Source organism: Haliaeetus leucocephalus, unplaced genomic scaffold, assembly GCF_000737465.1.
Source record: "Haliaeetus leucocephalus isolate CR32 unplaced genomic scaffold, Haliaeetus_leucocephalus-4.0 Scaffold182, whole genome shotgun sequence".
Lineage (NCBI taxonomy): Eukaryota > Metazoa > Chordata > Aves > Accipitriformes > Accipitridae > Haliaeetus > Haliaeetus leucocephalus.
In genome coordinates, this window is record NW_010972618.1 from 324,319 (window position 1) to 446,214 (window position 121,896).

The following is a 121,896-nucleotide window of genomic DNA, read 5'->3' on the forward strand; positions in this document are numbered from 1 at the left end:
CTCTTTTCCTTTGCTCAGGTTTGATGTATAAATGGTCTTTTACTATTTAAAAATTAGAGCTCTTCTGATCTTGCTCTCCTTCCTAACCAGGCTGATGATATTACCCACCTGTATTCTAACTATGGTATATCCAGACTCTTTTCAGTTGATGTGTGTTGGGGCCATGCTTTTACTTCCCTACATTCTGGTGGTGAGTTTGCAAGATAGTGAGCGGCTGCAGATTCTTTTTGCTAGTCAGACTGCTGTGTCCTTTTCAGTCCATTAAGTACTTTTGGGTTTAACTTTTTTTAAACTGATGTGTTGTAGCTTGTTTTGCCTCATGAAGGCAAAATCACTGTTTGGCTGTTGTACCTGAACAGAACATTAATCTCTCTGACACCAAGGAAATGCCATTACTCTCTGTATTGGCTCTGAGTACATGAGCTATTGACAGCCTGCCTGCAAATCTCTGAAGCAAAGGAAGGATGTAAAAAGTGTTGCTCCTTCCAGTGGCTATGAATTTGTTCTTCCCCCTCTTGTAGCAGGTGGAACTGATTTAATGTACACTTTAAAGTTTAGGTTGAATACTTCCTCTGGGTAATTGCAGTGTAGTATCACTGGTTTCCTTAAGGTCATGTGCTGACAACTGGTGAAGCTTCTCACAAGTGCTTTGTCAGGTACTGCTGTAGTAGTCTGCTGTCTGGGTTAGCTAAACTGGTACCCTGTCTAGAAGTTTGCAATGCCAGCAATATTAGCAGCTAGTGCTGTGAGCTCTTTCCTTCAGAATTTGAAGTTCCTCTCCTCCAAGGTGCCCTTGAAACTGAACAGGCATCCTTGAATGTAATTTTAAGATGAATAGCCATGTCCTGTTTGCAAATTCTCATGCTGAAGTAGCTTTTGTGGATGGCAGGAGGGGCTGTCTGCTGTAGCAGCAACAGAGCATTCTTTTTTTTTCTTCCTTCTTTGGATCTCGGGAAGATGTCCGAGGAGTTCTTAATGGAAAGACTGCAGACATTTGTGTCACTGGGAGTGCAAAGAAATGCTAAAAAACAGTGGTGCTTCTTGATCCTGTTGGAATCTTGTGCTTCAGGCAAGCAGAAAGAGTGGTGGCTGTTGTGACTCCAGTCAGGCATGTGAGAAGGTGTGCAGGTACAGGCATGGCTCCAAACAGGTACAGTGAACTGAATTGTTCTGAGGTGAAGTGTGCAGGACTTGCACCTTAGAGACAGCTCTTCTAAGAGATAGAGCAGGCTGTAGCAGTTTTGAAAATGGAAAGAATTTTTAGTATGTCTGAAAATACTCACTTTTCAGCCTCTGACAAACTATTTAATAGCAGAGAAGGTATGGCAAAGCTTTCCACTACAGTGGATACAGTCACCCTTTGGACATGCTTTATATAGGAAAACGGTATGACAAAATGCTTTTTAACTTCAGTGATCTTGCACGATAAACTCACTGCATTTCTTAAAGTTTGGTTTTTAGCTGACAACCATTTAGCTTTTATTTTGTAAATTCCTGCAAATTTTCAGTTTTAAGTGCAGCATTTTTAAGATGACACTTCATGTTTTGTGTAATCTTTTGGAGGTACTCATTGCAGTATAGATTGACAAACCACAACTTCGATAAGGTCTGAGAATTTGGAGGATGGTAAATCTTGGCTTTTTGAAAGAACACAGTGTATTAACAGTATGGAAAAACTGTGTTAATGGTTGCAGGTGTTCTTCAAACAGTTAATGCAGTATTAAGAAGGCATCTGCTGCTGTTGCCTTTGTAAAATAATCCAGAAGTAGTGTCACGACCCAGACTGGACAGACCAGGGAGTCGTGTTTAATTCAAAATTCCCTCGGGCTAAATTAAGGTGGAACGACACCAAATGATCAGTTAAAGATTTTATTCATGACAGAAGCAAACTGAACTGGGGAGGCGTGGTAGTAGGTGGCAGGGTTTCTCACAACAGGAATTGGCGTAAGACTACTTCTGTAAACTGTGTGACCATATACATCAATTCAGGGAATAAGGAGATCCCTCCCGTTGAGTCACGAGGTTCAGAGCAGACCCCATTGCTTTCCAGACTCCTCCTCAGAGAAGGGTCTAGGGGCGGCTGGATCCACTCTTAGTCTCAGACTTGGTCAACGGTTTATGTCTTGAAAGGGATGAGGTTGTAGGGATTGTGGAAAAGGAAAGAGAGAAGATGACAGAGAGAGAAAAAGGAAGAGAGAAAGATTTCACCAGTCCTGGGTCCAGCGTTGGTCCAGTCAGCCGAGGGGTCCAGTCCCGGTGGGCTTGCGCACCCAGGGCTTCAGTTTGTGTCCTTTTATCATCCTTGCCCCTCCTTCGGGCGGGCACCCAAACTTGTCAAGTTAATGAACAGTTTGTGAACCTTTGGGCTTGGGGGTTGTTTGTGGAGTAACTTTTCCTTTCCTGCAGACACTGTTTGATCTTTGTATCAGAACAGCTTATTAGAACAGGGAGCTGGGCACCCTCCAGCATGCCCTCCCCCTCCTGTTGCTGATGTCTGAGCTGATGGGCTTTTCACCTTGGCTCCTTGCTGTGCAGGGTTTGTCTTTAAGCAGAACATGCCCCACCACAATGTTTGAGACATTAACTCTTTCAGTCTCTCACAAGTAGTCACAGAATATTCTCAGAAATAAAGATGATTTTACTTGGTACCATAACATGTATAATCACAAAGCTTTGGGGTTAGTGGTTAAATACTATTAAAAATGCCTCCTTCAAGGGCATCTACTTCCTTTCTTAAGTACTCATTTAGGATGCAAAGCTTTTCAGGGTGCTTCACAATGTCTTAGTTTCAAGTAACTATGAAATCAAAGGTGTTTTGAAAATTCTTACTGGTGTATGTGAACTGCAGTGTTGTCATAGCTGTATGATCATCTTCAGAGAAGACTTCTATTGAAAAAAGAAAAGTTTGGGGATCTGAGTTCAGGGCTATAATGTAGCAAGAGCTGGTACATACTCAGCAGTATGTGTTAGGGGTTACAGCAAACAAATCGCTTCTACTGACTATGAAAGAACAAATAGACAAAACGGGCTTGGTTGTGTAAAAAAGTTATTTCTCTGTATTTGTTGCTGATGGGGAAATCTCTTCCATGAAAAAACTTTAGGGAAATGATTGACAGATTTAAGGGTTTGAGTTGAACTAAAATACCAGCAGATTCTTTTCCTCTGCTTGCATACTTACGTTCTCTTGAGATGACAGTTGCATTTTATAATTACCTTGTTTTTTCCCTTGAAATTGTATAGTATGTGTTGGGGTGAGATGCTATGTTTTGTGAGGGAGGAAGTAGGGAGAGGAAATCACATGTACATTTGAAATTTATAAGGTAGAATTTCTGAATTCTGCTTTTTCAGCATTTGGGGAGCATAATTTTGGTGGCAGGTAGATGGGGCAGGACACCAGTATAATGCTGGTGTGTGACTGAACCATTGGGAGTTCAAAAAACTCTGATCCCTTTGAATACCTTTTGCCGTTATTACCACTTCCCTCTGACTTCCTAGTGTATATATTGCTAAGCATTTGTCATTTGGACTTAAACTGGGGAGAATTCCTGCTGAATGTGTAATACCTACATGTGTGGTGTCAGTCACACTGATGTGACATGTGGGATGTGGCCTTCTCCTGAGATTGCTTAATTGGATACAAGCAGTAAAGCTGTGGGAACATGACTTGGTTTGCTTGCCTAACCAAAGCCTCTGGTACAGCATGTGTACTCCTGTCAGCACCTGAGTGAGCTGGATTAAAGTTAATTCAGGAATAGGCACTCATTGAATTCTGATTTGAAGTTCAGCACTGTGGTGATGTCTGAAAATCCACACTTCTGAGCGTGGATTTTTGTTGTGGCTTAACCCCAGCCAGCAACTAAGCACCACGCAGCCGCTCACTCACTCCCCCTGCTACCCAGTGGGATGGGGGAGAAAATCAGGAAAAGAAGTAAAACTCGTGGGTTGAGATAAGAACAGTTTAATAGAACAGAAAAGAAGAAACTAATAATGATAACACTAATAAAATGACAACAGCAACAATAAAAGGATGGGACTGTACAAGTGATGCGCAGTGCCCACCGATCGACACCCAGCTACTCCCTGAGCAGCGATACCCCGCCCCACTCCCCCCAGTTTATACACTAGATGTGGTGTCACATGGTATGGAATACCCCGTTGGCCAGTTTGGGTCAGGTGCTCTGGCTGTGTCCTGTGCCAACTTCTTGTGCCCCTCCAGCTTTCTCGCTGGCTGGGCATGAGAAGCTGAAAAATCCTTGACTTTAGACTAAACACTACTTAGCAACAACTGAAAACGTGAGTGTTATCAACATTCTTCTCATACTGAACTGAAAACATAGCACTGTACCAGCTACTAGGAAGACAATTAACTCTGTCCCATCTGAAACCAGGACAATTTTGTTTCATTTAATTAAAGCCATCTCATTTAATGTTAGAAATGCCAGGCATGCACCTGGATGAACATCCAGATGTGGCAAGCAGGTGTTTTTGTTGGAGAAAACTCTTAAGGTTGGGGAATAAGAATTGTACAGGGTGTTTCTGAGTAAATACTGTCACCTGAACTCCAGGTAAAAAAAAAAAAAAATCTACATTTCCGTACTTAACCAACATTAAATATGTTGGTAACGAGTGGTTTATTGATACAAGAGTTTCAAAATCCGTCAATCCTATCATGGATATATCTTCTGTAGTTAAAAGTAGATCTCTGTTCCTGTACGTGCTTCTGTCTTGTGGGATTGTGCCTGTACACTCCGCTGCCGATGAGCTGCCTGATGGGGGAACAGTGAGACTTGGGCTTTCACCTCGGAGTAGTGCGTGTGCATGGCACCGACAGAGGCCTCTCGGTGTGGGATCTGAAAATGTCTCAGAAAATTGCCAGTGGCTTTCTGCTCGGAGTAGGGTGGGGGGCTGTTAAGGAGTCTAAGTATGCTGTCCTAAAATAACTGGTGTTGGAGGTTGAAAGCTGAGTTAACTTATTTTGTGGGTAATTATCAAGGGAACAGATAAGACATCTCTCTAAATATTAATAACTGTATGTCAAGCAGTTATGTTCTCAGACTGCCATGTGTATTAAATTTGGGGTTTGGAAAGGTGAGAAGTATGTTGTCAGAGTAGGCAGTGCGGGTGGAAAAAAGGGTATTTTTTTCCCTACAAGATTACTATAAAATAAAGCATGGAAGCTAAGGTCAAAGATAACTTTTCAGAATGAGTGTAACATTGTAACCTGATACTAACTTTTTTATTTGTCTGTTTATTTGTCTTTCATTCTAGTCATGTGATGGGAATTAATTCTCTTCCTGTAGGAAAATACTACAAAACATAATAAAATTAATAACCTTCATTTTCTTCAGTGCGTTGTGTTTGGCATGGGTGAGTGATGCACCCTGCTAGCTTTCATTTGCATGACGTATAGGAAGGACATGAATCTTATACCATTTGAATATCAGGAATTTTTAAGGACAGAAGTGCTCTTTTTAAAAGAGTGTTTTCCCAGTCACTGGTTGGTAGATGATTCAAAGTTTATAGTAGTTGCAGATATTTCTAACAGCAAATACAATTTGGAGTGTTTATATCCTTGTTATATTTTAAAATGTGTATGTCTGTAATGTGTTCTGAAAGGGCAATATGGCATTGCCTGTCAAAACGTAAGTTCCTTTTTTGAAATTTTCAGCAAAATTCTGATTAATTACATGTACTAGAGGATAAAAATCCTATTCTGCTGGTTTTTGGCTCCTCTAATGTTTAGGGACCAGAATTAGTGATTAGGGTTTAGCTAAATCAAGTTGCCTTTCAAAAAAGCAGGTCTGTTGGCAAATTTTTGCAGCCAGTTAAAGTTCTGTTTCATATATCTGAAAACAGGCTTAGAAGCACTGTACAGCTGTCTGTGTGTTTTTACTCTTACAAACTGATTTGACTTTAATGGTGAGCTGCCTTTGCTTTGCACAGATCTGCTATCGTGTTTGTAGTTGTATTTCCCAGAACTCTTAAGGTTACTTTTTTTATTTGCATAGACATGTGTCAGGGATTCCATTTGCCTTATACTTACCATGTGTTTTTCTAATTTTGTCACTTTTAGCTTTGGGTTTCAGTTAAGAAGCATATCTTTGCATCCAGTTTGAGGGAGCAGCTGTTTATCCTGCAGTTTACCTAGGTAGGCTTTGATCCTTCAAGGTAGTGTAAAAGCTGCCATTTTAAGCCTAGCAATATAGTACATAAAGAAAACCATCCTGCCTTGCTCACTTAAAGTTTCTTACAGCTAGACACCATGATCTGGACATGGTGTTTCAGTTACACCTCAAAGTGCAGGTAAAGCCTTTATATCCACCTGGCTGCTAGCCCCCTCTAAAGGTATGTCAAGGTTTGCACAGTGGTGCACTGCATGCATACAAGATTTTTTTGTCAGAGTACACACTTCCCTGGTTTTAGTGTTAGAAACTTAGTGCCAGCACAGGGAGAAGATGGTGAGTTAGAGGATTATATGAAATACTGTCTTGAGTAGTTCTTGCAATGTCAAGTAATGTTTCAGGCTCAAAAATCACAACTTTGTAAACGTGTAATGATCTGTGATTATTGATGCTGTATGTATTTATTACACCAAGCATCTACTTGAGTGAATTCTGGATGCACTGGAAATGGTTGGATGCTGTCTTTACCTAAAGTAGTTTGAGAAGAGCAATTAGGCAAGATGTTCTTTGTTTCACAACTGAGATCTTGAAAGACAGAGGTGTCTGAAAATAAAGGAAGAAACATGGTTTGGGTGCTAAAATGATGAACAGGAACACTTTTGGTGAGCTCAAGAATAGCACCACAAGATTTCAGAAGAAATAAGACCAAATAAATGGGTAATTAATGAGGAAGCTAGCCCAGTGGTGTGAAGTGATCCAAAGCACAGTGTAAAAAAGCGTCAGCTCAAGAAAGGTATTGGTAACAAGCAAATAATCTTGAAAATAATACAGATCTCCAGAAGCACCAGAGAACAGAAGTTCTGGAGAGACTCAATCTGTGTAGCTTAACAGCAGGTGAAGGAATAATTTGATCTTCACTTAATGTTTCTGTGGAGACCAGGAAACGGAGACTAGAAGTCTCATCAGTTTAACAGGCAGTTGTGTGTGAAGATCTAATGGCCTTGCTGCAGTTTCTAGCCAACTTGAATTGGGGGAAAATGCTTAGTGTTATGTGCACTGTTGGTTTTCTGGGATAGCTTACCAGTGTGTTGCAGAAGATGCCTCAGGATGGCAGACTTTCAGTCAAGATATTGTGCTGCTGCTAAACTTTCCTGTCCCAGCATGAGTCAATTAAAACAAAGAATTGAGGGGGGTGGGGGGAAATCTCTAGTGGACTCAGAAGCTTGGCATGGTGACATTTTACTGTGAACTTACTGCTGAACATGATCAGAGCTTGAACCTTGGATAATACAGCACAATAGGAAGTGAGAGAGGTTGCTGACTTGAATGCTGAAGGGATTCTTTTTTCTCTGTAGTGAAAGTTAAAGGAGACACTCTTGCTTGACCTTGAGTCTGTGTGCTTAATGTTGTAATGGCTAATTGAATGCCAGGTGAGGAGTTTTAATTTTGGTTATAAACATGGAAGAAATAGCAAGTGGTAGGTCTATAATTAACTTCCCTCTGTACTTGGAGAAAACACCCACTAAACTCCTCTGAAAAGGCAAGTGCCTGAAAATCTGAAGCCACTAGAGCAAAACTTTCTCTCTATAGAAACCAGTTTTAGTACCATGTGTTGTGAGCAAAAATTGTATGTATGTGTAAGGATGGAAGTTCCCCCCCTTAGACGTTGGTGTAATGGGTCAGCTTTGGAGCATTTGGCTGGGAGCACAGGCTCTTCAGAGGCCTTCCTGGGTGGCAGAGTTGGGCATCAGTTTCCTGCTGAGCCCTGGTTTCAGGGAGTTCTTATTGTATGCCCCCAAATGTGGTGGTAATGCTAATAATTTAAGCTTTATTTCAAACTGTGAGGGATTGTCTGTGGTTTTATTACTCTGAATAGATTCCTGTTGCATGTTGTACTAAGATTTTGTCTGCTTTCCTTACCCTGTGTCTTTGTTACCTCTGTTTCTAAACTTCAGCTGACACGATCCTGTGTTCCTCTTCTAACTTGTAGCTGATCAGTTAGAAGCCATTCCCTGTATCTTCTCCAGAATTTCTGTCTCAGTGGAGGGGAGTTGCTCTGAGCTTGGATACAGGGCCTTATCATGGCAGTTGTGTGATGGTATAATAGTTTCCCTTGTCATCTTTTGTAATATTTTTTGGCTAAATCTTCAGACCCTATTACCCCCTTCTGCTGCAGTTAAGTTTTCCCACCTTCATGTTAGTTAAGTAGAAACAAGTTCTCTTTCATTGTCCTGAATGTTGTTTTTCAGCTTTACGGTCAAGAGAACCTTTCTGCACTTGCTTTCACTAAACCCACAGGCCATTTCACTGACTGTTCCTGAAATACTTTTTTTCATTCTTTATGAATGCAACTTTTGATGGTGTACAGTATCTTTCAGTTTTGGTATTGGCAAACTTTGTTGTTCTGCAAGCGTGATCCAATTGTCTGGCTTTGTTGCAATCTTATTACCATAATTGCTTAAAGCGGCATCTCTGCCAGCATGTTCTTAATATGGCTACACCAAAATGTCTTACTCTTTCTCCTTGTCGTTATTTTTGTGAAACACCCAAAAGCAGTGTCTGCATTTTTACTGTTCTCAAAATTAAGTGAATAGCTTTCTTTTAACCAGTCTGATATGCATATGACTTCTTAATCCTTCCCTGTCCGTCAGCCTCCATAGTACCATTACTTGTTTTTTCTCTATGAATGACTTCCAAGTTTTGTTTCTTTGTCATAACACATTACTTATGTCATAGCGAAGAAAAGCTTTGTCTAACTCTTAAGTATGCAGCTCACTAACACTCACTATTTTTGTTGCTATATGCTAAAAATTTCTCAAGCTGTCCTGTGTTCTTACACCAAGATTGTGTCGACACTACCTTTAACACTCCCATTCAGTGCGTTCCTGCATATGTGCACTTGTGGAAAGTCTTATTCTTTCTGCACTTTTGTTTGTAATGTTTCTGGGTCCTTTTGTGTTCCTTGTTTTCAACTACTTCTAATATAATGTCTTAATTTTCATTCACGTGCTGCCTACCTTCAGTTTTGCATCACTGTTGCTAGGTGTGGGTCTTAGCTTTAACCACTTCATCTTTCTTAATCCTCCAAGTTTGAAAATAGTGGCAAATATGGAAATAATATTTTAGTACTGGCAAAACAAATGGAAAAATTTATTTGGAAGCTGTTTTGTAAAAATGACACTTCCTTTCCATTGTCTTTTAGTTGGTGAGAGATTTTTTTTTGATGCTGTGTGCATATTAGTGATGGATAATTGCCTGGATCTCTTTATGTCTGTGTGTTTCCAAATTTCTACCTCTCCTTTGTTATATTGAGTACAGATACTGGTGACAATAATCTGATTTACTCTTAGTTCAAAATGTTTCTTTTGTGTATTTCTTAGCAAAAACATGGATTAAAAGTTTCTGAAATGCTGGAAGAAGTAGGAGTTTACCAGGTCAAGTTTAGGTATAGCCCTGGATTGCACAGCAGTGCTCTTTAAAACAGATGCCTTAAGGTTCTTTCATTTGAGTCTGAAGACTTTCCTTGCTTTTTTTGAGAAACTAATTAACTATAGCTCATAGGGGAAATTTTTTAACAGATGCAAGCCATTTTCTTTTTGCTCAGTTTCATTCTTTCATTGCTGCTTGAAAATTGAAATTTAAATTAAATAAATTGAAATTTATTTCAATTTTACTTGAAAAATGTAGTTCTGACGTACTACTTCCTTTGTTCTTGGCAGTAACCAGACTTTGGTGGTACGACAACACATCCAGAAAGCAGGCAGCAAAATAATTATAAGCAAAGAAGCAGAACTGTTTTTCTTGGAAAATGCTTTCACCAAAGATGTGAACAGTTATAAACAATTAAATAAATACTTGATAGAACATAATCTTCAGTGTTCTGACTAAATACACAGTTTGTGTAATTCAGCCTCATATCTATAGTAGCACTATATACAGTGATATTAGCTGTTGGGGAAGGGACTCATGGAAGCAAAATGTTGTTTCCTGATGATAACTCATTCATAAAAACACTGGCATCATGACAACCAATTTTTAAGAGCACGGTAGGGCAGAGTTTTCCCTTAAAAGCTATTGACCTTAACGGCAGATACAGCATTAAAACTTTATTTTTAGCATTTCATAGCTAACATGATTGTATGCATGCCCATTTCTTATCTTTTTTTGTTGTTTTAAGTTTAGGAAACAATTTGATAAATATAGCAAATGCATGGGGGAATTTATCTGTTTTGTTCTTACAGTAACAAAACCTTGTAGGAGAGCAGATTTTCTTGCATCAAAAAAAGCTGCAACTGTTGATCAAGATCACCAGTTTAGATGCAAGTTCTTGGACTGTTCAAAATCCTTCCGCAAAGCCAAGTTGTTGCATTATCACTTGAAATACTTTCATGGAGTGGAGAAGGCTGCAGAATCACAGCAGAACCCTGTAAAAAGAAATATTCAAACCAGAGCTTCTTTGGCTTCTGAAAAAGCTAATCAAGAAAGGTCAAAAAGAGGACGGATTGCAGCTAGTTCGCTCTGTAAGTATGTTGCTGATCTCTTCCTTTTTTTCAACAGCAGCAGGCAGGACAAGCTGGAAAGAGCAGAAATAGATTTTCTTTTGGGGTGAAGGAATCTCTTTTGGGCTCCATCTTAGTATATTTCTTTGTGGACAAGCAGCATAATATGTGTGAACATTATGTTTTAGAGAAGATAAAACTGAAGGAACTACCTTATCTAGAAATATAGATCATGTTCTATAATGAACCAACTGTTCAGCTTCTCTTCTTCCTTTAATAGCTCACTTGAGTATTAAAGCTCTGTTCTTTTTTCAAAACTACAATTCCCTGAATTCCTGATTTTGTGTTTTGTTTTGTTTTTGTTTTTTTTCCCCTGGCTTAACAAATACCTAATTAGTATTGTTCAAAGACTATTGTCCTTTTCTGTCTTAAGGAAACAGTCTGAGTAACTCCAGTGCTCTCCTATTTCTTACTTGGTCTTTACATGTCATGGTCTGACTTCAAGAGTATACTTGGCTAGAAATCCAGTACCACTTTCTGCAGTATTTACTGTTCTCATTGATGGACCTGTGGGGGAAAAAAAAGTCCTAGTATTTAACAAAATTGCTACAGCTGTACTTGAAAAAGATCCTCACACAACTGATGGGTAGTGGAAAGGGATAAAAACTTAATGGTTAGGAAAAAAAAAATCAATGCTTATGTTATAATTACTTTGCAGTCTTCAGAATCACATTAACTTCTGCTTCACCATCTCACTCTCTGAAGCACTTTCTTCCTAGTGTCCTGTGTAACATCAGAGTGGCAATCTAGGTCTAGTTGTGAATTGCAGTGTTGTTTTTGATAACCTATCCAAACTTTGTTCTTGTGGACTGACTTCCCTTTGTACTGCAGGTCCATAAAAATTGTCTTCTCTTTTGTATTCTGGTTGAGCCTGTTTTATAGAATCCAGCTTTCTCTTTGCTGAATTCCCTGGTGGTTTTTGTCTTTGCATTTGATCTTTCATTAATACCCTGTTTAAGAATTTTGAAGTCTTGAAAGTTGTTCACTGAGCTACAGCTCGCTACAGCAGAATATATCTAGCCTTACTTTGCTTCATGTCTGCTTTCCCTAGTGTGTCCATTAACTGTTTTTTCATTTGAGGGGCTACTGCCAGTTCCTAACAAGTGTAACATAACGTACTGCTACTACATGTAAACTTCTATGCCCCAAATACTTCTGTAACTTTAATGCAAAGGAATAAGATTTGGTTAGGTAGAGGAAGATTTTTCTTTAAATGCGTTAGGGTGTGCCGACTGGTGTTTATTATACTTTGCATGCAGCTTAAATGAAACCCAAGCACTGCCTTGACAAACACACCTGAGACGAGTGCTTTATGAAGAATGGCTGTTAACAACTGCACAGTGATCAAAGTAGGCTTGCATGTCACATGCTTTTCCATAAACGGACTTCTATTCAGCTTTTTGTAACTGCATAATTATTTTGGTTCGAGAAGTTGTTTTCCTGTGGTTGTCTGGAATGAACTGACGAGTGACTCAAGATCTTGACCCTTTCATTTATCCTTTCCCCCATGTGTACACTGTTGGTTTGATATCATCATCTTGGCCACATGGGCAGGTAATTCATTATGGTGTTGAGTTGTAACTGTATTTGCTTATTTTAAGCCCCCACCCCTTTCACTCCTCATTTGTGGATGGGTACTTTTAACCTGGATTGTTTCAGTGATGCATTTCATAGCATATCCCTGCAAATAGTCCCTGGGTTGTGCTGACAGCTGTTGAACAGTGCATCAAAGTGAAAGGTGGACCGTAAATTTTTCAAGTCACCTTCACTGTCAAAGCCTGTTATTGTGGAGCTACAGTAAGGTTTTTCTTGATGAGGAAAAGTAATGTCGTCATATATCAGTTATATTGTATGTCTGATACTAAGTGCCATTTGGTTTTTAACTCATTGAGTTCTTAATTCTTCTAATTTTTGTTGTGGGGGTACCACACGTTGTGAGGTAGAGTTAATGGGGTTTATGAGCTCATACTGTTGCATTTTGTGTTCTGTTCTGTCTTTTTGGAAGCATCTCTTCTGTTATTAATGACATGTATAGGAAGATAGCCTGCTAAGCAAGACTTTCTCCATGTCCACTGAACGCTTTTATGTCACCTTTTTAAAAGGCTTTTCAGGAGTACTGCTTAGTGAGAGCAAAGGCTTTTGAATACATAATTTAAGTATGGTACACGGTGGGTTTACTTTTCATCTTTACAATCCTTTTGTGAGCAAAAACTCTCCTGGTCAAAGTGAATATATTTAAATAATTTTACCTTTTGGTACAAATGTCCTTTTCTTTTCTTTTATACTTCGTTATATTAGATAGGTTTTAGTGCTTAAGAAAAGGTGGCAGTTTCTAACAGATAAGACTTCAGAAATCATGAGTCTTGTTATTCCATAAGCTTGGAGATACTCTTGCTTTAGAAGCTTTAGTACACTTAAGTCTTTATCTCACAAGTTTTATTTTGGAGTTCTGGAACTCCTTACTATTTCTGCTACACATCAAAATAAAATAATAAGTAAATGGTGGGGGTGGACTGTTGTCTGTATTTAAAGTGAAAATACTGTTTTTAAAGTTCTGGGAAATTATGCAATATTCAGCAAAACCTTTTCTTTGTGCTTAAAATCAGAATTTTGACACATAGAAAAGATGGATATAAGTGGTCTTCAATGACCATGTTGTGGGATGCAGGAAGAACAATTTAAGTATAATTACTTTGCACTAAAGTGGAGACTGAAATTTCAACATCTGAAGTGTAAATCATGCCACTTGGTGTTGGCTTCAAAACTTGAGTGAGATGGACAGGTTAATGTGGAACAGATTTGTCTTGTGTCTCCCTTTTCCCTAAGAAGGATCTTACTTTGCAGCGGCAAATTCAACAGATATCTCTCTAAATTCTGTAGTGGCTCTTCGTTGAACAGAGGGGAAGGAACTACCACTGCCTAGCTTGTATTTTAGATATGCCTTACTACTCTGAACAGAATGATGCAGACTTAAATGGCTACTGGATGCATTCAGGCAATACCTCTTTTTAATTTATCAGGAAATATTGCAAGATCATTGTGATGAAACAACTCTTCCCCCAACCCCATGTTATAATACTTACCTCCATGAGTATTGCTGCTATTTGGTCTTCAATGAGAGCATTGTCCTTACAGAGAATAAGGCACTTGCTTTTTTTGTCCCTTTGGAATATAGAAGATGCAGACATTTCTGCCCTCAGCTCTTAAGTTGCGTTTCACCTCTGCAGGTGCATTATAGAGCCACCTGCAGCCCTTCTCTTAAAGAGGAGAATCAAGACCTGCACAGACATAAATAGATGCACAGGCTTAAAACAAGCTTTTTGAGCATAGGCAGCAGATGACTTCTCAAAGTCTGTCTTCCAGGAAAGACTTGCTTAAGTTTTTGACAGTTCAAATTGAGATGTTCTATCAAATTTATCACTTGAAATTGAATGTGGTATAGTATGTATTAAAACTTTTGGCAGTTAGTTACTACTTGTGGATTGCTGTAATAAAAAAAACTGAGTAGAACCACATTCCATCTTCATATGCATTAACCTTAGGATAGACTTTTTTCTTTGTTGTCCCTTCCCTTTCTCTGCACAATCAGTTTACTGTTGGAAGTATGTTCATCCCATACTGTGACTTGTGCCCTGCAAACACTTATTGTAAACACTTCCTCTGAAGGTGTCAGTTTTCTCTTTCAGATGCCTGTTTATCCATGTTATTTTATGTGAAGTGCCTACAAAAGGTTATTTTTGATGAAGTTTGTTGTTTCCTGACGTACACCTCTCCAGGGGCACAAGGCATGGAATAGCTTCATTTAATTCTTTGTACCTGCAACTCCTAACTTTAATGTCTTAACTTCTTGACTTTGAGTCTTTCTGAATTGGTGGCTTTCATTTTTTAGTAAAATCTTTTTCATTTGGAGATTCAACAAAATTTAGTTCAAGCCCTTGTGTTGAACAATTTTTCTGAAATCTGAAAGTCAACTTGTGCCAGACTTCAGTGCTCACACAGGTGGTGTACCTCCTGTCAGACCTTCGAAACACTCTATACTTAGGTATACTATAGGTACTGAAGGTTTGTCAGGAAGTTCTAACCTCATTAGATGTGAACAAGTAGGGGATTTGATAATGTGTGTGCAAGGAAATGCCATCAAAACCTTCATTAAGGTGTCTGGTGTACCCTTAATGCTCTTAACCACTTAGTAGTGCTGACAGACTTGATGCTGCCCTCAGCACAACTGTCTTACTGACAGGGACTTTGTCAGTTGATACCCTTACACTCCTAGGGAGATAGTTCAGTTTCCCTGAGGAGTTTTGCTTTAATAGAAGTTAAACCTGATTTTGAGACTTTAAAAATGCTGTGCAGTATTAGGCTGCAGTTTTTGTATGTGGGTATATAATGGCAGCTTCAGTCTGGCAAGTTGCTGCCAGTCTTGGCTCTGCTGTTCTCCTTGCCATGAGGAAGAAAAGACAGCAACAGACCTGTGATTTGTAGTTCAGAGACTGTAAAAAATCTGTCCCTACTGAGGAGTCCATAAAAGGTACTTAACGAAAAAACATGCATATTGTCACTAGGTTTAAATTTTTGTACATGACCTTGTTCTTAGAAAATTCTGCCTCCTTGGAGTTAGTTACAGTGTGTTTTGTTAATGTATAAAGTGTCTTAATGCCAGGAATCTGTGTAAAGAAAAAAGTGGTCTCATCTTTACTCATGGTACTGATGAGATCCTAACCACGCGTGCATAGGCAACAGGTTAGCAAACTTGCTTTGACAACTTAAACATCTAAGGCATCTAGTTGTCAACTGATAGCTGTTAATGTGAACCTCTGGCATGTGGCTTAGTGGTTTTCAGGGTGACCCTTCGGGGGGGCTTCCTGTTTCATCTGAATATTGGCTGACAGATGTCTCTTTGCTAGGCAGTGGAATGTGCATGGGTGACCTACAAACAGAGGGTTTCTTGTTGGAGTAGGTGAAGATCTGCATTAACACCCTCTGTGTTCTGCAGAATTGTCGATTGTCTTTTTGGCTTATCTTGAGAATACTGCATTTAGTTTGTGGAGGATGGCTGTGTAAAATACTACAGCTGTAAGTCAAGGTGATATGTGGTCTTTCAGTTCTTGGAAATACAAGTGGATATTCTCAGCAAATGATCTCACAGCTGTGCATGGTGAATATTTTCTAATTCACAACACTTGGGAATTCAGTCTCTTTTGCTCCCTGTGAAGGCTGAATTATCTTCTTAACTGGGGTCTGACATCTTTTGTGTTCCATTGGACAGAAAGCTATTGCCTTGTCTGTCGCCAAGTCTTGACATGCTTAGGTGTAAGTTCTCTTAAGGCTCTGTCCTCGTGGCTTCTAAATGGCTGAAGTGGTTTCATATCTCAAGTCTGTATTTGTTAGTTTCCAAGACCTTCACTGCTGCTTGATCAGCTCTTTATATGGAAGAGGATACTTTTCCCAGGCTTAAAGAAGAGAGGCCTGATAGAACTCTGTGGAAGAGGGCTGTGGGCAGTTAATCAGCAAGCCTCCATTTTTTTATGAACATATCTCCTGTTCCTGTTAGTGGTATTTAGTGTCATCTGAGCTAGAAACTAATCTGCTGGTGGTTAATTACAATGTCACTGTTCAAGAACAGTGGAACTGTTCACTGCTCTGGATGTCAGGAGGGCTCTTGTGGTCTATTTGTAGAGAATAGTGTAATTCTAATGATAAATGATATTCTGGATCATAGAGGTATTGAAGGGTACTAATAGCTATTTTGATTTTTGTTTGAGTTGGTCATCATCAGGAATGTGTGGAAGTTGTAGCTTAGATGCTACCTGTGTCTTATCTCAGGATATCTCTGTAAGACAAGTGCAAGTGTCTTCATGGGACCTGTATAGACAGTTTTAGGAAATACATAGGAGTCTATGAGCACGATCCTGCTGTTCACTACAGACTCACAGTACAGTCATCTTGTTGCCTGGTAGTCTCAGTAGAGTGCTTACATGGACAAGTGACTTGCAAGAGAAGTTTGTTATAGCACTAACAAAAGTTGAAGGTGTTGTCCATGTAAATTCGGTGTATTGTGTGCTCTGTGTTGGCCTTTCCTGAAACAGCGAATCAGGAGTTGCTGTGACTGGGAGGAGGCAGAGGAGTAGGAAACCTTCTGGAGAGTGAAGGTTGGCTCAGGGAGTCAGGAGGGTGAAAGCACATGGCACACTCTGTAGGTGGTGCCAACACAGAAGGTCTGAAGTTGGGGAATGTACAAGTTTTAAAGGCATATGCCTAAATACAAGTTCTTGGTTGTGGTTGTTACAGTAAATAATTGCTCTTTGTTCTTTTGTGGGCAATTTTATAAATTGGCCTGTCTGAATTGTACTTGCTGTATTGAGAGGAAACAGGACACTAAATGTGGAAGGCTTACAAGTTTGGGTTTTCATGGCACAAGTTTTAATATTTACTTTCCCAAAAGTTTATGATAACTTTCCAGTTATTTAATCTCATCTTCTCAAATCTAGTCTCAATTCCTAAGATATATTTCAGAGTGCTCAAAGATCTCACAGACACTCTAAACTTTTCTGTTGGTGGAACAAAAGGTGTTTCAGAATTTAACAGGCTTGTTGATAATTATTTTTTGTCAGTTATTGAAGAAAATTACATCCGGTGTATGTTAGAGTACCCCTGAACTCTCCCAGGACAGTGTTACTGGTGGCTGAAAAATCTTACAGAAATGTATTAACCTTTATGTGTCATAAAAGATACAACATACTCTTGGCAAAAATGTCCTTAAACTTCAGTCTCACAAAGCTAAAAAAACTAATGGACTTGAAATATGGTTTTGTTCCACCAAGAGTCTGTGTGCACAGATCTCAGCCCACAGGAATCCCAGATGCCTTGTGCTCTTTGAAAGACTGGTGGGATCAAGGTGGCCTTGGGGTTCTTCAAATGTTAATTCACGAAATGGAGTTGGGAGAGGGGAAAGTTAAGCGGCCTAAGTTAAGGTTGTCTGGTTTGCATAGATTTTTGTATTATAATTTTGGAGTTCCCTGCGAATGGTGTTCCCATAAATATTTTTGAGAATTAATGCAAGATGGTGGACAATCAGAAAAGCTCAAGAAAGGCTTGTTTATGTGACTTCTCACCCTGTACTGCTACAGAGAGTTTACATTTCAGAAAGTTTTAGGACACTGTTCCCAAACAGGTTATGAAGTACTTTAATCTTATTTTTCAGCTGCCGTGTACCATGGGAAAATGTTTTGTCTGTCTGAATGGATGATGTCTTGTTCAACCCACTGGTCATAGAATTCCTCAGATGAGCAAATTCTGTTAGCAAGAAGTCATACAAAAGTAGACCTGTAGTTAAAAACAAAAACAAACCTTCTTTGTACTTGCTCCTGCAAGAGAAATTAGTTCTGTTGAAAATGGAAGGCCATACACATACTGCAGTATCTTACCAAGGAGTGTCTTCTGGTTTTGGTAGTTCTTCATGGACAAAACATGCTACTTTCTACGGTCTTGCAGCTCTTGAGGTAAATAAGCACCCAGGGAAAGGCGACAGTGAGTTGCCTTACTGGATAAAAGGTACCCTTATGAGACAGTCTTGTGTGGAAATTTGGAGGTTGGTCTAATTTCTGTCTTCTGTTGTGGCTGCTGTAAAGTACTATGGAAGTTGACTAGAAGGTAACAGTTTGGTTACAGAAATACTATGAATGGCTCCTTTTTTTTTTTTTTTCAAGTTCTAATGCAACTTCAGAGTTAGAGAACCAGGGAAAAAGTCATCTGATGGCCTTCAGATTTCTGGATCTTGTGAGTCTCTTTTGCCTGAAGAGGCCTACTTGATTCTGAAAGCTCTGTAATGACATGTGTTAATGTGCCTTGTTATAGCTTCAACTTGAAATGTTGGTCAGGGCAGAGTACTTGATACCATTTCTTCTCCTAATATGCTCTCTTGGACTCTTTCTTCTTTTTTTCAGTCACTTTCAGGTACTGCTCACAATTATTTAATTAGAGGTGTTCAAGTCAAAATGCAGCTGGCATGTAAGTCTTAAGACAAGAAGGAAGTTGCCTTTTGTATCCACTGAACTTTTGAGATGCTTATGGTGATAGAATTGGATGTTCCGGATGAAAGTCAGCAAGCTGACACCTTGGCTACTTGGGTTTCATTGACCAAGATACTTGATGTCATACTCCAAAACAGCAGTGTACTTGTCTCGTTTAGTGTGGCTGTCCTACCTGCCAAGTATGTAGCCTTAGCTTTTATCAGCTTCACCTCTCTTTTTCCATGTCCAGGAGTCTTTCAGTAGGAGTTGCTAGCTGTAGTTAGGACGCTAAGAACTATTTGACTTGACTTAAATAGTGAATGGAATATCAGATGAAGCCATGTCTGTATCTTGTGATTTTTACAAATTTTAGGTAGTGATCCTGAATTCTTGCATCTCGCTCTCAGTTGAAACACTGTTGTTTCAGTGGTATGTGTTTAAAAACTGCCCTTCCTTAGATGTGCAGAGCTTCTCTATGCCACTTCTATATGCCGCATTACAAAGCACACTTTTGAGAACAGGCTGTGGTTCCTGTAACTAATTCAACAGGGCCACTTTTCTCTTAAAGAAACTAATAATAAAAATTACCTGACCCATATCTCTCCCAAACTGAGCTGTTTCTCTTTCCATCTTTCTTCAAAGCTGCAGTATTTCTGGAAGAATAGAGCTTGGGGAATGCATTTGCATCCGTGGTTTCTTTTGGGGGGGATGAGGGGGGTGGGGGGAACCCAACAAAACAAACAAACAAAAAAACCACAACCCAAAACCAAACCAGTGAAAGCATTACAGGTTTTAGCCTTTAAATCAGTGTCTGTTTAAAAGCTTTTCTGTGGACAAGCTGTGAGTTGAGCAGTGTGTCTGATCAGAAATACTCCACATGGACTACCAGAACTGCTGCTGGTGAAGTAGACTTACATTTTGAAAGTATTTAAAGCTTGGACTTCATCTTTATTCTCTTTGTAGATGCTCCTCTACACATAGCCCTGAGGAGTACCCCATATAGAGATGAAAAAATAGAAAAGAGAAGAACTTCAACTCCTGTAAGTGCATTAAATAGTCACCGACATACTGTTAGAGAACAAACCAAGAAACACATAGCGAGATCACTGCGGAAGCCTCAAGAAAAAGAAAGAGTTGAAAATGGTACGCGTTTTTAGTTTAACATGAAGTTAAATGTGAAAAGTCTTGGAAAAGTTTTAAGCATTGAAAGGAACTGGTAATATTGGTAGAAAGTATTCTATATACCTTCTTTTAGAGAGTTTAATTTTTTATGAATGTACAGTATAAAATATAAGTGGTGTTTTTTCGCTGTTTCTTTGCAGTAGTTTCAAATGAAGAATCAATATAAGGAATTTTATAAGTATTCTAGCTATACACATTGGGGTTTATTCTTCCCAGTCAGTGTGTAATATTTTAAGATGTAAAAAGTACTAAACTATTTAAGGGCATGAAAAGATTCTTGTGGGGTTTTTTTGTGTGCTTGTTTGATGCACGTGTCTTAATTCTGTTAAACTTTTGGTTGTCAAAAGCATTAAATATTTTAAGTAATCCTGAACTTGTTTAGAGATCTAAACATAATAAAAGAAGGAAAAGGGGAGGCAGGATGACCTTGTTTTTTCTTTTGTAGTTTTTTAATAGCATTTGACTACTTCTGGTAGTCAACACTCCTTGCTACTAAAGGACTCTGAACAACTTTACTTCATGACTTTGATCAGTGGTATATAGTGTAAACCTTTTTTGTACTGGAATCTACTCTGGTATAGGTGCGTAACAGCCATACAGGGGGTGAGGTGTGTGTATACACACATATATGAATAATACATATATTTAAATTTATTTTCATATGTGTGTATATATATAGTTTGCAGCATACTTCCAGATTTACTACATCACTGCTTTCCTTCACATAAGTGATGAGAATTTGAGTCACAGTGATCAGGAAAACACAAAAAAATTGTGTGCTTAGACTATTCTGTCTGTAACAGGTGATCTTTGTTCTGGAGATAGTCTTGAGAAGATTACCTTACTTGCCTGATACTTCATTGTTCTCTTGGTCATAGTAGTCAGTCAGTACTTACCATGTCTGTTTATTCTCGGGTATCCTTTGCTGCCTTCCCTTGTAGGAAGGTCTGAATGAGATCCATTAGTGTCTCTTCATTGGGCTGACTCAGTGGGACATTTCTTACTTGAGAGTATGGCATATAGAGATAAGAATAAACTTTCATGGTGGTGGTAGAAGATGTGACTGAGTACTCACCCTGTTCCTCCTTAGTCTCTCTGCTATTCAAGGAAATTGAGATGGCTTAGGTCTCTGTGTTTTTGCCAAAAAGCTCCTTTTTAAAGATGTAGTTTTGTGATGAATTTTTAGGATTATATAGGGCAGTTTACCTTTCTTTTTGATCACATGAATCTATGAGAGTGCTCCTAACCTAGGTAGCCTCCTTATCTGGTCTTTTTTTCAGTGAGAATTGATTGGACTTCAGAGTGCTTATATGAAACAACTTGAGACAAAAAGATTCTTCAGTACAGGGGGTTTGGAAGGTCACTTTCATAATACTCATTCTTTGCAGATTTTTTGTTTTATTAGGAAGACCGGCATTAACTGTGTTGTGCAGTCAAGAAGATAGCTGTATACAAAAATTTGCAAATACTTGTATTTTTTCAGATTTTTAAAAGACATAACTGCCAAACTGAAGGGGGAAAAAGTGTGGAACAAAGTGACAATTTTTTGTCATATTTGTCATGGATATGTTGGTATTGACTGAAGAAGCATACTCTGTGCACTTGGATATCTTAAAACAAATCAGATGATCTGACCCTAGAAATTTCAATTTTCAAAATAAAAGATGCAGAATTTTCCTACCGTTGTTGACCTCAGTTATTCTCTCTTTGCCCTTCTGAAAGAATAAAATGGCAGAACTTACTTGCATCCCTGTGAGCAGGGAGAAGGAAATGGTACCCAGAGGATCTTGACCACTGGAGGACTAGGAGATGAGGACAAAGGACAGTAAGAAGGAAGTTGGAAGCTCTGTGCTAAGACTTAAATATGAACCTCTTTTTCCTTTTTACCCCCCTCAACAAATGGTAGTGGAGAGGGGATGAAGTTTCTTTTGTGCTGCTAGTCATACTGCCTTTGAAAGACATGTAATTGGTGTGGCAGGCTGCCATTGGTGTCAGCAGTTAATGTGGCTGCTGGCAATGCACAATTTTAGCAGCCATCACTAATGACATGCCAAAAGAGGAACATGAATGGCAAAGTAGCAGGAGATATTCAAGGTCTAAGAGGATGGGGAGATACAGAGCTGAAGACTCATGAGGAGGAGCTAATAAGAATGTCTCCTGCATGCTTATCACAGGTGGTAGAATGTGACTGAGACTTCAAGTTTCTCAGAGTGAGCTGTTTGGACCATAAATGTGTAGCGTTAGGTTGTGAATTGGGGAGTTTACTATTAGCATGTACGAAAGAGGTTAACATAATACACTGGTTTGCTTCATGAGACCAGCTAGGGTTCTTTAATGTTTCGTGCAGGAGAAGATTTCTTACAGTCTAGAGTGCCTAGGTGCTTATTCTGATATCAGTAATCAGAAATTGAAATGGGCTTCTAAATGGGATGGTGAGTGGCTTAATCAGCTAAGCACTCTGAGGGCAAAGCCCTTTTGAGATGCAAGGCGTCTTTCCGTAATAGATTTTATGATTGCACCTATAGTCTTGACCAAGTCAAGATAATTTACTTAAGGAACTGTGTAAATATCTAGAAATTCTGCTGCAGACACCTAAATCTGAAAGACAGGAGTTGTAAACCAATGTTATGATATGGAAAGCAGGGGTTTGTGCATATTACCTTGCAGCAGGATTATACTTTATGGCAAGTGCTCTGGAAGCATGCTTTGAGGATGGACTTGATTGAAGGACATCACCCAATCATTCAAAAATTATGGTGTTTTTTTATTCCCATAAAAATAGAATGGAGAACAGATGGTGAGAGAATAGCAGTTAAAGCCAATCGAACCAGTTGTTACTCCATTTTCCATGAAAACAAAATATTTGACTGAAACTGTACTAGAGTTTGGGGAGTTGTGGTTTTGTTCTTGTCAGACTTCTGTCACAATGCTACTGATATGTTCAGCCATAATAATTTAGAAAACGGATATAAAAAATCTCCCAGTATCTTCTTTTTTAATAACCTCTGAAGCACGTAAGTGGTAAATGGGCATTGGCATACAGTTGATTTCTCCCATATGCTATTGTAATTATTGTTATGGGACAATCAAATTAGGACTTAAAACAAACTATTCGAATTATGAGAGCTGGGAATTCTTACAAATAAGTTTTCTTGTTGGTTTGGGTTTTTTTTTTTTTAGTGAACTGGCCCTGATGGTCCAAAGAAACTGTGGAGGTCTTTAAAAAAAATTAATAAGTAGAATAAGTGTGTATATATCTTAAAAATTAAGTTGGAATATTGTCTAATTTCAGCTGTTAAAGAACATGAGAAGAACAAAGAAAGAAAATCCAAAGACTATGGAAAGTCCAAGTCAAAGAAAAAGAAAAAAAAGAAAAAGCGATCTAAGCCTGGTAAAGTTCTTTTTTCCTTCTGTAGAGGAAAATGGTTTCATTATTTTGTTTTGCCTGTTACCCAGTTCCACACTCTTAAGACTGGTTTCTTCAGTTATCTGGTAGTTCTGATTTTATTAAGTGGTTAATATTAAATTGTGATTGGCAAGATAATTTATTTCCTGGTTGAGGTGCATCATTAATGCTGGATGATGGCTTATAGTAGTGCTTGTGATGGCACAGAATAAATTAAGCTCCAAAATGGGTACGTCAGTCTTCTAAGTCTGGCTTTTCATTAGCAAGTGTACTTGTATGCAAGTTTTACCAGTTAAAGTGGGTGCAGATCCTCTTGATTTGTTACCAAGTACCCTGTGTACCAGATGTTCTCAGTTACATGAGTTAGTTTTGGGGACCTTGTATGAATGATGAAGTTTGGAAATGTTGATGGGTCCTGTTTTTCTGCCGTTAACCTTGTTGTTTCTTACATCTTCACTTAGTATGGGGTGGGGTTTCAGAGGCTGTGACAATGAGCTGTATTAAACCTGTCGCATCCTAAATTTTTTTCGTAAAGGATAAATCTCTCTTCTCCTGGAGAGATGAAGTGAAAGCCTGATTTAAAGACTATACTCATGCTGTGTCCCCCTGTCATGTCTCATAACTGCTGTTCCACCTACATTAACAGGGTTGCAGTAGGAAGATGTCTTCTCTGTTGATTTCATCTACAGAGGCTTGGGAATGCTTTCCTCAGGCCATTTTACACTTTGAACTTCATATGTAGGCCCAGGTGTTATTAGTGATTGGATTCTTCACTTCTGAAATGGCAATTGATTCTGAAAGATTTGTCTAGTAAGGTGTTTACAGATCAAGGGTGGCAACTTTCTCTGCCATTGATGGATGTCTAGGATCATTAATGCAGCACATTTCAATCTGGTATGCATAATTTGTTAAACTAGAGCTCCTTATGGAAGAGTTTCTGAGACAGGAAAGAGAATACCTTTTTGTTTGCTGCCATGAAGAAATAGGACAAGCTGTCATGAGAGAGTAGACAGGAAGAAAGAACCGCAGGCAGGCTGGCTCAGAATTGTACTGAAACAAATAATTTTAGTGAGTTTCTGATTGTATGGTGCCTTCAAATATAATGATAATATGCAAAGTATAATTTGTAAACTTAAGCAATAGTTGCACAACTAGTACCCGCAAACTGCTTGTCTGTCTGCCCTTGGGTTTTAAAATGTTGCTTGCCTTTTTTTGATGTTGCCCTTGTGGTTCTTCAGTCCAGGAACCTTGAAGATTTTCTCCAGATAACTGATTGGAGGGTACTGCTTAACTGCTGACAGTCTCGATTTATACAGTCCAGGACATGACAAATGGGTATTTCACAGAGGAACTGTTCTTGGTGTTTTCTCCACACGTTCCTAATTGGGGCCTTTCTCTTCCACCCATGCATCCTGTACCTACACTAGAAAAATAAGAGAAGAGATGCTTTCTGTCCACTTTTTAGTCTGTGAGATTAGGGAGTGTGCGTAGCCCATGTGAATAATAGCAGGGTGTGAGGGAGAGGTCTCCAGCTAACAGTGCTTGTGTTAGAAGTGCCTGTAATGCAAAAGCATTTGTAGACTTATTCACCCTGAAGAATAGTTAGGTGTAAGTAACCAGTCTTTTCAGCCTTTCTCATGTCAGCAGTGAAGGATGACTGAGCTGCATAAGATTTTTCTGGTTCAGACAATTTTCTAGCCTTTAGAAAGCTTACACATCTTTCAGCAGCATAGTGAAGTCCCAGAGTCCTAGCATGTTGAAGTGAAAATTGTCTCAGTGGATTATACATGCTTGCTATGGGCGTGCATGGTGCTGGTTTTTCTTCTGTCAACTTTTCTTGACCACAGATTTCTAATAATGATACTTCTTCCAATTTTACAGAATACTCTGGCAGTGAAGAAAACACAGATATTTTGCAGGAGCTTTCTTCTGAAAAATCAGTTGTCACAAAATGTATTTCTTCAAATAAATCATCTGCACACCCAAGCACACTGTTGCAGTGCTCTGATTCTGGGCAGCACAGAGGAAAATCAAAAACAAATGGTAAGATGACTCTCCTCATTGGTTTGTTGGTTCTGTCTTTCAATACCAGTAAATATGTGAGCTGCACTAACAGACACGAAAGCTGGTACTCATGATGTAAACTTGGCTATTCTTACGTAGGACTGTGTGTGTTTCCTTTCCCCTGCTTGAAGAAGTTGAACCCAGTTCATTAGCCAGAGCTTGATGTTGCTGCTTTTTGCTTTGCTTTACCTTCACAGAAGCTAGAAGACTGTTGCCCTTGTTTCAGAACTGCACCTTTTTGCAGCACCTTATTAACTCTGTAATAACTATGTTCACACTTCAGTAATTAAAATTTTCATATTTCCAAAGATTTCTACAAAGTAATAACTCATTCAGAGTTAATAATAGATGATATGCAAGTCTATACAGTGTGTGTGCTGTGTTTGAGAGACCACTGAATGTGGTTATGTGTACTTGTATAGATACAGTATGATACATGGTTAGAATGACTTTCTGAGCTTCATAATGATGAGCTCTTGAGTAGCTATTTATTAGTGTCTTCATAGCACTTCATAAACAGAGCTCATAAAAATGTGGCTGCTGTGTTCCAGCTTTCATAATTTTTAATATCTTGGTCCATCTTCCTGTTTACTGTCACAAGCTGGTACAATAAAAAAGGAAGACAAACATTTTGTTCTTTCTGTTATTCTTAAAGCTCGCAAATTTGAAGGAAATGGGAAATGTATGACAGCTTGATATGTATGGGAACCTTAAATTCCTTATTGTACAGATACACTGTTGATGGTAATTTGATTTTTTTTTGACACAACTGTTTTCTTGTTTGGTATTAGGCAAAATGAAAAAATTAAGTTCAGCTAATTCCATTGTATAGGGAAAAGAGGAAACATTAAAAACTACTGAGGCGAAGATTGTGATGATGTCTTAAAACATGTTCTGAAAGTCAGAGCAATTATGGTTTTGGAGCGTATTGACCATAGAATGCACTCGCAGTTTAGTAACGTGGCCATCCGTTGCTCAGACTTCTGTTGATCAGCTCATAGACATTGAAAGACGTGAAAAGTATTGGAAATAGTTTTATTTCATCCTTTTCACAATTGCTTTGCTGCTTTTTGCATCTGCAGAATTTGTACTAACAATAGAAGCAGTGCCTAGATAAAGAAGACCTGGTGTAAGTAATAGTAAAACTCTTGTGTAGAATGAAAGTGCAGGGTGCTTAACCTGTTGCTTACAGAGTACTTCAGAAAAGTGTGTCCTATCTCAGAGGTAGAATAAAACTTCTAAACATGAAAATTAACTAATGCATTGGCTTCTCAGCCCCCTAAATTTGAGAACAGATGTTTTTCAAAAGATCTAGTTTATACTACAGACTGGTGGTTCTATTTCTACAGTCTTGTTTTAGGGGCTAAGTGATCAAAATAGGTCCACCTAATGTAGGTGGACCACAGTCTACTTAAGAGTGACTATAATTTTTCCCTTCTGCTCTCCTCCACCTCACTTCCCAAATAATTAAAATCCATCTCTTCTCCCTCTGACCCTCCCATTCTATCCCCAAGGAAGGTGTAGACATTGCATTAATATTATTAAGGTAAGCATCTCAATTTAGCATGTTGTTCAGTAAAGATTTTATTGGCAGTCTTACTTCATCCACAGAAATGCATTAATGCTTTAAGTAGCGTGGGAGCATTCTTAAAGAATACCTTGGGCAGCGCACTGCCCCTGAATTGATAAATGTGTCCTTAACAGGGGACTAAATGAAAATAATCACTTCTGAAGCAGGATTAAGTTCTCTGTTGGTCTCTGAATGTTTTTGTATGGAGACATTACTTTGTGAGATCGAGTGGTTTGTAAGACAGAACCCTCATATCTTTTGGGGAGCTTTACACTTAAAGTACCAAGTCACAATTCTGTACAAATTGCAGAAACTAGTATGAATTCTTTTTGAATTTATAAATCTGGTTTTGTTTATTATACTTGTCTAAAGAGACTTTGTGCCTTTGGTTTGAGGCACTGTATGTTGAGAATACAATTTTAATGACAGCTGTTAAGTTGGAATATTTTGAAGGAGCTATTAATGAGAATATAAAACTTCATTATGTAGTAACATTGTGATGTTCCTTAAATTACATGGTGAACTCATGCTTTTAGAAATGTATGATTGCATACTTGGGATGAAATCGTGAGAGTTATTTGACCTTTTTATAATTACTTGGGATTTTATCTAACTACTTTTTGTATAGAGGATGACGCCCTGAGTGAGTCATCTATGGATAGCTTGCCTTGGAGTGATGATGACTGCAGTCAAGATGTTGATGTAACCACGAACCCTGATGAAGAAGTTGAAGACAGTGATTTTGAGATTGTTCGGTGTGTTTGTGAAGTAAAAGAAGAAAATGACTTCATGATTCAGGTATGATGTAGAGGGTGAATGCACATTTCAGTGAATACAGTGGGAAGTGTCAGTGGAAAAGCTATTGTAGAAATGTGCACAGGTATGTTCTGTACATGAAATAAACTATTATTGTCCTCTGAAATCATAAAATCTTTAAGGTAACTTATCAGGGTGACCAGCTGCTATGATAGGTAGAAAACCACTTTTTGATACAGTTTGGTTTTTTTAATTGAAAGAAAGTGGGGGCAAAGGGACAATTCTACACAAGCCATTAACGGTTGGCTTGTCACTTGTGGATTTGCATTTTTCTAAAAATTGCAACGTTTCCTATGTTTAGAGAATATCTATTTATAATCAGTGGCTTATCATCTGGCTTTTTTGCTTCCCTTTAGTTGTGAGCATGTTCAGAACATTGCCATGAGATGGTGGTACCCTTCCGCTTCTCTGCCCTTGCAAGAAGCTTGACTTAAACATGCAATCTTCTAGATAGGATGAAGAAAAAAATCCTTACTTGAGTCTTTTGTTTTGAAGCAGAGCTGCAGCCATCCATTCTGCAGCTTGTTGGTTTTTTCTTTTTTTTAGGAGGCTCCTACTCCTCCTGTCTAGATAACTTCTTGCTTGTTGTAGGACCTCAGTTCAAAGTGACAGTAGTATAGCTTGGCAGCTGTATTCATTGCATATTTTAAGGTAATTGTTGCATTCTTTTGAGGAGTTGGTTTTATTTGTGAAAGGATATGGCATGACACTGATTTCAGAAATACTTTTCTGACATACGAAGCTCGGTCCCATCTGCAGCTTTTGAGTTCACTTTCCCAGGCATTCTGTTGCTAATTTTTGAGAGGTTTGAATCCCACTTTATGGGACCCCTTACTGGGATAGTTCCTGGCATGCTACTGTGAACTGCATTTCTTTTTTGCTCTTTGGAACTAGGAGGAAAGACAGAAGCTGATTTATACCTACCTCACAGCTGCTGATAATTTTTTTGGTGGACTTTATTGCATGAATGGAGGCAGAAGCCTGTTAAGGAGAAGGTGTGCACTGTTCAAATTGTTGCGTGAAGAATTCTTGGCTTCTGCAGCAGGACAGTAGAAACAACTTTTTTTGCTCTGAACATCAACAACCTAATTTAAAAAAAAAATTAATAGAGCTAGCAAATGCAGCTAAATGTGATTTTTGTCCTCAATGGTTGAGTTTAACAGCTAACTTAATTGGGTATTTTTCTTTGGCATTCCATACCATTTTATGGAGATTTGCTCTGGAACGTATGACACTTCTTCTGTTAGTGCCAAGTTCATTTTGATGCACACCTTTGTATTAGTGTGGGATCCAGACAATGCAGGGCAAAAGATACCTTGTGCATTGGTAGGAGAGGGTGCAATGATGGTTTGTGGTCAAAATTAGATAAGTAACACCTGAATGTATAGGAGGAAGAGGAGTCTGACAGTTGGGAATAAAGGGGGCTGGCTGTCCTCTGAAGAGATGGCTCAATGAAAGACACAAAGATATAGTCTGGAGTATAATTTTCTGGCAAAAGCAGTCTCAATACTAGTCTATGCAGAATGGCAGAGAAGTGATAGCTAGCTCAGGACGTAGTCTATGGATACCTTTCATGTAAGGTTTTGCACGCTGCTTCCGAGATCCGTTTTCTAGGTTGAACTAGTTGGGGGGGGGGGTTTTGAGTGTATTGCAAAGTTTTAAACACTTCAGCTGTGTTATAAAAGAACTGTCTAGGAGAGCAGGTTATTCTCTCTGGAAGAGAGATGTAGATCGACAGTGTGGTGAGTACCTGCATTTGTTACGGGGACTGAAGCAATAGGACTTGGAGAGCAAGGAGGTGGTAATAAGATTGGGGGGGGGAAGGGGGAGATTAGGCAGATAGTTTGTTTAAGGTACCAAGTGCTGTGCTCTCCACATCTTTCTGTCAGCCTGTAGTTTTTGGGAAAATGTTTTGAACAGTCTGGTCTTATGCTGTTGATGTGAAAATGTCTGAATTAGCTCTTTAACTACAGAGCATTAATACAAAGCAAAGATGCTATGTTTTACAACTGTGGAATTATGATGAGGGAAACTTATTTTCCGCCTTTCAGAGGTGTAGTGCTGAGATTGACACTTCCCTTTGACTTTACAGAGTGAGGATCCCATGTAGTTGTCATAACTATAAGAAAGAGATTTCTTCCCTATTTCCTACTCAGACTTTACTTTGACACTTGGAAACATGAATTTGGAAGCCTCTATCCTAAAGAACTTGCATTCAGACTTGTCCTCTCTTCCTGAAGATATGTGGTTTTGCTTGGTGTGTGGGTTTTTAGAAGAATATTGTCATTCTTTGCACTTGTCTCCATTGAAGTGTTTATTCTGCTCCTGCTTATTACTGATGAGATCTGACTGAAATATGCTGACACTTGGGGTACTTGCTTGAGCATGTCCTTGTGTGCCGGTCTGCCTTGACTTGGTATCAAAATTAGAAGCCAGGGCATTTTCTCCATGCGTGTGACTGGAGGTTCCTCCCTCCCAGGGTACATGTATGGTGCCCTCTTGCAAGAGGGAGAATGGTAAGTCTTTTTTCTCTCTGAATGGTGCTCATTTCCAGGAATTTGCCAAGTTTAGAAATAATGAGAAAAAAAAAAGTTAATTTTAAACATAAGCAGCACCTTTATTTTTCCTGAAAAGATCAGGGACCATTAAGGTTTAATGAAACTCTTACATGGTTAAACCAAGAATTTGTTCCATTTAGGTCTTTAAACTAATAATAAAACCCACAAAAAATTCAGCTTAGAGATTTTGCAAAAAACCTGTTCCTTTATCTTGAACTTGCCTTAAATTAATTCTTTCAAGCAATTTGCGCATAAAGAATACCATTCATTACACCAGGATACAGAAATATGGTTTTGCATTTAATTTAAGTACCTGCCTCAGTTAGTAGAAGGTAAAACTGGAAAAAAATATAAAAAAATAATATATCATTGGTCAATGCTATTTCATTCTGGTTTCTGTAACTTTGCAAGGAGGTTACTAGATATCATTTATGGAGCCTGTGTAAAGTAGTAGCTTAGCGTTGCTGTGTGTTGATTCTGAAGGCACAGCACTCCCTTTTTTAGGGTAAGGCTTGGGGCCAAAAAAGTCCAGACAAAGATGTCATTGTCTGTTCATTTTGGTTTTTATACCTAAATATTGGTGAATTTGTGTGTGATGTAGAGAATTCTGGGGCTGGATTTGGTGGCCTTGGAGGTGATGGATGTAAATGGACTTGGGATATTTTTGTTCCGGTAGATGAAAAGCTGCTTTAAATACATGTCCATTGGGTTTGGGTATTTCTTTCACACTTGAACTTCAATTTAAATATTATTGCACAGCTCTGTGTTTTTCCTCTTCAAAATGTCTTACTTGGCTTGCTTTGCTACTACTTCATATGCAGGGTGCAGCTTCTATGTAGCATGTGTCCAGAGCAATAGCCTTTAGCCTGGCCAGCCAAGTAGAACATGCAGATAAAAGGAAGGACCTGTGCCCTGATGGGGTGGATATTTTACTCAACTGATATTTAAATAAAAAAAATGGGATGCTTCATTAGAGTCCTAGGCAAATTTGCCTGGAAAATCACTGTGTGTAGCTCTGTGCCATATGGCATGATTTATAGGATGCAAGTGTAACTAGGTCCAGGATCTCCCTCCTTACTTTTACCATGCAGTCTATTTTTCTTAATCTGTTTTCTTCATTTTAGGACACGTTTTTCTGGCTCCTGCTAATCATCTTTGTGAAAGTAGGATGGTCTCTCAACCTTTTTTGAAAACATCTCCTTATTGCTTTAGGATTGTTAGCCATTTTGTAAGGCAAAACATTGTTAGTCCCATCTGTCAAACCTGTTTCTCTCTAAACTTTTACATTCTCCATTCCCAGTGCTTCTATTTCCTCCACACCTAGACAACTAATTTAATACAGTGATGTATGCAAAACCCCACTAATATAATACAATGATGTATGCAAAAACTGGTGGTCCCTTTCTGTCTTTCCTAGCTTGAGGAAAGGCAGGAGACAAGAGCAGCATTAATAAAAGTGGTATAAGTGGTGCTCAACACAGATGAGATGTTTATCAAGTTGGCATCTTTGTAGGTCAGTGAAGAGCAGCATCTGAGATTGCTTGGGGTTGCTGTTTGTGTTTGGTTTAGCTGATTTTGAAAACCTTTGCCAATATTGGCAAGATCTCTGCATTAAGCTTTTGGCTTGTGCTCTGAGAAATAAAGGTTATGATCTATTGTCTCACTGCTTGTGAAAATAGTAATTCTGAACTGACACCACAGTTTCAAATCAAAATTGGCCTAATATTCTGAAGTGGGGTTTGGTCTCACATTTCAGGGGTCTTCAGGCTACAGATGAAGTTTTGTCTGCTTGTTAAAGTGGGGGGTGGAGGTGGGTTGGAAGTGACTGAAACAGAACATGTGGATATAGTTTTTCCTGCTCTAAAACTGTATGAATTTAAGTACAGTGATTGCATTTTAAATAGCATAACTGTGCTAAAAAAGTAGGACCAAATTATATTCAGTCTTTGCCAATGTGATTGCTCACACTTAGAAGGATGTCAGAAGTTTTTAAAGCTAGTATAACTGCATCTGCACTGGAGTTTTATATTAGTAGAGCTACCTTTGAAATAGATAAAATGCTAGAGATAGAAGTATCAGTAAAGCATAATATTGGCTAGTCCTATGTGACATAAGTATCCCTTGGATTTTATAATTGAATGTGATTTACCCTTTGAGCGGGAAACCTTTTAATTCTGAAAACTTGATATATTTTGCTAAAGAAAGCTTGATTGCATACTGTTTTCTGTCCTGATTATGTGTGCATGCATCTTGTGAAGCATTTTCATCGCCAAAGGGAACATTTTTTGCACCTTTCAGGATCTCAGCTTCCACTTTGTAATTGTTGTCATTCTCCAGAAATCCATGTGAAAAATGTGTGGGAAGGGTTCAGACTTTATTGCAGTCCACTTCTTCAATGTATTTACTTGTAGTTGGAAGAGGAGGGTAGGTATTAATACATTTTTTTGTCTTAAAATATGTAGATGATGTGTCTCTCAATTGAGGTAATCTTATTGAGCTCCTGTAGGCTTCATTTCTGTTGATGGTGCACTTCTTGACTTTAAACAGTGTGAAGAGTGTCTGTGCTGGCAGCATGGAGTCTGTATGGGCTTACTGGAAGATAATGTACCTGAGAAATACACCTGCTATGTTTGCCAAGATCCTCCAGGTACAGAAATCTAAGGTTACAGAGCCTTCTTCTATATGTGTCTGTTGTTATAGATAATTGAGTTCAGTTATTGATACAGAAAGTTTAATTTATGTGAATGTACATGAGTCAGTATTGTAGAATTACAGCTGGATAGGAATGGAAATGAATGTTTTAACTGTGGTGACCATCTGTCGCATGTTTGCCAGTAATAAGGATTGTGCTGTCTCGCTTTGGAAAATGACTTTAAGAAGCACTCAGGAAACTTAAGCAAAGACTCCCCATGGGCACATCTTACAGGATGTGAGTGCAGCTTTCCTCCAACAAGACCAGGCTTACGTGTTCTTTAAAATAAGTCAGCAAGAGGCTCACTGGTTCTCAACAGCCATGGTTCTTATCTGTCTGAGTGTGTTACCCAAGATAATTTATATTTGTATTTATGTTGGGTAATGCAGTCAGAGTTGATCTACCAGTATTTTCTCTACTCCTATGTATTTTAAAATGCCTTAGTCCATCTTATGTAGCAGGTAAAATTACACTTGTGTGGATCTTTTCTGACTTCCTAACTCTATGAATTATAAAGCCTTGCTGAATGTGGAAACTTTTGAGGTTCGGGCTTGAGTCTATGTTCATAAATGATGAGAAAATGGGATCTCTGCCTAATCACAAGACTGTTTTGGATTATATACATATTTCGATTGCGATCTCTGCTTTTTTTGGCTGTTTAAAACTACCAACTCTTTTGTAGCTTAACTCATTGATTTGTGTAGTTCATATGCTAATGTTGTGTTTACTCATAGCAAGGAAGACACACTGTGCTTACATTCAATTATCCAAGTAGTAAAATAGTTTAACATTTTTTAAAGTTTTTTACAGTATCTTGCATCCAGGATTTTAACCCTCTATTTTCAAGATATTTTGCTTTTGATTTGTGTCAATTTGAGTTAGTTGTGCACATTAGTTAGGTTTAAATGCAGACTGAAGTTGTGTCATCGTACTTGAACTATGTCTATTTAGTAAGAAACTTTATCAGAATGCTTTTTGGTAAAAACTGATTACAACTAACACTTCATTTGCTTAATTAGTTTAATTGCTTGAATCAGCTATTGCTTTGAAGATCCTGAAACTTTTTTATTTGGACTTAGTTTTACTTGTGTCTTGGAAAAGGAAAACATATCCAACTTTTTAAGTGCAGAAGTGGCTTCTCGATTTCAGTGAATCTGCTGTTGGCTTGAAATGAGCTAAATAGGCTTTATGAATCAGCACAGAAGTTGCTTTTAAAACTGGGCATAGCCATTCAGCAAACTTTTATTTAGGAGCTTTACCCAGTTTAGTGCTGGTACTTGTAACAGCACCATTCATATTATTGGAAATAAAAGCAAGTGTAGTGTAATTATGCCTAAAAACTGTACCAACTGTCATTTTGGACAGTTCTTCTTGAGTGAAGTGGGATTTTTAAGAGATTTGGTAACATTTACCCTTGCTTAAACATTATCAAAATGTTTGATGTGACAAATTAATTCAAGCCATAGAAAGCATGCATTGTTGGATATCGTCTTGTGTCTTCTCTTAAGCTAACACAGCTAGAAAGAGAGTACTTTTGGCTCTGAGTACACCACTAAGTAAACAATGTTGTGGGTGGGCTTCAGTTGGATAATCTCAGTATTGTTCAGATGACCATGGAGTTCTAAAATTCATTATTTTATTCTTGCGGACTGAAGTTAATTTTCTGTCACAAATGGTAGTTTCTCTAACACAAAAATAAATGCGTGGGAATTAATACAGGTATGTCAGGAGTGTCTCCAAAGTGGTTCTGGCCATACCTAGAAGATCTCTTGCTTGTTACAGTGTATCTGCCTGAAAAATTGAGCTGTTATAGCCTTGAAAATTTGTTCTTGTCTGTGTTGGTTTCTGTTTGAGATTTTTTGGAGGTCTTGCCTCAAAACATTTGAGTATTATCCTATACAGCCTAGTGGCTGAGCATGCTTACAAGCTGTTTCATTTGCTTTTATTCCTTTACTGAGACAGAGTTAGTATCAAATTTAAGTTTGAAAGTGTTCTTAATGTGCACAGATGTTCATACAAGGCATGACATAGAAACCATTTTGTTGCCATTCTATAACTACCATCCAAAAGCATATAAGCACCTGTTCTGCTTATTTCTCAGTATGGCTTCCAAAGAGTTGTGTTGCTTCATTGAGCCAAAGTTAACAGCATGGGTAGCAATGATACCAAATATGTGTGTAGTGCAATCCCTTATTGTTTCTCTGCTGCCAAGTAACTTTTTTTTTTAGCTTCTCTTTAACTGCTGAAACTTCTAGTCAATATTACCCTGCTTATATTGGAGACATTTTGTGAATGTTGTTCTAAGTCTATGCTCCAGTATTATCTCTGATTTTGTAGGTTTGCTGACTGGGCTGTATACAGGCCAGTGAATGAAGTGGTGTTTCTCAGGGTGCTGAGCTGTCTTCTGAGAACATCTGTTGTAACAATACATTTTACAGGGGATGTGTGGGCTTTTGTTGGATTTTTGGCTTGGATTTTTTTGTGTTTGTTTTTGCAGTTTAGCAAGGATCTCAAGTTCCACTCTTTCCTGCTAATACCATTTTGTTTGGCTGCTTAAGTTACTTTTACTGATGCATTTATCACATTTAACATAATTTCATTTTGGCTGTTGTTAATATTCCAGCCTTTTAAGCTAGAATTAGCAGTATTAATAGCCTGACTTAAACAAATTTTCCATCAGAACCTCATCACTGATTCCTTTAAAATTTACTGTTGAATGACTGTATTAATACATGTATGATGCTTAAAAACAAGACCACTGGAAAAGGGAAGGTCACTGCCTTTTGCTGCATTTTTCTGTCTGCAGAGAGCTGTATTCGAACTGTAGCTTTAGTTATAACCGTGGTTACTAGGCAGTGTAATACCCTGCTAAAAATACACTTTTCTGTGTGCATCAGCTTCAATTACCTTTTGTGAATGTCCTTCAGAATTTGAGGTCTGAATGCTTTTACAGTTGGGCAGAGGTTTCTGAGGTTGTCGTCTCACTTCCCACTTTACAAGTTCTTATGTCTTCAGGGTTTTGTCTGCTATTATAGGATATTTATTGGTACTATTGATAAGAACAAATAAGCTGTTGCAAGACTTTGAGATAATCAGAATTACTACCAGCAATGTCAACATACCATAGTTAATGCTTCATTTTAACACGTTCATTACTGTTGCTTTAGGTCAGAGGTCCAGCTTAAAGTACTGGTATGAGAAGGAGTGGTTAAGTAATGGTCACATGCATGGCTTAGCATTTTTGGAAGAAAATTATTCCCACCAGAATGCCAAGAAGATAGTAGCCACTCACCAACTTCTTGGCGATGTACAGAGAGTGATAGAAGTACTGCATGGACTGCAGCTGAAGATGAGCATATTACAGTAAGCAGTATTTAAGTATCGGTCGGCATGGTCTCAATGTGAATTAGATTTCAAATAGTAGAAAAATAACCAAAAATTCAGACTTATTTTTGTGCTTCTATAACAACATAGTTTGAATTGCTAATGTGATCTTGGCTGCTTAAAAACTATTTGTGTTGAGGATTGTAAATTCACTATGTGTATAGAAGAGTTGGGAAAGTATGAAGGAAAGAGGGAGAAAAAACAGCTTCTCCTAAAGCACCTAAATAGATTTAAGTAACAAGAAGAGGATAGGTGTATAACCTATGGCAGCATTCTTACAATGCTTGCATTCTCCATTTCAGTAATTCTAAATCATAGCTTTTCCAGCAGAAATCAGATATTTTTGTTCGGCAAATTGTGTTGCTTTGTTATAGTAGGAGTAGTTGCACCTTCAGCAACCTATTGCAATTCATTTCTATGCAAAGATTATTACAGATATATATGAAAAAATAACATTCAGTAATCACTGTAGAAATCACGTTTTCTGCATCTTTTCCTCTTTAAAGTCATTCTTGGGTTCTGATGACTGAAAAATTTTTTTGTAACTCAAATCCAGCAGTTGTAAATTGATTGAATTCCAAATTTATTAGTTATTAAATTTCACAGCAGCAGCTATTTGGAAAGCAAAGCTTTTAGTGTGTCCAGTGTTCTTTATAACTTTTCCCCTTAAATTTAATCTATGGTGATGTAGTAGGGCTAGTGGCAGTACTTGAAATTCTTAAATATGCTTAATAATGCTTAGAGCAAAAGAGTAGCAATTTTAGCATAAGGTTTTGCTTTTCTATTATGGTGTCTTTTAGTCAGATCTGTAAGTAATCTCTTTCCTCTTTGGAGAGGGTGGAACATAAATATTGTAAGATCACTCCTTAGGCCTTTTCTTAAATAGCAAGAGTTCAGATTGTGACTTTCCAATTGTAGAGTAAACTGAGATTTGCACAGTACTAAGGTATGGAGCACTGGGCAAGTATATGATGCTTATTACAGACTTTTTTCTTTTTCTCTCCCATCCTGAACTTGGTGTAATGACTTGGTTTAATTAAAGATGAGGTGTGGTCCTGATACGATAATCTTGTTAAAAGCTATAGCCCCAGGTTTTTTTATCATCAGATGAATCAGAAAGAATTTTAAAAATTGCTGAATTAGAAGAATGATTATATTGTTGATGCAGATCTACCATCTAGGGGAGAGGAGATGATTTCACAGCTGCCTGAAATTATTAGGAGAGTTTTGCTCAGTATTTCAAGAAGGTGGCAAAGGATCAGAGGTGACACTGACAGTTTCTGTGCAATGGCAGGGAGAGCCAGCCTTCAGAAGGCAATAGTTAAAAGGTTGCTCAAGTATTAAGCATTCAATTTTTCATCCTTATGTAGCTGGGGCATCATCTTTCAATTTTCTGTCTTCTGTGAAGTTATCCCTTGCTCTATGACGAGCAAAATAGTGCCTTTAGGTGTAGCATATCAGTGGAGCTGGAATAGAAAGCTTTGGTAAGTGGACACCTGGCTTTTACTTTTCTAGGTGTGCCTTCAGGATTGCTCATGAAGGATATCATAGACATGCAGTCACTGGAGGTAGAGTGCTTGTGTAAAGTGGTCTGAGCAAGTCCTTGGCAGTTGTAGTTTCCTCTGATAGGCACTGAAGAAACCTTAGGTACTATAGAACAGATCAGAAAGCAGTTACTTTGGAAGTAAAATGGTCATGTTTTGTTGAGTGGTTTGGAGAAAAGCTGGATCAGCCTAATGGAGTAAGTCCATCTGCCTTTGTTTGCAAGGAAGCACAGAGTGGGATTTTGGGGCAGACCCCTTTCTTTCCATGTGGCTGAATGCAGATGCTTTAGGGTCAGGATTTGCTTCTGCTGCATTCTTGTAGCCTGTAGCAGATAAGCTGCCTACCCTTTGAAGATAAGCAGAGTGATTCTGCTTTGCTCTCCTTTTTACTGCTGTTTTAATGCCTGACAGATGTGGAAGAACAGTATCGGTTACAGTGCTCACTATAAACCTTTTGTTTGTTATATCCATGTAAGAATCTGATACCTATAGTTGTCCCTGCTGCTGGAATAAAAAACGTATTAGTCAATTTGAAAACAATTAAAATATGAATTTTTTATAAGGAGCAGATGGGGGGACTATGGCATGTTGGTATACCAGGCAGTAGAGTTTGCTTAGCGTGTTCGGATTTAAAGGAAAGTTAAAGTCTTAAAGGAAATAATAAGGAAGTTGTACACCACCACCCCAGCCCCCAACTCCCCAGTTGCTGTTGTTATTAGAGAGTTATAAAAGATCAATGGATTTAATTTTGATGCTTATTTTGGGGAACTACAGGGTAAAGTTTGATACTGAGTGATTTGAGGGGGTGTTTTTGTTTTACTGGTGTTTAAAATTGTTAAAATCTTAGTTTAGCTTCAGAGTACTTGACTTACCTTACTAAAAATACCCCAGTGAAAATGAGTTTATGCTGTTAATAAATTGCAAATACTGAAGCAAAATGCTCCTTCAAGGGCAACATTGGTAAAAAGCTCCATGTATCAACTTGAAACTTATTCTACAATTTTTTTTCTTAATGGCAACACTTGGCTTGTATACCATGTTATAGAAATGAAAATAGTGAACATAACAGAACATTGTAGGAAGATACACAATTGAGGTCAGTGAAATTGTATTATTTCAGAATACTTGGGTATTTTTTTTACTGATTACACTGACTAAAGCATGTAGTAGTTCAAATATTCTTATTTAATTTCTTGATGTAATTAGGATAGTTTGCTCAGTCACTTAGGCGTTTAAATTTGGATGTTTTACTACTTTTATGTTTGAACAGAAATAAAGAACATCCTGACCTAAAGCTTTGGTGCCATCCATGGAAGCACATTACGGTGGATGAAAAAATTCATACAAAACATATCATTCACATTGAGGAGAACTGTTGCAAAGAGGATACGGCAAGTTATAGAACTTGGAATGGGACAGTTGAGAAACCCTCAACCATTCCTTCTGTGGAGGAATCTTACATTACGAGTGAACACTGTTACCAGAAGCCTCGGGCCTACTACCCTGCGATAGAGCAGAGATTGGTTGTGGAAACAAGAGGTTCAGCCATGGATGATGGAGTAAACAGAATAAGGGAAAATGGGGATGATGCTCTGTCAGAGAGATTTGGCTGGAATCTGGACCGAGAAATATGCAAGGTGGAAAATGAATCTAAACACAATTACTCTAAGGTATTTGTATTAAAATAACCCTGTCTGCATAGAGGATGTGTTTGCCTGGCAAAGTGCAAAACTCAATCCTTTTTAATAGTAGTTTGTTTATTTGTGTTTAGTTTTTTCCTGTCCTGTTAAATCTATAGTTGCCACTACACATTAAAATGATAGACATAATCAACTCCTCCCTTTCAAGTAATAACTTACGAAAATAATCTAGGTTGAAGAGGACTTCTGGACCTTAAATCACCTGCACAGTCAGTGGAACATGTATTATGGTCCACTAGCAGTTCATTGCTTCTTACTTTTGTGTGTGTTTAAATGTAAAAATAAACACTAGCAATGGGATAGAGAGAGAACAAGGCAAGCATGTATGATACTACCAAATGCACTGGCATTCCAGCTTTTAGTTATTTCCATCTTGTTCCCGTGTTTCTTGTAATAAATACATTAACTAAATTAATTCCAAGTTCTTCAGGTAGCATTTCCTGGTGGGGGGAAAAAAAGTAGTAGCCTAAACTGGTCTTTAAGAATGATCATCGTTGAATAGTCCTGTATCTTCTTCCTACTGGAGCACTCCAGTGTTATCTTTTCAACTCTTGGTTGTCATTTTCAGCCCTATCAGGTCTATCAGAGGCATTTATTTCTATACCCCAAGGCAAAAATTTTGCTTCGATTAGTGCCAAGTCATATGAAATACAGTCTGACAAATGCAAGAAGGACTCTGGGAAATACTGACCTCCCTATTTTAGATTAAAAGGTTGTTTAGCTTGTGTTTCATGCATATGTAAGCTGTAATTTATGTTCTTTTTAACTTATCTATCAAATCAATTGAGGTTGCTTTATGTTTCCCAGAAAGACATATATTTCAGTTCTTCAGTCTTTTAGGAACCTTTTTCTAAATCCTGTCATATTTTAGCAAGATGATGAAGAAAAGTAGGGGAGTAGAATCAACACTGATGGTGTAGTCACATTTCGTAAGTGGTGGTAATGTTTTTTTTTTTCTAGATGCTTCTATGAAAGTTTTAGTGGAATTGAGATTAGATTGCTTCAGGAAAAATCCCTTCTCACTGCAAAATCATTTGCTCTTTAGTTGATTACTGTCACATTTAAAATGGCTTTAGTGTTCCCTAGGATGCACAGATTAAGTGCAGTATCTTTCAGCTGGAGGTTGGCAGGGAGCTAGCTATGTGTATATATGTTACCATTTGAAAATAATGTGCTTGTGAAGTGCGAAGAATAGATCTTAGCAAAATACCTATAAAAGTATGTCTACATTTAGATACGCTTGCCCAAACTGCCTTAATATTTGTGTACAATCTCTTCTCTGTGTGTCTCTATCCTCCGCTAGCCGAAGATTAGTTGAGCAATTAGCTTGGATAACTGTAAGGACCCAGACAGTCTGGCTCACCAATTCTGTTTCGCTGTAATGAATATTAATGTTTGTATTTCTGCTAGGTAAGAGAGTCTGTCTCCAAGAAGGTCTCTCCAGAGGAAGCTGTTGAAATGAAATTGCTGGAAAAAGACAAAGAAGGAGTTGTGAACTCGCAGCTGCAGTGGCAGCTTAATCTTTTAGCTCATGTGGAATCTCTGCAAGATGAAGTCATACACAGAATGGATTTCATTGAGAAGGAGCTAGATGGTAGGTAACATTTTTCTATTTCAAAAATTAACTGTATTTAACTGAACTACCTGTTCAAAACATGTTAACTTGAATTTTATTACTTCAGACCTACAGAGGTGATAGTTGCTTTGTCAGATTTACTGCATTTACTAATAGAAAGTAGACATGCTGATGATGACGTGGGGTGGATTTTAAAACAAAGATCAAATTAAAACTGAGCACCATTTTGTAGAAAAAGATCTAGTTGGATCACCTCTAAGTACTTGCATCAGATGATGTAGTAGAATGCCTTCCATGTCTTCTTGTTTTCAGGTTTTTGTCATTTTCCATAGCTCTTCCGTGTGTCTGAACTTTCCTGTTCTCCAGGGGCTTGCTGGCTGTGTTAGCCTATTCTAGGTGGCCTCTTTGGTGCACAAGGCTCTCTTCCTGTCTCTTCTGAATTCTTTACTTAAATGTCTCTTGAAATTTGTTTTTGTAGTAATGGAAAACTTCTTCTAAACCCTTTGTGTTACATTAAACAATGCAGGATAGTTCTTTTTCTTAACATCTTTAAGTCTGACCATTAGTTCTTACGGTGGTTTACAACAGCAGCTTGTCTTGCAAGGGTATTGGGAATCTAACCTTTGCCAAAGTAAGAGTCCTCTCTTTTGTAGTTAGTAAGGTACTGAAAAGTTGAACTACTAAAGGAATATTTCAGGTAATGAAGATCATCAAGCCTGTAATCATAATGCTTGTTCCATAAATGAAGAAGCTCTGGTTCACAAAAGTCAGGCTTTTTGTATCTGCTGCTGAGCTGGAGGGCTGCTCAGAGCATTGCTACTCTGGTCAGGAATTTCTTATTTCAAGGCTGGATATGTCAGTAGTTGCGTAATGGCCACCAGTTCTTCAGCAGATACTTCCCTTGGGTTAAACTACCCTGTTTATCTAGTTTAGTGGCAGTGGCCACTACTGCTTCTCTTGGCAGATGTATTCTGTCTTCAAGGTTTCAGTCTCCTTCTACGATACTGTCCCATCCCCTGAACTCATCGTAGTTCAATCTGACCACCTTTCTTGTGGTTGTATTACATTGTCACCTGAGTTATCTTTTGGTCAGTAGTATTTCTGGTTCTCATTTCCCACTGAGAAGCTTTAGAGCACGAATTCTTTTTCTTTTTTTTTTTTGTGCAGTAGTCTGCTGTTCATGTTTTTGGATTTCATCCCCATTTTCTGTTTTCCAGTTCTTTCTGTCTTGGCCAATTATATTCTGTATGGACAACAAACTTCTTTCATTAGCGTAGTCCTACCCTTTTAAGATCTTCAGTTGCATCTCATGCTGATCTTAAAAGGTATTCTAATGATATCAACTTCCTGTATCGCAGTGTCCTTACTGTGGAATTGATACAGATCAGAGGAATTTTAGCACCAGATTTTACAGTATCTAGTCCTGAGTTTTCCTTCCCTGCTTTCTCCTGGAAACACTGGGGTTTTTTTTCTCCTTTCTCCCTGCACCCCCCCACCCCATGAATTGTTTTGTCATGTATCAAAAGCTATTGGCAAAGATTGGCGTGAGGAGCCTGGTTTTCTGATTTTTCGAATGTTGCCCACCGTTCTGTCAAAATTCACAAAAGATTTAAAGAATTCCTGTTTTCTGACTTAAGGTGATCTATTTGCTGAGAACTGGAATAGTTTTGTTTTTCTTTGCAGTTTTGGAGAGTTGGCTGGATTACACAGGAGAGCTGGAACCACCAGAACCACTAGCTCGACTCCCACAACTCAAACATTGTATAAAGCAGCTTATAACGGACCTAGGCAAAGTGCAACAGATTGCACTTTGCTGCTCAACGTGAGACTAGAAAATGTTGGAGACTGAGTGTGAAGTTGGAGCATCTGATGTGAACAGCTCTGTATATTTAAATGAAATTAGCATGCTGGTTGCATGTGATGCAGATTGACTTCAGGGATTTGTGAAGAAGTGCGGTTCAAAGAACAGCAAAATGGTTATTTTATCTCATAATTTCGGGTTTATTAGGCAATTATAACGCTATAGAAGAGGTCATACTGTTGTCTTCAGAGGTTGGGTGTTGGTTGATAAATTATACTTAAATTTTCACTCCTTACAAGTTGCTCATTGAAACAGTAGACTTTTTCATAATTAAATTGACTAAAAATTGTGCCACTGAAGAACAGAGTTCTAAGAGCCAAAAATGTTTAGTTGATAGAGGTTGTAAATAACGTTGCATAGTTTAAGTGACTTGTGTCATGTTTTACTCCTTCTGATTTATGCATAATAGCACATGGTATTTAATCACTAGGAAATGTTATAACAGTTTTCAGACGTAGTAAGTATGAATGTCCAGCTCTTAACTATAAAGTGTTACGTGGAGGTTTGCAAGTAACAGTGGCCTAAACCCCACTTCTATTATGTTAAATAATGTAGCAGAAGGTCACAGGTGGATTGCACTTATTTTCAGAATAAATGATTGTTTTCCGTATTTATCCTGTCACTATCACATGACTTGGTACTGGGGAGACCCATTAATGTTGTGTTTATGTGTGTTCTTGAGCTCTTAAATATGGCCATACTGTGCCTCCTGAAGCAGTGCTAGTGGGATGCCCTTGTTGCGGTAGTATGAAATACCACCGTGAATAGACTGGAGATGTGCTTGGAGTTCCAGACTTCAACAAGGTCTGTAATGGACGTTATGTAGTTTTCTACCCATTTGTTAATAATTGCCATTCCTGTTATATTTTGAAATGTAGACTTTTTTCAATACTCTGAATGTGTTCATTGTAAAAACTTATTCCATGAATGTGTGGGTTTGGGAATCAGTTTATTTTGTATTTGTGTAAATAAAGCCTCAAGATCTATGCATGAGGTACTGTCCTCACAGACAGTGAGTGGGTTATTATCTTAAATGGTGTATGTTCACAAAGTCCTTTTTTATACCTTAAGTTTTAATTTTCTGGTTTGTATTACTTTGAGAGCAAGGTGAAAATGCTGCTTATGTTGAAATTGCATTATACAGTATGTTTTGAAACATTGGTGTAATGTAAGAATTTGAGATGTTAAAAGTCTTTCAGCTGCAGATCATAGCTCCATAAATAATGACTGTGACTTTAGTTTTCCTTCCCAAATGTTGCTGAGTTAAGTTCACTGTGGAAAATGGTAAGCTGTTTTTGCAGTGAGAGGGTGTCCTTAAAAAGCTGGATTCTTTACCTTGACTTTGTGTGTGATGGTACCACCAAAGGGTAAAATTTAAGCACAGTTGTAATTGAAAGACCCATAACTGTACAAATTACTAATTTTTTATATGAATCTGTAATCTTTGTATACTGCAAAGAATAATGTAAACTTGAAATATCCAATATTATTGTAGGAGTTAACACGATCTACACAGTGAATACTTTATTTCCTTCAGAAAACAAAATAATTAGGCTACTCTAGGTAATAACTAAGGCTTTTGTGCCAAGACTCATTTCAGGGAATAATTTGTCTCAGTTTTATAGTACTAGTTGGTATATAGTGAATACAACATATGTACAGCAGAAAAATAAACTTATTTTTCTGTAACACAGTTGAAATAAAGCTTACATGATATTTAAGAATCACTTTGCTCTCTGAAGATGAGACCAATGTTCATACCTTGTCTCATTCCTGTTCATGACACCTGGATTCATGTATACTGTGTAGCTCTAGAACAAGCGGCAGTAACCAGACCACCAGAACAGCATCAAAAGGAGCACCCTGGACAACTGTGAAGGTTTTTTGTTTTTTTCAGGTGAGATCGACCAGAAAAGCGTTCCCTGGTTCAAATCTGTAAAGCAAGCACTCCAAACAGGCGTCTCTTGAGAAGAACATAGCTGGATTGTTAACAAGTCAGCTGTGCTTACAGTTTGAGGGTATGACAGCAGTTAAACCCCTGAGCAGACTTTTCACTCCAGAGTGGAACTTCTCCTTCCCAACCAATTGCTTTTTGTGTGTTCATTGTATGTTTTTACTTTGCCAGTTTATTTTTGCTCAGGGCAGTATTTAAGATTTGGAAGAAAAGGCAGTTCTGATGGGTGAATCAAATGGCAAATACTGGAGACTTGTTTACCTTTACTAGAGCTAGGGAAGCCCTTGCAGATAAAGACTGAAAATATTTATTTAAAATAGAATAGCATTTCTCATATTCAGGAAAGATTCTTTATTGTGCTCTGCCTGGATTCATTTTTGTCCCTGTTTTTGCAAGTTTCCACATTGTTACTTCGTAGTCTGGACCAACTGTTTGGTCTGGGAGGTCACTTTTTTATTTCTTTAAATCACTGGTAAGTGAATGCAACATGGAGCCTTGATGAAATGAGCAAACATTGCACTGTGGACACATAAGTATATTTGTCTTTGTTTATGCACTATTAGAACTGAGGGCGCTGTATATAGAATTTTGCTTTGGAGCAATATTTGCAAAACTTGAAAACTTCTGTATCTTGGTGTTTGGAGTAAATAAATAGGTTTTGTTGGTTAAGTCTTAGTAAAGTCTTTGTTTCAATTAATGATTATTTGGTAAAATAACTTTGGACTTTTTTTCTTCACATAGCATTGAAATACAGGTACTGTAGTTTGACAGGAGTATAGATCTTAACTGTTCCTGAAGTATGGAAATGTTTGCTTTCAAGATCTGTCTCATATAAATATTCTTAATAGGTAAACTGTTACGTATTGTTTTATATTGGATATTGTTTTAGTGAGGAGCTTGTACACTTGATTCCCAAATCCTAATATTTGTAATATATTGGGACCTAGTATATGTAATCTGACCCTAATTTTTGTTCCTATTTCAACAAATAGCCTACCAGGGCTGCTGCTGAGCACTTGGCAGTGTTGATGAGAGAGGGGCAGCTGGCTCATCCCTCTGATTCCTTTCACAAAAGATGAATGTTGCAGGTAGGAAGCTGCTGTAACCAGCAGAGCACTGTAGCATCTGGAAGTGTGTGTACGAGACTTTTGCGCCGGGAGACAAGTGTGAAGCCAGGATGCTTGTTCCAAGAGTGCAGAGACCTAAAGGTGTAGCTTCCCTGAACAGTTAGTTTCTGAAGAGTTAGTTTAGGGCAAGTGCTGTCAGCTGTACAGTGCAGACTATGTAGAGAAAAATATGTAATTTCTATACAATTTTCATGTGAAAATGTGTTTTGCCCATGTAGCAATGAGCTAGCAGTTGAGTTTCAGGTAGGTTTGGGAGGGTTGAGCTGGAAGGGAACACCATGTGGGTGCTGTGCCTGTGATGTTCTCCTGAAAGCTGCTGTCATGCTTCTGGGCAGCAGCAGCAAGCGTGGTGTAGAAGCTGCTGCGTGTTCACTGCGTGAGGGAGTGCTGCTTTAGCATTAATGTAAAGGAAGGAGCTTTTGATGTATTTGAACAATCCATATAGAAAAAAAATGCATAGGCATGGGAAGGCGAGAAGCTAGGAAAAGCTGGAGAGGAAAGGACCTGGCACAGGGTGTCCCTAAAGGCAGGGGCAGGCACTGATGTGCCTTCAGATGCATTTCTGGTTCCATCTCTTCCCCTCTCTTATTCCCCCAGTAGCAGGAAAACAAGTTTATTCCCTTATCCTAACAAATTGACCTTCCTAATTTCATTCTCAAAACAAGATTTCCTGTAAAACTCCTGGATTTTAAGGCCCGAGGGTGCATCACTTTGCTAGAGCCTGGCTTGCGAAGCCTGGAGAACGTTCGGCCACTGGTGGCAGATCAGGTGTGTGTTTCATGGTTCAGTCAAATTGTGTAGGTTTTGCTGGTCATTTAAATGTCAAAATCAGGTTTTGAAGATGTGATCTGGATTTGAAATAACTTACTGAAATGTGTGCTGGCCATGTTTCTGGGAATGTGTGCCCTCTGATTTGAGCTTGTCCAAGCTCCCCATTTTACTTGCTTGTCTTAAGATTCTTGTAGGTGCAGACTCTCACATCAGGAGGCAGTTGCTAAGTCGTCTGTCAGCCTTCATGCAGGTAAATTTACCTTGAAGTTCCTCAGCCTAAGAAATCTGACACAACCGTTTTAATATTTTTACTGTTATTTGACCGAAAAATCATTTCTTGTAATTACATCATCTACTGTTGATCATCGTCCAGACGGTGGATCTCATTTGTGCTCAGTTTGATGCTAGAGTAGCCTCCCTGCTGCTGCAGCACTGGCATTTTGTCAAATTGCAAAAGCATTTGTGACTGATACTTGGTCTGTTTTTTTCCAGTGGCGTTGTTGAGCTCCTCAAGCTGTTAGAGTTGTTTAGAAGAATATTCCCTGTCGTCATACTAAGCCTTCAGTACTTGCATAGCAGCTTTCATGTGAAGGGAAAAAACTATGTACAGCTCTTGTCTGGTTAATACCTGCCACAGCGAACCACAAAAAGTCCATGTTCAAATAGGCAGGTAGTTAAAAACAGAAAATACCACGGGGTTTTTTTCCTATTAGAACATACATGCAGACAGGAAAACGGGGAACAAAACAACAAAAAAGCTGGAATTCATCATGTTCTGCCTGCAGGGTGTTTCTGCTGGTGGTGCTCATGTGCTATCGAGGTGTTTGCTCAGTAAAGGCTGAATGATGCCACAGTCTCCTTGGTTAACACTCCACACCAAGTTCTTGGGGATGGTGTGGGCCCTGTTTCCCATTGTTTCAGGATGTAAGGTGCATTGGGCCCAGGAGGAGGAGAGGAGCTTTGAGACTGTGGTGGTTTTAAGTTTTGCAGATGGCGTACGTACACTGTTTCAAGGGACACCAAGGGAAGAACCAGCTCATGACGTGGTGGGTTTCTGTACCCTCGTGTCAACTGGAGTACTGGTTTGCTGAATGCCACACTGAATCTAGGCTCCAGAAATGGCTGTGTCCTCTGAATAGAGGTCCAAAGCTACTGAAGATACTTTGGATATTTTGCAGCTCCTCCAACTCCCTTCAGAAGTCCCTTTGAACCCAGCACGTGCTTGGTGGCTGCTCTTGTAAGAGAGATGCCCAAGCAGTTTAGTTTCAGGTGGGTGAGGGGGCAAAGCATAGGCTTGTATGGTGAGCTTGCACATCTGGATGTCACTAAGTACTTGTCAATTCAGAGGAAGTTGGTGATGAAGCTCTCGGAGGAGGTCAGTGCTGGCCACAGGCTGGCTGAAGCAGACAGAGCTCTGCAAGCTCAGTGTGCCCTCGGCACACAGCAGAAAGCATCCGAGCAGCTCCTCTTCCCATGAGGATCCTGGGCACTTGGAGCACCTCTGGTGGGGATGGATGCTAGCCCTGGTCCCTGCTGGGTCTCCATAGCTGCCCACCCTTGGGTGGTGGAGGCAGCTGGCAGGTCCTCTGCTACCCTGGCACTGGTGCGTCTCCTCAGGGCTTGTTCTGTCCCTTTACAGCCTTTAGTGTCCCAGTCCTGTGCTGCCTGGGCAGCCCCTGCCTCTCCCCTCTGCCTTCCCCTGTCTGTGGCAAGAGCTGCTGCTGGGAGATGTCATGACCTGCTCTACCTCTTCCAGCTGTTAAAAACCTGGTTTGGCATCTGGCTTTGTGCCTGTGATGTTGACTGGGGTTGCAGTGTTCAGCAATGGGAGGCAGGGACGGGGGATGGCAGCAGTCTGGGCTGGGGACCCTGGGGTCGCACCCAGCAGCATCCTCTGCTGCCCTGAGTGCCACTGCCCCATTGTTCTGGGGACCTGTGACAATGTTTCCCAGCGTGAGTGAAGTGTGCCCAGAAAAAGGAGCTTGTGGGGCTTGGCAGAGAGCTGCCATGGGGCTGGAAGAAGGAGGGTTCAGAGGCTGCCAGTGTTGCGGAAGGGTTCAAATAGGCTTTCCAGCCAGGTACTTCCCATCTTACCAGTCACCAGGATATGAGTATTAGAGCAGCAGTTTCTTGACTGGCTGCATCCAGTCTGAGGTAGAACCATCACTGTGGTATAAAAGCATCCAACAACCTGCATCCAGGTTGGAGGCAGAGGAAGGAGGCCCAAGAGCCGGCCTTTGTTCACACAATGTGAGTTAATGGCAAAAATGAAGGAAGCAAAACCCTCCACTGCCTTGGGGGCCTGGGGGTGACAGCGGGCTGCAGGTCAAGGTCAAGGCTGAGGGCTAAACCCTGACCTGTGTACTGTGCTGAAAAGACACCTGGGTTTGAGGTTGATGGATGAGCAGGTGTGTAAAGCTCTGGCCTGTGGTGTGGAAGGAAGTGAGAAAGCGACAGTAGGTTTACAAGAGCAAGCTCATCAGACATGAAAATGAAGAGGAGATCTGAGCATGTCAGAGGCAGGAAACCTGCAGGTAGTGGGGGGGTCCTGCCTGGTGCAGAGGAAGAGGAAGGAAGGGATGTTGCCACATGGTGAAATTGCTTCTGCACTGGTTCTCACCGCAGAGGAAGCTTCAGGTGCTTTCCCCAGGCTGTGCTTTGCTGATAAAGGGCTGCTGAAAGCAAAGGCTCTGGTGTGTTGCTCTTCTGAGGCATTTCTGCTGCTTTTAAGGCCCCCTCTAGTGCAGAGGTGTAGCCTAGGTCAGGGTTGAACATGAATATCTGCATTCTGCCTTTTCGAATTTAGTTGTGGCATGCACCCATTTCTTGCCCCATTGTTCCTGAACAGGAGTTGTGATGTTAAACATTTTTAAACCTCTAGGGCTCATTAATTTGCCCTAAGCAAGTTGGCCAAGGACCAGACCTGATGGCAGGGCTGGGAGTGATGGCTGTGGCAGGAGCAAAACCCCCCAGGCTGTGGTGGGTGGAAACCTGCCCCGTGATTGCAGCTGGCAGTTCACGATTTATTCACAAACCCTTGACTGTGAACAAAGTGCCCTATAATTAAGATACTATAAATGGTTATTGCTGCGTGTCTACCAGGATCATGTTTTATGGACCTTAAAACTAGTACAATCCATATGTTTAAAGGCTTAAAAATCAGCTACTTGGGGTGCTGTGAGGGGCTGGTTTCCTCCTGGCTGCTGCTGTGCTGGTCCCAATAAGCAGAGGGGCGAGTTATGGGTGGATGAGAGCATGAGGGTCTGCAGCTGCTGCTCACAGATCCTGTCCTGCACAGACACACCCCCAAAAGTTTGTGCATGAACTTGCAGGGTCTGACAGGGTCAGGCTGTTCTCCCACCTGGGCCAGGCTTTGGCTTGTTGGGTATTTGCATCCCATTTCCCTGCTGCTGTGGGGGCGGAGATGCAGTGGGGCACCATTGCGGCCCGTGGGGCAGGCAGGGCTCCTGTGTACAGTCTCTGCCTTCTCCTCCCATGGGTGTGGGGGTGATGCTTGGGGTGCACAAACATCATGTCCTAAAGCACCCAGCTTTGGGGGGGATGGGCCCTTGGGCAGCCCTTTCCTCCAGTGTTGGTGCCTGCCCCTCCCCACCTTTGTCTCAGCTGTCCCATGTCCAGGCCAATGCCCCTAGGTGCCTGGCTCCCAGGGCATCAACAGTGATTGTGGCTGAAACCAGGTGAGTGATATAATGAGGGCTGGGTGTCTGCCATGGGGCTGTGGCCAAGTGGGGCCCTGCCCTCAGCTGTTCTTTGCCCCCTTCCCTGCAGGGCTCTGCTTGGGTGTGGCTCTGTCTGTCAGGAGAAGGTAGGAGCTGATGGCTTCCCTCAGGCCCAGGCTGATGGGAGAGTCCTCCTCTGGTGGGGATGTGGCCTCTGAGAGCAGGAGGGAGCTGTGGGAGGGCAGATGGGGCAGTCAGCAGACAGACCCTAGACCCCTGAGTGTCTGTCAGGGGTGGTGGGGGGAGCCCCAGCCCCTTCCCCAGCCATCCCTACCTGTCAATCTTGTCCCAGTTGAGCGATGGCTTCATGACAGTGGGCAGGGTGGAGATTGGGGCCACCCTTGCCCCTTCCATGGAGCAGGGCTCCCTGAGGAGGCAGCACAGCCCCTCTCCAAACTCTGGGCAGGGAGCAGGCAGTGTCAGCAGGGTGCCCCCACCTGCACCCCAACCCCAGGGGCACCTTTCCCCGCTCCCTCCTTTGCTGCAGGGCACAGGTCATCTCCCCCCATGGACTGGGGATGCCAGTGGCCTGGAGGAGCATTACCAGAGTAGTGGTCCACCAGGTCGTGTAGGCTGGGGAAAGTGAGCCGGGGTGAGATGTAGAGCCAGCCGTTCTCCAGGCGGTAGATGTGGTAGTGTGTCACCGAGTCCCAGGAGGCACGCTCGCTGCGGCGCACTGACAGTGAGTAGCAGCCTGCTGGGGCACGGGGTGAGGGGCACATGGCCAAGCTGCCGTGGGCACCCACCCTGCTCAGCCCCACTGCCCTGCACTCTCCCACATTAGGGATTTTATTGTCCCATGGGGGTGGCTGGCAGCACCCTTCTCCCTATAGAGCTGCATGGCTGTGAGCACCCCTGTGCCAGCCCCACACCATGAGCACTTCCAAACCAGGGGATGGGGGAGTGCCAGAACATGGGATGACCTCAGTAGCACATCGGGTGCTGTGGCTCTGTACCCAAGTCTCCACTTCTGGGGGCCATGCAGGGATGTGCCATACCCAGCCCCATAACCCCCTTGGTGCCCATGCAGCTGCAGGGCCATGCAGTGCTGTGCTGGTGCATCAGCCACATGCACTGGGGCACCGTGCAGGATCTCCTCACAGGGTCCCCTCAAGCACCTGATCATGATGGGACCCTGTTTTGTTTCAGAGGCTGAGCCTTTTCACTTCAGAAGCTAACCAGAAGCTGCAGGAAGCCTGGTGTTTTTTGTTTTCTTCTGAGGTCCAGTGGCAGAGGCTCAGCATGAAGCAGGGAGCAGCAGCACCAGGAAACTGCCATGTGGGCCAGGCTGCTGCCACCAGGTGCGAGCGATGGAGGATCAGCCCTGCTGTGGCCCTGCTCATGCCCTCAGCACCCCAGTGGGCATGGCTGGGAGGGGGTATAGGAGTCAGGGCCTGAGGGCTCTCACCTTGCCTGGTCTGGCTCTCCCGTATCAGGAAGGACCCGCTGCGGTTGCCTGGCCGGAGCAGCAGCTCCTCTGCCTTCTGCCGGCTGACACCCTCATACAGCCACCTGCACAGGCAGGGGGCACTGGCAGAGCCACTCCTGGCTGTGCAGGGACACGCAGTGCCCCGAGGCCTGTCCTGCCCTGGCCAGGGCAGAGAGGACAGCTTGAGGTGCAGCAGCACATGTCCTGGGGCCACCCTGGCACACAGTGCTGTCTTCCTGAGCCCCAGTGCTGCTCCATGGCTTGGGGAGAGAAACAGGGCAGGTGGTGCAACACAAAGCCTTGGGCCCACCCTGAGCCAGAACCTTCTCAGCATTTACCTGTGCCTGATCTTGGCCACACAGCTGCTGGGGACGTGGCACTTTTTTCTGGACACCTCGGATGCCACCAGCCACCACTCTCCATCCCTGTGGGGGAGGGGGATGAGCCATCCTGAGGGGCTGAGGCTGCTGGGTGGGGGGGACGGGGACGACCCCCAGCATGGGTACCACCATCGTGGCTCCACACTGGTTGGGAGTGCCTACTCACTGTGAGGACTTACTCAGAGAGGACACGGAGCTGCTCTCCCATCCTCAGGACGGTGGCTGCCCCTGCGCTGGCAGGGAAGTCGCAGAGGGCCACAGCCAGGAAGCCGCTGGGGTCTATAGGGAAGGTGAGGGGGCTCAGAGCTCTCCTGGCACCACCCAGCCCCAGCTGGGAGGGGAGGACCCTGCACACCAGGGGACACTGACCAAGCTTGTAGCTGCTGGGCACTTACCTGCCTGCATGGGTGGTGGGGGCTGCACCATGTCAGCAACTGGTGGTGGGATACTGAGCGGCTTCTCCCGGCTGGGCAGGCTCCCCATCCCTCAGGGTCAGCATGCGCCCCTGGCCTCGGCTGCTGCTGTCTAGGAGGGACAGAGAGGCTCAGGCTTGGTGCCAGCAGCACCATGGGCCCTGGGCAGAGGGGTTTGCCCCCTGCCAAGCCACAAGCCCTGTGGCACAGCTGTGTGGGGATGCAGACTCAAGGGTTGCAGTCACCCAGGGCAGGGCATTGATGCAGGGGGATGCCAGCATGGCAGCTCATGAGAAAGGTAGGGCTAGGGCTGGGTTGAGCCTGGGGGGGCAGCTCTCTGGGGAGCCTTTTGAGGCAATCACCTCTCCTTGCTGAGGGCATCTGGGGCCTCATGCCCACAGCTGGGGGCCCTTCCCAGCACAGAGCATCCCCATCCCCATGGTGAGCAGCACCTGGCCATGCTCACCTGCTGTGTGCTGCCAGTCCAGTGTCCTCCACAGCATGTGGGGCACCCTGTCGCAACACCCCAAGCTGCTGGTCCCCATGGGGCTCTATGGGGACACCCCTCTGTCTGTTTTGGTTCCTCGGCCATAGAGAGGTGCAGCCAAAGCTGTGTGTGACCCAGCCCTCCCCCACCCTCAGTGTGGGGTGAACCCCACTTACCTGCTTCTTGCTGCTGTCACCATTGTGTAGGAGTCATCAGGGCTAGGCAGACATCAGCTGGGCTCTGCCCTGTAGGGTGCTGCTCCAGCATGGTGGGTCCACAAGACATGAGGGTGTCCCTCTGGTGCAGTGTGTCTCCCTCAAGTAGGGCAACTCCCTGCCCTGCAAGACCTGCTTGGTTTGCCCTAGTCCCCCTGCTCTAAGGCTGGGTGTTTTCAGGTGCCAGAGCCAGGGCTGCTCCTAGCAGCACTGCTGACAAAGGGTGCAAGGCACAAGAGCTGGGGCTGCGGGCTGCTGCTGTTTCCTGTGACGTGTGCATGCACATGCAGGGTTTTCTCTTTTTCACTCAGCCAACAGGTTGCTCAGCTGTGCCCCTGGGGGGACCTCGGTACGGGGCACAAGGCCTAAGAAAATCCCTGAGGGGACTCAAGGCACTATGGTCATCGCATGGGATTTGGGGGTGGTTAAGAAGAGGGATGGGCAGCACACGAGAGCAGGAACTGAGCTGACTCCAGGATTCAGAGGTGAGGCTGAACAAGTGCTGTCCCTAGCCAGGACAAACTAGGGGGGGGGGGTGTCCCAGGGCACCTCCTCTGCATGGTGGCTGCTGCTGCCCTGAGCTGCTCACTAGTGCAGCAGGTCCATATGCTGCCCTTGGGATGATGCACAGCCATGCATGGGTGCCTCTTGGCACACCGCTGCTCCGCACCCAGCACTGCCAAGCCCAGCTGTGCCTGTACCTGGCTGGGTTATATGTGGGAGGAGCCCCAGCTTCCTATCTGTTGCATCTCCACCCTTAGTCCCAGCCCCATCCAGCATGAGCCTCCACCCAGCCAAGTGCCAGCAAATGCTGGCCCAGTATGCAGCCATTTCCCAACATGTGTGTGGATAGTTCACTTTTCAAAGCAAACAGTTTGGTTCAGTCAGCACCCTGCACCCCTTCGCCTTGTGGAAAGTCCTTGGGATTTGCTCTTGGCAGCTTTTGTGCCACCATCCTGGGCTGGGACCGGCCATGCTGTGCTGGTGCTCACAGCCCAGCTGTGCAGTACTGTCCGTCCCCCCCCCACTTCCTGCTGTGTCCCCGCCGTGGGGCTCCTGCCCCAGCCACAGTGCTGTGGCTGAACATCCTGCTACTATTTATGCTATACCCTTGAAAGTTTCTGGTCAATTGTAAACCACTGTGACAGCGTGAAATGTCCATGAAAAAGAGCTTTTACAAAAGCAGCTGCCCAATGGGGCTTTGCATGGCTGTGGAGGTTCAGCCCCCCCCCCCCCCCCCCCCCGAGCCTGCTCTGAGCTTGGACACTGCTGGGTTGCAAGGAGTTGATTATGTCTGGGCGAAGAGTCATTTGCACCTGGAAGTGGTGGTGAAGCCCTGCTGGGGTCCCCAGGGATGTGGGGGAAAACACTTGGGTGTGCCATGACTGGTCCCAAATGTGGCTCAGCTCCCCCAAGGCCAGGGCTGTGCTGCCCAGCATCTTCTTGGATTAGTGCTGGTGAACAAAATGGGACCTTCAGTCACCCTCCCCAGCTGGACAGTAGGGCTGGGAAAAGGGGCACATGGGCGGGAATGCAGCATGCAGAAATGGCAAAAGCATAACCACAGATTTCTCTGGCCACAGGATGCAGCCAGCAGCAGCCCACGCCTCCTTTGCCAGGCAGCCCCATGCCACAAGTGGGCAGGGACAGCAATAACATGCCGGCTTATGCACCTCAGATCCAATGGAGAGGGACAAGTCTCCAAGCAAAGTGAGCCACAGCAACCATCCCTGCAGGCTGTTTCAGGAGTTAAGATCAAATAATGGACGATTTGTAGGGAAGGAGCCCTGGAGGTCCCCAGTCCTGCCACCGCCTCAATATGTGACTGACACCAGCTTGGCTACGGCTCCATCTTGAAAAACCTCCAAGGATGGACATCCCTCCCCATGTCTCATCCCACAGCTGCACCACCCTCCTGGCTTAAAACCAAGGAAAAATCCCAGTACCAGTTCTGAGCCTCCCAAACCAAAATTTTTGGCTGTTACTCCTTGCAACATCATCTGGTACTGCCAATAAGAGTTTGTCTCCATCACCTTTTGCCAAGGAACATGTCCAGCTGTGGGTGTGCAGCATGCTCCAGCCTAGGCAGGGGCTGCCTGTGGCTGCAGCTGGGGCCATGGGGCTGGGAGCAGCAGAGCAAAACTGCCTTCTCACAAGGACTGTGGTTTTCTGGGCAACGTGCAACACCAGAGGCACTGCAGCCCAGCAGTCGTGTGGCAGAAACCTCAGCCCAAGGCTGTGAGAAGTGTTTTGTTTTTTTTTTTTTTCCGTTGGTGATCCCAGAGAAACCTTCAGCAGAGCTGAGCTCAGCAAGATTCTCCCTGTGCTGCTGAAGAAAAGGATGCACACTTTTACTGATACAAAGATTTGGGATCTTGGGCTGGGGGTGCTGTTGAATGAGCTTGTCCCAAGGTTTTGAGCAATTGAGAATTCAGTCCTAATGATGTGGGACAGTTGGAAAGCATCGGCTCCATTTGCCTTCCCACCCCCAGCTGAGCCCCCTCCCCGGGCATCCCAACTGCAGCCAGAGGAAAGAGGTCTAGGAAACACTCCGGTAGTTTACAGGGAGTGAGTCTAACCTCAGTGCTGCCCCTTGAAGTGTGGCAATGCACAACTGTGTCCCCTCAGCCAGCGGGTGTCCAGCTCGCACCCCCGGCAGCTAGTGGAACCAGTGCTGGTGTGGTTTGGGGCCCCAGCCCAGGGAAGCCCATCTTGAGCTTAAGCTCTAGTCCTGGATGTGGTTGGCATTGCTCATGCCACCCAAAGAAACATTTTGCCCTTTATTAAACTAATTTCTCAACTTGTATTTAGCTTTGATTGTTGTATTTTTACCAGGAAAAGCACTTGCTTATGTGAAAACAAGTTTACTTTTTCCAGTTCTCCTTGGGGTAATTAGATAGATGACAACCTTCACTACAAACCTTGCCTTGCTTATACCTATGAACCACCATGGCAACAAAGCTCTGTTCTTAACCATCCCCTTCCAAATTGCTAAAATCTCATCTATTTACTCTCTTGGGCTCCTTGTTTATGGGCAGCCGGTAGCTCTGAGCTCTCCTGCTCCACATCATCATAGACAGCACTCATTGAGCTTGCACCAACCCCTGCTGTGGTATTATTTCCTCTAACTCATTTCATTGTCATTTTAATATTGTTTGCCTTTCTTTTGGTCTGTTGCTGTATTTTCATACAGGAACTTGAGGAAGAACCATTTCTCAGTGTAGTCAGCTGGCATTAAATCACAGTGCTGCACATACATCAGGTCTTCTCTTGCATACACTGCTTTGCATCCAGCACTTGCATTTAGCAGCAATGAACGTCACATGGTATCTGGTGGCCTGGTCTCTTTGATAGTCTCATGTCTTCTATATACTCAAACTTACATTTTTGTTTATTTAATCACTGTCACTTCACTACTTGCTCATTAATACAACTGGCCGATTGCTCCCATTTCTCACCTTTCATTCAGTTTGTGATTCATGAAAACACTTTGTCTCACTTCCTGCAACGACATCCCCCAAGGATGTTGAAGCAGGAGGCTGCGGGAGCCCACCCTGTGGGCATGACAAGACCAGGACTAATCTGTGACCAACAGTTTAACCCATCTTCAGTCCCAGCTAGCTTTCTGTGAAAGTCAAGATGACAGACATCTGAAATTTGAGAGTAAAAGCTGGATCTGAAAAGCAGAAGATGAAGAAACGGTTGTTAAATGACCGACTGCTACGCATTGCTCCACCTGCACCTGGCTGCGGTGCAGGGGGCAGACGTGCGAACAGACCTCATGCTGCGTTCCAAACTGCCCTCTGCCTTTTTGTGTCACAACCACTGCTTGTCACAGGGTTTACAGGTTAACTTTGTATTATACCCATAACACGCTGGTGCAAATCACTGTTCACCAGGGAAGGCAGCTGCTAGTTCTCACCTTTGTTTGGAGGCAATTCTTGGCGACATGCCTGTTTTGCAGCAAACCTGTCGTTCAGTCTCCACTCTGTCAAAGCTGGAAGTTTCTTTTTACATTTTCGCTGAAGCCAGCTCTTCAGCACCTTTAGACAGCCTCTTCCAGCAGGGCCACCCAACCATGCTGCTCCCACATGGTCGCAAGGACACCTCTGGCAAGTGGTGGCCAGTGCTACCCCTTCCACGGGAAAGAGTTTGCCTCTCACAGTAAGAGACACCAAAACTGACAAAACTGGCTGGGTTTTTGGGTCATGCCAAGAGAAACAACATGAGCACACAGGGTTAACAATGAAACTCAGTTATAGCTTTATTTAGTAACTGGTACAAAGTCCCCCTCAGGCAGAGCCTACCAGTCCCATTCCCTACCTGAAATGGAGCAGAATGTGAGCGTGACCCTCAGAGGAGCTGGCTCCCAGTGAGTCAGGACTGCTCAACAGTTAAGAAAGGATGTTTTGCTCATCTGCTGAGACCTGTAGTAGCCTGATCACTCATCCCTTTTCTCCCATTAACAGCTAGACCCTGGCACGCAGCAGGCATTTGCCTCCCGCCCTCTGTGACCTGGCCAGATGTAAAAAGGCAGCAGAATTGTGAATTCCACAAAGACAGTAAATAGTACCTACACAGAGGCATTCACTGCTCACAATTCTGACCTGACTCACATAAACATGGGTCTGCTGGCCATCATTACATTCAGTGGTATTTCCTGAGCCTCAGTTAATACCCTGTGCAGACACTCTGCCTGGGGCTGGCAGCAGTGGGAAGCAGAGCTGGCAGCGCAGGAGATTTCTGATCTCCACCTGGCAAGGGGCACTGCTGCCCACTTCACAACCTACTTGATGTTAAAGATTCACCTGTGCCAGAGTAGAATAGTGACTAGGTGTTAATGCATCTGGCCCTCCTGCAGGAGAGGGGGAGGGCCAGCAGAGGTGGTCTGGAAGCCAGGGCTGCCGTAGTTTAATCCCTTGTACTTGGTTAATAGTGCACCTTGGTTAGTCTAAGTTGACTTGTTAATTGCTTTTGCTTTTCAGGAGGCTCAGGTAAGAAATCACTCTGCTCCTTCTTAACACACATACAGAGATGAGACCAAGACAGTATTTCTGCCCATTTGTTTTCCCCATGGCTGCCTGGCACGCCAAGAGTCCTGGGAACACAAAGACCTTCTGGTGGGTTCTGCACTCCAGGCACAGCTCTGCCAAAGAGCATCACCTGCTCCAGTGCCTGGAGTTTCATATCATCATGGTCTTGCTTTCCCACATCCCACAGATGCTATACCAACTGCACCACAAGGATCCTTTAGCAGAAGCACAACTAGAAAGCAATTCTAAACCTCACAAAGCCACGGAAATTATATTTAAATGAACAGGGGAGACAATGGCTGTCATCTGGATTGATACACAGCACAGACAGGAGATGGTATCAGCATGTACAGTAACGTGACTTACTAAGACCGCAGAATGTTAACGAGTTTTAAAGAGGTTCTGATGCCAAGGGCATACAGAAAGGACCAAAGTAATGCCAAGTACAGACTACCAAGGAGGTGGCAGCTCAGATGGGCATGCACAAGTTAGAGAACAGTTAATGCCATGTTGGATGAAATGCTAGATTCTGAGTGGGTTCAGTGGGGGCGAGTGGAGTTGTCTGAATCCAGAAGAGGGGCTCCTGCCTAACAGGATACTTCCATGGTTTGAGGTGCATCCTGGAGGTCAATTCCTTCTGGGGTTCCAGCACTTCCTTCACCATGGTTGCTAGTATGAGACCGGCTGCGGACACTCTCGCCAGAGCCCACGCTAGAGGAGGAGTGAGTACGGGAGCGCATCAGCCTGGTCATACTAGCTGCTGGCACTGCAAGAAAGAGCAAGTGTGGGACTTAGAAAAGGAGAAAGTTCCTAGAGCAAGTATCACAGTCACTCAGATAAGTGTCACTGGGTAAGCACAAAAAGAGCTCTACCCTCAGGAAGAAAACTCACTCTTCACTGCCAAAATTTGCATGTCTAAAGCAAGGTGTTTAAGGCCCAATTTCAAAAGGTCCAAGGTGAGCAAATGCCAGAAGTGTAACTGATCATTTGCAAGTGCAGTCATGGTGAGTGTCTGTGCAAACCAAGGCAGCTGTTGTAGATGACCTTTTGAAAGTCAGTCTCATCACTCTAGAAAACCACAGAGCTGAAGTCATGCAACAATCAACAAAATACAAATGAAAGGTGAAAAAAACATAGCATACAAGTTGTACAATGAATCAGCCTAGCCCACAGCAGGCCAGCAGGACATGCCGAGACAGAGCAATGCACCCGAAGAATCATTCAACTCAGTACACAGACTTGGGCTGAGGCAGATGCACAGTTGAAGGTACCTGACTCAGTGCTTAGATGGCTGAGCTGCACATAAGGGACTGGAAACAACACGAGACAAGGAAAGGGATGAATACAGTTAAGAGCCAATTAGTTGCAGTGTGTGACTAGCAGCTGCACTGCTCCTGGGATCCCCAGCTACTTTCCCTTCCACTCCCAGCTCACACATTGTGCTGAAAGCTCCCAGTATTTGTGAACACAACTGCTAATGAGCATCTTGGGGAGATGCCAAGCTGACTCAAAAATCCATCAGGGCCAGATCTCTTCAATGCCTTTAGCTGGAAATTGGAATGCACCTGGTGACCCTACCTCTCCACTGTACACACCACAACTGCTCAACAGAGATGTCATCTTCCTGTGGCGGGGAAACTAGGGTACACCCTGTAACTCCAGATACGGAACAGAAATTCATGTCCTTCATTCAGTTGACAGCATCAGATTTCTGCTACAAGCCTACTGCAAGGCATTACCTTCCACCTGCAGTGTCAGCACAGGCAGGTCCAACTGTTTTAGCCAATGTGCAGAAGGCACAAGAATAGCTGTTGAGGAACTGGCTTGTGCATTTCTAGAAATGGCAAGCTGCCTATTTGATTCTCTCTTGTTCTCCCTGAGAAGAGGACTTGCTGGCCAAGCTCAGCAGTGCCAACACAGTCTTGCCCACTGAAGTTAGGAAAACCATTCTGGGAGTAGCTACTAATTCTAGAAGTAGAAAATTACCCCCTGTCCTTCTCAGTGCTGCGCATCCTATTTGCAAGAGAACTGACCCCCAAAGTGCTGCTGAAGTCCTTGCTCTGATGACAGCACTTACTGACTTTACTAATGCCAGGAACACAAGAGAAGTGAACACTGAAATGCTCTCAGGCTGTGAGGCTGAGGGAGCCTTCTCACATGTCACCCTCCTCTGCAGGACCAGGCCCTTCTGGCCAGCCTTGGAGAACATGATTGTCCTGCTACGTTCATGTCAACTACACATAGCTCTAAGGAAAAGGACAGCTTCTTCTGAGTCCTGATGCCCATGAGTTGGCAAAGTTCTGGCCGTGTGGAGACCATTGGGAGTGTCACGGCTACCACAGTGGCCATGCTTAGTGGTTAACCAGCCACATGAACCAACCCCTCCCATGATTCCAGCTTTTGAGGGTTCATCATCCACAGAAGGGAACTCATAGCCCTGGCCCCTGGCAGGCAAGACAAAGCTGTGCCAAGGTGCCTGCAATAGAGACAGAGTTGCTTTAGTGCACTGAGAAGCCATTCTCCTGAAGTCCCCCAGTCTCTGGAGTGCTGAGGGCAGGGGAGCTGAACAGCTGTCAGCCTGACACACTCAGAAGACAATGTCTTCTGCCTCCAAGCACAAGAAGGAAGCCATAGGGCATGGCATGCATGGGATCAAAGCACAGTTCCCTCTGGGCTCCCTGGGTGTCTCAGAAGTCACCCAGCTCTCTGTTCTGCCATTAGAGGGTTTCATTCTGAGATATTGCTTACCCCTGGTGAGAGTCTGAAAGAAATAGGTATGTCCAAGGAGAAAGGAAGGAGCTCTCATGTACTTATCATACCTGTGAGGCTGCACTGCTAAATCCTTCCCCTCTGGAGAAGGTATGCACAGAAGATTTCAGAAGATTCCCCATTCTTGGGAGCACACTTTTCTGGACTAGCACAAAGATGGACTTAAAAGGTTTTAACAACACCAGAGCAACCGTAAAGGGATCACCGCTCCAGCTGCAGTGCGGATTAAACACATGTCCGGGAACAGCATTGGTTTGCTAAGGCTTGTTAGAACTCTAGTTGATTTTCCAGTGTGAATGGATTTCCCGGCAACCACTAACTCACAGGTGGGGACACAGATGCCAATGGGCTCAGATGGACCAGAGAGGCTGAGTTCCCTTTACAACAAAACTGCTCCAAACCAGAAAATTGTATTTGCCACTTACTGTAGCCCATTCCCTGTACAAAGTATTTGAAGGCTTCAGTCAGCTTGCCAGGCTGTGGAAACAGAAAGTGTGGCTTTAGTGTGAACAGAACAAGGGCGTTTGTACAACCCAAATGCCGTGGGAGAGCCAAGAGGCGTTTCTCACCTGAACCACCTGGGGCAGACCCCCGCAGTCAGCCATCTGCAACAGGAAACAAAAGGGAGGTTGAACCACCCCAGGAGGACAATCCCAGCACCATGCCAGAACTGCCCACCCCACCGGGGCTGATGGCACCAGGCTGCACTGCTACATGAGGCACACTTCTACCACCTTGTCTCTAAAGCCAAAAAGCAAGGCCTGGTGATATCTCTTCTGGGAACCTGTTGCTGAAGGAACCCAGCACCTTGGAGGCCGCATTACCGAGTGATCTCAGGCCATACTGTAGAAGCCCAGGAGTAACCCTTCACTGTCCCGGCTCCCCTGCCACTCTTCCCAAACCTGTCACTTTGCACTTTTATACAGCAGCTGTCTGGCACACTGCGGAGCCATAGGTGAGGATGGGAAGGACTGGTGTAAAGCTAGAAAAAGTGATGTTGTTGCTGGCAGAGAGCAGGGTGGAAGCAGGGCACCTCTGCTAACTCTCAGGAGGTCTTCCCTGCTGGTTGAAGATAACAAGGAAGTAGCCACAGAGCAGGGATTCAGGGACACCCTGACAAACTCTTCTCTCCCAAGTCTGACTCCAGGCAGGAGAGTACACAGCCCTGAATGACTGTCCACAAACTTCTTAAAACTAAATGTATTGAAGGCAAAAACCTAAGTGGAGCTGGCCTCAGCAAAAATAATGTCTTTGTGCAGGCTGGAATGATCCTGGAGTGGCACTCACCTTCAGAAGGGTAGTTTTGGTTGGGTCAAGACGTGAATTGCATTCAACCTAAAAAAAAAAGGAGGAAAGAGGGACATGATATAACACAGAAAACTTGAAGAGTCAGATGTAAAATGCAAGGCAGCTGCATGAGAGGCAGTGGCTGTCTTCAGCAATGGGAGCTTCTTTGGGGCCAAGAAGGACTGACCAAGAAAGCAGAGGGCATGTAGGAGGAGAACAATGATCGAAAGAGGCAGGGAGGAAAAGCAGGTGTTCCCATCCAAGGGGACCTTGTGGTGACAGAATGTCACTGTTCTGAGATGTGGCTGTGACTTCAAGGGAAATCATCCTCTGGTTTGGGGGATGCGCCGTGAAACCCTGGAGCACCTTCTGGGCTCCAACAGCAAGACTAGGAGGGAAGAAGACTTCTGCGCAGTGCAGCCCGGAGGGAGATCACTCAATCCGCTAGCCAGACAAGGAGGCCACAGCCACTTCTTCTCTGTAAGGCTGCTGCGAAAAGGGAATAGGTGGGGACCCTGTAGGAAAAGCAACCCCAGCAGGGGAGATTGTCATGAGCTGTGAACCTGGCCAGCCAGATCGGCAAGCCATGATCCAGAAGACCCCATCCTGTCCCCCAGCTGTGGCTAGGAAGCAATGAGAATCCTCAGGGATAGTATCCTAGCAGAAGTCAAAACCTGTAGAATGTCTCAGACTTCCAGACCAGACTGATAAAAAGGCAACAGGCCATGACCAGAAAAAGCCCTGCAGCAATTCTCCATGCACAGCTCCTAGGTCCAAGCTACTGCTTTAGGAGACTCCTACACTCTTCCACAGTTTCTTAAGACAGCTGCTTTTGTTCACAAATCCCTGGTTTCCCCACAATCACTGTCTGAAGGGGAGGAGCAACATCCACCACAACCACACTGCACTGTGCCATGCCCCATTTCTAACTGTGCTGAGAGGGAAGGGGGTTATAGAGGTCTGCAGAGAACAACAGGAAGTGTTGCCTTCCCTGTGATGCAGTGCTTCCGCAGAGCTCTATGTGACTCCCCACCACAGGAACTGCAGTCACACTGCTAATTTTTAAACCCCAGGTAGCCTCAGCACAACAGCAAGAGAACAGTAATTCATTACTTGAACTGAACTCCCGGCAGCAGCTCGGCAGAGCTCGGGGAAAGATGCAAGTTCCTGAAAAGGGTACTCTGCATCATTTGTCGAGCAAGATGCTTAGGCACAATGACCCTTATTCAGGTCCTGCCATCCTCACATTAGAGCTGCCCTGTGGGGCCATTAAGTCTCCCGAGCTTCAGCTCTCCCACTAGTGGCTGACGGTTCTCAATAGCTGGGGGACTAGAAAAGAGCTTGGGACAAAGAGCCACTTTCTGTGACTAGTTCTGGGCAAGCTGAAAGCACTGCTGGGTGAGGCAGGTTTGCTAAGTGATTTGTGGGGCTAATGTCATGAGACGAAAGAGTTCACATATACGTACCACTGCTTCCACTGCAGGCGAGTTGTCACCAACCACTAGCAAGGCAGGGCACCTGGTCAAAACCCAAAACAGAGCTGTTACTCACAGTGCATCTAAGGGATTTCTGAGAAAGTTGAGCGGTGTGAACCAACAGCCTTATGAAATGTTAACAACACTCAGCAAAATCCCTACCGGCCACCACACCATGGCATTTTGTTGCACAAAAACATCCTCCAGGACTTGCACTCACACCCATGCTGTCCCCTACATGCACATCAACTGCCACTACTATTGCACACATGTTAAAAGATGTGCCTAGGTCTGGGAGAAACACCATCCCCGGCTGCATATAAGAGCGTGCTCTCTGAAATTAATGTCTGTTAGGAATTTAAGAATAACCACATCCAACAGAGGAGTTTAATGCTTCTGAGGCTGGCTACTGCTCTGCACTGTATTTTGGTTTGGGTTTTAGAAAGAAACAGAAAAAATGTCAGGGAATATATCAAAAAATGTCACAATATCAAAGCCTCAGTTGGCAAATTTGTGCTTTCATATCCTTTTTTATATGTTATTGTAATTTTAGAAGAACAATTAACATTCAAGGTGTAAAACATACACAGGAGGTCACTGACCAACTGTCTGTGAATTTACACTATTCATTTACAGATCAAAGTAAGAAAGGGGTGGCTAGAGGCCCCACTTCTGTGTGTTGACTAGATGACAAAAATTAGACTAGAGAGGCTGTGAGCCACAGACCTCAGAGTCAGTGCAGTACCACCTCTAAGGAGACAGAGGATCTATATGCAAGTCTACTGGCACAGACATCCACACTTCCATAAGAAATATTTTAAGGGTCTGCAGATCCCTGTGAGTCACTTGAATGGACAGACAGTGGTCTGTGGCTTACAGCTGCCTGCATGACAGAGAGCAGCACGATTGGCTTTGCCTGGAGACCAAGCAGGGAAATCCACTGCTTTTAGATCAGCCAAGGTCTAGAGGGTTTGGCTGTGGAAGCCTAAAACATTCCTGGGACTGGCAGGAGCAGAAGTCCATACAATTTCCAAGGAGCGACGAGCAGAGCCTGGGCAGCAGTCTCTAGCCCAGCCTAGGCATCCTGCCTCAGCACTGCAATTCACAGTCTTCACGTGCTCTGTATGTTGGAGATAATTTGCCCCTTTTGCCTTCTTGCTTGGAATCTGAAAATTTACTTATACTTGCTCTGAGCTGATTATTACTAGTTCTCCAGTGTCTGTCCCTTCTCAGCTGTACCCTGCACAGACTATCCCCTCCCAGATGAGAGTCACTGCCACTGGGAAAACACCACTGCATTCTCTGCATTCAGAACCCACTGCCATCTCTGGGAGAACTGTGCAGGTAACTTTTTTCAGCAAGGTGGGGGAAGCCAGACAGTGGCAACAAACAAAAACCTGCCTCCCTCATTTTTCATGCAAAACAACCAAACTAACAGTTCAGCAAGTACAGTGACTGCTGGGTGGATACATTTATTCCTCTGACCCTGCCTTCTGGAAAAGTGTGTTCTTCAGTGTGTTCTTAATGACAGGGCTTCCAGACACCAATCTGCCCCATTCTAGTTGACAGCACTGCACTACAGCCTGGGACTGTCTTGAACAGTCTTCCCAGTGCTTGGGCTTGTGGGATTCTTGCTTAGAAGCAGCAACAGCTTTTCTGCTGAAGGGACTGCACAATAAGTAACTGAACAGGCTGATTCAGAGCAACTTACTTGAGTGTTTTTGCAGTATTTTCATTGACGCCAAGAACTGGTCTCTCAATTTCCAGGTCTCTACGACTGAAAGACAAAACAGAACAATTCTCCATCAAATTCACCAGAGGAAACTGGTTATCATGGGAGCATACAAAATCCAATCAGGAGTGTTAGCTCCAGCACCCAGGCAACAGGTTATCACTCCCTGTGTCATGCCATGTGCAGGAGCCCCAGCAGTCACCGCCAGAAAACAGGATCCATGCTCTCATGGCAAGCTTGCTGTGTGCCTAGAGAGATGATCTACTGAGGTGTGAAAGGGTCATCCAGGCATGAGGGCTGAGCTTGGCTCAGGATAATGGCTGAAGACTAGGCTTAGGACAAAGCTTCATATGACATTATATCCAACAGAATAATACATATGGCAGCAAATCTACTGAGCAGGGAAGCTACGGGAGCAATCTAGCAGGCAAAAAGGTATGCTGTACCTGTTGTATGAGGTGAGGAACAGCTGAAGGTTATCTTGGTTAATGTCCTGTGCGATATGAAGCCTGTATGTTTGGATCAAATCTAGATTTGCCTGCAGTTCCTCCTGTACAAAAGCAGAAGAATTGAAAGACAGGGAACTTCATCTTTTTCACAAGTAAAGAAACAATACTCATAAAAATACTGAAGCATTAAACTGCCTCCATACACATCATTCCCCTGTGAACAGTAACACAGAGGGCAGCGACTCCAGACTGCATTAGTACCTAGGCTACATGAAGTGTTTCTGTGACATGACTGTTATGTGCCATACTTCGGTAATGTGACTACACTTTTACTAATGGCAGCTCACATGCTGCTGCAGGAGTACGAAGTATCTTGAGATGGGATAAGTTAGCTCCCGAGCCTTAGTAATGCTTATACAGATACAAATCACTCTTTTAGGAAGGTCTTATGCTTAATGTTAAAGAAGCAAAACTTTATAGGTAAGCCCCAAGACTGGGGCCAGAGGAAAATCGAATTCCAACACCCAGTTCTACAAAGAAACTCCATTCCAGTGAGAGCTAGAGAGAGAGACAAGAGAAAAGGGAATGCAGGGAAGCACTACAGATAATGGAGGGGCCTGAAAGCAGGAAGAGAACAGCATGTGCTCTAAGCAGGAGGAAGCTACGTGACTCTTTCCAGTGCTGATGTGTGTTTTTGCAGGAGGGCTTCAGGTCAGGGACTGATCTGCTGCATGACACATATAGTGTGCACGAGGCACACACCCTTTCAGTTGCCCAGTAAGCTTGCTGGTTGGGAGCCAGCAAATTCCAAACAGAAGGCATTGCTGTATGCGAAGTTTTCAGAAGGGGCTGGTTTGCCTCTGCTGAAACTGAAGGGCAAGACGAAGAGCAGAATGCAGCAGTTCAACATCTCGACACATACAATATCCCACTGTCAACTCCCAGCTGATCTGTGCTCTACCCACAGCCCAAATGCTTCCATGCTGGCTACAGAGAACCAGCTGCCACTTGTTTCTGCAGACAGTTGCCTGGGCACCACAAAGTCAGGAGTTAGAGCACTAGTGTGTGGGACACTACTTCCTTAACATGTCTGCAGACAGGGCAAGCATGAGGATGTGTGTGCTCCCCACAGTGTGCAAAGCCCTGATGTGAGCTTGACACACAGAGAAGATAGTACTATCTGTGGCAACCCTTATTTGATGGACCAGAGCTATTTCAGAGGAGGTACATACAGAAGTTATAGCTCCATGTACAGTTGCAAGGGCAACATTAACACCTGCTGGGTACTTACATGGCCAAAATGATGCGCCAAGACAATATCCACTATGTTAGTTGTCCAGCCTGAAAACTGAAGAGTGACCATAAATGAGGAGGAGGGAGAGTAACTGGAAATGCAGTTTCATTACAAATTTCAAAGCAGCTCCTCAGAGTAAAGAAAATAACAAAGAAACTATTCCAGTGATATAAGAAACAAATGCCTGAAGCTTGGGGTGGGTGTGCAAGGCTCCAAAGAAGTGTGTGCATGCACAACACAGGTCTCCAGAATCCTGGAACCCTGAATAACTGCAAGTGGCCAGAATAACAGAATAATTAAAAGATCCATTCAACCTCAGCCAAATGAAGCCTGCAAGCATGAGTAATAAATCAGAAGAAAGCCGAGTGCTCAACAGCCACTTATCTCCAAGCAGTTTACCAGGATTTCTCATTCACATATGATCACACCCACCCCTTCTCCTACGGTGGAGGCCATACTACACCCAGACTGAGAATGCAGCAGGGACAGAAATGAGATTGTACAGTTTTTGCCATAAACCAACAAATTCCTATACTCTGCCCTTTTTCGTCTTACTCTACACACTGTTCATTAAGCACTGAGGAGAGGAGATGTGCAGGAGAAGGAGAATCTCACCTTGGATGCTGCCCAGTCAATCCAGCCCTTTGCACATGGATCAATGTTAATAAGAACGAGTCCCTCCACCAGGTCAGGGTGGCTGAGCTGTGGGGAGAGAGCACAGGCACACTCAGAAGGATGATTCAGCCCACTCATTGGTCAACAGCAGGTGCAGCAGCTGGAAAGCTTCTTGCAAAAGGAAGACAGAATAAAATGAAGACTAAGTGGGGAGCTCCTGTGCCAGGCAGCCAGTGGCCTTTTCAGAGTCTGGCCCAAAGCTGGCTCCCAGCCAGACCTTACTCTATTGAGTTGTTGGCACTGAGGGATTGACTGCTCACACAGCACCTGCAGCCTGAGCAGGTCTCAGCAGCGTCTTCTGGTGACCTATGCCTCTGGTGCAGCCGCAGGTCCTGCTCAGGCTCCCATGTATTACAGGGCTGCAAGCAGTGACTCTCTCTGCTCCAGTCTGGCACCTCCAGGAAGGACCTGGACAAACTCCTGTGCCAGCTGCAGGGGCACCTGGCTCACCAGAGGGCACCCCTGCTGCCCCCCCAGCCTGCTGCCCCCCCTTCCCCTGCTCCAGCCTGGCATCCCCAGCACCCTGCAGTTTACCTTGGGGTATGCGTGCGGGAAGCACGAGTACAAAATACTTTGAGAACTGCTTGCAAACACAAACCCAGCAATCTAACACAACCAGAGAACTTTGAGCTCTAGGCTCACTCTAAGGCTGAAATTTTACAGCTGCTCTTCTGCTCCATTGTATAGATTAGCACTAGTTAAGCAGAAGGAAACAACTCTGTCCTCAGCAGGAAACTGTCTGCAATCCAGGCAGAATGGCAAGGGCTTTCTGGCACTTCAGTGAGCTGAGGACCAAGGCTTATTTGCATGATCTTCTCTTTAGCAAGACTGAAAACTACACAAGATACAAAAGGCAAGTAACAGAGCAAACACCAGTGCCTCACACTGCCCCAGGCTCAACCCTGACTGGAGGAAATGGGAAGCAGAGAACTTTCTGTAGGAGGGGCAGCTGCATGGTAAAGTGGCTTTAAGCAGCAGTAATGTCCTAGATAATCAGCAACTCTCCACACTCAACTACTTGAAGCAAACTTTACTGAGATTGTCAGATTTCTGTATTTTTTTTAACACTGTCTCTGAAAGATTTAGGCAAATTCCTTAGCAGCTAAACTAAGTCCACTGACTTCACATACTTATAAACCCTCCGCTAGAGAGAAATGTAGAAGTATGTACCAAGATTAAGTTAGGACTCTTGTCAAAGGGTGGAGTGCAAAATCTACTTCCTTACAGTGAAAAAGCACATTCCTCATCAGCGCTAGTTCACAGCACATCACCATATCAATTGTTTGGTGTCACAAACACTGGAAACAGCATACAGTAATGCAGCCAGTCTTTGTGAAGACATGAGGCTGGATACTCCTAGCAGTCAGGATGGGCTCTGCTGATTCAAAGACATCACATGACAATCTTTCCATTCTGGCATAGCTTGAGAGTAATCTTGGCTGCTCCAATTTAACCACCTGGATGTGAAGTAGCTTTCACATGGCTCCCTGCAGGCTTACTGTAATTACTGACTACTACTTTGCCCATGCCCCACAAATGGTCTGTTTGAACAGTGGAGGACCACAGCTCATGTAAGTCACAAGGAAATGAAGAGATACTTACTGCACACCTGCTGAGGACATAAGCTCCAGCTCCTAGTCCAATCCCAATGAAGCTTTTCAGGCTGAAATATAGGCATTTCACAATCAGCAAGGCTAACTTAAGCTCACTCATGCTGAAGCACCCCTAGAGGCAAATTCTTTCCCCTCACTGCATCCAGCTGTTCACTTATGGTTCATTTTCAAAACAGTCCAGCAATGATGCAGCAGCCATAAATTGTCTCATGTGGCAGACAGTGTTCCCAGCATAAGAACCAGACAGGGTTAGACAGGTTAGGACATGCTCAGGCCTCTTAGGACAACTCAGTAAGCATATCAGATGTTGCAAGGAGAGATAGAGATAGGTGCTGGAATGGCTGTATCTAGCTGGCTCACCCCATTTCCTTTCAGAGACTTACTTCAGGTGTGTCAGAACAGCAGGCAGCATTTCAGCCAGTTCATCCATACTGGGATACTGGTACCTGAAAATCGAGAGAGACTGAAATCAAAGCACCTCCAAATAGAGCTTGACAGAGGTTACCTTCCAGTTCTACCCAATGTAGGAGAGACAAGGAACATCTGACAGGCATGTGCACAGGTGATTATTTCACAATGACACTGTACATTCCAGCCAACTGCATGGATCCCATACCTCAGAGCAAGACTTAACACAGAGCTGTGTTTTTTGGGGCAGTCGGGCTTCTGTGGGAGGATGGACAGATGGACCAAGGAATACCAGCTAGACTGCAGTATGCTGGGCTCATGCTCAAGTCAGAAAGCTGGTACCAGCACTCACCACTAGTGAGGGCTTTACCCACGCCTCAATAATAGGAGAGTTCCCTGAATGCCCCTTGGGAAGCATCCTCATCTTCCCATTTCCTCTGCTCCTGAAAGCTGCCTACTACTACACTCAGCCTAGCAGTCCCAGCTGGCTTAAACTGGATGCTACCTCAGTCCAGACTGCAGTCCAGACCACATCTGGAACAACAAGGGTTTCTGCAGAGCTCTTACCCAGATGGGAATGGGGGGGCTCCTTCCTGCTGGCCTGGTGCATCCACATGGCACACAGCAAAATGCTGAGTGATCTCTTGCATGTCTTCAAAGTTAAAGAATGCATTAAAACAGGATTTATCTACAACAACAACAAAAAAGAAATGAGACTTTTCCTGAAGTTTTGTTGCGACCCACCCTCCAAACACCACGGCACACACCTGCATGAACCCAACTCCCCTGCTGAGTCTGCTGGGCAATGGATGCTGGGTGATCCATGCTGCTGTGTCCCCCTGACTGCAACGCAGCAGCAAGTCCTAGCAAAGTAACTGTCACGACTGGAAGGCAGGCAGACAAATAACACCCCAGCATGCATGCCCAGGAAAACAGGGCCTTGCAGCACTTAAGATACTCACAATACATACTGAGGAGCACCTGTGTGAACATAACGCTATATGTTGGGTGGGAAGACATGTGGAAAGAACAACTGAGCCTGCTAGAAACACACTACTGCAGCCTTGTAGAAGGGACTGGTTCACCTGCCCAGCATCCAGGGAACAGATGCCTTTTGGCAGCTCTGTCACACAGTGCAAGAAGTCAGCTAGAGCACTGTCTTGTGGTGGGTGGACCTATTTCCACGTTTCCACCTTGGCCCTATCTTTCAAGGGCTGCTGGAATGGACAGGGGCGTGCTACATGCTCTCTCTCCTGCAGACCTTTATCTTTTTACCCTGGAATGACCTGTCTCATCTCAGCTTGAGGACAGTCTCACTGGTCCCCACACTCAAAAGCAAATACCATGAACAACCACTTTTTCAGGGTCCTGGGAATGCAAGGGCTTACGGTTGAGGCCAATGTCATGGTATGTGAGGATGACAGGTCTGTTCCCCTTGGGTGTGCCCCGCATGGTGACATGGACCACTCCAAAAGCTGTCTCAATGTCATGTTCCTGCAGAGAGAGAAGAATGAGCCTCAGTGTTACGTGTGCTGCCTGTGCTACAGGGAACCCTAACTGAGGGCCAGCAGCAAGGGCATCATCCACACTTTAACATTGCTCTCCTATGCACAGCTCTTGCAATCTGCAATCCTTTCAAATCTCTCTCTCCAACCACTGCCAAAAGCAGGTTGCTTTTGTACAGATGTGTGAAGGGTTTGGGGCTGTGTCTTCCTGTGACCAAGATCTCATTTCAATGGCCTTTAGTGATGATGCTGCACCATAGCAGAAGCTGGGTGTCATGTGTCCATCTGTCTCTAGGGGTTCATGGCATCACAAATGCAGCTCCACTCCCACAGCCAAGCCTGCACTCCCCAGCTGGCATCCCTCTCCTTCCAACCCACCAGCCCACAAGTCTCTTTTCAGTGTGCCTCCAACCCACACCCCTGGGAATGTCCTGTCTGTGGGCAAGCTGATGCAAGGGGACGCAGCAATATCTGAGAGGCTGGCAGCAGCCCCAGCCCCTGGGAACCATGTACCAGAGAGTTCTTGAAACAGCATGACAATGCAGAGCAGGCAGATGGCTGGGACAGCAGACCCAAGCTCTGCAGATCCAATCACTGGCTACCTGGGAGGTTGTACCTATCCACAGGGGAGTGGGTGGCAGCTTTTCCTTTCAACAACAATAAAAATGAAAGATGCAGATCCACACATACCTGTTCTCCCAGGCTGCCTGTCTACTGCAGTCCCACCTTGGCCATTTGGCCAAGAGCCCATCAGGTCTTGAGCACACTGCTGCATTGACGTTCGCTGATCTGTCACCCCAGGGAAGGCTGAGCACTGTGCCTTAACCCAGCACTTTTTTTCCCTGCTACCAGGTTTGGTAATGTGACAGTAAAACACCCTTAGGCTCTTCCAGCAGCTGGCACAGATACAGGAGGTTATGCTGGTTTCCAGCTGGGTATCAGTGAAGCAGTTTCATGACCTGTTTCATGATTATTTGCCAGCAAAACTATGTGCCTTTTCCCAAGCAAAATATTGAGGGCTTTTTGCACTGCACCTTGCATAAGAGACCTCTGGGTACCTCTCCAATACTTGTCCAGTGCAGAAACAGAAGCCACAGCCTCACGATGATGAACACAGAAACGCCCACAAAGTTATCTGAGTTTAACTAAAATAGCTGCAAACACATTTAGACAAACACTGATCTGGGATAACTACAGACTTTGGAAAAGCTGCAGAGATGGCAGTAAGGCTGTGTACACAATATCACCTATAAGTCCTTTCTCTCATCTACAGAAATCAGAGGAGAGACATGCTCTGACTTACAGACAGTGTAAAAAGGACCAATTATTTTCTTAATATTAAAATAATACCTACTTAGGGAATAGCCTCATGTTTCAGCCTGAAGACAGGACATTACAACCTCAAAAATATTTTTTACTAGTTTACACAAAGTATGTTAATTTTTTTTTTTAAACAGTAATTTCCAATAACCTGAAAGTGATTAGACCAAATACAGGACAGTTGAGAGTACCTGGCTTGCAGCACATCAGAAATTCACCTCACCCCTCCTTTCTGGGCACTCCCAAGGGCTGGCTGTGAGCCAGACTGATTTAGTTCTTGCAGTGAAAGTTCCTCTTACCCCAAGCTGTACTTCTGTTTGGGGGCTCCAAAGCCTCTTCCCTTCCCCCAGAAGTGTGGCAACAGGAGGAAGCTGCCACAGCCAGATCAACTGAGGTAGCCTGAAGCCTTCTCCAGCTTAGCTTTGAAGGATAAAGAGATACCTCTGACTACTCTCGTCTCCAGAAAGGGGTTGCATTTTACTTCCACGCAGCTGTTGCATTGTGCACTTGGAGAAGCTAGAGTACCTACAAAGCAGCAGTGACCTGCCTGCAGGAGACGCAGGCAACAGAATAGAGCAGGTGAGGTTATTCAGCCTGATGCTCACCCAGCTCACTTTTCCTTAGGAGTGGGCTGTGGGCCAAGGCATCCTGCACAGGTAGGAAATGACTAGTCCATGTGTGCAAAGTGAGTCTGGGTCCATGCAGCAGGACTGCCTGCCTTTGCAGCAAGGGTGCACAAGGAAGCCCAGGGTGCAGCCTCCATCTCCTGAGCCTCTGGAAAACCACCAGGCTCTGCCCCTTGCCCGTCTTCTCAGTGCTGCTCTGCTAAGCTGGGCAAAGTCCTGTTTTGCACTCCAGCTGGACATGTTGTGCAGACATAGCAGTGGCCCTCATTTTAGCATTCTCCAAGTTTGCAGGTGTTAACAAGTCCTTTAACAAAAGCGGCAACTTTTGGATGACGCCAAGGGTGGTGACTGGCAGTACACATGGCTGAAACGGCAAAGCGCAACAAACTCATGGAAGAGCCCAGCCAGTGCCAAAGCAGCCGGAGCTTGCAATCCCCAACTGCACTTCCCTATGCATTTGAGCTAACCAAGTGGTTGACTGCCATTAAAAGCAGGTCTCTCTGCCAGCTCTGGAAGTTGTGGTCTCTTCCGTAAGCAGCTTTAACTCACTGACCTGACAGGAAACTATCCAGCTGCCTTTTATTTTTTTTTTTAAATCTTACTTTGTCAGATTTCTGCCAGGTCACCGAGTTAAGAAGCTCACAGAGAGGTCCAGCAAATGCTGGTTCTGGCTCAGAGCCCAAGGGGAGTGCATGGGGTGGTAGAAGAAATAACCCTACCCTGAGCACGAGGCCAGTTAAACTGACTCACATCTCATGAAACTGCATCTCCAGAGGACTAGGGAGGGTTTTATAAGCAGCAGCAAAAGGTTGACTATCAAACAGAAGCACAAAACCCAAACTGAGCCAACAGTGAGAAAAGCACAGAAGTCAACAAAAGAGCTGATGTTTTTAAAAAAAGTCAGCAATACAGTGCCTTTTCTGGAATTACATTCAAACTTACTGCTAAGGTCACATGTGCTTCCACTAGGTAGAATACTGGACAAGGTACTAGAAACAGAAACACCCACCTCTCTTCAGAGCTTTTGTTCAAGCACCTCAACATGCTGCGTATTGCAACACCCTGCATTTTTGTTTTCTGAAGTTCAGCTTGGGTCTTAGCTCTCTAGTAGGGAAGGAAAAGAGTTTTCTTGCACTAAAAAACAATCCTTGCTCTCCAACTTACTTTGACCTTGCAGATTGTGTAAACTGCAATCTGGGGAAATGAGATAGTTTGTCAAGAGGTTTTTCATGCCACCACCAGGCACCAGCCCAATCTGAAGCGTACTCACCTCACTACTCCTTCAATCACATTAGTGATTCAGATATGTCCACAAAAGACGGAAGCAACTTGAGAAATCCCATCTTTAACAAATCTCAGCGAGTAGCACTTTAAAAAATTTAGGATGCTAAATGTGCAAACTTCTTACTCTGCCCTGTACAGTGACAAAGCCTTAGACTGGGAGTGCTTAAGGTTATTTCTTTTTTCTCTTGCTAGTTCCCAGGCAAGGCGGAAATCTTCCTCCTGGGAAGCAGCTTCCCTCCTCTGCTTCCTCTAGTCAAAGCCTTTTACTTTTTTAAGGCTTTTTCCAAGCTCTACAAAGCAAGTAGCAGACACTACATTCAAGATAAGGGTTTCTACATTCACTTTTTTAGCTACACATTGCAACATTGTGCTGATCTCCTTTTCAAGATTACCTGGAGAAATAAGACTGAGTTTTACCCCTAACTTCCCCACAGGTAATTCTATGTCCAGTTTTCCAGTGAACCTTATTTTCTCTGAAACTTTGCCCTGTAGCTTCAGGGCTTTTACAAAGGACAAAAACATTTTCAGATGTCACACAACTACAGTGCACATGACTTCCCTGTCACCTGCTTTTCTCCAAAACAGCTCTCTCCCACATATCAAAGCCAAAGGACAGCATGAGGCAAGTGCTTAATACAGAGCTTAGGTATCATGCTTAAGACGGCAACGACAGTCTCTACACTTATAAGATAAAACTGCTACCTTGAATTGGTTAAAAAAAAGTTATTATTTCATTACATCACTACTGGTTTATTGCTCTTCCAAACATGGAGCAGAATAACCCAGTTACAATGGGTACCAGAGTACTCAGTGAGAAAACAGCAGCTTAGCAGGCTGCACCCTCTGCCCTTGCCAAACACGCTTTCTTCACGTCCTTCTTGTATATACACGTTCCCTGCCAGCCACCCACCAAGATGAACTTCCTGTGTCACACTGCCTCTGTAATGCTCCCCACCCACAATTCTGTATATTCTCTCCTGGTATTTGCCCATTGCTCATGTAGAAATGTAGCATTGGACAGTATCAGACACTTGTCATCTTTGCTTCTCAGACACTGGCACGCTTCGTTTCCGGTCTCTGTTCAGACCAGCTTTGACACATTGCAGCAGAGTAGCTTGAATGGAGATTCAAGGATCGTTACCTTGCAGCAAACTCCAGCTATAGTCTGAACACTGATCTGGTCCATAGTGCAGGGAAGCAGTGATAGGTGAAGGCAGGCGGAAAAGACATGGCCAGGAGACAGCCAGATTTTAACAACTGCGCAGTCTGCAAAATAAGGACAATGAATGCGAGAGAAGATGATGATCTGCAGTTGTGTTTTGAAAAGCTTGGTGAAATTTAGTTTTCACTTACAGACTGGAAACTTTATCAGAGGTTTCTCTGAAGAGATTTTATCTTCTGCCCTTATCTGTACAGTAGGTAAAAAATAAACAGCAACTACAGCAACCTGCTGTAAATGGGTACTCAACAGCAGAGACAGCCTTGCTCTCAGCAGCCTGCTCTCACTGGCTGTAGGCGCAAATCTTGTGACGCACACATGCTGAACAGCAGCCTGCTGCTGGGGACACAGAGCAGAGACACTAGTCCTGTGCAGGCAGCTACTATTGATCAACTCAAATAAGATGGGAACCGTCGCTTCAACAACTAGCAGTTCCCTCAGGGCATGGATGAGAAGAGCAATGATGGAGGAGGATCAGGAGGTATGGAGACCAGCTGTAGCTGGTCGGACCAAAGGTGCAGCTAGCCTCCTAGTCTGACTTTAAGAGCATGTCCTTGTGGAAAAATAAAATAGAGCAAGCGTGTAGTGATACAAGAATAAGTGTTTGAGGAAGTAACAGTTTTGCTTAATTTTCCCAACCTCCAGTAATCTGTAGGTCAAAAGAGACTTCCCAAACTGGAGGTGTGGTCTTCACTTTGACTTTCTCTTCTGAGAACTGGGCAGTCACCCCCTGCTACCTATGCCTTTTGCATCTGCCTCACCCTGTGACCAGAAAAGCCAAAACTTAACAATGTGCAGGGTGAAGAGCCACTTGGTTCCCCACCTTGTATCTGCTGGTTTTGCATGAGATCCCCCAGTCATTGGTTTGGAAGATGGAGAAAAACTGATGCCATTTCCATAACCCACAACAGTGCTCACCTAACAGCTTGTTGCGATTCCCCTTCACCTGCCCCATTCTGGGCTGATGTGCTCTGGACAATCTGGCCAGTCCTGTTACAGCAGCTTTTTTCTAACCATTCTGCTGTTCTCCAAAATTGCCCCATCATGCTCTGTTCTTTCTGAGACAAGAGGGCTGTCAGTACGTCAAACACACATGGGTGTGCTGTGGATTTACACGGTAGCACAATGAGGATGCTTTGGTTCTCTGTTCCTGATAAACAAGAATTCATTTGCTTTGTTGAAAGCCATGAACCCTGAGCTGACATTTTCATCCATCTCTTGCAACGTTAAGGCCTTATGCCTGTGGGTTATCATCAGCCCTAAGGCTGCCCTTTTATATTCCACTGTAGGATGGTTTTACTCAATGTGCATCACACTTTATGTTTATCCAAAGGCAGATAAAGTTTGCCATTGCATCTTCCATCACTTTTTCCAGATCATTTAAGAGTAGATTTAAGCAGCACAGGTCCCAGCACAGAAGTCTAATGTGCTCCTCTAGTGATCTCAAACAACTGTGAAAATAATTGCTGGAGTTTTTTTCTTTTTTAACCAATATTTCACCCATGAAAGGACCTCTCCTCTGACCACATGGCTGCCTAAGTCCCTTAAGACATACGTCTTAGGACCCCCTTTGGTAAGGGGTCTTGTCTTTTGGAAATCCAAGGAGGCTGCAGCAACTGAACTGCCTTTATTTATATGGTTGCTGACTCCTTCAAAGGATTCCAACACCTCTGCAGAGCAGGACTTCTTCCCTTTACAAAAACCATGTTGACCCTTTCTCAATATTTATCCATGTAATTCATCCCACTATACTCCTTGCTAGTTTTATCAGTCCGTCTAGTACAGCAGGTCAGTGAATCCCCAGAATTCCTCTGGGATCTGTTTTAAAAATTGTCTTACAGGTGAAGCACTGCAGTCCTTAGACACCATGGCAGCTTCAACAGAGGAGCAAAACCTCTCACTTAACAACTCAACTATTTCATCCTTAAACTGATGTAAAACTCCTGGACTGATAGATCCAGTTGTGGCAACTTGCTATAAAAGCATATATTTTATCTTTTTTACAGCCTCTGCAATAGGCATTGCAGTTTAAGACAGGGTCTCTGCTGACTCCCCACAAAGAGCCTCTGTGAGCTGCTCTATGGCAAGCTTGCATGCAGAAAAATTTAAATTTAGTTTTTCTGCTATGGCTAGATCTTCCCCAAGTCCTCCTTTCAGAGCCTGAGCAGTCAGTAGCACTCTCCAAACTCTCTCCTATGGTTCCGTTTCCATTAGGTCTGAAACAGGACTATTTTTTTCCGCCTTTAGCAAGTCATCTCTCAAAATTCCTTTTTGCCTGCTTTGTTCTGTTCATGTATTTAATCTGCTAAAGTTTATAACCTTTTCCATTTTCTCCAGCTTTTTGAAGAATGCTTTTTTGTTTTCAATAGCCTCCATGCCCTTCTGTTTAGTCATGCTGGCTCCTCTGCACCATTTCTCATGTCTGCTGTGATAGATGGTGGGCATTTGCTCTCTGCTTAGCTTATTTTCAATAAGCTTCTCCATTTCTGTGCAGTTCTTGCTTTGAACTTTGAGTGCAAAACCAGTGAAGTTTTCCATGGTTTGTTTTTTTTTTATTTTTCCCCAGGATGTTGATCTGGAGCACATTACAGTTCCTATAACAGAACAGCTCTCTGAAGACACTGTTTTGAACATGTTTCTCTGCCCTTCTCAGAATCATGTCAGTGGTGGCCTTCTCCTCCCTGGGGCTCCCTAACCTGTTGCTCCATAGAAGCTTGCGGTCCCACAGCTGCATCTGTCTAATTGATGCAGGGCAGCTGAAGCTTGTCCTGTCTCCTAGCCTTGTAGCTTCTCTAATCACCATCTTGGGCCTTCACTCACATAATTACAGACAAAACATAAGTTTCTTATTTAGGCCTGGGATTTCAGTCTAAGGGGAGTCTAAGTTATCACTGACATTAGTTAGAGCCAAATCAGATCAACAAGCTTCCTTTAACATCCACCTGCACCCTCTACCACCACCTGCATCTACCCTCTCCTTCCTGTACACTGTATCCAGGTATTAGTGTTCCACTATCAGTGTCCACCAAGAGGGACCTCAACTCTCTTCTGTGTTCTCAGACAAGAATACAATAACCACTGGCAGAAACAAAACAGCACTGAGATTTTGGGTGCAACTTCTTGTTACAGATTGGCTGACTTGATGATGAAGTGCTATCAAAAAGAGTGCTTCTCATCCCTCTGCCCTGCCCCATGTCCAGTGAGCTGATGGTCTCACAGAATCCTGTAAGTGGGAGTGAAGTCCTGGATTCACTGTCCCACTACATCGGAAAACCACAGCAACTGACCCTGCAGCCACAGGATCTCTCATTCACATGGAAGGTAAGCACTGAGAGCGCACACACAGTGGCAGAGGCACTGACTTGCCTTAGATATACTGTTAAGATATACTTTCAGGTAGGGGTTGGGCAGAAGAACAGATAGTAGCCAGAGAAAGGCCACCAGTGCTACTGACAATCTATGAAAGCCCTGTGATTTTTGCTATATGCTTTCTGGTCCCAGCTCCTGAGAATCACTGCTCTTAGTCAAAGAGCCCTACACTTTAGAAAATGAAATGCGTGTGAACCATAAAGGCTCAGACACTGGAAGGTGTTAAAGACAACCCAACTGCAGCTTTAAAACATTTGAGATTAAACACAAGCAGGAACTGCTGGGAGGTATTCCTTGCTGGGGAGTTCCAGGAAGTCAGACTAGATTGGGATATTATCCTATTTGGCCTTAACATCTTTGAATGATCCTTAAACTGAGGAGGAAAACACACATCCAACTATGACTGCCAAAGTCTAAATTTACTGTGGGACTGATTATGGGAAGAAGTGGGCACATGCCCAGGTGGGGGAACCATCTCTGACTGCCACCCTCTGCCTTTGGCCAGAAAGGGAAACAATGCAGTGCCACTGACAGGTGCTACAGAAAGTTTCCCATATTAAGAAAAAACATTTCTGAGTGAAGGAATGAGGCATCCAACAGCAGCTCCAGAGGTGCTAATGCCTTGAGCTCCAGAGAGTCCCAGGCAGCAGAGGTACCCAGGTGCCAGACTGCAGCAGTCCAAATTCCAGCCATGCTCCCTCAGCTCCAGGTCAGACTGTGATCCAGAACTTAAGCTTTAAAAGTTATTAAAGTCTGAAATAAACCATTTGTTTCACAGTGGGAATGATTAATGATGAGAATTCATATTACCAGTGCTTTTCAAAACTAATTTATTAAGCTTCTTTTTTGGCATTACCAGATGAGTTTTACTCCCAATGTGAAGCTGCTCAAAGTTCAAAATTAATTCCATGGAAAAACTGAGAATTGATTTAATTTGGAGACTGACAATAAAGATGACACCTGTGAAATCCCTTCAATTTATTTTTTTTTTTTTAACATTCAAATCTGGCAGAACACAGAGCAGCAATGTGTCTGTTGCTCACATTCTGCTCAAGCTTGTAGAATGTCTGTTCTAGTAGAGAGCTAGAAATATCCCCCAAACCCTTTCAGTTTAAGGACACTCAGGTCCTGGTTCACCCAAGCCAAAGAAAACTGCCACTGCTGCTTTGCTGTGAGGTGGAGGAGATGCAGATTACTCAGGTCAGGTTTTCCCCTTTTTCAGGGATACTGTAGCTACAGCTATTATTTACTTAATGTCATCTTCAGCAGTCTTGGAAAAGGTGGAAAACAATTGCAGCATGCTTCTGGGGCAACCTATCACAGCTATTAACCACAGAGAGATTAAAGTAGAGATTCCATTGTATTGCTCTTTGCAACAGCTGCCCTCAAATTTCTACACATTACTAAAACACCACCACAAACTATGCCTATAAGCTAAGAAAAAAATATTGTAAGACTGTAAAACATCACCGTCTGGTAACTCTTACCATTACAGTACCACTGACCTTAATGCAGTTGGGTAGGTAAGTGCTTACCACATCCTCTCTCTACAAAATTATTTTGGAAATAGTAGAGCTGAAGAAGACAGCTGCGTAGGAAGCAAGCCTAAATCTGATTTAAAGCAACATCTTGAACTAAATTATTCATTTCCATACAGAGCAGAAATTTATTAATAGAAACACAGTACAATCTATGCAAGCAGGCAATGGTTTCTAGTACTTTGTGTAATTGGATTAAGTCTTAAATTAGAGAAATGCTGGGTGAGGATCAAAAGCAGCAGAAGAACGAGGTATGTAATCTGGTTACACAAACACCAAACCATCGGGAGACAGAGGTGCTGCTGGGCTATCCCCAACCTATTGCTGTGTATACAAACAAGCATTTGTGTTCCTGTTCCAAAGGCATGTGATGCTGAAGGACAAACCTCATGTGTACCTGTAACCCCTTCTAATACTCTGTGTCAGCCAGAGAGAAATGGCAAGTCACCTCCAAAACACGGATTCTGCCAGAAGACAGATACTGGCTCTGCTGTCAAATGAACTGAATTCAAGAGACCTACAACAGGACTACAGCTGACAGGTTGGGTTTGTGTTCCCAAATCAGAGATCACAAACTCCTACAACCACACAGTATTGAGGCCAATAAGCAATTAATGACAACAACTACGTGTTGGGGATGGAGCAAGATGTACTTCTCCATCTCCTGCTCTGCCCATGTATTACAAGAAGCAGTTAAAGCCACAACTTTCTTGCACTCTGGTCAAGTATCCAATGTCATGAGCAAGGCACCCAGCACAGATTTAGAATAAACATGTGGTGCTTCTTACTCCTGCTCTGAGGGTAAATCCCCCCTTCCCCAGCTAATGCAGGAAATTGGACCTGCCTAGATCCATAATAGTTCAGGGTGAATTAAACCACTTGCAGATCAGCTCTCATCTGCCCAAGTCTGGCAGTGGGTTGTTTTTTTCCAGCACTTTGCACCACTATTTTGAGTCAGTAGGGTATCAGTAGAGCATGCAGCCTTCCCCATGGGCTGCAAACAGAACAGGTTGATGTCTCTAGCACTCTTCCATCCCCTGGACAGTGGGCTCAAGGTGCCACAATCTGCAGACACACAGCCTTTGTAAACCTGAATCCTACACAAGGAAGACTTGAATGTGCAATGGCACAGGCAAGTCCAAAAATATTTTGTGTGACTGCTAGACCCCAGATCACCTTAACCCCTAAAGGCAACCTGGAAGATAAGCCAGGGGCCATGTTTCCAGCCAAGGACAGTCCACCTGCTGACATGATGTGCCAAACTACATTTCGGTATCTTGCTGAAGACCATGAACATCTTAAAATCTCCTGAAGAAGAGAAAGTAGGCCATATTCTGTGTCTCCAAACCCTCAATGTCCTTGGGAACTACAACTGAGTCTAACTGCATTGAGTTATAACTAGTATTGCAATTACTCATTAGTTGCTCTGAAACTTTGTGTTTCAGAGAGTTGCATAATGGATGGAAACAGATCAGTCACTGTTAGTGGAAAGGCACCATTCATTTTTTCTGAAGGCAGGAAGGAGGCAAATCCCTTTCTTAACATAAAGCGCATACATTTGCTTTGCTGTAAGAACTCACTGACAAGAACAAAAAAGCACAGGTACTTCAAATACCACATCTGCATAATCAGCCTCTTTAGAACACTGTTGTCACAAGCATACAGAAAGCAAAAGTAATGTTTAAGTAAACCCCATGGAAGGACTGTGCTCATACGTTTAAACATAAAAGTCATGTTTCAGTCCAGCTAGCAAAAGCTTTCCAGAACTCAACACTGCAGTTTTACAGAAAACACAGTTTTTAGATGGAAAGCCAGTGATGGGAAGAATCAGAGGAAGAGCTTCCCAAGAAATCAGAATAATGACAAAAAATTTCCAAAATAAAATTCCATTTTAATCATTTTTAGCTTTACAGTATTTGTTGCTATAATGTCAGCAGAAGTCAAAATCAGTACTTTAGTGGTGACACTAGTTTTAATAAGATTAGGAGCAGCTCCTAATTTAGCAGACATTAAAAAAACTTGCTTTCTAGATCAAAACATCTTCTGTGTTGTAACTAATATCACTCTAGCACTTTGAACTAGAGAACAAAAGAACTCATTGTACAAATCAGAAGAACAATGGTCCTCAATATCTTAGGCAAAACCTTTCAATGCTGGTGAGAACAGCTCCCTGTTATTCATACAGAGAAAGCAAACCCTTCCTCAATTGCTAACGTTTCATGTTATTTCGTTACAATCAACAGAAGATGCTTTAAAACATCTTGTAGTCAATGCCACTGTGTAGCAATCACAAGCTGGCTTTAATGATTCCATTAAAAAATGAACAGTTTCAATTCAACATCCATGACATCAGCAAATGCACACTATGGAATATTTCAACAACCTCTCAGTAGCAGAATACCATCTCCTACTGCACAGCAAGCAAAAATAAAGCAAAGGGATTGGGCAAGGATAAGCAAACTTTTAAAAACGCAGATTAAAAAGCTTCAAACAAATGTACTTGTGGAAGAACTCCAAAATTGAATCAGTAAAAACCTGGGCTTATTGAAAAGTTATACCTTCAGTGGAAAAAGTGGCAAAAAATTTCTCATTGAGGTCTGTTGTTAACTCTTCAAACATTTTGCCGTGTTTTACTCTCGGCAAAGGCAACACTGAGTAACTCTACATTTTCAATTAATTGCAGCAATGCATAGAAGCTGTTGTACAGGCCAGCTTTAATTTCTTTCCTCCATGGGTTTACGCATGTCTTGTCTTTTCTGGTTCAGCTGAACTCTGCATGTCCTGTACTTGCTTATTCCCACCTCACCTTGTGAGCTTTCTGCAAATACTCTGCCAAATCCCAGACCCATCTCCACACCCCAGGTCCTCTTCTTCGTGGTGTGTGCTGGAGGGCAAAACACATCTCTCCCTCCCTTCATGTGCGTGGGAGGCAGCAGAGGGGATGTACTAGCTACAGATCAGATGAAATGCTAGCTTATAACAGACTGAAACATAACACAGATTTATTTGGATAGTTTTACAAATATATCAGCATATTCCTTCATTTGTATTTAAAGCAAATCACCTGGAAAAAGGGGACAGATTTAAGCTAACACAGAACACCTACTTCTCAAAGCAGCTGAAGAGGGTCTGCAGATAATAATAAAAACACAAGCACAGCTCTATTAACTGTGCAGATCACCATACCATCTGTCCATCAGCAACCCAGACCATTTAATCCACCACCTGCCTGCGAACATTAGAAGAAGCCAAGTCTAGATTTCACTAGGATTCATATAGCTTTCAAGTAAAATGTAGGTCTCAGATTTAGGTTAATACATTTTATTTCTGAGAATAACCTCGATTCATATTGATAAAGAACCCTAAGCCACCATGCTAGCTCTCCTTTTTATCTCCATTGCAAATGGTTATCAGATTATGTGGGGGTTGTTTCACCTGATGCCGAGGCAATCTGTTATTTGTCAGGGTTAATTACAGTTGCTTATAGATGAACAGTTTAAGAAAACCAGAGCACCAGTATCTGAAAGTCAGCTGTATCAGAAAAGCTAAAAGCTGCTTCACACCACATTCACCCAGAGTAACAAATTTCAGAAGCAAGAGGATGCTTGTTCTGTTGACTTTGCCCAGATCTGATCCTGGCAAGTTATTCAAAACTAAAAACAAACACACTGGGGAAATTAATAGAAATTCACAACGGCATCACCCACTTTCCCCAAAGGAAAGAAAGATCTTACAAACCTTAAATATACATGTTACCTTGAACAGTAACACATGCCAAAGCTTTACAGAAAACAGCGTGCCTAACCTGTGTGCCTAGCACTACGCAATTCACGGAGTCAGTGACAGTGCTAACGACGTGCTCATGAGCTGGGATTAAACTAAACACTTCTCCCAGTCATAAGCATGGATCAGCTGTAGAAAATATTTTAAAACTTTATCTTCCAGCCAGAATGGGGTCTAGAGGCACTGCAGGATGAACAAACACTGTGGCCAGATGTGTTACTGCTCCAGCTGTATCCAAGGCAGAGCTCTGCAGGGGCATGGGTCAGTCCTAGAAGGAGCTGGGATGGACTTACAGCAAATCGCCTCATGGCCGAGGGCACAGAATAACACAGGCTGAAATAATACAGGACTCACTCCAGTACGTCAATGTCTTGTACCGAGGAGCTCAAACTGGACCTGCACTGTCAACAGGGTTGCCACCAGTGCTGACAGAGGGCACCCCCTTCCCTCGCCCTGCTGGCTGCAGCCCTGCAAGCGACCCAGGATGTGGTTGGCTCCATGCAAACCCACAGCTTTATCTCCATTTAAAACAGCTTTTTTTTTTGACTATTAGAAAAATAAAAAGGCCTGAAATGTGTGTCTTGCATCACTGATGCCACGCTCTCATACTGCAAACACTACACTGTGTAAGATAATATAATCCATCCCACAAACCCCCTAAATTTTTGTCTTAAAACCCACCAGGACCCTTGCAGATGTTACTGCTACTGAAGGCTGATCCAAGAACTTCTGGAACTGGAAGCCATCTTCCAGTTATCACCCTTCGTGAATTTGTGGCCAGTTTGTGCCCGAGATCCTTCCCAAGGCTCTTCCTCCCTGTGAAACTCTGGACAAATTAAACCCCTGCCTCAGCCTAAGTACATTTAAGTCTCTCTTTACACAACAGGATCGCCATTCCTCTGGAAGTGAGCAAACTCACTTCGAATTCCCCCTTCTCCAACACTGGTAAGTAAAGTCACATCAATTCCGCAGAGGCCTGAATGTGGCAGCCAGACATGCTTTGCCAGATTAAAAAGCAGCAGTAATTTTTCACAAGACAACACAAGAGCTCCACCTCCTAGTTTAGATACTGTTCCTGGTATTAGCAACTGAGGCAGAAAATCCAAGGACCCAATGCACCATCTATCCTCTCTGACAGATTTCAAACAGAGACTTAATCCACCCCTTGGGGGTACCTTCCAGGTAAGACAGAGGCCCAAGACAGGTGTGCTCTGAAACCACACCTTGTAGGGAGAGCCACTGGAGGGAAGTGAGGCTGGGACAACATTTACAGTCACAAGAGACACTGTGTTAACTTCTTGCTAAGAAAAATATTCTAAATGAATTACCAAGAGGGCTCCCAGAAGAAACATCTTGTCTCCTGCCCAACTGTTGCCATGGCCACCAGCTCACTGCTGATCTAAATCAAAGCACAGAGAAGCAACAAGCAAGTCCTTCCCTGGCCCAGCACTCCTGAGAGCCCCTCTCCCTGGCTGCAGGGCCGCTTGGTAGCTCTTCCCGCAGATCAGCCCCAGGGTGGACAGGGAGCCAAGACAACAAACAGCACCAGAATGTGCGGAGTGCGCACAAATTGGTGGTTGCAGCACCATGTTTCTCTGGGGCTCGCACAGCTTCAGATTTGGGGTGTTTTTTAAAGAAGGGTGCAAAGAGGCTTTGCTTGTTGAAGGAAAGCGTAGAGCGAAAAGGCAGCAGCGATGCACAGCTCCGTTACAGGGACTCCTTCCTACCTTCTCACTCTGCTCAGGCTCCCAAGACCATACTGCTCACAGACAGGCAGGGCATGGGAAAACCCAGAGTTTTGTTGGGTCATTAGAGAATTTACAGTAAAGGCTCAGACACTCAGGCACTGTATTTATATTCTTTCCAGTCATGGCAGACAGGCCTCAGTAGGCAGTGCGTGTACTACCTAATGCTCTTACTCAAAAGCATTGCACCTATTTTTACCCACTACCCATCTGACATGGGAGCACTCTGTACCTCTAGAATAGAGATGGAGAAGATTCAGAAAGACAGATGGAGACAGGATGGTACAGGGAGGTGTTTTAACCCCATTACCTACCCTTATTAAAACAGAAAAATCATTGCCTAACACTGTTGCCACTTCTAAGACTAGACACTAAAGTTTCAACGTGCTAAGATTAGTAATTTTTATACTTAGAGGCTTTAAGATAATACTAAAACTCACAACGAATCAAGCTAAAGCAGTACAGTGACACGTGCTTGCCCAGATGGGGTGACCTTTCAGTGTCTGATATCAGGAGATGGAAAAACTATCTTCTTAGGACTGTATTTATTATATTCCTGTTCTGCACACACTTGCAGAAGGTTTTCTGGAATCATCTACATCAACAGACTTTTATAAAACACTATCACGTGATGTTCACAGCTCTATCCCCTAGCTGCACCACTGGTGTAATACAGCAGCAAGAACCTGTCCTGTGCTAAGCAGAACACTACAGTCACAGCAGCCTCCTAGAGCTGAAGAGAAAGAAAAGCTGCTGGCTGCATATCAACATGCTGAGTGGGAATTCAGCAAGGTAATCCGGCATGGTAAACGAACCTGCACTCTACAAAATGCACCACGTAATCTCAATGCTGTGCTCTGCCTAACAAAGAATGTGTCCTCTGTCTTGGATGCTTGGGGTACAACCACTCCTCTAAAAGGATTATTCCTACAGCAACCAGAGTGATCAGGCTCATCTCCGCACTACTCTGTCAGGTGAATAGCCTCCCAGAAAATGACCATGGCTTTGTCATGACCCAGGCCCAGCAAAGCAGGGGTGCTATATCTGGGGCAGCTTGGCGACTTCCATCTCCTCTCAACACAAACAGACAGAGCATGAAAGCTCCTCCTTTCCAAGCCAGTGAACCAGATGGGATGTGACAGAGCTGCAGCTTTTCAGCATATTGCATGTTTCCAAGAAACTGCTTTTCAGGAGACCAGCCATCCTGTGAGATGTGAAGCCTTGGCAGAGCAGTCCAGGTCTGCATCTCAGAACAACATGCTGTCCATGAAAGGGTGAAGGGCAATTTCTGCCGACTAGACATATTCAAGTTCTTATTGATTAAACCTTAACAGGAGCTAAAATTAAGATATAAAGCTTTTTCCTTTTTCACATCTCTCTCTCAGCATTACTGATGGGCCATGGGGAGTCTGCCCATAGATCCTTGTCTCCTGCATGTGTCTTACCTGACAGTCGAAGTCTTGGAAGTTGCGAGCTGCATTCTGTTAAAAACCAGAGAGAGAAAAGAAAAAAAAAAAGTTCACCACAGTACCCCAGAACACCCCCAACAACATCATGAAAGTTGCCTTCACTGCTTCAGCATAGTCTAGCCTGACTGCAGTCAGGACAGCAGCAAAATATGAGACCTGTACAAGAAAACTCCATGCAAGTTCTCCCCGTTATTATACGGCAAGGTTGCTGGGGGCTGTCCCAAGGCTGTCAACCAAGGAGAATACCTGTGGACACCAGCTGAGAGCTGAGAGCATTGGAGCAGGGACAGATGTACACAGGAAGGACCCTGACCAAAGTCAGGCTGGTTATGAAGTTGGGTTTTGTCTGGCCCTGGTGCCCATTATCAATTTGAATGCAAAACTCCTGAAAGGACTACCATTAGGATCTCACCTAAAGAGCACAAGAAAACAAGCTATGCAGTCAGCTACTCTGCACTAACTGCCGTGTGCACGGTATCATTCCACGACAAATGCAGTGACCTGTAAGCTGCTGAAACCAGAGTGCATGGAAACCTGGCTCAGCAATTAACCAGACTTTTCCCAGAGGGTGACACCACACATATAGGTGAACACAGTTAGTACAGCACACATTTGGTGTACTGCAAATTTGAAGGCCTGCAGTAACTTGTCTGTATGCCCACATGCTTACTAAGACTCTGTCTCTGACCACAGAGTAGGTTATGCTACCGAGTCCTGTCAAATGCTGCAAAAGGCTGAGCAAATCATTTGAGACAGCATTCTAGCTTATGTGTTTTAAGCATAGCACCTTAGTGCTAAAATTACAACTAGGACCACATGACAGAAACACCCCAAACGTTTCTTCTGGCTGAGCACCCTAACTCCTCTCTGTGTGTAAACAAATGGCCCTGTTTTCCTCCCCCCAAAGCTTTGCCACATTAGCAAGAACACAGGTTGTTACCTATGGTCTTCAGCCTGAGACGTTTAAGTTGAGATATCTGCAAATCTGTTTTAAGAATCCCCCTGGTGTTAAGTATTGAACTGTGTCAATGTTTTGAATATGACATGGCACAAAGCACCAAATCCTCAGGCTGGGGGAAAAAAAAAAAAAAATAAAAAGCAGCCCCCTCTTATTTCAGTTTGAGATCCTGAAGTTAGTTGAGGTTTGACAACTCTGCCTATGCCTCTTTCCCTACTCTGTTAAATATAGGCAGTAGAGCCTTCTCACCTACCAGGTCGTAAAGAAGGTCAATTCAGTCATCCAATGCCACAGTGATTAAGGACTGTAACAAAGCCTATGAAGAAATGAGAAACTTCTGTATCCAGCACTGGACTTGGACAGTGCATGCTAAGTAAAGGCTGATCTGTAATTTGTACTGAGAAAAGCGCAAGATTCCCCTTGCAGGGAGTGGGGAGGAAATGACATAAAGCAAAGAATGAAGGTCTGCAACTATGTTGCTTGTTGCATGGTATACCATGATGCACAAGTAGCATTAGGGCTGACATGTCCTGACTCCTGGATACTTGATTTTAACACACCAAGATCTGACTTTAAACCATTAATCTATTCCTTGAGAAAGTTTAAGATTAAGGCAAGTTTTTCAGGCCTCTGAAGGTGTGATGGCTGCACCTCAAAGGCAAAAAGCTAGCTGGAATGCCCCAATCCACGCTGTCCATTCAATCTCCTGAATTAAGCTGTTGCATTTCAGTAAGTTTTCACTAAGGCTATATTAATAGGAATCAAAAGTGCCAGAATACAGACCATACAGAATAATAAAGTGTCACTGGGATAAGTTTTCTGATCAGGTTAAAGGCAGTACTCCCTTTTTCTCTTTCAACTAAATGGGAACATTTGAAGTTGATTTTTTTTTTCCCAGTATAAAGTCACTGCATTTTAGTGAGCCTGAATGAGGTGAACATACATAATCTAATGTATTTTACTTCCCTGCACTTGCTATTAGGCCTAAGTTACACTCAAACATAAGAGTGTTTGTGTTCTTTAAAAGTCAGGCTTGTAATTTTTTGCTGACTTTGATTTGAGACAAATTTCCATTTCTCAGGCAATTCCACTGGTTTTAGAGTTTGAGTATAAAGATACCAGAGCTCCTTTTCTCTGTACAGCAGCCTTTGTAGCTGAAGAGTTCATAAGCGCTCACCCATTAGCACCTTAAGAGTTTTACCGTACTATTTCTGGCCATTAATCCATATTGGCTCAAACTCCTGTATCTAAAGTGGGTTGGTCAGTAAAAGTCTTAGTGAACTGCCAGCTCAATACTTTTTGGACTCTGATATGCTGCACAGAACAGCACATTATGGCACCACACCCATATGATCCATAAAACTATGTCTAAAAAGCACATGTATTATTTCAAGCTTGAAAGCATTAATAAGGGCCAGACCTCAAGAGACGGTAGCTCCCCTGAGGCATTTCTTTTGTTAAAACAAAGTACAAAAAGGAGAGCCACATATTTTTTCTCTACATATTTTTTCCTGCTGAGATAGTATATACTTCCTGTAACTTCAAAACTGAGTCAAGGAAACCAAATACCACTTTGTATGTGCCCTTCTGTATGCTGGTTAACACCACTGGGCTGTTTAGGTGAGCACTCAGCATTTAAACCAGAACTGTCCTAGCTATTAGATAAAAGAAGTCGCTATGTAGATGACACCATGGCAAGGACCTGATGGGACTGATTGGGCAATACTTGACAGAGAGACTGAAAACTTATAAAGTGAAAAACACTTGGTTTTGGCATGCTTCAATACCTCCTACCTAGGTCAGCTCACTGAAGCAAGGGCAGCTACCTTCAAACTCAAACACGGGAAATCCTAGCAGAATCATGAGCAAGACCTGGGGCACTGCATTTAGGAAGCTTGTTTTCTGTAAATGTTTATCTCTCATTTTGAAATCATAAGCTGCTTCCAAAGCCTTTTGGCATTTTTATCTGCTGGTCCACACCAATTTTGTTCTTCCAAGACTCAACCTCCCTGGAAACATTTAAAAAAAATTATGTTTAAGCTATAGTGGAAGCCTAGTAGTCAGCACTAGGCTGTAAGAATAGGCAGCTGGACTGCAGATTTCAGCTGAATTTTTAGAGTTCACAGATATTAAACAGATATGGCAGCACACTAAAGAAGTGAGCAAAAACCAAGCAGCACAGACTAGAACATAGCAGAATTTCAGAGATTTCACCCATTTTGTGTGGGAGTCTGCCCTAGACAGCGCAGTCTTCCGCAAGCACACAGTAAGCGGACAAAGTACTGTATCCCTTTGGCAGCACTAGCTAGTTCTTGATGTCAGCCACTAAACAGCAAAGCATCAGGAACGGCTTCGCACACCAAACTTGGCTGTGAGGTATGGAAAGTGACCAAACTGCATTGCTCATAATCACGATTTGCAGATGCAAGATTCTAGATCTTGTTGGGATGGCCCATAATGACTCAGGCACTCAGAGCAACAGTTTGTGGCAGAATCCAGTGAGGCTAGGGCTTTCCTAAAGCCCAGATGGCTCTCTTCCAGCCCACAGAAGACAGAGTGAAAGCCTTAAAGACCTGCTGCAATACAATGATTTTCCAAAGTTTCAGACTGCTCTAGCTAGGCTCTGCAGATATTAAGAGGAAATGGCTTTCCATTACTAAATCCAGGGAGACAGGGTTGTTCTGGGGGGGGCAAAACACAACGGGATAATTTCAGACAAAAGATTTTAAACAAAAAAGTTTAAAAAAAGGGATACAACCCAAGGTTTCTCTAACAAGCAGGAACTTATACAGGTTCTACAGCTCCACCAGGTCAGGAATGGTATCACCTTTCCAATTTCTGCCCTGCCTTTGTAAATCCTCAGTACAGGCATGACATACTGGTTGGCCGGGATTCCAGACTTACCTGAACTGTGGTGGTCTGCCTTTCCCTGAGATTTTGGAAGAGTGTGTGGTGGTGGATTATCAGAGTGGGGAAGCATTTACTGTTTTTCAGTACTTAAGGTAAACAGGTGTCTGGCAAGGAACCCTGATTGCCAGAATAAAGTCAGCCAGAGTACACCTGTGAGAGCAAGTAGCAGCTAGCATTACCTTATCATTCAGGAGCGGTTTGATCTCTGTCAACTGAACATCCTGTAGTTCATCCATGGTGCTGTAAGTGGAGCCAATTAATCCTCAGGGCAGCAAATGGGTGATTCTGAAACAAAGGCATATTGTTAGAAACAGTATTACAAGAGATGCTAGCCAAAGAAAGCTTTAAGATCTTTCATTAGACTTTTATATGGTCAAACTGAAGCCTGAAAGTCTAAAAGAAGTTGGTTCTTGGTGTAACACAAAGCACCTGTAACTGTAGAAGGCAAACAGCCATGCTTGCACTGAATGTGTCAGTTATGCTACTCCTTACCCTTCACATTGCCTTGCCCATTGAAAGCTGTCCCTGAAAGCTCAGGCCTTTCTACTGAGAAAGTCAGGATCCACTTCCATGCATTGCTGGTACTTCTGCCATAGTCTGCCTAGAAATGAACTGGAAATGACTGGAACAGTAGAGTGAAAAACTGTGTTCAGTATGCAGGAGCACTTATATGTCACTGCCCTGCCTGACACAACTTAACCACAGCATCCAGCCACTGAAGACAGTACTGTGCCTGTAACCCACAGGACACGCAGCCAACACTGCATTCACACAACGGAGACAGAGGTGTGGCGATCCAGGTAGCTTGTTGGCAGAATGTAAGACAGCCCAGAACCCAAGGCAGCCCTTGCTTTATGAGGTGGGATATAAAAATGGCCCCCAGATAGTCCTGGTCCATTTGAACACATGCAGGGTAACACTGTTAACTGTGCAGCCCAAACAATCATTCTTCATCAGGTGGTACAGAGGCATCAAAGAAAAGAAAAAAATGCAATCAAGAGTATGTGAGGTTGCTGTATGTCTACAGGAAATCACTGCTACCACAGAGTCAGAGAAGAAATCCTCTAGTATAAACACAGCAATGAGGATAGATGAAAAATACGGCAGAATTTACCAGGGATTTAATTTTTCTTCTCGAGGCTCTACCTGTGTTTCTAGACAGAATTTCTAGAGCAGGCAGTTGCAGCACTATGAAGAGGGCTCTGGCAATAGGAGATGATCATGCCTGATGGTACAGATTATTTGGTTGTTCAGGAAAACTATACATATTACTGTAGATGAAATAAAAGAAGTCATGGACATAAGTAGGGACAGGAATAGGCATGTGGTGGGCTTCCTGGGCATTAGCTGAGTGTGGTAGAAAAACAACTCAAATACTGTCACAAATCAAACTCATTATCTAAGTTAATATATTGCTGCTAACCACAGAAGAAAAAAGTGCAAAAAGAATACTGCAACTGTGCTTCTCCAGCCACCTTAATTCCACACAAACATGCACGGTGCTGGAAAGGAAGGGTTCCTCTCACCCCAAACGCTGTGCAAAGCTACAGATTCTCATCATCCCCCTTTGTGCCAGGACTAACATTGGTGTGGCTGAAGCCACCCTGGCACAAAACAAATCATAATGCCTTTTCCCTCTGAAAATCAGCCACAGCAGCTCCCCTCTTTTAGCTCCTTTGCTTTGGGAAACTTGAAATTATTCTTCTTTTTCAGATTTATTTTTGCTGTAAAACACATCAGCTGTGAGAGTTCCAAGAAACCAGTCAATTTACTGGTAACATCCCTCTTACCCCATGAAGAATTTTTATTCAGAAGACCAGTAAGAGTCATTATACAATGCACTGTAAGCCCCAGAGGAAGAGCTAGTTACCGTAGCCGTAGGAAACCAAAAAAATATTTTATACTAAGGAATTACAACTTCTGTATATACTGGGACTGATTAAGAGCTCAACATCTACCAGGTTCTCTCCAAAACAGCATCCCACAAGGTTACAGACACCAAAGGAGTTTCAAACAAGCCTCACAAAGCTTATCTGCAGCAGGTGACACAGTACTAGAACAACCACCTCATTATTTGGGGACCTTATTCTTCTCTTATGCTCTTATGAAAAGACACCCACTGGACCTGATGGCAGGCAGGAAGGTGATATTTATTCTTGGGGTCATCCAAGAGATCAAAGTTGTCCACTCTACCCAAAGGGATTAAAAAACTGTGCACACACCAGCCACCTTTCTCTGTGGGTTTTTATACACAAGGGAGTAGTAAGTTACACTTGTTTTGTGGTTCATGCATCTTAGGGTCACACCCAGCATTTTTGCCTAAACCAGAGTCTACAGTAAAGCAGGGCATCTAATAATCACTCTCTAATCTACCAAACTTTGACTGACCAAAGAACAACTCAGAGCACAAATTGCTCTGTGTTAGATTGCTCAAAGATATTTTTGCTAAAGTTTTGCAGATATTCCTCCTAGTTTCCCCTGCGCTATACAAGGAACAACTCCTCCCAGAGAGCCCTGGGATGCATACTGCATAGATCTGCCCAGGGACATCATTCGCTGCTGATACAAGCATGCGAGCCCATGAAGTATGTAAAGTCTAGAGAGAGGGAGACAGACACATTTTGTAAATCCCATGCACCACTTCAAGCATTTGTTATATAAGAATAATAAAAAACTAAGTAAGTGTTCAAAGCAAGGATTATCAAATGCTTTCATCTCATCTACCTCAATTTCATACTTGGTCTCTAAATGCAACTACAGTGCACACAAACAATGTCACTCTGAAATTAATTTATCTCCCTGGTCCACTATTGTTCCAAACACTGTTTCAGGGGAAGGGGGATCTCTAGGGGCTGAGGCAACAAACTGCTATGTTACACCTGCACTGTGTGTTGCTCCTTTGTTAAAGCAAGCTGGGCAGCAATAAGAAAGGCTGCTGTTTTGGATGCTGGGCTCAGAATTAGGTAAAACTTCTCAAGAGACAATAGACCACCTTCCTTAACACCAACTGGGCTCATGCAGCTGGGAAAACTTCTGTAGAGGAGCACGCAGGAAGAGTAGAAGACATGCTCTGCATGCACAGTCTGCAGCACAGTCAGCTTGGGAGACTGGCTCAGAGCAGACTGCAGGACCTCCAAAGGGGCCAGAGGGAAACGAATGCTGAGGTGAGCCAAGAAGCCACTGAAAATTGCTGAACTGAGATCAAAATCAGACAGAAAGATTAAACCTGCACAGCCATAAATGGCCAGATGGTGGATTTCTTTTCTGAACCTTTTGATTCTAATCTGCTCATCCAGCGAATCTGAGTTTTTTTTCTGCTTTCCTAAAAACTCAAAGCTTTTGAAGGTTTTTTGAAGGAAAAGGTACAGGGGGGCCCCATCACTGCTTGCAAGCAGCTTTTTTTAGATTGCTGAACCAGCTTTCTCAATCCACTCACTTGTGAACTCTCCAGAAAACGGCTGTCACAGCCTCAGGACTTAATTTCAATCCATTCAGAGGATATTCTGTAGGCAGATGCACACACTTTTCTCTTCCCAAGGTCTCAGCAAGCTGAATGTGATTGCCCTTGACCAAATCTGGGTATTTAACAAGTTATTACAGCATGAGATCTGACTCAGTCTACATGATTGTTCACCACAACTTCACCTGAGCACCCTGCTATACTAACAGGAACATGTTTAAAACATGGCAAAGGGGCACATTTGTCCAAAAAAGGCCACAAAAATTTCTCAAAAGAGAATGCTTCGTAGCAGAGAGACCTGGTAAATCACATCTCCAAACGCAGAGGCAAAGGGGTATTGGTGAGCTGGGCTATCCTCTGCTCCAAACATGTTAAAGACTCCTTGTAAGAGATCTGCAGACATGTCTGCCCAGGAAACAATCAATTCTCTCCCTCCACTTCTGTTATTTAGAGAGACAAACATGTCATTTTGTAAGCTGAAAGCAAGTTTAAAATACCACAACAAAGCAGCATAAATATTCATAACACACAGAAGAGCTCTGTAGAAGACAGGCTACAGGCAAAGCAAAAGGTTTGCCTGGAATGATCCCTGTATAAATCATACATTTTTCTATAAATGTCCCAGTACCACCTGCTTTGCAAGTATTCCTCTTGACTCCATTTATGTATGGCTATAATTACACCCAAATACCCCAATTTAAACCATCCATCACTTTCAAAAGGCTGGAGTAGACTCTTTGCTCTTTGAAAACCATTAAGACAAGAATCGAGGAAAGACATTTGTTGAATCACTAGCAGAGAGACTAGAAATCAGGACAGGACACAGAAGGCTGCAAAAAACCAAGGCAGGTGAGCCTCAGAAAGAAACCATCTACCTATAAATAAGATCTGAAATATGTGTTCACATGCTTACTCCAAGATAAAGGTGCTCTCAATTTATATCATTTCAACATACAAAAAAAGAAGTTGTGTTAAAGTAAGTTCAGTAAGTCAAGAGCTTGAATACTACTGACCTGCACCCACAGAGCCAGCAGTATAAACTGCACCACCTGTGGGTACTTCAGCTCTGGTTTCTAGTTGGCGAAGTTCTAGCAGTACTGCTCCCCATAGGGTTACAGGCTGCAAGAGTTGGATCTTGAATCCAACTCTCTGGGCACCTCCTTGAATATTCTGTTTTATTACAGAGGTGCAATAATTCCACACTGTTTAGGAAACTCAGTGCCACACAATCTGGTATTCAGAGGCTGAAAATTCTTGTTCATTCATCTCGACTACAGCTTCTAATTTGTTAACTCTATAGCCCATTACACTCCTGCTTTGTACGTTAACCACATTAAGGCAAAATTACACAAGGCAGTTATCAAGCTATGCTACAAAACATGGCATTAAATGTACCTAAATATATGCTCCCTTGTTTGGCAGCCCAGCAGAGGCCGGCTGAAGAAGCTTCCTTTCTAGGGATGGACTACACTTACAGTCATGACAGCTACCCACTTCTTACAAGATGGAAGGAAGAAATGCTGCTCCAGGGTGTGCAAAGGGAGATGGGAACAAATTTAGAATGTGCAGCCAGTGCAAGAACCAAAGTATGCTACTCGTGGTCCTCAGGTTTGCAGCTCAGGCGTTTATTCAGCCACATGTGTTGTACAGCTTAGCTTTTTCCTTTCTACATAAGGGGATTCCTGCCTCCTGTGCCTCCTTTGCTTCTCTCTCTCTCATACACACTGGAAGACAAGCTGCCTGATGAGGCTCCTCAGTGTGGTTGGGCAGACCACAGTCTTGGCGTATAGATCTTAAGTAAAATATGTTACATTTATGGCCCTTAAGACCCTTGGGCACTCCTGTTATGTTGCTCCTCAGTCCTTTTTAAGCCTCTTGATAGCAGTGTGCTTCTGAACCACCTGCATATGCTACTCTGTTTTCTATACTGAAATGCTGGCTGACATGGTAAACTTCGAGCAAAACAGGCAAAGGGTCCAAATTCACTTTCAAAATACTTTCCTAGGTTACTCGCTTTGTGTTCCAGCTCATACATTTTTGGGAATGCACGGCATGGTGCTCCACTTCCAAGACAAACTGCGAGCCTGCAGAGAGAAATTACATTCCGCTTAACCAACACAGTGCCAGCTACTGCACATGAGCGACAGCAGCTTCCTAACACAGCATGCTTTTACCTCCTTTAAATCTGGGCTACACCCAGGACAGAAATGCCAGCTGCTAAAAATACTTTCTAAGGAGTTTAAATTAGACCTACATTTAACAATGGTTTTGTAAGGAAAAGGTCCGTGCCTAGCTTTGCATTAATTTTGGAGAAGGAGTCCAATTCTAATTACAAGAATCATCACACTGCCACGTCTGTAACTGAGCTCAGCTAAGAGGACATCATCCTTCATCACCGTTTGAATTTAACGGGCATCAATTATAAGGCTGATTAAGCAAGAATGCAAGAAAAATGTATAAGTCTTCAAATTGTTTTGGGTTACCTGGACCAGTGCCCATGAAAACACTGAATCATGCCAAGCTCTCCTGTATAGTACAGTCCAAGAAGTTTTAGACTGGGGATACCCAGGATATAAACTGGAATGAGAAATTTCTCCTATGAAAATGATGCAAATTATTGGCTCTGAAAGAGCCTTTTCTGGACATGGTATCTCTTTCAAATAGCTTTGCAGCACTTCCCTTAATAAGCTGTTCTCCCCAGTGCAAATGAAATAAGCAATGGCCATTATTATCAGTCATGTTATTCACATGATTTTTCCATGTCCCTTTCTTGCCCAGTGGCAACACTCTAAAGCAATACCTGCATTATCCAGCATCAGCAGCTCACACAGCTCAAACTAAACCACAGAGCCATTTTTACTAGTTATATGGTGAAGGACATGTTGAAATGGATCTGTTCAAAGATACTTTCCCCTCTACTGGTCACCTGCTTCCATAACCCCGTAGTTCAGGAGGTCCCACCCAGGCATGGGTGAGGGCTCTCGAAGACTTCAGTTGGACATCTGCCCCAACCAAAACATTTGTAGCTCTTCATCAGCACTACCACCACTGCATTCACTGCAGCTACTCCCCATGCCATCTCCACTATCTGTCCCATGACGACACCTTCAAGCTCTCACCCACACAGAGGCAAATATGTGTAGCTCAACTCAACTGCTCTGCAAGCACACATTCTCACATCTGACACAAGGCAAGTGGGGAAATTGGCCCCTTCAGCAGCAACTTACTCTTAAACAGCTTACAAATAATCTGACTGCTTTCCATCAGATCCTTTGGTTCCCTCTGCAGTTTTATTTTCAAGCTTGTTTCTGCTTTATTTCAACTATGCTTCCTACTAACTGACTGTGCGTTTTTACATTTTAAGTGAAAAAAAGTTAATCAAATGTGAATATGTATCCCATTGAGCAAAATTAAGTGTTGCAGAGCAAGATGGATTGGAAATCTGTTTAAATGAGATTTTAATAATGATTTTTATCATCAAGCGGCACATTTCAACTTACTGAAATTTAACACTAATTTTGCATTTATTTATCTTACTGAAAAGGTTGCATTTTCACTGGCTACCAAACATTAAATTGCATTGATAAATAAAACCTTTACACCCAGCTGAGCCTTCTTGCTGTCTGGGATGAACCACCATTCAATTTACAGTACAGCTAAACAAACATCTGACTAGACCTCAGCTTTCGTGTTTTGTAATACAATTGTGATTGATCTTTTTTAACTCATTTCTTTTAAGTGCCATTGGGATGGAAGAAAAATATCAAGATCAAATGCATAAGAAAAGTTTGCAGAGTCACTTTCATTTTAAAAATAAAACTACCTTAAATATTTGTTTTGTGTTCACTCATATATATAAATTGTACAACCTAAACCTGATGTAATAACATATATTCAGCAGTGAAGGAATTGCACCAAGTAGTTTTGGTCACATCTCTTGGTATGTGTAATGTAGTGCAGCCTGGATAAACCTAGCTTAATGTGGGTACAGAAATCATCACAGACATGTGCAAAGCTCAGGAAGAATGAATATATTTGCTCCTCAGCAGCTAAGACAACACAACTGCTTCTGGTATCAGCTCATTCAGGTAACTAATACCCTTTCATTGTCCTGTGTATGTACATACATCTACATTACTTCTACTAATGCCTTTGCAGAGCAAATCCATACCTTTCTTATTTCATTCTAACTTGAATAAATGGATTTTGGCCATCAAAAAATAGTATACTTGCAGGCAAAAGCTGATCAAACATTTCAACATCTCCAAGTTATCCACCAGACATGGGAGAGACCTTTTGTCACAGCAAATACATATTGTTTAGTATTAAATATTATGCCTGTTGAATATAAGAATACAGACGTACACAGAAGACAGATTTAACTCTCAGAATACAGTTCCACTATTTTAATGTGCTCTAACTGCAGACCGCTTGCAAAAGTGGCATTCACAGGATTGACGTAAATTTTAAGAACATATTATTAAGAACAAGAATATACAATATTTCGTATTGTATGAAAAACAAACTGCTAAAATTAGATTTTTATTACATGCTTTCCCCCCCCTTCTTCCTCATTAATTAAATGTATTTTTCCCTTACCCATGTAGCACTGTTCCTTGGACCTTCCCAGAGCAAGCTCTTTCAGTCTGGCTTATTGCCCATCCTACATCATCTGAAGGACACACTCTCCAGTATCAGTGTCATTACTTCAAAACCATCACAACTGCTGTACTACTGTCCTTTCCATCATTTCCAGTCTGTGAATTCTTCCAAGCAGAAAACATCCTTGTGTGTGTCAGGCTGAATTTTATGCCCTTTCTCAGGCAGCTGGCCAGTGCAGGAGGGGTGACTCAAATTAACACAGTTAAAATCAGTAACAGATATACGGCAACTCGGAATTAATTCAGGATGTAATTTCATTATTCATTTAATATAATTGTGGGTTGCTGCCAAAAGGGATGCTCCTGTCCTCTCTACACCAGCCAGAAATTCCTTCCTCTCCTTCCCTTGCACCAGTTTGATGATGATGCAGGTAACGTGGCAAGTCAGATCTGCTTACTGCCTCCTCAGTTGTTTTTTCCAGGACTAGTTTTCACTTGGATAAGTGAACTGACTGATGAAAAGGCTCCTTTAGCTCCTTCTGTACCAACTTTTTTCTAAATCTGTCAAGTATAAAGACCTTGCTTTGAGATTTGATTGTAAGAAACTGGGGTTTTTGGCAGTGTTAGCTCTTCAGTTGAATCATGGAGCAGATAAAGTATGTGCTCACAACACTGCCAGATGATATGCAGGGGCCTGTGCTTAGCTTCAAGATATGCTAAATCTAATCAATTTAGATAAAGTGCATACAGAATATAAGACAGAACTCAGTTTGCTAATCTACAATTACCCTACTTTGTTGTAGGGTATTATTCAGGATAAAGAAGAACTAAAATTTCACCTCACAGCCTCTGAAAAGGAACATCAGACCCTCCAGCTCACTTCCCTGCTCCTCCGTCCCCTTGCAGCTGTGACCCAAACCCTGCATGAGGCAGTCTGGCATGCCTGATGGCAACGTGAGCAGATTTAATGCTGACTTTTTGCCAGGCTAGCTTTCTGCTCTTTTAGTGAACTGAATGAGCCTATCAGACAATCACATGAACATCAGGACTGACTCATGTAATGAGGACCAGACTGTAATGAGCTCTGGAGTCAGCTCCAAATCCTGCAGTCTATGTTGAGGATCATGTACAACATACAGAGTAGGCAAATATGCAAATGAAGTTGTTAATTCACTACAGTCTTCATGGTGCTCCTTGGATACAACTAACCAGGCCTATAAATTAACATCTAGTACACATCAGCATGGGCATTCATGTTATAAATTTCTGAAATGGATAGAAGCCTTTTGATAAAGCAGGTAATAATGTCTTATTTCAGTGCGGGTGGAAACAGATATGGGATGCAGCAATTAACCACATCTTATTCCAGCCATTGTGAGCAGTTCTGGGAGCAGTTTGTAAACAGCTGCATGAATACAACACAGACATAGGATAGAAAACACCAACTGCTTCAGCAGGAAATCAAGACTGCTCAGTGTGCCCGAGGCTATCAGCTCCCTGCAAGGTACATCTGCCCAGGTACTGAGACATTAACTCCACAGAGTTCACTGGGATGTGCTTGTGTCAGACCCTGGCCCTTCCCACAAGTGACACTGGGCACACAAGTGCTCCAAGTGACCCATTTCTCAGAAGCAAACTGAAGCAGGGTCTATTACAGTTGCTCTTCTAGGAAGCATCCTGTAGAATGATCCTTTGAAGGATACTAGTGGAAGATCTGCTTTTCAATAGAAAACACAATACCATAAGGCTAAAAGCTGTAGTGTGAGAGAAAGCCACCCAACCTGGCTCATAGACACTAAATTTCAAGAAAAGTAACTATTTAAAAAATGAGGCAACTTGTCAAAAGAGAATTAAAAAAATAAGTAGAAAAAGCAACAAAAAGAAGGAATCCTACAAGGACCCTGGAGACTGTTAAAAATGCTTTATGGGAAGCCCAGGTAATGTGTGTGCCACTATGCAAGCATAAAGAGAGCCACCTTACATCCAAACCCTGCATGACTCAATAGGAAGTTTAAGGAGGCCATCCTGGGAACGGCTGGAATTTAAAAGACGTGGGAACTTTATCCAGATGAGCAAAACAGGAAATCCCATAAGGCATGGCAAACCAAATGCAAATGGGAAACTAAGAGGACTAAAAGAAAGAGAGAATTCAAATGGTCCCTTGGCAGAGGATGCTCAGACTGAGAGTCTGTGTTACTTGTCTACTTGCTAACTATGTTACTCAAACATGTCACAACCAGGAAGCCAGCTACAGAGTGGATGAGATCACCCGACCACCGGATGTTCAAGGGGCATTGCGGAGTGGCAAAGCCATCACAGGCACCCAGCAAATACTTGACATCAGCCATCACTTCCAAAGCTACCATGGAAATCCCACACCAGCATGTTTTGTGGTGCAGACAGAGCACAGGAGTTAGAGCATCCACAGGAACATCAGGTGGTTCAGTACTTGTGAAAACGTTTGAAAGTTAAAACTCATTGAAGAGTTTAATTTATAAACACATTTTTATTCCTGCTACATTTGTAAAACTTGGGGGTGGGGGATGTTTTTCCTAAGGCACAGGTTTGCTTTCTACTGTTTTAGTGAATTGAAGCAGCTCACCCTGTGATCACAGGAGCAAGGGAGCCAGTGCAATGGTGGGAGTGAGGGGAAAGGAGAGGAGGATACGACCCACCATTCAGGAGAACTATTAATAGAGCTCAAATAGTCAAGGTTTTAGAGGTAAATAATTTCAGGACATTAAAAAAAATGGTTTGATACATTCAGGAGAACAGGTCCATAAACAGACACTAGATGGCAAAAAAATAATAAAATGGATATATCCTCCAGTCTCCATAGCCCAACCTGTGTGGATCCTGGGAGAGGAATGGGGAAAAGCAGCAGAAAGCTGGCCAGCCCATAGCTTCTCCCTAAACAGCTTCCCCCACTGCCACTGTTGGAGAACTGGATGACTAGATGCACTGCTGGGCGGGCCAAACAGCATCTCTCTTACGTACGTCTTTATCTAACATACTTCACATGAAACCCTTACCATGCATTTCTCTACATGCTGAAACAAGTGAATAGCAGTGAAGCTCCTCAGCACAGCCTGGGGTGCTCAGCCTGCGAGGAAACTACAGAATTACCTGCCCACCAGCATCAAATTGGTTTTGACTGGGCCTGGATTTGGGCAGTTACTCTTCAATTGTGAAATAAGCATCACCTGAGCAGGGACCCACCACCCTGTAACCCCCCAACTATATATGGTAAGATGGCAGGTTCTGGACAGCCAAGTCCCTCCCTATCACCAGATTAAGTCACCTCACTGTGAAATGCAGATATGAGAGAGATGTATTTCACTATCAGCTGTATCAAAAGGAGGCCAAGAGCCCCAAAACAGATGCCAACCCTCCCTCCCTTGCCAGTAAAACCCATCCATCAATGACACAAACTGCTTAAATTCTTTGTCCAAGTGCAGAATCATGCTACAACAGGCCTGGGATATCATCAGGTATGCTGACCTTCAGCTAAGTTCTGCAAGTTTGATGATAAACAGGATGCTTGAATCTGGGTGGCAGCTGCCTGGAAAACATGTTCATGTGGGTTTCCTCAGTGTTGGTCAGATGATCAGACAAGAAAGAACAAAGCAAGAAAAATTATTTTCCTGCAAAATGCTTTAACTATTTCAGGAATGACATCAGTTGCTTCTGAGGTTTCAGCAGCAGAACAGGGTCAGTGTCTCTCTCAGATGCCCCTGCTCAACATGGCTGCACAGCTCTGAGCAGTCTGGGTCCCAGAGGAGTGTAGGAGGGGGCACAGGGGAGCCAACTGCTGCTGGTTCATAAGCTCTTATGACCAAGTGGCATTTTACCCAAAATAAAAAAAAAGAGCTCTTTCTGATGATGGGCCTGAGCTCTGTTGATCATTGCCACTTGTGGCTGCTCAAGTAATTTGTCACCCTTGACAGGCTCATGGAGCAGTGTTTAACAATCTCATCACAGCCTCATGGAAATCTCTAGGGTCTGATTCCTGGCCATCAGTAACTGATTTCAAATCACTATTCATAAGAACGACTTCTGTTTGAAGTCAATTATAAAACTACATATAAAGCAGATGCCTAAAATATCTTTGGAAGGAAAGCGATGTTTTCCATCAGATTAGGAATGCCTTCCTGAAAGTAGCTGGAGGCCAAAGGAGGATGGCACTCTGTACCAAATACGCCTTCCCAAATTTCAAGTTTGTCAGATAAGACCTAAGGAGGAATCTCTGACCTAATTACTGGGTGCCATGTGCACCCATACCCAGTTTGCTCTCCACAGATACCAGTGGCTGTTCTTGGTTCTGGATGCAAGCTTAGAACTTCCTTCAAAAGCCCTGGCCATTAGTGCCTGAGATCAACCAAAGTATGACAGACAAATCCTCTTGAAGGTGCTTCCTGCCCTGGTGAGATCTTGTCCCTCCAAATCCTAGCCCTACTGGCATTTTAGGCAGGAAAGAATTTCTGTTTCCCTTTTTCTCCATCCTTCTTCCACTCCCTTTCCTCAGTCATTGCCACACTGATTCACATTAAAATTTGTGTGGTCAAAGTTAGAAGCTGAAGCTATCTAGTCAGTGAACTGGACTGTGTAAAAACTTATACCAAGAAAAGAACAGTTTTTACAAAGGTAAGTTGAATCTGCATGGCTTTTGCTGCAGTATCTCTCAGGTAAAAGTCATCTTTTCTTTTTTGTCTCACCCAAACTTCTCCAAACTGAAATCCATGGTGTAGACCAACTCGGAGTTTACTTTCCACTAAGAAACAAAAGTATAAGTTAAGATTATTCCTATTAAGTGAAATTCTGTTTTTTACACTTGGGATACAGCAAGAACATTCATAAGCTTGAGAGCTTCACATCATGTATCTCAGAGTGGAAATCCATGATACCACATCCATGACACTCCAACTAGGACGTAGTTATTGTAAACAAAGCCCTGAAGATGTTAAAACAGAAAGATTTTACTTCTTTCAAAAGCAGCTGAAGATCTCAATACAAGTGATTCAGTTTCAATACTCTAGTTCTGAATGAAGCGGAACCATCACATGGGTTTCACATTTAAGCCCTCCATGTTTAGAAAGACTTGGTTACAACAGATTAATTCCCTATTTCATTCCCTAGAAACCAGCACGAGACCAAGACATACCACACCAAGGCGACAGTGAAGATAAAGCTGAGTACACCAAAGTCTAAAACTAATTCCTCGAGTAAGAACTACTAAGAGGAAGTTTCTCAGAAGTCTCTTCACAGCCTCTTCTGCCGGTGAAGGTGTCACAGCAGAGACATTGCAAGATTTTCATTTACAGGATCTGAATGCAATAGCAGAACAATGTAGGCTGGAAGGGATCTCTTTAGGTCATCTAGCACAACCTCCTACTACAAGCAAGAGTAATTTCAAAGCTGGATCCAGTTGCTCAGGGCCTTACAGATTTGAAAACATCTAAGGATGTAGATTCCTGCATTACATACCATTCTCATCACAAAAAAATTGTTTCCTTTTATCCAATGCAAATTTCCCTTGCTGCAGGTGGAAGATAGATGTATAAACAACGAGATTTTTAACCTGAAAATATCACAGAGCAGAATAAAAATAAAAATGAAAATCCAAAAGTAGTGACTGTTACAGCCACACATCAGCACTATTTAAAAATCCCCTTTCTAAAACTGTTTAATAATGAATAAGGAATCAAGTCAGATACTTCACATTAAAGGCGTAGATGGAGCAGAAATTCATCTCCTGGTAGGTTTTTCAGGGCAGATGTTAGTATGTCAAAACAGCAGGTTTAACATTAAATTGATCCTCACCCCTGAAAAATATTCACTATTTTCCAGAATAAGAACACATGAAGAACTACACAAGATCCATGTAGCACAAGATCCAGTTTGATACAGTTCAAGAGCAAATGCCTAGGAAACAGCAAAAGAATAGCACCAAGTAATACTTCCTCTTTGCTCATACATCCACACATACCTCAGACGAGCGTCAGTCTCTCTCAGGTCCTGTAGAAGGTTCTTCCCTAGTGCACTGAAATGCTGCTGTTCTTTCTGAACACAGAGATTATTTATTCTTAAGCTTTATGAAAAACTGGTAAGGCAGCCTTACCCATGAAATCTAGTTTGGTGCCTCTTTCCTTCCCTAACAGTCACATAAATTACGAACATCTTTACCTAATATACAGAGAGTACTCTTTAATCCCAACATGACAAAAAAAAAAATTCAATATAACACACACTCCAGAAGATAAATCAATGACTAACTTTTTCCGACAGGCCATTTCTACAGCTCTGAGCAGCTATAACTTTCCAGAAGTCAGCATGTCTTGTCCAGAGAAGGACCTTCCCAATGCAAGGCCCTTCGCAAACTGCAAGCATTACAACACCAGCCCTGACCCTGCAAAAGCCTGTTGATAATACCTTCTCTAAAGACAGGCTAGCTTGCCAACACTCACCTGGAGAGAAATTATGAAATATTTTTACCTGGTTTTAGTATTTCCTTCCTGTTACATGACATTCACATTTCTCCCATATTAACCTTTAAGCAGAATTTAGTTCAAAAGACATTGCTGATGCAGTCATCTCAGAAATAAAATGAGAGCCCTAGTTAGTTCTGGATTGATTTTATTCACTCTGATATTACTTTTTTCCCCTCCCTCTCCAAGCTTCATTGCCTTATCTTTTTGGAAAATGGCAGATACATTTGCCTACTCCATGTCCAGTATTGCAATTTACAGCCATGAATTCTAAAGAAACCCTCAAAAGAGATTTAAAATGTTCTGCAGGAGGGTAGTCATACCATAAGATGTAATTAAGACAGTATCAGTCAGGTGAATTGTGGTACTAACAGGTGCCAAATCCAATTGTAAAGAACATCATATTAGTTTAAGCCACCATCACGGAACCAAAGCATAGATTCTCTTTTGAGCCTCCTCCACAGCAATTTAAGCTAATGAGTTTTAGCTCACTGGTGGAGAGGTCTAAGAGCACCCACAGAGCATAACACAGTTATCTGTCAACCCCCAGTAACCCAATTACTCTGGATCATACATAATACTTTAAAGGTAAAATCATAATAACCCACCTTACCACAGAGTACTCCCTCACCATCTCAAGAGCCTGATTCAGCCTTGGGCACAGCCATACCCTGCTCAGAAGCGAGGTGTCCCTGGGCAGACATCAGCCTTTCCCGGGGAGCGAGGTCCCCGAGGCCACGTGCTCACACTGCAGCTCAGCACATCACAGCGGTTACAATGGAGGGGTTATCTGGCAACACCAACAGACCCCATTGCTCCTCTCCCTGCTCTTTCAACCTCCAAATATCTCAAAGATTTGCAGATTGGGGTAATATCTTTTATTTAACTAGCTGGAAATAATGACAAGCTTTTGTGACCAGAAGCCCTTTTCCAAGGCAGGAGCAGATGTTAAACTAAAACACAACTCAAAGCACAATTCACCTGAGCAGTCTGTGAGTTTAAGTGACATGTCTCTTTACAATTAAGTAAAGAAATGTTTAGCAAGGTGCTCTGAATCAGCGTAAAATGGCAAGAAATTAATTTTGTCAATGAATATGTGAACACAACAAGCCACAGGTAATAAACCACAAATAAATAGCACCTGTACATTGGAACGATGTCCAATTTCCATGAATCCAAAACGTTCTCCTTCAGTCTGTCCTTTTCTAAATCCTATGGAGCAATCCCAAAATAACACTACTGCCACTGGCTGGTATTTTATTGTTGTGTTATTTCTGTAGAAGCTGAAGCTGGAACTACCCACCACAACTCACTATCAGACAAAGAGGATACATCAGCTCTCGCTGTCACAGAAGTTTTAATCCTTCAATAACAACCACAGAATACCAGCCACAAGACTGTACGAACTGTAGTTGACTTTACTAGGTATTTCCACCAAAACACTTTGTTGAGAAGTCACACTGATTTTGCCCAATGAAAAATGATCAGAGGGGCTCTTTCAGCCTGCCAGGCTTCCTATTCCTACTCCAACATTCAAAAGGATTTCTCTTACGAACAGAGCTCTAGAGCTAACCTTTCAAAGCCCTGTGAACAGCTTTCTGATGAAGTGTTACCGCAGAATAAATCAGTCTAAATCCAGGGAATTGTTCCAACAGATTAAAACCTCAATGCCAAAAAGCAAAGAGACGGTCCTGCTCCCACTTTATAAATATCTCACTTTGTTTTGAGCCTGTCACCCACTACTTTCATTTGGTGGTCTTAGTCCTTTTATCAGAAAAGACAGTAAATAATGGGTTCATATATGCTCCATGCTAATAATACTTTATATGCTTCATCATACCCTCTTCAGAGATACCTTTTTGAGACTGAAGAGTTTTATCTCTATCATTCTATATAAGGAACTAATTTCACACCTTTGATGGTGCTTGTCAACCCTTTCAGGATCTCTCAGTTTCACTAAGTCTTTAAGAGCGATGAGACCAGTACGCATGCAGCATTCACAACATGGGTGCACTATGGATTTACACAGCAGTATGTTTCCTAGTTTGATCACTTACTTTTCCACAAGCACCTAACTCTCAATTTGCTTTTCCAAACACCGAGATAATATTTTGAAAGAATTGCCTATTATAACCCTCAAGTTTCATCTATGGCTGGAAAGCCAATTCAGAGCTCATCACTACACACATACAGTGGGGGCTGTTCTCCAGGTGCACTACTTCACTACACTGAATTTAAAATGCTATTTTATCACTCTGTGCCATAGGATTTTTCCATGTTTCCTCAAAGTTAACTCTTCTATTTACCATCATAAATTAATTTTTTTATCAACAAACAAACATTGTCACCTCTCTTCTATTTATTTTTCTGACTTTGACTTCTCTGTGCTTTTGGCCTCCACATCATTCTCTGGCAACGGCTAACACTGTGAAAACACTGCATAAAATAAATCTTCCTTCTGTCCAATTTACAGCTAAATTTTTATTGGATGTCCCAACAGTCTTCATGCTCTCAGAACTGCCAGTTATTCTTTACTCACCTTCTGTGCCACTCATGCTTTCATAAAGCTTTATTACGTCCTTTTGTTCCCTAAGTGGCTCCCTTCCAAGGTGCAAAGTCCTAAACTGTTTAATATCTCCTCCTCTTTCTTCTCATTCCATGCCTTTGCTCTCTCTTGTCACCTTTCTCTCTCTTTTCTAGTTCTCTTATACTCGAAGAATTTGCCAGAAATTATGCTGATAATGAGCTCCAGTGTAGATTATGTCTAAGATTTTACTGCTCTATAGGACCATTTTCCACGCTTCTTCAGGGAGATATATCAGGATTTCTCTTTAGAAATGTGCATTAATACTGTCACATACCTTCATAAATGTGCACGCAACCTTCCACATCACCCCTGCTTCCCCCACCACTCCCAGAATTAGGAATTCTGTTAAAAGCAGTTTTTTATTACATCATTTTAAATCTAAGCTGTTCATATTCTTTGCCCTTGGCCTCAAGTTGACCTAAATTTTCATTTATTTTTTTTTAAATCAGCCCTTTTATGTACATTTTCTGCATTTGTGTATTAGCTACACAAAGTTAATGCCTGGAAGCTTCAAACAAAGACAAAATTGTCCATCCACTACAGCAGTGGAGAAGTCCTATACGCCTCTACTTGTTCAAGAGCTTCAATCAAAAGAAGGACACAGTGGGAATCATTACAGACTCAGGCGTCCATTTCTTTTCAAAACAACGTGTTGATCTAATTTAGTTTCAGTAGTTCACCCTAATTTATTTTTAGGCTGTACTTTTGGATTTCTTGGACGCTTCAGGTAATGTTTCTTATGTTAATATTCAACACGGTAAAGTCAGAAGAGATCAGCTTCATTCATCTGTCTGACCCTCCTGCCTAGCACAGGAAAACGAATTTCTCTATACAATTCCTTCAGCAAGCCATGCATGCTGGAATTGAGCGGTGCCGTTTCTCTTGGGATCTTTTGAACCAGCACTGATTGACTTTCCATTTAATGAAGGGACCAACACTCTCCATTGCAACCCAATACACTGGCACCTGATACACTCCTCCTGTTAAATATGCACCTCAGGTAGAGTTTAAATGTTTTGGTTTTCCTTCAAATGAAGCTGTAATCGGGAGAAACAGAGAAAGAGGTAAGAGCTCCAAGGCCACCTCCCCTGCAGTGACTCTGCAGCCAGTCTGGAGTAAAACACACACCCTCCCCTTACCACCACTGCCCTGCAGACAGATTGAAAGCTGTTTTCTACCTTTTATTACCCAATCACCAGTAATAAAACTCGTTGCTCTTCATCTAGCCACTGCACAAGAAAGAAAGACAGCACAACATTGCTCAACCAAGCTCCTTACTAGACCAGCGGCGATGGCAATCACCAAATTGTGTTAATGCAGGTGCTCAGAGGAAAAGGCAGCAGGTGTCATTTTTGAGATGTGACTGCTCATCCCTTAAAAATGATAAAAAAGGATACCAAAAAAAAAAAAAAAAAAAAAAAAAAAAGGATGGAACTTTCTAATAGCTGCACAGAAATCACTACAGTCCTTGTCTGTTCAGCCAGATAACAGGAAGAGTTCCCTCTCCTGCTGCAACTGCATTCATGAGCTTGGAGGCACCAGAGCTCCCGACCAGCCCCTAGGAGCACAGCACCTCCGCTCCCCACACCCTGGCTTTCCCTGTACCTTTTATTCACACAGATGCTTGAACCATGCTGCACGGATGCAGAAGCCAAGATTGCAGAACAAGTCCCTTGATTTATGGAAAGGTGATTGCCAGTCTTGAAAGCTAAGGCCCCAGACTATGAAAAGCAATTTGGAGTCTCTGCTGCTGGGAAGACCTGGGGCTCTCTTAAAAATGCAAAAGAAAATTTGAGTCTAGTGATTTATGATAGGATAAGAAGACTTCAGACTTCACTAAAGGAAATGTTTAAATATCAGGATTTAAACTTTGTGAGCCTTTCCTTATTGAAAGCTTTGACAATACTAAGACTGTATTCGCTTAAATAATTTTTAGACCAACAAGGTGACTGGTGATGGCTTCTACTTAAGCAGTTTATTTTAACGTGGAGACATGATAAAAATAGCAGCATAAGTGCCATGTTTACAATCAATCCACAGCCCAGAATGACGTTTGAAGACTAGAGATCTGAGAAAACATTAATACATCACATCAAAGAAATCAAACTACAGAAAAGCAAGATGCTTGCATTACAACACTTCTCGGTTCATGCAGTTAATGCTCAGGTCACAAATTAAGCTTTCTGGTGCATACACTTCAAGCCATTTCAATCTTTTGCCCCACCAACTACTACCTACCAATCAGAAAATGTGAAGAGATTTATATTCTGGAGACCTCCATAAAAGGTTGAATAATATTTCTGCCTAAACAGTTCCTATTTTATGAAAATTAAGTACTGACAGTATTTCTCCTGCCTTTATGTAAAGTCTTAGATTCATATTCATATTCCTATTCTACTATGAATTTCTCCAAAGGTTACTATACCATACAATGAACAATATTCTATTTCTTAATGTTTTTATTTTTTATTTTTACAGAGAGCACAAGCTTCTCTGGCTAACTGTTTTATTGCTTTCAAGGTTAAGAGACTGCTGTCTTTAACAAAGAAGAATGAAGCCATTAAAGTCAACGGGGGGAAAAAAAGCAGTTATCTTGTGAAAGGCCAAAGGAAAAACCTTCACTATCCTTCTACTACTGACAAAAAATATCTGATGCTCAGTGAATGCCTCCATCTGTCTGAGAAATCCTGTGCAACACAATTTTAGAAGCTGGTGTTTGAAGACTGTCTTGTGCTTGTTTTGCAACCTCAATAAAACATTTTTAAAATGAGTTACAAAAAGATTAAGGTTTTTTTCCAGACCAAAACAGCTTCTCAGGATAGATGAGAAGAGCAGCTCAGCCTCTGTGCTGCAGCATCACTGCACACACTGTTTCTGCTGGAAGCGCAGCAGAAACGCAGTGTCTGGGAGCAGAACCAAGGATGCTGTTTGCAGCTCAGCCATGAGCAACGTGAGCACACAGCTCACTGTCCCTTTCAAAGGCATCTTCTGCTCTGCATCACAGCATCACAGACACCCATCTGTTCTTCACTATCAAGGTTTAAGTGTCCTCCAGGAATTCTGCTCCCTTTGGGATATCACAGTTAATAAAAAAAGCAGGACAACAGACTTCTAAGAAGTCTTTAGGGGTCACTGCACTGCCAAAAAAACCCTGTGATCAGTGAGGAAATACCATTTTCCAACACCTAAAAACACCACCAAAAATGGAATACATTCATGTGGAAGAGGCACAGGAACCCCTCCTGAGTAACCAACTGGTGAGCACTACAAATTGTTTTAAAGACATTTTTATACTGGTGAGAGTGGCAGCATACATATAACTATAGCGGCCTCAAATTACCCTTGAAAACATTTCATTTAGGCAGTTACTACCAGGCATAACAATAAAAGCCATTTCTCACAGTGTAAGCTGAATCACTATCAGAAGGGCTTGATGGTCTCATTATACTAGTGAAGCTTCTGTAGTACACACGTGACCTGTCAGCCCTGGCACTGAAGCTATTGCTTCCCAGATTTCAAAGGACTGCTGAAATACCCGGATACAGGAGTTGTCATAAAGCCAATAATCCTCTATAACAGCAACTGTCAGGCTACCCAAAATTTGGGAATCACTGCCAACATTCCTATGCATTTGCAAAGACTTCATGAAGACAACATGAGAGGACACATCACACAAAATATATCAATTCATATTCAACATGCATGAACAGAAACAAAAAACAAAACAGCAAAAAGCATTTGGTAAGAAGGGTGCAAGAAGTCTCCAGCACTGTCTTGGTATGACTGTCTCAGGCCAGAGAGGGGCCAGAAAGGCTGCATGCATCCGTAGCCAGTCAGGTCATCTTTATTTTAATAAATAAATAAATAAATAAAAATCTTCCATTCACCACCAAAAGTATAGTTATTTCAGAAAGTAAGAATTTTTTGGGTGGAGGAATGGTGTTTCCCACCCCAACACCTCCACCACCTATGCTCTCCAGCATGCCACAGAACCACGGAAGTTCAGAACAACCAGGATACTCCCCAAGGAAATCATGTCAGCAAAGGTCTCTGACTTCCTTGCAGGCCTGGGGTATAAACCTGGAACACTAGCTGAGTGACAGGGAGTGCTGCAGTAAAGTCAATCACTCTTCAGGCAAGTAACATCTCTAAGCAAGAATCACGTCTGAGATGGCTCCCTTCATTAGAGAACATCCGCAGAAAATTCATTCAGCAACTACTCACACAGAGCAGTCTGGACACTTACCCTCTTACCACATGCAATACATCCAGACAAGCGTATATTCAAATACAATGAATAACCTGAGCTAAAGGACAAAATCAACCTGCTTTAAGCCCCATTAGCTCCTTTTTTAAGGAACATTCTCCAACTGCAAGCATCACACTCAGCAATTGCACATAAATAACCCTTCTGGGTGTAGAAACCAGGAGAAATCCCAATGATTTATATTTTCTAAGATTTGGAATGCTGCTGAAAAGATCAGAGAGATAGCTTTTGTGAGCAAGAGAGATCACACAAGTGCTCGATTTTCTGAAGCTTGACTGGCAGCAGGACTTAGACTTTGTATTGTTTGTGGCATTTTAGTGGAAGTTTAGAAAAACTTTGTGAACCCCTGGAATCACAGCCAACTTGCCTCAGCTCCTGCTTCATGTGGTCAGCCCCATGACAAACTCCAGGAGCAGAATAGCTACGAGTTCCAAGACCATTTAAAAACAGCTACAAATGCACAAATTAAGTGTCCAAAAGATAACAAACATCTGGATACCACCCAGCTGGTGCACTGCTTCTGCTCAGTGTGGTCAAAATAATGTTTTAAACCTTCACCCTCTTACGGCAAGACCCCATGTACTGCCAAGTTCCCAGGCTGGGGTACAACTGAGTTGCTACAGCACACAGACCCTATCACCACTTTTCCCTGGGGATGGAGGCCTCGCTTTTTTTTTTAATATGTCACTGAAAAAATAAATAAATAAAACTGACACTTAGCTCTCCAAAAACCCAAATTGCTTTAAATTCTTCCTGGAGGCAGAGATAATCTGAACTTCTTCATTAACTCTTTTGTACAGACAAAGCTACAACCTCCTCTGTGCTTTTGTATTCACTCTGCTGGAAAATTCCAGCCGTTTTTGCAATTTAGACATTTGTGTCAAAATCTTCATGATGATGGGCCAGTAACTGAAAAATTGCAGTTGACAGTCCTAGATTACTCTGTGCTGGCTCCTCAGTCATAATCATTCAATTATATGACACAGCAGTATGAATGAGCGTGGTACCAAACACTACAAAGTGACAAATGCACCAGTTGTAGCCAGGGAGACAATGTTACAACCCTGCATTTGCAGACTGACACAGGCAAGTGCAAGGTCTCACCAAGGAGACATCTTGAACGACAATCTTCTAAACAACTCCTCCTTCCTTTTGTTTCTTCCAACACCATAACAGCAGCTATAGCATTTGCTTTATACAGGTATTGTACTGTGTAAAATGCTGAAGAATAATACACCTCCTTTTAAAGCAATGTCCTTGCTGCAAACCAGAAGCCAGCAGACCTGTGGTCCCACAGTTCAGCTCCCAACTCCAAGGTATTCCCAGACTCCCCACACACCGAGATCTCAGCAACACAACCATACTCACCTTTGCAGGAATGGAACTAGGAGGCCACTCACTGCCAGGTGATCTGGCAAATTATTTATTAGCCAAACATGAACCAGATGGAATACCTGCGAAGTGTTCCATCCATTTACTGCTAGAAGTAACCAAAAGCATTTAGGGCATACAAGCTCCCTTACTGACTTTTTTTTTTTTTTTTAAATAATGAATGTTCCCAATTAACTTTTTATCTTAAAAATGTCAGGAAAGTATAATTTTGTTCTGTGGCTGAGCTAATCTACGTGCAAATTTTCACCAAGCTCTAAGCCTTTCTCTCTGTCAGCTCATGGATAAAGCTCAATTGCATTGTAAAATGAGAAAAAAATCTTCCCTGGCTTTCCTGAGGACCATAAGAAACATATTTGGCAACTTCTTGATCTGGACTGAAGGAAAAAAGAAGTTGAATTTGTAACAAGGACCATTTATTTGATGAAAATCATGTCAGAATGAACTACATGAGCAAAATAGCAAAGGTAGAATACTATACAACAGTTAAAAGCGTCTCTATAAAACTGTGTGCTTGCTTGACACTCCCAACACTGTTATATTAATTCTCCAGCCATGGCAGAGACAAACCATGCAGCACCTGAACTGGCAGCACCAAAAAAAGCAGACTTAAACCACCCCCCAAGCCCCCATCTTCTACCATCTGGAAAATAAAGCACAAAACCACTTATAAGCCCTCCTCTTCTGGAAGGAAATAGGCCAATCCAAGTCATATAAACATACATTTACACAAATCAAGTTTTTCTTTCTGCCTATGCAAAGGTAGAAACACCTAAACAAACTGGAAAAAACCAGACCTTATTGGCTAAGCAATACATTTCAAAGCTACCACAGCCAAAAGAAACTGTTAAAAACAGAAGCATCTAACTTCAGTTCTCCACACAAAGACAACCCAAAAAACCCCTCAGCAGAAAACTGTTATTATGTATGACAACAGAACTAGTGAATCTGGATATGAATTTTCAAGAACACAGCTGAAAAGCCTATTTAGTGAACAAATTTCATTAAAGACCTATATTCTTTGTATTTAGGAAACTTAAAGGTACATAAACCCCAAATAATTCTAGCATTTACAAAACACTACAAGGGCATCAGTAGCAAAATTTGTGAATTTCTAGTTATGTATTTTTGAAATATTTATGATGCAATTGTTCCTAATAAATTAGAATAAAGTCCATATATAGGATAAAAAGTAATACTAGATCCCTATTAATTTACATAACTGCACTAAAACCCACTCCTTCTTCACTGTCTTTGTTTAAAGAATTCCAGATATTAACCCACAGTCAGATTGGTTTTCTGCCTTGGTACAGTGAAAGAGTCCAAGAAGCAGTCACAAAATCAATCAAATTAATACCTAGGTGCAATTCATATACCGAGTCATACTAATCTAACTACAGCATCAAATTCATGCCAATTTGAAATAAAAAGTGCAAGTCTGTGCACAGACACTTACACTGCCTTCAGTCTAGACTACAGTTGAGCCTGTAAGGTCACAATTTCAATCATCAGCAGCAAGCATAGAAATATGCACTTATCTAACTGAATTGATTCTAATTAAACCCACACATTTGTATACTATCAGTACAGCAACACTAAATCAGCATTAATTTATAATTTGCTGGGTTCATTTCCAGCCAGATCTGCTTCCAGACTGGATTCACTGCACAGCCGCAGGAGTGCTGGAGGGGAGCATCAGACAGGGCTGTGAGGACGGGCAGAACCTCTCCATTCACAGGGGCGTTCATGGCCGTGGGTTTATAGCAGTGACAAAACTGCAATACAAGATAACATTCGGATAGCCACTGAACTTCGGCAGCTCTGCAGCTAGAAGATAAATGGGAGAGCCCTCCCCTGGACTAATAACTAGCTGAAAACAGATGAGAGAAGGTAGGCATAAATGGTCAGTTTTCACAGGGAGGGAGACTGCGAGGAGCCTTTTACAGTGTATAGCAGAGCACTGCATTCATAAACAATGTGGAAAAAAGGGCAAGGAGTGGAGTGAATATAGGCTATCCTGATAGTAAAGAGAAGGGCTGACTGAAGACCTGCAGAAAAACCCTGTGAGGCTGAATAATCGGGAAATAAAATAACAGAAGAAATTCAGTGCAAATAAAGTAGCAGGCCAAAGAAAAATCACCCTAATTTCACATACAGAGTGATGTGCTCCAAAGTGATTATTAACATTCAGAAAGTCTTGCTGGAGTCATGACAGACTGATAAAAGCATCAGCTCACAGCCATTCAACATACTAAAAAAAAATAAACCTAATGTTAGGAAATGATTGGTAATTAAACCACCATACAAAGCTACAGAATGTCTGCAGCTTAAATCCTGGATGCAGTGCCTATTCCTTCATTTCAAGAGGACATAATGGAAGAGGAAAATATTTTTAAAGAGGAAACAAGGTTTGAAAAGATGAATAATGAGGAATAATCAATTAGGCTAGAGTTATTCTGCCTGGAAACAGAGATTACTGCAGTGACATATGACAGAAGCCTATAAAATCATCAGTTGCATGGAGAAGGTAAACAGAGATCAGTTGTTCACTGTTCCAAACAATACAAAAGCTAAGAGATAGGAAATGAAGATAGCATCTGTCAAGTTCAAAAGAAAACAAGCAGAGGTGGTTAGCACCTACAACACTATTTTGTGCTCTGGAAGGTCTCCCCTGGGATGTGTCAGTGCTATACATTTAAATGGACTGGAGACACGGGCAAGTCCCCAAAAGAAAAATACATTAACAAAATAAAAGCAAACAACATCTACCTCTTGACATCCTGCAGCTCATGAGAGACAAGAGGGCTATCAGACAAAGTTTTATATAATTTGCCCTGACCTTATGCTCTTCTCTTTGGTCATTGTCAGGAAAGGACAGCAAACAAGATGGTTCCACCTGATTCTATGGCTGTTCTCACACTACAAAAATCAATTACATCTCTGGTACTCCTTAGCCCTTCTTTGAACTCACTCAACTTGCTTACCTGGCAAAAGCTGATGTTCTGGGGAGATGGGGACACAGGGGGGCTGGATTAGTGCCCTGCTTATTTAACAAACTGAACTGTTTCAGAAAAACATCCAGTAAATGCTGGACGTGGTATGAGACAGAGCAAGAATAGGACCAATCCTTTTGCGTGCCAACCAGTCATTAATCAGTTTAAGATGTAACACGCAGCTTCATCACCAAAATACAGACGAAAAGGAAAGCAGTAGGTTGCCTATATCCTCTGTTTGAACACACAGGGAAAAGCCACAATTCCAGCTCTTGCGGGAGTAAAAAAAAAAACAAGGGGCCAGTTTCACATTTTTAATCCATCTGGTAATTACAAAGAGAGTCTGGTGGTTACTTTAAAATTAAATATTACCTTTATAACGTCTACTGTATTCATACTACGTAAAGCAAGGAACACCCCTTTGGTGAACTAAAACCCGTTGTAAATTCAGAAATGCATCCAAGTCTGCTAAGGATGACAGCCAAATGAAAACAAAGCTATTCCTCCCTGTGCTTCCCACGGCATCAATTTGATTACTACATTAAATGGTGCTACCTCAGTCACAAAAGCCAAGGGGATATGACCAGACAGAAAAAGGTGAATGATCAATAAGAATATATTATTAAAAATCCAGCAAGTCCCATTTACAATTCAGAATTTACAAGAATAGAACTGAAGACCAAGAGAGATGATTAAAATCTCTCATCAACTCTGATTTGCACAGTAGAAGGCACAGTCACCCAGTCCTTCCCATGTCAGGGCCAAATCACAACTGCTTTGCTTAATAATTGACCTGATCTGGCCAGAATATTGAGAATTCCCAGGGTAAAGCAATACAGAATTTTCTTATTCCTCCAAAACCACATTTGTATGAAAATAAGACACTGAGATGCATCAAGACACATACCAGGAACATTTTCTTCAACAATACACAGAGAAACAGTAGCAAAACAGTCCTCTGTTCTCCTTGAACTATGGCAGATTAAACCAGACTGTAATAATTACGGACACAAATAGTCTTAACCGGTACTGCGCAACTGTCCAACATGAGGCTTAAGAGTCATAAGCAGCAGAGGCATATTTACTTTTATCCAAGATACAGCTGACAGATGATGAGCACAAGATAAACCCTGATAACGGAGGACTATGGTGTCAGCACTGCCTACAGAAATAGAACTCACTGAGTGTTTGGCTTTACTTTTTTCCAGGAAGCAACAGTGGTAGCAATCCAGCTGAGCTATTATTTGTGAGAATGACAGGTAAATAATTAAAAATTAAAATCCCTATTCTGTTACATATGAAAACTGAACCTCCCCAAAAATTAAAAGCTGATTTGCTTTTTCCTATTTATTTTTTTTATTTTTGTGCTTAGACTATATTATGACCATAATATTTTGAGCTTCTTACTAAAAATACCATACCTATATATTACTACTTAGCTATAACGTTTGCCTTGAGCATGCAACAGAGGAATGTTTAAGAAAACTGTCCTAGAAACATCTTTAAGAAAATTTCCTACTATATCTTTAAGGAACCAAAATATATGTTATATGTAATAAAGCCTCTGAAATCTAAATGTACCATTACACTTACGCTTTCCAATGAAAAACACTAAAGAGCCTGTCATGTATGACCAATGTGAAATATGAGCTGCCAACAGAAGCACTGGAGAATATTTCTGAAGGTGATCTGAGATCAGGAAAATGCAAATTAAACAGTTTTGTTAATTTCAATTAGTTTTTAACCTTAGATACAAAATGAGTAGCTAGGAATGTAATTATAGCCTCCAGTAATGCTGCTTCCAGCAGTTGTTTAATTTTCATTTTATAACATTTCCAGCTTCTACATTCTACATTCCAGCATTTGCAAACAAGTCAATATCAGCCAAGTATATAGCCCACACTAAGTTTCTGCCCTCAAGACAAGTTTCAGTGACTCGTGTGCCATGTGCAAGCTAAGTTTCGAAATCCCAAACAAATAAATGAAATTGGAACAGTCATTGCCAGCCCTGAGCTGTCTGCACAATCCCAATCCAATGGCTAATAATCCAAATGAATCCTAGTGACTGCCTTGCTTCTTCAGGAGTCTATCCCCAATTCAGCAAGACACACACATTTGGCAAGTGCTGCTCCCCTAGTCCAAGTTATTTTGCTAGAAAAGCTCCACACTGATTTTAAACTCAGCTCTTAGACTTTACATTACCTTTTTACTTTTCACCATAGACTGGTGCTAAAGACGGTTTGACAGGCTCCAGGATTTGGAAGACCGTTGTCCTCTTGTTTCTACAGAAAAGGAAAGGCAGAAGCTAAAGTAATGAGCCCCCAAGTCCTCCTATCTGAACACAGGAGACTCATGAGTGTGCCTGACACAGGAAGCACAAGTGGATTCTTCTTTACTTGTAATCCCCATCTTCTTGTCACTTCAGTATTCAAGCACAAAAAACTCTCTGGGCTTCCCAGATGCAAACCCTGACATGTACCAGGCCTTTCCTATTTGCTGGAGCAAACACACATGTGACTGAGTCACCCCAGTTCTGCTACAAACTTTGACTGTGATTCACGTGTTGTGACCGCACTGTATTGCGACTTGATCACGCAGTGGTTCCAGACTCCTCAGACTTGAGAGGAATCAAAAACTGGATCAGACACCAGGCTCTCAATTGGCGGTGCAACACCCCAAGCAAGGCATGGCCACTGAGCCAGCTGACGGCACTCCCAACACCTCCTGGGAAGCCAGTGACAGCACTACACAGCATCATTTGTTTTGTAACACTGCATTTTCTGCGCCGGATTTTATAATGATGATTTTTAAGACAGTAGAAGCATCTGACTTTGCTACAACGTTTTGAACTACTCCCTACGACTTACACTAAATATAAAAAAACAGAAATGGACATTGACCTAAAGTGATGATGCAAGTCAACAAAAAAATTTTTACAAGCTATTCCTTGCTCATTCACATACTGACAAGACTGTACTGAATTGAAGAAAAATGCCCTCTTTTCATTGTCCAAAATAAATAATACAACAGAGAATTTTGAGATCTGAATACCAGAAAGAAAAGCTACAGATGAGAGCAAGCAGGAAGCCCAGAGCACTCCTGTCCATTAGTTACATGAAAAAGATAATCTCTGCAATAAAACCAGGGGCAGTTTCGAGGCGTTTCTCTTCCTCCCCAGCGAAGCCCCTTATGACGAGGGATTATCTCCTAAACCCAGCTCCGTGAGGGAGCGGTACTTTCCTCCGGCGTCTCGTAACGGCAGAGGAGCCGAACCGAGCCCTCCCTCCCTCAGCGGCGGCCTCTCGCCGGGTGACGCCGGCGACAGCGACGGCCCGGGCCCCTGCGGGCTGCGGCCGCCTCAGCGGGACCCGCCCAGAGAACACACCCCCGACCCCGCTCAGGTAACCCTCGCGGCGTAACCATTCACTGACGGCGCCCCGGGCTCGGGGAGCGGCGGCAGCGCAGGGCTCGGCGGGACAGACGGTGCCTCCGGGCGCGGCCGCCGCTGACCCTGGCCCGCCCGCGGAGCCGCCGTGCGGCACCTGCTACCGAGCGGCAGCCAAGCGCCTCGGTGCTGCTGCGTCGGCACCTAATAGCAGCGGAGGACGCGCGGAGCCAGCCTAGGGGTGTACCGGAGCCGCTGCCGGAGCTCACCTGGACAGCAGGTACCTCAGCACCTCCGGCCGCCGCGGCATGCGGGGCACTCTGCGCCTGCGCGCTGCGCTGCGGAGGCCGCACATGCGCGGGGGCCGGGACTACAAACAAGATGGCGGCCGGGCGGCGAGCCGGTGCTGAGCGCCATCTTGGGGGTAGTTCCTCCGGCACCGCCCTCCGCCTGGGCCCCGGCCGCCTCTGCCGGGCTGCAGCGGCCCGCCCGGGCGGGAGGCAGCGCCGCTCTCCCGGGCGCAGCGGCGTTTCCTCAACGGCGCCGGCCTCCCCACGCCTCTGGTGTGCGACCCGGCCAGGCCCAGTTCTTCCCGCCTCGGCCCCTCCTGGCTCTCACAGCGGTCGCTGGAGCGCTCAGAGCAGGATAGGGCTCCCCGGCGGGCTGGGCGCGCTGCCAGGCTACCGAAGCCCCAAGCACACGCTTGCCT

The 121,896-nt window shown here is 42.7% G+C and overlaps 3 protein-coding genes across 6 annotated transcripts in view; 1 reads left to right on the forward strand and 2 right to left on the reverse strand.

Moving 5' to 3' along the window:
• Positions 1 to 45,644, forward strand: part of PHF20 (PHD finger protein 20) — a 73,697-nt gene extending 28,053 nt beyond the window's left edge. Inside the window, exons 13-21 of the mRNA XM_010564524.1 lie at positions 10,364 to 10,642; positions 23,165 to 23,263; positions 25,160 to 25,321; positions 27,541 to 27,710; positions 32,834 to 32,933; positions 36,146 to 36,341; positions 39,177 to 39,576; positions 41,017 to 41,200; positions 42,866 to 45,644. Coding sequence (XP_010562826.1) covers positions 10,364 to 10,642; positions 23,165 to 23,263; positions 25,160 to 25,321; positions 27,541 to 27,710; positions 32,834 to 32,933; positions 36,146 to 36,341; positions 39,177 to 39,576; positions 41,017 to 41,200; positions 42,866 to 43,008 — 1,733 coding nt within the window. The 3' untranslated portion in view covers positions 43,009 to 45,644. The remainder of the gene's footprint in view (positions 1 to 10,363; positions 10,643 to 23,164; positions 23,264 to 25,159; positions 25,322 to 27,540; positions 27,711 to 32,833; positions 32,934 to 36,145; positions 36,342 to 39,176; positions 39,577 to 41,016; positions 41,201 to 42,865) is intronic.
• Positions 45,645 to 50,427: 4,783 nt separating this feature from the next.
• SLA2 (Src-like-adaptor 2) lies at positions 50,428 to 52,961 on the reverse strand. Its single transcript, XM_010564525.1, has 7 exons — positions 52,840 to 52,961; positions 52,624 to 52,723; positions 52,403 to 52,489; positions 52,044 to 52,147; positions 51,180 to 51,329; positions 50,910 to 51,033; positions 50,428 to 50,806 (listed from the first exon to the last, which is right to left on the reverse strand). Exons 1-7 carry the CDS (start codon positions 52,925 to 52,927, stop codon positions 50,656 to 50,658), a joined length of 804 nt encoding a protein of 267 aa, XP_010562827.1. The 5' UTR covers positions 52,928 to 52,961; the 3' UTR covers positions 50,428 to 50,655.
• A 3,935-nt stretch (positions 52,962 to 56,896) lies between these two features.
• NDRG3 (NDRG family member 3) lies at positions 56,897 to 121,509 on the reverse strand. Of its 4 annotated transcripts, XM_010564526.1 has the most exons (18): positions 121,457 to 121,509; positions 120,005 to 120,084; positions 92,200 to 92,305; positions 88,129 to 88,164; positions 71,683 to 71,788; positions 70,862 to 70,982; positions 70,270 to 70,332; positions 69,876 to 69,936; positions 68,214 to 68,300; positions 67,596 to 67,652; positions 66,302 to 66,405; positions 65,835 to 65,900; positions 64,115 to 64,166; positions 62,649 to 62,696; positions 61,931 to 61,966; positions 61,787 to 61,838; positions 59,864 to 59,902; positions 57,807 to 59,358 (listed from the first exon to the last, which is right to left on the reverse strand). In XM_010564526.1, exons 3-18 carry the CDS (start codon positions 92,254 to 92,256, stop codon positions 59,180 to 59,182), a joined length of 1,164 nt encoding a protein of 387 aa, XP_010562828.1. In that variant the 5' UTR covers positions 92,257 to 92,305; positions 120,005 to 120,084; positions 121,457 to 121,509; the 3' UTR covers positions 57,807 to 59,179. The 4 variants fall into 4 exon arrangements, with proteins under 4 accessions (XP_010562831.1, XP_010562828.1, XP_010562829.1 ...); XM_010564529.1 differs by lacking the exons at positions 57,807 to 59,358; positions 59,864 to 59,902 and adding an exon at positions 56,897 to 57,235; XM_010564527.1 differs by lacking the exon at positions 59,864 to 59,902.
• Between the last annotated feature and the right edge of the window lie 387 nt (positions 121,510 to 121,896).

Coding starts and splice junctions, on each gene's coding strand:
- NDRG3 (XM_010564526.1), bottom strand. CDS start 92,256: ATGGATGAACTACAGGATGTTCAGTTGACAGAGATCAAACCGCTCCTG. Junction 67,653..68,213: donor TTGACTGGGCAGCATCCAAG/GTGAGATTCTCC, acceptor GTCACTCTTCAG/TTTTCAGGCTGGACAACTAA. Junction 61,839..61,930: donor GTCTGCCCCAGGTGGTTCAG/GTGAGAAACGCC, acceptor CTGTTTCCACAG/CCTGGCAAGCTGACTGAAGC.
- SLA2 (XM_010564525.1), bottom strand. CDS start 52,927: ATGGGGAGCCTGCCCAGCCGGGAGAAGCCGCTCAGTATCCCACCACCA. Junction 52,148..52,402: donor GTGGCCAAGATCAGGCACAG/GTAAATGCTGAG, acceptor CTGCCTGTGCAG/GTGGCTGTATGAGGGTGTCA. Junction 51,330..52,043: donor GGAGAGCCAGACCAGGCAAG/GTGAGAGCCCTC, acceptor GTGCCCCAGCAG/GCTGCTACTCACTGTCAGTG.